Below are 142,179 nucleotides of genomic sequence, written 5' to 3' on the forward strand. Positions count from 1 at the left end.
ATTAGAAGTCACTTTTCTGAGCCCAGCACCAGGAAGGGTTGGCAGGGAAGGCTTCCTCTCAGAACCTGCTGTGGGTGGCAGGAAACTTGGACCCTGAGAGTGGCCCTGCTGGATTCCCCTGAGGAATGGTTCCCACTGAGCTCTGCACCCCTGGCCCCAGGCACGAAGAGGGAGTACCACCTGGGTCCACAGTTTCAAAGGCCCAGGGATGCTGGAACTGCTGGAAGGCCTGGCACTCAGCCAGGCCTCCCTCTGGTCTGCCCTCCTCTGGCTTCAGACCCTGATCCCAGCCCATCTCTGCCCCTGGCCCTGCATCCTGTCCTTACCCCTCAGCAGCTGGCATCACCTTCTCTTCCCAGGGAGCCCCAACCCAGACCTGACTGCAGAGGACAGCCTAGCTTCCTGGCTGCCTCATCCTGCTGCCCTCAGAGTAAGGCCACATCCATTGTCCTTGTGTGGAGGCCAAAGACAGGGGTCATACAAGCCACGGACAGGAAGATGAAGAAGCCCAGTGGAGCAGTAAACTGAGTTGAGGGGCACAGACTATCTGCATTCAAATCCAAGTTCTGCCATCTACCTGCTGTGTGACCTTGGGCAGGTTACTTACCCCCTCAGCGCTCCAACTTCTCCTCAGTAAAATGAGGATCATAATACTACTTGCCTCACACAGTTTTAGAAGGATTGAATGAGATGTGTAAAGTAGAACAGAGCAAGCATCTGCAAGTATTAGCCATATCTGTATGGGCACCGCCAGGGCAATTGCTCCCCAGGACAGGTGATCAGTCTTAATCCTGAAGGAGGAGCTTGCCATGCCCCCTCCTCCTCATTCTCTCCAGGCTGGGATTTGAACTTCTCTGTTTCCCAGGACTCAGGTCAGAAGATCCAGTTCAGAACAGCAAAGGACTTGAATTAGTTCTGATGCTGTAGAATATAAAAATAATGACAACAATAACAATAATAATAATTCCTTCGCTAAGTCAACAAAGGAATCTCCTGGTAGCTGGACTTGTTCCCACCCTGCCTGGGCTGGCGCCCCTCTGCCCCATGTGAATGGGGGCCGAGAAGTTCCAGGTTTGGGAGAGCAGGCTGTGAGGGTAGAAGTGGTATGTCCCATCCCTGGCTGGGGAGGGGACCAGAGTGGGCCGGTCTCTGCTATGCCCAGGGCAGTCTCACAGGTCCCGGGGAGCAGTCCAGAAGGCAGCCGAGTCAGTGTGCAAGAACTGAGCTTGTGTTGGTCCCCCGAGGCCCGGAGGAAGTTCCTCGAGGGGGGCCTGAGGTCTCAGGTGGGGTGTGACTAGATATGACGGAAGAACCACCTGGACTGGAACACATTTGGAAATTTCAGGAACATGTTCTTCCAGGATCCAGCTTCCAGGTGGCCCAGGAGGAACATGTGGCAGGTCTCTTTCCCTCCACCTCGCCTGCCGCCCAATGGAAGCTTCTAGGAGATCCAGACCTCTCTGTGCCGTCTCCAACAGCTCCTCTTGTCTTTTCCCCCAACATCAGTTTAGATTACAGGGCCCTTTATGTCAGCCTCCCTCTTGCTAGTATCCTCAGCTTGCCTGCCCTGTCATGTCACCATTACACACTCCAGGTGACACTCCAACCTGAGGCCTGCATCCCGCCCTCCGTGTGTTGTGGAGGAACCCCCCCCCCCTCGCCGCCCCCATCGCCCAGGCCGTGCTTCCGTTCCTGCCTGTTCTCCAGCCTCCCACAGGCTCTCAAAGCCTTCAGCAACCTCGCTGTTTTCTTGGTCATTTTCGGCAGCAGCTCCTTAAAATGGCCTCTGCCTCACAGAGGGGGTAGTTGTCAGTTTCCTGCTACAAAACCCACAAACCTTCCTGTCCACATTCTTCCTTCTCTCATCAAAATAGCATTGTGAGCCCAATCCCTCCATTGTGGGCTCGGATCCACCCTCCCCGCCTAGGCTCAGGGACTTGAAGGCTGGCCTCTTCTCTGCCTTGTGTCTTCAACTTCTCTTTCAATCATCATGGACCCATCACATCTGTCCCATCCTAAAAAAAAGCTCCTCCAGGTAGGTAGTCACAAAGACCTGTCGGTGCCACCTTCTAAGCATCCGTCGAACCTGTCCTGTCTGTGTCCCAGCAGCCACCCCCTTGTCCGAGCCGCGTCATCGCGCATCTGGAGGTGGCATCAATCCACCAACTGATTTCCCTGCCTCCATTTTTACCCCTTCCAATGAATTCTAATTGTCTTAAAATACAATTCCGGCCAGGCCATCCCTCTGCTTACAATCCTTCACTGGATTCCTCTTGGCCTTAAGAAACTGTGCTCCCTGCTAGGGAGCCTCTGAAACCTGGGAGGGGCCCAGGGATCCCCCCAGCTTCACCCTTGCCTCTTGCCAGCTGATACTCCATGTTCCCAGCATGCAAACCTTCTGTGGTTCCTCGAAGGAACCAATTCTTTTGTCTCTGGGCCATTCTGCTCCTTCTTTCTGGGATTCTCTTCCCAACCTTCTTGACCAGCTGCTTCTCATCCCTCAGGGGCCGGCTGAGATGGCATTTCTGGGGCTGTTTGATCTTTTTTTTTTCCTGCTAAGACCAATCCCAGCTTCACACTGCAGCCAGCGAGTCCCCAAATCCTATTCTGCTCAGAGTACCCCCCTAATTAAAATCTTTCCGTGTTTCTCAGTGTCCCAAGGACGAAGTCCAAATTCCTCAGCTGGGCTGACAAGACCATCTGACAGGAGTAAAGGAGGCGTGATTTCGCAGGAGCAAGGTGGAGGCTTCCCACCCCACGACTCTTATTTTCTCATGGCGAGTGAGGGAGGCCAAGTCGTCTGCAGAGAGCGGTGTTGGGGGCTGTGAGGGGGGGATGTTGTGGTGTGAAGGGAGTGGAGAGAACTTGAGGGCTCTGTGGGAGCAGGAGCTGGCCAGGGAAACAGCGTAACTGGTGAGCCGAGTTTCAGACCTGGTTGAGGTTGGTGATGGGGAATCATGGTGACACCAGGCTGCCCGGCTGTGCAGATTTCTCTAGTAGCTGGTCGGTGTGAGGGTTTATCCATGGAGGGGATTTTGCTGGGAGGGTGGGACCAGAGGTCAGGGGGCTAAGTTGTTGAGGATTCTGTGAAAGAGTGGGTGACATGATGGGTCACAGAATCTGAGCCAGATGGGAGATGAAAACAGAATGGGCTGCTTTAGAGGGACAGAGAGAGAGCAGAGGGGCCAGTGGATGACTGGTTGCCATGGGGACCAAGATGGAGTTTAGTGCACAGCTTTGAGCACACAAGCTGGAGGTGGGAGGTTGTGGGGGTCGTCTTTAGTGAATCAGGAAGTATTAGCATTTCCGCCCCACCTGGGCCTCCACCCAGCTCCTACCATCCTTCTCATGTGGTAGTTGGGTGTGTACATGCCGACTTCCACTGCCCTTTGGAATAGGTCCACAGTGTCTTCTGTGGGCACTAACCATGCTCCTCATCTGGCATCCTTCCCAGGAGAGCCTGACATGGGCCTGGCCTACAGTATCTGCTCATCTAGACATTTTCCTATGTACCTCTTCCCCCCTTCCAATTTTCTGTGTTTCTGTTTTCCTTTAGTTTCTTAAAAGAAATATCGTGAAAGAGTCTAACCCTGTCTTAGCTGAAAAGAAACAGGATTTATCCCTGTTTAACAGGAGGAAGAGGCATTCTGTGGTCCTCTCATGGCCCAGGAATTGGGTGATAGTGGGAGCTCCCTCTTGGGAGCCCGGGAAGAATGAGAGTTTCTGGGGAAGGAAGTGCGGGGCCTCAGGAGGGAAAGGTTCGGGGCCAACAGTGGACAATGGCCTAACTTCCCTACCCTTCCCAGTTATAGGTGGGTCTCACCAAGCCGAGTCCTTCATCCGTCCATCCACTCCCTACTATGTGCCCAGGCCCGTGCCAGGACCCCCCGTGGTGGAGTCACGACAATGGTGCAGCGTGGCTGGCTCGTGGGTGTATTGAGGAGAGAGGGAGGCCTGTCGTGTTGGGGAGTCTGCACACTAGCCAGCAAAAGCAAGGGGGAACCTCGGCACGTGGTGTCTCTAACCTGGATGCTGGGTGGAGGGTGAGACGGGGACCTAGTTCAGGGTAGAGAGGAGAAGGGCTCACATTTGAATACATGGAGTCTGAGGTGCACGGAATTCCCGGTGCACCTGGACTTGCCATATTCTCTCTGCTCACGTTTCTCCCTCCCAGGCGTGGCAACACCCTTTCCCTCATCCATTGGCTTAGTGTTTTCTCCAGGAAACTGCCTTGATCTTGGCAAGTTGAAAGCAATTCTCTCCTGTCAGAGCCTCTGTAGCTCCACATTCAACACCTCTTAGGCAACACGTCTGTCTGGCTTCCCGGCCTCTCTTGGTGTCCCTCGTGGGGCTTCCTATAATCTTCATTTTGTGAAGCAGCAAGTGATGAAACAGTAACTGGTGCCCTTGGGCGTTCCTCCAGTGGACCTCTGTCCTTGTCGCACAGGAAGTGCCCCTGCATCCAGAAAGGGAGAGCTCTTCCAGGGCTGACCAAGCAGGCAGGTACTCTCATGCCCAAGTGGGCGTCCAACACCCCTCCCGTGCCTGGAAACCCAGAGCAGGTCAGCCAGTGCTGCAACTACACAGAACAGGATGTTCTGGTTTCAGAGGTGGGGTTAGGAGCTGCAGCCTCCAGAGAAACCAGGCGATAAAACCCCAATACTTCAGACTTCATCTGGAACCAGCACATAAGCAAATGAGGGCTCACCATCCTCCCTGCCCACAACACCCTCTCCCTGGGACCAGAGATGCACTACCTTCCTGAGGCTAAGCATCCCCTCATCCCGTCTCCCCTCAGGCTTCCTAGTACCTATGAGGAGAGACCACAGGTCTGGCTGAGGACACCTTCAAGGCACCTTAGGTCAGCCTGAGGTAGGCACGATGTGTTCCCTTTGGGAGGGGTGGCTGGGGGGTGAGGGGAGGGGGAGGGGAGGGAAGGTCTCTTGGTGAGATGGTGAGATAAAGACAATACCACTAATAGCAGCCACCACTTTTATTGCACATCTGCAGTGTGCCCGGTCCTTCTATACATAATGTCATTTGATCCTAACAATTGATGACCGTGACCATGACGCTCAAGAAACCAGGGCTCAGAGAGGTTAAGCCACTTGCCCAAGGCCCCCAGCTGGTGAGTGGTAGGGCGGGGGACTGCAGCCCCAGGGCTGTCATGCTGGAGCCTGTGTTCTGTCCACTCCGTCACCATTCAGTCTCCTTGATAAAGGGGCTCACTGGTGCAGTCTCTGGGATGGGCAGCAGCCTCTCCTGGGGAAATCCCTGACAGGTGTCACAGGGCAGAGTTGCCTTTGAGGGGTGTTAGGGATAGGGGCCAGGGATCTTCAGGGATCCCAGACCCTTTTCTGCCTAGAGGCCCTGGACACAGACAGGCAGACTGACGGTTCCACGAGCTCCAAGGAGAAGCAGTTCCTTCCTTGTGACGTGGGTGTGTGGGTGCAAGTCGGCCCCTCATCACAGTCACACAGTCCCTCAGAGGGATCAGCAGTCCTGGGGACACCCGTGCAGTCACTCTCCCCCTGGTGCGCATGCGCACACGTGTTTGCACGCACCCTCACTTGCGCCCGGGCACGGCTCTGTGGAGGCTGAGGCGGGTCGCGGGAAGGAGGGCCCGGGCTCCGTCAGATGAGGCTGGCGATGCTGGACGTGGTCTCGTGACGCTGGCCAGCGGACAACCGTCCTGAGATGCTGAAGACGCTGCCATTCCCACTGTGGTCACTGTGGGCGGAGGGGGCGGCCGCACGGCTCGGGGGACAGTGTCCGCTCACGGCCACCTGATACAGCAGCAGGCCCAGCAGCAAGAGCACACCTGAGGCAGCCAGGGTGACGCCCACGGACAGCATGGCGGCCAGCGGCCGGGCAGGGGCAGGGGCGGCGGCCAGCCCTGCCAGCGTCAAGCCGGTGACCAGCAGCACCAGGCCGCTGAGCAGCACCACCAGGGCGTCGGCCCCGCCGCCGCTGCGGAGCAGGGCCACGTGGCGGGGCTGGCGGATGCAGTTCATGTCCTGCACAGCCGAGCTCATCAGCTGCTTAACTAGGACCAGCAGGGCCAGAAGGCAGAGCGCTGTGCCCACCGCCAGGCGCCACTCACCCGAGCGGCTGCTGGTAGAGGAGAGCAGGGCCACGCCCCCCGCCCCACAGCCCGCCACGAGGCCCACAGCCACGGCGAAGCAGAGCGCTGAGCGCCGTGGCTGCTGGGACCACCACAGCTCCACCTGCTCCGCCAGCACATCCGGCGGCAGCCCCCGGCCCGGCGGGGCCTGAGCCCCTCCCTCAGACATGGCTGACCCGGCGCGAGTTGATCCGGGCAGAGGGCCGCGTCAGGGGCCAGAGGTACGGATCATGGCCTGGAGCCCCCACTACCTGCGTGGCAGCCAGAGGCCCAGAGTCCTGTTCCTCGCATGGTCCAGGGGATGGTCACCATCACCTGCAGGGGGGAGAATCACACTTGTTATCTCCCCGGCCCACCTGCCCCTTATGGTCTCTCCTGGGAGCCTTGGGGATGGTCCCCGGGAATCCTCCCATGTCCCCTGCAACCAACCCCCACCCCCAGGAAAACCTCCTCCCTAGCACTGCCCCCTCGGGAATGCCTCTCCAGAGATCTCAGGAGAGCTCCCTCCACCCAAAGCACCCTCACCCATCCAGGGAACCCCCTGCCCCGTCCCTGACCTCTCTGGCTCTGGCTGTCTCAGTTGCCTGTCCCATCCCGGCTGGCCGAGGGAGCTGGTGCCACGGTGGACGATGGGACTGGATGGAGACCCAGAGATAAAGCCTCATTCAGCATCCGACTCACATGGCCTCAGCTGTCACCGCTGGCTCCTGGGGGGAGGGTTGTGGGGAGGGAGGGGGCTTATGACTTAACCCTTCTGCAACCAGCTGCCTGACCCTGAATCTTCTCTCTCTGGTCTGCGACTCCTTCTCCACGAGTCAGGATCTGACCCCCAACACCCCATCCCACCTCACAGGCATGGCTGCTGGTTCCCAAATCCCTCTCTCTCTCAAACCCAGATCTCCCTCCCAAGCTCCAAGACCCATAGGCAATTGTCACCTTGATGTCCCACAGGCACCTCTGATAGGACAGCTTCCAACCCAAGCTCGTCATCTTTCCGCAAACCCACTCCTCCTCTTGTGTCCCTCGCTTGTGCATGTCACCTCTAAACATTTCTCCGTCCCCCCCACTCCCTGCCCTCATCCTCCTGCTCCTGTGCTTCAACCTCCCTCCCCCCAACTTCCTCACTGGTCTTCCTGCTTCCCCCACTCTTCTCCCTCTCACCGCACTCCCATGCCATCCTCCTCCACAATTTCTCTAAAGTGGTACAAAGGGAAGGAGGGCTTTGGACTTGGACCCCCAGCCGCAGTCCCTGCCACCGAGGGTACGTGGGCGAGGGACCTCGCCGTGGTTCCTCATTGAACATGTCCTCCAGAGGCCAGTCAGCATGACTGCCACTGGGCAAAGTACAGCAGCCCGGCCCCTGCCCTCAGGGAGCCCCAGTTTATAGCAGGTGTGTCCCTGTGATGAGTGCTGGCTGTGGGTGAGTCAGAAGAGGGGCTTGGGGGAGGTCAGAGAAGCCCTCAGTAAGTCCACCTCTTGGAGCTCAGGCTCCTTATCTGAAAAGTGAGGACGATAACTTTTATCTTGAGGGGAGGGGGCATTAAAATCTCCAGGTCAGAATTCCAGTGGGAATTCTAGGGCCCGCATAGATGCCCAGAGCATGCTTTCTGAATAAAAGAACACAACATTCTCTCTTCCCGTTTAGGATGGGACTCCTGCTTTATATATAGGACGCAGGTCCTGGATCATTTGGGACTATGACTTCATGGCTGTACGTGGGTTACACTTCTGATGAGGTATCCGTCCTCCACAATCCCTCAGCAGGGGTTGCCCGGCACACGAGGTAGGAGGGGCAGCTGCAGGTGCCCCCAAGGGATGTGGGGGAGGAGCTGAGGGAGGGGCCCTGGAATCAGTCCCAGCGTTCCCCAGGGCTGTGACTTCACGGGTCTGAAAGTGCTTGCACAGGTGTGCCGGGACCATGGGGCCAGGCTGGGGGTGGGGTGGAGGGTCTCAGGGGAAGAGCCAGTGGGAGACGGTGAATGGTGCGGGTAGGGGGGACCACGGGGCACTCACAAGAAGCCTGGAGGTGCTGGATCCGATCTGAGCAGGCAGGGCGGGCAGGTGGGGCGCTCCAGCTCTGTTTCCGGGGAGGCGCTTCACCTGCCTGACCTGCACCTGGGTGAGCTCGGGCGGGGGGCCAGGGGGAGGAGGATCAACAGGTGTTTCCAAGGCGGGGCCTGAGCCGATTGGCTGACGTGGAGCTGCTCCTTCTGCTGGACTGAGGCATTCCTGGGAAGGGAGGGGCTTCTGTCTCTTGCTGTTAGGGCAGGAACACAATTTCCAGACCAGGGCAGCAGTAGGAATGTTGTCCATCTGCCCCAGAGCCCGAGCCCATCCCCCAGCTCCAACCCAATTTAGCTTTAGTTCCAGCCTTAAACCCAACCCCAGCCCCAGCTGCAGTTTCAGACCCTAACTAGAACTCCTAGCTCCAACCAAGGCCCCTACCCCACATCTCAGGCCCAACCCTGAATTTCAAATCCCAAACCTGACTCCTCAGCCCCATTTCCAAATCCAATTCCAGTCCCAACCCCAGATCCCAACCCCAAATCTGGCTTGAAACCTCAGCTCCAAATGCTGGAATTAGATCTTAGATGGCAGCCTCATCCTTGGCGCCAACCTTGACCCATGTTCCTGAATCCAGCCCCCAAATCCCTACTCCAAGCTCAAATCCTGCCTCAGCCCCAAACTCCAACACCAGCTGGCCCCCAAACCCAGCCCTAGTACCTCCATCTCTTGGCGCTTTCCCCTGGGCCGGAGCCCCACAGGGCCCTTGCTCATTCTCCTTCAAAGCCTCAAGGGCCTGATCAAAGTTGGTTTGCCCCACGTTTTGGCCCCCCTGAGGAGGCAGGATTTGAGTGCACAGGAAAGAGGGGGTAAAGGCTTTTCAGGTGGGAAACAGGAGCTCCTTAGCTTAAAACACTTGCAGAATAAACACTTCGGGATAAATGCCATATTCCTTTACAAGGCTCACAGAACCCTGCTATCCACAGCAGGCCAGTCATTTGCCCCTGGCCCCTGCCCTCCAGCCAGAATGCCTGTCTTTCAGTTATGTATGCTCTGTACTGCTCTGTCCTTCCGCTTGGTTTTTGAACTCAGAGTTCTCTCTCCCTGGGATATTTACCACGCCCCACCCCCAGCCTTGGTCTGGCTAACTGAAATTCTTCAACTGAGATGTCACCTCCTCCAGGAAGCCCCCCTTGACCTCTAGGCTGGTTCAGGTGCCTCTTTGGGGCACCTATGGCCCTCGTGCTTCCCCCACAACTGCTCTTACTGCATGTGCTGTGATTGCCCTATTTATTCACCTGTCATCCCCCACTAGATGTGTGGTTCCCAGTGGGTGCAGGTTTAGTGCCCGTTTTGCCAACCCTCATGACCTCAGCAGCCAGCACTGTGCCTGGCACATGGGGAGTATTCAGTAAACATGTGTTGAATGAATGAACGTGTGAACTGCCAGATGTGGGGCTATGCAGGGAGTTTGTGAGATGAAGCTGGAAAGGCAAGTTTGGCTCAGGTGGCACAGGGCCTTGAATGCCATGGTGAGGCATTTGGACTCATCTGAGGTACTCATGGAGGGTTCCAAAGTATAATGAGGACATGGCCAGGGCTCTGCTTCTAACAGGCGAATCTGGCACCACACACTACACGATGGGCGGGGAGGGGGCTAGTTGGAGGTGGTTGTCAGCTGGATTGAACCCCTTGTAATGCCTCCTGCTGTCTCTCCTTTTGGTGTGTATGAAATAGACAAGAAAAACAAAATCAAAGTTATCTTTCCATTATCAGCTCACAAAATAATTAGGCTGGACCTGTCCATGCTTCTCTTTGCTTTGCTCGGTGGAGATGACTGGGGGCCTGGTCATAACTCTAGAGCAGCACCGTCCAATAGAAATATAACACGAGCCACGTATATAATTTAAAATGTAAAATCGTCTAGTAATCATGTGAAAAAAGTAAAGAGAAACAGGTGAAATTAATACAGTGAAATTTTAATTTAAGCCCCAAATATTCTCATTTTAATACACAAGTGATTGAGCTCTTTCAAATTCGTCTTGAAAATTCGTCTTGAAAATTCGCTGTGTATTTTATGCTTACAGTGCATCTCAGCTCAGACTAGCCACATGTCTAAAGCTCGCCACGTGTGGCTTGCAGATCCTAGATGGTTCTTCCCCTCAAGGTAAGGTTAGGGCAGGCTGGATCTTGGGGACAAACATGTGGGTTTGCCACTTTGCAAAGCATTATAAAGGAGTTCCCTGCCCTGGGGTGAGCGGGGAAGAAGGGGCCTGGCAGGGCTCAGTGGCTGTGTATTCCTCTTGCCCCTCTGACATTTATTTTCCTCCTGGTCCCAAGGCGGGGCCGGTCCCAGCCAGACCCATCCATGGTCCAGCTGTCCTGGATAGAGCTGGGCAGGGGAAGTCATGAGATCCACGCCCCCCTGCCCTCTACCGGCTTCCCCGGGGGTTTGAAGGGAAGTTTTTGGGTGGAGGGAACAAAGCCTAAAAGCTTCCAGTTTAAACATTGACTGGGTGAGACTTTGTTCTCATTCTGGGTCTTATTGAATAACTTGGAGTTAAAGTGGACAGGCAGGCTCCTCGCAGGGCTGTTGAACTCTGTCCCCAAAGCAGAGGCTGTTGAGGCAGCTCAGATGGGCGGTGCTGAAGGCAGGGGGAGGAGGTGGCAGTCGGCAGAGAGCGTGAGGTGTGGATTCTAACTGATTCCTTAGACCAGGGGTCCCCAAACTTTTTGGCACCAGGGACTGCTTTTGTGGAAGGCAATTTTTCCACGGATTGGGGGGTGGGGCGGGGGGATGGTTCCGGCGGTAATGCAAGCGGTGGGGAGTGGTGGGGAGCAATGGGGTACGGTGGGGAGCGGCAGATGAGGCTTTGCTTGCTCTTCCACTGCTCACCTCCTGCTGTGCGGCCAGGTTCCTAACAGGCCTTTGACGTTGGCGGGGGTGGGGGGGGGACCCCTGTGTTAGATGGTGGGTGGTGGGAGGACCCAGGAGAAGGGAGAGGCCCTGTAGCCCAGCCTCCCTGCTTGGGCCAAGTTCCCACCTCAGGCTATTCTCCACCCGGTAGCTAGAGTGATCCTGTTATGAGGTAGAGCAGGTGAAGTCACTGCTATGCTTAAATTCCTCCAATGGCCTGTCTTACCCAGAGAAACAGCCAGAGTCCTCCCACAATCTCTAAGGCCTTCTCTGACTTCACCCCCACTGTCCCTCTTCTGCTTGTGCTTGCTCAGATCCTCTGCACTGGCTGTTCCCTCTGCCTGGAGCTCTTTCCTCCCACGTGGCTCCCTGCCTCACCTTTCTTCAGGAAGGTGCTCAAATGTCACTGTCTCAGTGAGGCTTCCTTCCTGTGTCTAAAATCACAGCCTTCCCCCGACTTCCTACCTCTCTGCCCTTCGTTCTTTGATTTCGTTTATTCTCTCATGTTTCTCCTTAGCACTTGTTGCTGTCAAATATGCTATATATTCTTATCTGTCTGGAGTATTGCCTGTCTATCACCCTGGAAGATAAGCTTCATGAATGGAGTGATTTATGCATCCTAGCTCCTAGAACAGGCCTGGCATATAATAGGTGTTCAAGCATGAACAGTGGAGAGAATATTGGTTTTGGAACTAGATTGACCTTGAAGGTCTCAGTCCCAGCTCTAGCTCTGCAACCTTAGAAAAATGGCTTAAACTCTGTGTGTCCCAGTCTATTCATCTGTAAAATGGGGACAATACTACTTAGTCTAAATAGTTGGGGGGGGGGGCGATAAGTAATATAATTCATCCAGCAAACATTTACTGTTTCCCTTCTCTGGACCAGGGATTGTGCAGGTGCTGGAGACGGTGGTGAGCAAAAGAGGTCCCATCCTTGCCACCCTGAAAGGCAGTTGGAGAATAAAGGGCTTAAAGCACAGGTGCAACACCAGGTCTTCAATGGCTCCAGGTCCCCTGCCCCCACCCCATGTTCCATGACTGACAGTTGCCCCAGACAGACATCTTTTGGAATATCTGCTCCACTCACAATGACCAGTTTCACTACAGGGATGAACCCCAGTAACCAGGATTCTATCCTGTGACCCACCCCTATGGGTACAGTTGATTGGATAGTGGTGAGCTCCAGACTCAAGCTAGGCCCCAAATATTCTCCTTGGGCAATTTAGACTAGAGACTCTATGTCAGCCTTGGGACATCTACTCATGGGGTGCTAAGGGTCCCCTTCTGCCAGCTGAACTGGCAATGGGAGGTTGGTCTATAGAGAGGCAAGAATAAGAGAGAGAGAGGGGGTTCTAGCCATGTCCCAGGTCTTAGTTCAAGTCCTTCTCGAGGTCTGGTTGTATCTCAGCCCTGAGATTCCATGACACACCAGGAGAGACCTGGGGCTTAATATTTGTTGTTTGGGTATTAGAAGGGTGTCTGGCTTCTGCAGGTGGGAGAAGACAGGGACATCTGGGTTCTTAGTGCATAAAAAAACAGCTCTCCTGGTATGTGTGGCTGGGCCACCCAGTATGGGGTCTAGAGGAAGAGGTGCCCCCCAGAAATGGAGGAGCAGGGCAGGGCCCTGTAGACCGAGGATGACAAGTCTAGAGAGGCATGGAGGTAAGAGAAAGAAGGGCAGAGTTCTGCTTAGAGTCCTGACACCAGGGTCTGCAGATAATGGAAGATGTGGGGGAACTCTACCAACTTTGCCATGTTCATGATTTTACTCTCACCTTCACACAGCTGTGAAAATTCTCAGAAAACCTCATTATGTTTCGTAAGTTAGAAGAAAAACGTAGGAGGCTTTGTCTGGTCCTGACGTGGCTGGCAGAGGAGAAGGCAGGTCAGAAGCGACAGGCAGCCCTGCCCTTGAGGTCCAGAAAAGAGCGGGGAGGGGCGTGGGACCTCTGCAGTGACAGGCAGCCCTGTGCCTGGACAGGGACTAGCAGTGGTGGCTTTGGATGAGCAGGAGCCCCCCGGGCTCAGGGTCCCTTTTCCCTTCCTCCCTCCCCAGCTCCCTGGCTAAACAGAGAGTTGGACGTGATTGTGGGAGAACACCTTTATTCTGCCTGTGTCCCAGGTTCCCTAGGGCAGGAGGGAGAGGCTGGTGTGGTCAGGGCTGCAGGGGCTGCAGCCCAGAGTCAGGCTGGGGACAGGAGCACCGTGCTTCTTCCGGCGTGGCTGGAGACGGCTCACCAGAGTGGGTCACTTGGTCTGCAGCTTTAAGTCTGCTTCTGCCCTCAGGAGGGAAGGCAGCTGCATCCTGGCAAAGGGCTGGAAGCCTGGGACTTGCTCTTGCTCTTGGATCTGGTCTCTGAGGCGCTGGATCTCCAGGCGCTGCATCTCAATGATTCTCCCAGTTTCTTCTTGCTCATTCAGTCTCATGGTGGGAGGCCTGCCTGGCAAGTCTTTGCTGGACACTGTAGGGGACAGAGCAGGACTAGTGTGGGCCTGTTACTGGGCTGCTGCACAGCTTATCCTCCCTTCCCCGTCTAACCTCCATCCCCGCACACATTTATGGAGCACCTGCTATGGGGTAGACACTCCAACCCAGATGCTAGGGAGATGGAGGTGAGCCATTTCACTGTGTAGCAGAGAAGGAGAGACGAGGAGACACGCTTTGGAGGGATAAGGCAAATGCTAAACCTGACCTCAGCCCGGCCCCTCTCCTGAGCCCCCCAGTGTGCCTGCCCCGAGGCCCCCTCCATTGGGGGCTGCTCGGTCCCCACACCCCAAACAAAGTGGCACTCTCCTGTTGACCCGGGTTGGCCTGCAAGCTGCTAGTCCTCCTCCTCACGTAAACCTGCTCCCAGAGACCCCTCTCTAGCCCTCCTGCTGTGGCCACTCACTCACGTTCCCTGAGGACGTCCCTCGAGACTCTCAGCCATCCTCCTCTCTCAGTGCTGTCCTGGGTGATGCTGGTGTCCACGAGGGTCCACAGCTCACCCCACTCCCTGGCCTCACGAGGCTAAACTCTCAGCATTAATTGTTTGGCCTGCACACCAGCTCCACACCCACTCTGTGGCTTCCCCTCCCTCGTCACGCCCAGGATCTTTCACTCTAGTGTTCCATTCACCTCTTCTTAGAATGAATTTAGACCTCATCTTTCTGGACAACTCCATTTTTTTTTTTTTTTTTTTTGTGGTACGCGGGCCTCTCACTGCTGTGGCCTCTCCCGTTGCGGAGCACAGGCTCCGGACGCACAGGCTCAGCGGCCATGGCTCACGGGCCCAGCCGCTCCGCGGCATGTGGGATCTTCCCGGACTGGGGCATGAACCCGCATCCCCTGCATTGGCAGGCGGATTCTCAACCACTGCGCCACCAGGGAAGCCCAACAACTCCATTTTTTACCTACCAAATGGGTCCCTCTTAGATTCACTCCTTTTCTGACCAGGTAGACCCACAGTGAGTTTCTTCTCCCATCTAGATGCCTCGTCCCTCTGCTACAGGTACCCTGCCCAGCCTACATCCAAGATAATCTGAGCATCCAGGGTCTCCACTTTCACATCTGGCCTCCTGCGCATAACCGATAAAAGTAACACACGAGATTCAAGTTCTTGGTTTCCAACCCCAGACACACTTTATGTCCATAGTCAGCAAACTCTCATTCCCCACAGCAGCACTTAGGAACTTCAATCTTTACTCCAACTCCTCTGCCCTACTTAGAAAAAAATTGTGTTAAAATCTATATAACATAACATTTACTAACTTAACCATTAAAAAAATTTTATTTACTTATTTATTTATTTGGCCACATGGGTCTTAGTTGAGGCACTCAGGATCTTCGTTGCTGCGTGTGGGATCTTTTAGTTGTGGCATGCGAACTCTTAGTTGCGGCATGTGGGATCTTTAGCTGTGGCATGAGAACTCTTAGTTGTGGCATGTGGGATCTTTAGCTGTGGCATGAGAACTCTTAGTTGCAGCATGTGGGATCTAGTTCCCTGGCCAGGGATTGAACCTGGGCCCCCTGCATTGGGAGCACAGAGTCTTAGGGACCGGACCACCAGGGAAGTCCCTTAACCATTTTTAAGTGTATGGTTTAGTAGTGTTAAGTACATTCACATTGTTGTGCAACTAATCTCCAGAACTCTTCTCATCTCGAAAAACTCAAACCCCATCCGCATTAAACGGCTCCCCAGTCCCCCCACCCCCAGCCCTTGGTAGCCACCATTCTGCGTTCTGTCTTTATGAATTTGATGACTCTAGGTATCTCAGATAAGTGGAATCATACGGTATTTGTCCTTTTGTGTCTGGCTTAGCATAATGTCCTTAAGGCTCATCTATGTTGTATCATATGTCAGAATTTCCTTCCTTTTTAAGGTTGAATAATATTTCATTGCATATATAGACCACATTTTGTTTATCCATTCATCTATTGTTGGAAATTTGGGTTGCTTCCACCTTTTGGCTACTGTGAATAACTCTGCTATGAACATGAGTGTACAAATATCCTCTTTGAGATCCTGCTTTCACTTCTTTTGGGTATAAACCCAGAACTGCAATTTCTGGTTCATATGGTAACTCTGTTATTAATTTTTTGAGGAAACACCTTACTGTTTTCCATAGTGGCTGTACTGTTTTACATTCCAATCAACAGTGCACCAGGGTTCCAATTTCTCCAGACCCTTGCCAACACTTGTTACTTTCTGGGGTTTTTTTTGTTTGTTTGTTTTTTCTTTTTGGTTTGGTTTATTTTGATAGTAGCCATCCTAATGAGTTGTAACGCAGTATCTCATTGTGGCTTTGATTTCATTTCCCTAATTGTTAGTAATACTGAGCATTTTTCATGTGCTTGTTTGCCATTTGTGTATCTTCTTGGAGAAGTGTCTATAGTCCTTTGCCCATTTTTAAATCAGGTTTGTTTGTTTGTTTGTTTGTTTTGGAGTTGTAGGAGTTCTTTATATATTCTGGACATTGACCCCTTATTAGCTGTATGATTTCTCTCATTCCATAGGTTGACTTTTCACTCTGTTGATTGTGTTCTTTGATGCACAGAAGTTTTAAATTTTGACAGTCTAATTTATTATATATTTTCTTTTGTTGGCTGTGCTTTTGATATCATATCCAAGAAATTATTGCCAAATCCATCCTCTCCTCTGCTCTTAATGGATGACATTGCCACCCTCTTCACTGAGGAACTGTGTCTCCAACTCCCTCACCACAGTCAAGCTTCTCTCAGTGGAAGAGGGGTCTCTTTCCTATCTGCTGCCAACCCCTTCCCTGGAGGAAAAACTAGAAAAGAACAGATGATGGTGGCCAAGGAAGAGAGTATTTTAAAGAGGAAGTGGTCATCAGTGGCCAGTAGCCAGCCTTGCCTTGGCCTCTAATTGACCTGATGGGGCCAGCATTCAGAGTACTCGACTTATCCCATCCTTCCCAGGAGAAGTCTGGATCCTTCTCTGTCTTCCTTTGCTCCTTGCCTCTTCTCCTTTACTGCAATTTCTAGATTCTTGATCTTTCTAGGTTCTTGATTTCTTCTCTTTTCTAGGTCTTGACCCTTCATTCTCCTTCTGCTACTGGTTGTCCCTGGTAACCATCTCCTCAGTCAAGCTGTGGCCTAGCCATAGAGCCCTGGGAAAAGTAGCACCCCTGGGAAGGTATAGCACACAAAAGCCTACCAGCCCATCCACCCACCAGCCCATCCACCTTCTTGGGCCTGCATCACTCACCTCTGCCTAGTTTCTGTTTACCTCCCCGCCTGCTTTTTTCATATACTCATTATAGGCATCTGTATATTTTCTTTGGAGAAATGTCTATTCAAGTCCTTTGCTTATTAAAAACGTTTTGTTATTGTTGTTGTAGTTAAGTTGTAGGAGTTCCTTATATATTCTGGATGTCAACCCTTTATCAGATATATGATTTTCAAATATCTTCTCCCATACCATGGGGTTGCCTTTTCACAATTGTCGATAGTGTTCTTTGATGCACAAAAGCTTTAAATTTGGATGTAGTCCAATTTATCTACTTTTTGTTGTCTGTACTTTTGATGTCATATCTAATAAATCATTGCAAAATCTAATATAATGAAGTTTCCCCCTATATTTTCTTCTATGAGTTTTATAGTTTTAGCTCTTACGTTTAAGTCTTTGGTCCATTTTGAGTTAAATTTTGTTTATGATGTAAGGTAAGGGTCCAACTTCATTCCTTTGCATGTGGATATCCAGTTTTCCCAGCACCATTTGTTGAAAAGATTGTCCTTTCCTCATTGAATAGTCTTGACACCCACATTGAAAATCATTTGACCCTTTATGCGAGTGTTTATTTCTGGGCTCTGTATTCTATTCCATTGGTCTATATGTTTATATTTATGCCAGTACCATACTGTTTTGATTACTACAGCTTTGCTGTAAATTTTGAAATAGGAAGTGTGAGGCCTCCAACTTTGTTCTTTTTCAAGAGTTTTGGCTATTTGGGGTACCTTGAAACTCCCAATGAATTTTAGAATGGATGTTCTATTTCTGCAAAAAAATGTCATTGGGATTTTGATAGTGATTACATTGAATGTGTAGATCACTTTGGATAATATTGACATTTTAATAAATCTTCCAGGCCATGAAGAAAAGTTGTCTTTCCATTTGCTGGTGTATTCTTCAATTTCTTTCAGTGTTTTTTTTTTAAATAGTTTTAGGTGTACAGGTAGTCCTTTACCTCCTTGGTAAGTTTATTCCTAAGTATTTTACTCTCTTGGATGCTACTGTAAGTTAAATTATTTTCTTAATTTCCTTTTCAAATTATTCATTGTTAGTGTATAAAAATGCAACTGATTTTTGTGTGCTGACTTTATATCCTGCAATTAGGATTTTTTTCTTTGCACTCTGGTATTCTAGAATTTCATGATGATGGACCTGATGGTTCTATTTTTAACCACTGTATTGGTTACTAGGTAGATCTAACAGCTTCTTAAAGACTTTCCCTCTTGCTTTCAGCCACACCTTCACCCCCACTTCCAGAGACAGCTGCTTCTGCCAATTCCTGAGCCTTTCAGGGGTTCATCAGGTTTCTTCTAGGTTCCCCACTCCTGGCTTAGGATTCAGGTTCCTCGGGTCTATGAAGTCAGTAACCACTCATCTATCCATTTTCCAGCTTTCAAAATTGTACGTCTCTTGTTTCCTTTGTGTTTTCTTTGGTTTATTTATGCCATTTTAGTAAGTTTTCAATTAGCCATCTTTAATTAGACGTTCTAATAATATGGTTTTAATAACTGAAAACCAAGCAGGTGTGTCTAGTAGGCCTGTTGGTTAATTGTTGTGTGAATGACAATATAAATGCTGCTAAAACTAAAACTGTGGTTGGGGATGATAACCTCTCCTGTTCAGATAAAGAATTCTTCAAAACTAACTGAATTGGTCAATTTTAAACAATATAGGAACGTATATTTTGAGCTAACTTGTTTTGGAGGCCCCATGTTCAGAACCAGAAGCCAGACTTAGGTTCTTCATGATCAAGGCAGACAATTGGTAATACCTGTCTTCAGCCATTACCGATGAAACCTCCCTTGAGTGAAGCTCTATGACACAAGTGGCATGATGTTTGGTTTGCTTCAGAATAATCTACTATGGGTGTGGGAGGGAATAACTGGGGTGGGGGGGGCGTGGCGATAACGATGAAGCAAGAGCAACAGTTGTTCAAGTCAGGGAATGAATTCATGGGGATTCATTAGAATTTCTCTCAATTTTTGTCTATGTCTGATAGTTTCCATCATAGTAATAAGAAGAACCTGGCTATATCATACAGCATCCTGAGGAGGTCTCAACTGGTTATTTGCTAGGCCTCTGGGGCATATTTGAAATATTTTTTTAAAAGAGAAGTTTTGCGATTGTTCACAGACACATCTATGCTTCACCTCCAACTGAAGATGGTTTCACCTCCAAGAAGTCAAGTTCTGTCTTTCTCTTTTTCACAAATTGGTTAATTAAATTAAATTAATTTATTTGGCCATGCCACACGTCTTGTGGGATCTTAGCTCCCCGAACAGGGATTGAACCCTGGCCCTCGGCAGTGAAAGCGCAGAGTCCTAACCACTGGGCCGCCAGGGGATTCCCAAGTTCTCAGTCTTTTTAACACATGCTGTGCTCTTATTTCAGTTCTTCAGAGCTTATACTGTTCTTCGGGTACTACTCACAGAGTTTACCCTCTCAACTTCAACTCTAACGACAATGGCGTATGAGACAACAATTTTATATATATATATATATATATATATATATATATAACTTGTAACAGTTCAAGACTCACAAACAGTTATGAAAATAGTGCAGAGAGTTCCTGTGTATCCTTCAGCTACCCTTCGCCAATGATAATACCTTGCATAACCATAGTACCTGATGTGGCTGATATTTGAACGACCCAGTCCACAGCTGTGGAATGTTTCAGTTCATTAGGGTTTCTAAGCTTTATTCCTGACGGTAAACCACCAGAAAACAATATACTTGAACTATGTTGGCTTAATTTTCCACAGGAATACCTTATACTCTTGTTTTTTATCGACTGTACAGGTAAGAAATGGACACCTGAAGAATGTTTTCTTATTGTCTGAAAACCTACCGTTAAAGACTGTCAGTTACATTGTTCAATATCCCTTTTGTAAGGCTCCATGTATTTAGTTTCTCACAGAACTTAGTACCAGGGAAAGGTTTGTTCCTCCAGAAAAAAACTTCCTTTCCTCATGTGAGAGCTATGTAAACCATCATATTTTTTCCCGTTTTGTCTTGGCTAGCAGAAATTCAGAGGACTTTTATAACTGCAATAACTAACTCATTTAATATATATATATATTTATTTTCTGTGTGTGTGGTACGCGGGCCTCTCACTGCTGTGGCCTCCCCCGTTGCGGAGCACAGGCTCCGGACGCGCAGGCTCAGCGGCCATGGCGCACCGGCCCAGCCGCTCCGCAGCATGTGGGATCTTCCCGGACCAGGGCACGAACCCGTGTCCCCTGCATCGGCAGGCAGATTCTCAACCACTGCGCCACCAGGTAAGCCCCTCATTTAATATTTTTAATGTAAGTCTTTCCCCTCTCCCTTTAAATTGTTTCTGGTCCTTATTTTTGCCTTTATTTTCATCGTACAGGTCCACAATTGTAAAATGCAAAAAGCTTTAAAAATGGAAAGCATTTTAAAATTCATGAAGTTTAGTGTGAATATTCATATGTTTCACTACAGAAATACTAATGTGTTTGATTTCAGGGCACTGCCCCAGACAGTATATATGGTATGTTCTTCCTAAGATCTGAAAGATTCTGAATTCTGAAACCTTTGCTAACCCCAAGAATTCTGGATTTGCGAGTGTTTGAATGTGGTGGGGTCCTCACAAATCCTTTGAAGAGCAGGCGCGTGGCATGCAGAGGTGCCCAGGAAGCCATGGGGTGGATGTGAGCTGATACAGGAGGAAACTCAGGAGAGGCAGCTCTGAAAGCCAAAGGGAGACCTGCTCGCGTCTGCCATTGGTCCCTGGATCCCAGTGTCCATCTTTCTTGACCACTGGTGACATTACCTGCCTCTGGAACGTCTTGTGGTTGAATTTTCTTGGTCAGTTTCAGGGCTGCTTCAAGGTCATAGACTTGGGAGCGGGTGAACTTCAGCTCTCTGCGGAGCTCATTAATCTCCTTGATCAGGGAGACATTTTCCTATAGAGAAGAAGGAGGAGAGAGTGAGTGTAGATGGATAAGTGGTCAGTGGGCACAGGACCTGCTCTGGCCTGGGGCTAAGGGTGTGGGGAGGAGTCAGGGTTGGTCTCGGACCCAGATTACGTCTCTGGTGCCTCTACTGTGGCATGAGTCTTTATCCTGGCTCATGGAGCAGCCTCTTGAGCTACCAGCTGACTTACCTTCAGGTGGACTCTGGCAAAGTTAGCTACAGGCAGTGTGCACCATTCCCATCCAACCAGGCTCTTCCCATCCGTAGCAACAACAAAGCTTTTCTAAGCACTTTTCATGAACTTAATTCATTGAAGCTTCATAATAACCCTATGCATAGATTCTATTACAACCACTGTTTTAAAGTAGAGAAAACTGAGGCACAGAGAGGTGATGTAACTTACCCCAATTACATAGATAGCAAGTGGCAGAGCCAGGATTCTGACCCAGTCTGGCTCCAGAGCTCTGAGCTCTTAAGTACTGTGCTACACTTTGTTTTTTTCCCATTCATTTGTTGAACCTACATTTATGTGGTATCTGCTGCATCCCCGGGGTGCAGACAGAAATAAGACATGGTTTCTGCTCTCAGCAGCATACAGTTTACTGAGGAATAAAGAAAAGTAAATGGATGATTAACATTTGCTACATCCACTGGAAGTTCACTTCTCTCAGTGTTTGATAAATATCCATCCATCCAATATTTCTTGAGTACTTGTTATGTGCCAGGCACTGTGCTGATCCTGAGGTGTATATATAGAGAAAGTAAGACTTGGCCTCTGTTCTTGAGGAGTTTAGGGTTTAGTGAGGGGTCTGGGCACACTTTAGTGAGGTGGCCACCGTGCTGGGATGGAGGAGTGGGACACAGAGGAAAGGCACTTAGCTCTGCCCGAATGACCAGGGTGGATTCCTAGGAACTGACCCCTGGGCTGAGGCTTGACAGAGTTACCAAGGAGAGGGTAAAGGGGGTCCCAGATAACTGGAATGGCAAGAGAAAGGCACAGAATGACACGGCAGGTGTGTGGGGTGACCTGCTGCAGTTCTGTGTCACAGAATACGAGGTGAGAGGAGTAGAGAGGCGTGCAGGGCAGAGCCCACTGCAGGCCAGGTGGAGGGGCTCTGCTCTCTGGGACCAAGCAGTCTCTTCTCTCTTGCCTTGCCTTCCTTTTCACACTCGGCACAGGAGCCCCAAGGGAGGCTCCATGGAGGCGTCCCTCTCACCATGGACCGCTCTGCTCTTGGAGCCCACGGCCTCAGTCCTCAGCACATCCGCCACAGCACCTCTCATAGGACTATGCACAAATCGCCTGAGGATCCTGTTAAATGTGGCTGCTGACTCAGCAGGCCTGGAGCTGCTCCTGAGATTCTGCATTTCTAACCAGGTCCCAGGAGATGCTGCTGTGGGTAGTAGCAAGGCCCTCGAGGGTCTGAGTACCAACAAAGGCAAACACTGACCAAATCTACATAAGACGAACCTGTGCCAGAAACAAACTGTGCTTCCCCTTGGGACACTGTCTCTGGAGTGGTGAGTGTGGAGTCTGAGCCCAGAGGACAGGGTGATCCCAGAGCACTGCTGTCAGCGAGCAGGACAAGCCTTCTCTGTTATGGGGATGTGACCTGCAGACACCCTGATAGTCCTTCCCTCCAGAGCCTTTTTAATTAGGCAGATCAGATCTACCTTCAGATTTTCGGCATTTCACTTAATTTCACTCTTCCTCATTAAGAAAAAATGTTCTCCGGATGAAATGCCCAATTATTACCAGTCCCTCATTCGCAGGCTCGGCTTTGTGCCTGTTTTTCTATAGAGTCAGCAGGTTTTCTCCTTCTGATTTTTTACCCTTTTAACCAGCCCAGGCCTTGGTGATGCATAGCCCACATTTTCTTTCCAGATGCTCTGTTTCCTCCCCCTGGAATTTCTCCATGCTGACTTTATATCATGACATAATCACTTAAGTACGTATTTATTGGATTCTAAGACCTTGGACTCTGCCTGGCCTGTAAGAGGTGCTCAATAAATATTTGTGGAAGGGATAAGCAAATGAATAACTAGCACAGTGGATACCAAGTTGAATAAGATGAATCTTGTAAACCAGGAAATTACAAACCAGGGGGTAAATGTTGAGCAGGGGAGACCAGACAGAAGGGAGTCTTAGGAGAGCCACAGGGAACTCCTGGGCACACCAGCCCACACTCAGGGGTTCTCTCCACGCCTCCTCTTAGTTGGCGTCACTTAGCTTCACTTCCCCTGCTTCATTCAATAAAATAATAGTAACCAGAATAAAGATTAGAGACTGAAAGTGCCATTTCTCCAGTTCTCTCCAGAAACATTTTTAGGTACTTCTTCCCGGTCAACCTCCATTCATTTCATCACTCAATCCTGTCGACTTTGTGTCCGAACTGAATCTCATGTTCATTCATAACCAGCTCTCAGCATCTTTCACCTCTACTACTGTAATGGCCCCACGTGGAGCCCCCGCCATTCTCTCCACCCTGTCGTCATGACTGGGACTTCAGGCTCCTGGTACCTTTTGATACGCATGTTTCTGACGCCACTGCCAGCCCTGGACACCTCCATGAGGCTGGTCACCTAAGACAGGTCTCCAGAACACGACTCAGGCCTCACTAGGGTGTGATTGAGGCCCAGGACTCAGTGCAGCCCGATTCCTCTGCTCTGTTGGTTCATTTATAAAAACAGAAAGCCTATTAGGTGCTTATTGTGCCAGACGTGGGAGGCCCAGCTTGGATCCAGTGCAGAGAGATGCCTCGCAGGGTGGTCTCACGGGTGTGAGGAAGCCTCCCTGTGGAGCCTGGGGGAGGGGCGGTGCAGGGAAGAGTGTTTCAGGCCCCAAGCCAAGAGGGAGCAAGCAGGGTCTGAGCCGCCAAATGCTCGAAGACGATGATAATAACAAGATAACAACTCCAAGGGCGGACTTGATTCCTGCACTGTGTCAGACGCTTTGCATACACAGCCTCATTTAATCCCCACAACCACCTCAGGAAGAAGGTGTTATGGGATTCAGCTGCATAGGAAGAAGCCGAGGCCGTGCAGGGGTGGCAGAGCTGGGGTTCGAATCTGGTGGCGTCTGCCCCCGGGTGCCTTGATGCCTCTGACTGCTGCCTCCCCGGCTCCACTCTCTCACCTCTGCTGTACATGACCTCTGTCAACACCTCACATAGCATGGGGGCCGAGGGAGCCCCTGAAAAGTACAAGTGGGGCTGCCTTAAGAGGGCTTTCTGGGGTGGTAAGCGTTCTGAGGAGTCCAGAGGCCACACTGAGGTCAACTGTAAGTGCCTTGGGTAGTTTTGTGAAGTCAAAACACGAGTGCAACAGGTTTGCTGAGCTTTCTGTTCTTGATTCCCCCCTTGGTCAGGATGGCCTACAAAGGTCCCTCTGATCCTCCAGACCCCCAGCCAGCTCCTCTGGCAGGGAAAATCTGATCTGGGTCCACTGAGCGCCAGGACTTGGGGCATGTGAGGGAGGCTGGCTCGGGGATACTAAGGTCTGTTTATATAGAAAGGCTTCTGAACAAAGAGGCGACGCCAAGCTGTCCAGCACTGCCTTTGGTCGAGGGCAATGCCAGAGAGCGTCACACGGGAACCAACTGACAGAGCTTCAGACTCCAGGGAGAAGGGCGCAGAAAGGAAATGCCTAGAGCACCCCCTGCTGGCCTACCTTGAGTTGACACCTTTAAGAATACAGCAGGGTCTGGTTAGTGTGGAAAATGCAGGCAACGGATTTATTCCGATAACTTGGGAGTCCCACTTAGTGGCGTCTTTCCGGAGCCCACAGCTGGTGGGATCGCCATCTGCCTAACTGCACAAATGAACCATTTCTCCACTCCTCTTTCGGTCTTCCGCTCACATCTAACCACCCACTTCTATTCATCACCTCTACTCTGAAACATCTTCTGACGTCACAACTTTCCCCTCCCAAGGCCTGTCATCTCCCTTTAACATGGGAGTCATCCTCGGAAGGGTTTTCCTGCCACTTGCCTTTCCCCACTGGTCTTTCCCCCCCCCCCCCCGCCCACTGAAGTAACCTTTCCAGAACAGATAACACCCCTACCTACTTAAGAAACCTTAGGGGGCACCAGCTTATAAAATAAACTTCATGCTTCTTGTGTGGCACGGAAAACCCTTTCAACGTGACCGTAAGCTACCTACCGTTCCAGAGGGCCTTTCCTCCCTGCCCCCATGCTCTGCAATAAAGTTACGTCGGGGGATTCCTGGGTCCCCAAACACCCCACAGGCCTCTCTCTTCTCTGACTGTTCTCAGGTTGTGTCCTCAGCCTGGAAGCTCTCCCCCCATTGCTCCCTGACCTCCTCTACTCACCCTTCAAGGCCCAGCTCAAATGCCATGCCCCCTAGCTGAAGCCCCCCTCTCTGGTGAGCTTACCACCCTGGATGCGCTGTATGGAGCAGTGCTTATCTGTGTCTGGCTCAAGTTCCCTAGGTGAGCTCCCTGAGAGTAGGCAAGTCATCACATTAATCTGGGAATCCCCCACGGCCAGCTTGCAGCTTGGCATGTAAGAAGCCCGCAAAATATGTGTCCTGAATGAATAAAGTACGTGTCCTAGATGTTTGTATTCCATTGCAACTCTTATTTTAGTATCGGCAATCATGCTGGAGAATGAATGAGGAGGCCCGTGCTCCTATCTGAACATATAAATGAGACAGTGACCTCATTTTCTGTGTTTTCTAACAAGTTTCTCTCAGATGCCATGTCTGCCCCAGCCTTCCTCAGCTTTTTTGAGACTTAAGGGTCAGGGCCTTGGTACCTGCAGATGCAGCTCCTTACAAATGCATACCAAAGCAATGGGCACCCAGGGCCACCAGCTGGGGCGGCCTGGGATCAGCTGTACTGTCCCGTTTTCCATGCCTCAAGCCCATGGGCACTCCCAGTCTGTACTGTGATGGCCTTCCAGGCTCTCCTACTAGATTTTGCCTTCGTTCTTTTTTTTTTTTTTTTTGGATTTTTATTTATTTACTTTTGGCTGTGTTGGGTCTTCGTTTCTGTGCGAGAGCTTTCTCTAGTTGTGGCAAGCAGGGGCCACTCTTCATCGCGGTGCGCGGGCCTCTCACTGTTGCGGCCTCTCTTGTTGTGGAGCACAGGCTCCAGATGCTCAGGCTCAGTAGTTGTGGTTCACGGGCCTAGTTGCTCCGTGGCATGTGGGATCCTCCCAGACCAGGGCTCGAACCCGTGTCCCCTGCACTGGCAGGCAGATTCTCAACCGCTGCGCCACCAGGGAAGCCCTGCCTTTGTTCTTGAGTAAGTCTTTTGCTCGGAAGAAGGGAAGGAAAATAGCATTTTTGGAGCACCTGTTCTGTACAGGGCCAGTGGCCAATGCTTGACATTAGTTAGCTCACTCAGTCCTTGCAGTAATTGGCTGAGGGTGGTGTTTTCTTCCTCTCTTACAGATAGGAAGGCAGCTCCTGGAGAAGTTCAGGACCGACCCCCCACCTCCCCCAGCAAGACTGGCCAGCAGGAGGGTAAACTGGGTCTGTACAAAGACAGGGCTGTGCTCTTTTCTCCAGGCACGCCACCTTGCCTGGCCCTTAAGACCAAAGAAAGAAACAATTTTTATCATCCAGAACAGTCGTTTTGAAAGTTCTTTTTTTAAGTCTTCCAAACAAAATCTTACACAGAGCCTACTGCAATAAGCAAGGAGTCTCCCTGGTTGAGCAGGTGGTGGGAACCCAGGGCCCCGCGTCCTGGCCCCCCGCAGTTGCCTGTGGCACTTCTGTGCGTCCACAGGGCTCCGCGGCGCACAGGTTTACAATGCTGCGGAGCAGACACTCTCCAGGGTTCCCTGTTGCTGCTTCCCTCTGCCAGCCACCGGCTAGCGGCAGCGCGTGGGGCAGAAGCCCTGCTCAGGCCTCTCTGCTCCCGCTACCCCGGCTCTCACCGTGGCCCAGCAGGAGCGGGTATGTGGCCCCCGGGGAACGGCGGAGCAAAAGAGGCCCTTCTGCCTGTCCTGAGCCGCCTCATGCTGACGCTTACGCCCTCACCTAGGCGGTGGTCTTCACTCTCTTTCCTTTTCCTTCTTCTCCGAGGATTGCCGTTTGCTTTGGGCGTCTGGTTGGCATGGAGAGAGGGACCCAGCCCTTGGAGGACCCCCTCAGGCCTGTGCTCTGGTGGCAAGTCACAGATGAGAGCTCAGCAATGTCACCAGTTGACAGCCACTCCTGCAGTCTCCCTGGTCTCCCCGCCCCGCAGGCTGCACTGCAGTGCCCCCGGGGACTCTCCACGCTTGGGAGCACTCCAGACCCTTAGCAGTGGCTCTGTGTATCAGCTGCTGGTGCCTAAGGGTCCCACCAATTGAATCTACTCCTATCTCTGGGCCTCTGACTGCTTTCATGGCTCAGAAGCTGGGCAGTGGGCTGCTTGATGGTGTGGGCTGCTTTTAAGCAGGGGCTGGTTGTAAGGTGGCACGAGACCTGCCGTGCCTGGGGCCGGCCTGAATTGCTGTGTGCTCTGCCCAGCTGTGTTCGGAACTGACTTGCTTCAATCCAACTGCAGCCCATCCCCATTCCAGCATTTTAATGGCAGCATTACAGAAATGGAAACATAAAAAGATACATGCCTTATAAATGTGATTCTGATGTTCTCTTTTGATATTAATTCACATTAACTGCCTCAGGTGATACTGATACCCAAAGAGAAATTGGCAGCAGAATCCTGCCTGGCAGTCCGACAATGTGTGTAAAGTGGAGGTGGCAGTAATGGGGTTAGGCTCTCTGAACAGCCCTAGGAAGAGTCTGGGGAGGTGGGCGTGGAGAGCTCATTAAAGCGAGGGGAGGCCAACACTTAGGGTGGGTGTGGTTGGCTCTGGACCCGAGAGATAAGAGTAGGGACCTGAGGCACCAGAAAAGCCGGAGGAGGTGGGAGGAGATGGGCATGTTCCCAGGAGAGAACTTGGCCAGCAGGGACCATGTGATACAGGTAGCAGAATAAAAAGCAGCAGAACAAAGTAAGGTGAAACAAGAGCCGGAAACAGAAAAGAGGAGAAGGAAGAGAGTAACTTGGAGAGCTAAAGTCACGTGGCCAAAGTCCAGAGGGGACAGGGGTCAAGGAAAGGAGTGAGGCAGGATGCAGGAGTACTTTGGATAAAGGTGGGAGTAGAAAAAAGAAACGGGTGGCTGGTGAAGTGAGATGGGGCAAAAATGAATGAACCTTGGAGGGGCAGGAGTGGGCATGGAAACGCCTAGAAAACCTCCTTGGTGGGGCTCTGGGCCATGGTCACCGCCAGGACGAGCTCTGGGGGGTCAGAGGAGACAGGTCAAAGAAGGAGCTTTGGAGAAAGCTAGTGGGTCCTTTGGACATTTGGGGAACCCTGAGGGCAGTGGTCTTGGAGGGGCCCTTGACAGGCTCTCTTGTCTCTGATGGCCCAGGCTTGAGGGAGCTGAGGGGCGCATGCGGGTACCTGCATGATGCGGACATAATCCGCGCGGTGCAGCTCACTCTCCTTGACCACCTTCTTCTTGAGAGTGGCCAGGCTCCTCTCCAGGTGCTCCCGCTGACGGGTGTACTCCTGCTGCAGGTCCGAGTTCAGCCCTGTGATCTCCACCTGATGGGGCAGGAGGGGCTCACCGTGAGGGAGGGGAGAGCCTGGAGGGCAGGGGAGGGCGGAAAGGGAGGCAGAGCTCACCATGTCTGCCCGCTGCACATACTTCTCAAAGAGAGCGCGGACCTTCTCCTTCAGCTGCCGGGGTTCTTGGATGTACGCCACACAGTTGTGAAGGTCCATCTTAAACCGTTTGACCAGCGCCTCCAAGTCCCGCTCCTGCAAGCAGAGGCATTTACTTCTAGCCCCATAAGCACTCTCCAGGGGCAGGGGCTGCAGCCTTGTGGCTGCGTAAAGGGACAAGAGACACCTCATCTAGCACTTACCGTTGACCACCAGGGGCCACACAGGGCCCAGAGGCCTGGATGGGCACATAGCCCAGAGGGAGAGGCCCTAAAACTCCTGTGTCCCTGGCCTGAACAGTTGCATTTTTAGGAGGCAGCACACACTGATTCCTTTATTGGCTCTGGATTCCCTCCAGAACCACAGGACTTAAAAGGCTAAAAGAGGCGTAAGCGGTCACCTACTCCTTTCGGAGCCAAGATGGAGAGCATCATTCTCTCTTGCAGATCCCTGCGCCAGGGCTTCCCTGCCCCCTTGTTAGCTCATCCAGTGTTTCTCCTTCCTGAGGGCTGCTGTGAGTGGGTAGGGAAGATAATGACAAAATTGAGCAGACTGGTTCATCTGCAAGCTTGGGCTACATCCTCCTTCTTCCATCATGCTTTCTCAGACCCATCTTCCCTTACGCCTGACCTAGAGAGACTCTCCTTTTTCTTCTCTCCCACAGCTCTTTATTCATGTTCCATAATTTTCAGCCTTGGCTGGCTGATAATTACTATGCATATGCCACAGATCACCTGTCAACCTTTTCAGTTTGTGAAGGGCAGGATCTGTATCAGTTCACGTTGATAGCTCTGCAGCTTCTAGTATTACCTAGTACAGAGTCAATCCTTAATGTGAGGGGTGGAAAAATTCAATCTGTTTCTACCAACATTACGAGGTGCTCTGTGCCAGGGGGTGAGGGTGCAGCCAAGTCCTGGCCCAGGACCAGAAGACTGGGTTCCCAGCCCTGGCTCTGTACGTGCTCACTAGCTGTGGGTGCTGGGTGAAGTTGCTAACTTCTTAATCTCTCTGACCTTGCTTTCCTTGTTTATTACATAGAGAGACCGGAATAGGCGACTTCTGAGGTCCTCTTAGCTCAACATTGTTTTGGTAGTCAAGCCTTTAACCACCGACTACAGATGATCTCTCTGAGCATGTTCCTTCCCAGGCCACACAAGTCAATGTTGTGAGCATTTCTATAACACTGGCTTCCCACCTCCTCGATCACTATACCCAAAGTCATTTTATAGTCTCAGATGGATTCAGTTACGTAAATTTACATGAGCCTGAAATAGCGCAGGGCTGTGAGCAAGTAAAGAATTTGAGTTAAAATGGGTGTATCTTAGCTATGGGCTGGCTCCGTCTCTTGGAAGCCAGCTGCCCGTTGCAGATAGGCGCCAGCTCCTGAATCCAAGAGCTGCCAGACTCTGAAAATCCTCACACCTTTTGTCTCTCTCCGTGCATCTCCTGATCAGTAGCTCTTAATTTCTGCCACAATTCTGTGATGTTCAGCTCCAGCTGTGTGTTCTGCTTATGGAAATGCTCCAGTTCAGTTTCCATCTATAGACAACAGGGGAAAAAGAGTCAAGAATGAGAAAGTAAGTCAAAGAAGACATGCAGATGGCCAATGGGCACATGAAAAGATGTTCAACATCACTAATTATTAGGGAAATGGATATCAAAACCACAGTGAGATATCACCTCCTGCCTGTTACAATGGCTATTATCAAAAAGGCAAGAAATAATAAGGGTTAGAGAAGATGTGGAGAAAAGGAAATTCTTGTGCACTATTGGCTGGAATGTAAATTGGTGCAGCCACTATGGAGAACAGTATGGAGATTCCTCAAAAAATTAAGAATAGATGTATAACAGAGGATCCAGCTATCCCACTTCTGGGTATTTATCCAAAGAATGCAAAAACACTAATTTGAAAAGATACATGCACCCCTATGTTTATCGCAGCATTATTTACAATAGCCAAGATATGGAAGCAACCTAAGTGCCCATCAGTGGAGGAATGGATAAAGAAACTTTGGTACACACACACACACACACACACACACACACACACACACACACAAATGGAATACTATTCGGCCATAAAAAAGAATGAAATCTTGCCCTTTGCAACAATATGGATGGGTCCCTTTAGGGTATTATGCTAAGTGAAATAAGCCCAACAGAGAAAGACAAATACTGTATGATTGCATTCACATTTGGGATACAAAAGGCATGAAAGGAACTTAAATGTCCATTGACAGATGATGGATAAAGAAGATGTGGTACATGTATACAATGGAATATTACTCAGCCATAAAAAAGAATGAAATAATGCCATTTGCAGCAACATGGATGGACCTAGAGATGATCATATTAAGTGAAGTAAGTCAGAGAAAGACAAATATCATGATACTGCTTATATGTGGAATCTAAAAAAAAGGATACAAATGAACTTATTTATAAAACAGAAATAGACTCAGAGACATAGAAAACAAACTTATGGTTACCAAAGATGATAGAGGGGGTGGAGCGGGGGAAATAAATTAGGAGTTTGGGATTAACATCTACACACTACTATATATAAAATAGGTAAATGAGGATCTACTGTATAGCACAGGGAACTATATTCAATATCTTATAATAACCTATAATGGAAAATAACCTGAAAGTTATATGTATAACTTAATCACTTTGCTGTACACTTGAAACTAACACAACATTGTAAATTAACTATACTTCAATTAAAAAAACAACAAAAAACAAACAAAATAAATGAACAAACCAAACAAACCAAGCACAAAGATACAGAGAACAGAGTAGTGGTTACCAGAGGGAAAAGGGCAGGGCAAGGGCAACATGGGTAAAGGGGAGCAACTGTACGGCGACAGATGGAAACTGTACACGCTGTAGTACATATGGAAGTAGAAATATAATGCTGTACACATGAAACTTACACAATGTTATAAACCAATGGTACCTCAATGAGGAAAGTCAGAGAATGAAAATTATATTTGAGAACTGAAGTCTTTCAGTGGGAATGTTTCCCCTGCTACCAGGGCACTTCCCTTCTAGTTCCCACACTGGAAGGAACCTTTCTTCTTACGCCTCGCCGTCCCCAAAGCTCCTCACCCCTTGGCTGATATGTTAACCCAGATCATGTGTTTCTATAGCCCGGCTATGAATTTTTTTGCCCTTAGTTTCCCTGTTCGTTCCTTCTTTTCTTGAATTCCTTATAAATTGACGGGAACCTGTAACCTGAGGCAAGGTTCTGCAGAAAAGCAGCTCCCTCGTTCTACTTTGTGAAGTTGTGTGAGTGAATCTTGACCCTCTGGGGCCACAAATCATCAGGGCCAACCCTCAAGCAGAAAGTTTTGAGGGACCAGCATGTAGGTGTCCCCAGTCTAAGGCATAAAACAGAAAAGAGGAGGCTGAGAAGGAATCTTTGCCTCACCATTCTGCTGAAAAGGTCTAAAAAGTACAACTTCAGAGGGCCTCATCTTCAAAAGAAAAAAAAAAAAGAAGCTACCCATGAGCTTCTGACTCTTTATTCATTGTTACATTGGTATCAACCAAAGACAGGTGAGTAAGAATCAGAGCTTCTGATGAGAGTGAGATCAGCTGTAGGCGAGCTCTCCTTTGATTTAATTCCTGCCAAAAGCAAAGGAGTGCAGTCTGACTGATACACCAGATCTGGTGGATGCTAATGTTCCTGTTATGAGAGAGGTTTGCTGACTATTTTGAGGGGGATGGGGAGTTCACTGTGTTTTTTCATGGCTGGATGGAGTAGTCCCTCTAGCTTAACGCAGGCCCTTTGGCCAGATTTCAAGGCTCCCGGCCAGCTTCTCGGGTACCAGGATGCCCTAGGGAGCCGCATCCTGGACAGGAAGGGGCAGCGTTTGGAAGAATGTTAGGCTAATTACTGGAAGCATTTTGTACGAACAGAGTAGCCCTTTGACCCAATGCCTGGCATAAAGGCAGCTCTCAATAAATATTCATATGAATAAATGAATGCATCGCAGGTATAGAAGGCCAAGGGAAGCAAGAGTGAGGGAAGGGAGGAGAGCCTGAAACAACCTGCCTCTGGAAGAATAATAAGATAAACATGCAATGTTGGCAGGGCTATGTGGAGCCACCTGGTAGAAGACACAGAGCAAGTGTGGATATTTACACAGCTAACGAAAGAATGTATCCCTTAGAAAGGATTGGCAGGCTGTCACAGGCATAGGGATACAGACCTGACTGAGAGGCAGTTTCCATCTTCAAGAAGCCCCGGGTCTAGAGGGATTAGAGGGAAGTAAATGAGAAGTTCACGTGGGGCAGGATAAACACCATCAGCAGTCAGGGCAGAAAGGGCCCTGTGTGTGCGCAGTGGAGCTGAGGGGTGGCGCCTAGGGAAGGGACGCTCAGTCGGGTTTTGTAGGAGGAATAGGGTTTAAGGACAAGTTGGGAAGGAGAATCTCAGGCAGAGAGGACAGCCACGCACAGAAAGGACCAGAGGCATGGGCAGCCTGGCACATCTCTGCAGGCTGCAAGTGGTCCAGCCACCCCTGGACCTTGGAGGGGTGCGTGTGAGGAAGTGGGAGAGGAGCTAGAGAGGTCAGCTGAGCTGGGTCATGCAGGACCCTGGGGCTGAAGCTCGAATGGTGTGAAGCTCAGCCTTTACCCTGCCCAGGAGTTTAAATAGGTCAGAAGTTTGGCCTTTATCCTGAAAGTTCAGGGAGCCACTGACAGGTCTTACCCAAGGAGTGGCATAATCTGATTTGCACCTTAGAAGGCCTGATGCAGACGCTCTACTGGAGAGAGCAAGACTGGAGCCAGGTAGCCTGGTCAGGAGGCTGCCGCTGTGGCCCAGGTGAGATGCTGGCGCCCCAGACCAAGGAAACGGCCGCTGCATGAGAGAAAGGGGCTTCTCCAAGGTCTGAGTGCTTGCAGCTGGCTGTGCCTCTTTCTCTACAATCTTAAAGTCAGCAATGACCAGATTAGGTTAGAGAGGAAGTGATATGAGCAAAGCCTCAAACTATGCTGAGAGTAAAAAGAATCTATTTCATAGAAAGATTGACATATAGAAATATGTCAAATTTGAGTAGCTGGCTGGTCAGCCAGGAGACTAGCCAGTGAATGGGAACAAGCCTCCTTTTCCTGGAGTGGAAATTCCATCTACCCGTCCAGGTGGTACTCATCACATTCAGAGATTCTCAGTGGGGAGGGGGTCTGGGGAGAGGCATCTTGACCTCCGCCCCACCAGGGGACATGTGGCAACATCTAGAGATTTTTTTTTTTTTTTTTGCGGTACGCGGGCCTCTCACTGTCGTGGCCTCTCCCGTTGCGGAGCACAGGCTCCGGACGCGCAGCCTCAGCGGCCATGGCTCACGGGCCCAGCTGCTCCGCGGCACGTGGGATCCTCCCGGACCGGGGCACGAACCCGTGTCCCCCGCATCGGCAGGCGGACTCTCAACCACTGCGCCACCAGGGAAGCCCTAGAGACATTTTTGGTTGTCATATCTGGGGGAGGGGGGGGACAAACCCCTGCGGGAGGGTTGTCTCTACCTCTAGTGGGTAGAGACCAGGGATGCTGCTAAATACCCCACAATGTACAGGACTGCCCCCTAACAACAAGGAATTATCCACCCCAAAGTGCCAATAGTGCCGAGGCAGAGAAAACCTGCACTAGATGAAGAAATAAAAGAGTGTGAAGTGAAATGATGAGGTTCTGGAAACTCCTGCCCTAGGAAGGAGATAGTCACTTTTCATCAGAGAGAAGCTGGAAGAGTGTCTGTGAGGGGAGGCACCTGAGTCAGGGCAGTTTTCTGTTTTCAGGCACAGGATGTCTCCGTTCGACAAAGGAGCCAAGGGCTTGCAGCTTCCTTCTTGCAAGGAAAGGAACTTCACAGGAGGTCCACAGCAGGTGGCCCAAATGTGTCTGACCCACAGAGGGAAGCCCCCAGGTCAAAGGCCCCTGGGGAAGGAACTGGGCCCAGACATCAGCCCTGGCAGCAACTGGCACCTGGGGTGGGGCAGGAGGGGTCCTGTTTGACTCCTTCCCAAGTGGGTGGCATATTCCCTGCTGAGGATCAAAGCCGTGGTTGGTCCAGTTACTGAAGGGAACGTGAATAATCTCTCAGGTGTGTTGCAGTGGAAGGCAAGCAACCCAACCTTAAGTGCAGTTGACAAATACGTCAGATGAGGTGGGAGACGTGGGGCCGTGACTGCCAGGGGCCTGCGGCACATCCGCTTTCCAGGCAGGTCGGGGCCCCAGCTCTTTCTCATCTTCTCAGGCTGCCATTCTTGGGCCCTGAGGTCACTCGAGAATGGCAGGAGGGCCAGAGGAGGCAGCTTTGTGGTCAGCTGGGAACATCCTTCCTTATCCCAGAGGCCAGGGAGAAAGTCATAGTCACAGGACATATCCTCTCTGGATGCCCCAGCCACAGTCCCTGTGGTGGGACTGATCCCACCACAGGGCCTCTTTTCTGGGCCTCCTGGAGGAAAGGCTTTGCTTTTCTCCACGACAGCCCTTGTGGAGCCAACTCTAGTTGGGCCATCAGTACACTCTGCTACCCTTTTAGCTTCGCTCAGCACAGTTAGAGAAGATGGAGGGGGAGCAGGGGGCTATTCTGGATAGGGTGGCAGGGAAGACCTCCTTGGAGAGGTGACAGGAGCTGAGACGTGAAAGACGCAAAGAAGCCAGTCATGTGAAGATCTGAGAGCCTTCCAGGCAGGTGAAGCAGTACTGCAAAGGTGTTTGTCCTTGGAACCGTCAGAAAGCCTGCAGGCTGGAGCCGAGGAAGGAGCCTGGAGATATGGCTAGAGAGGCTGGTTGAGGTGGGGTCATGCAGGGACTCAGGGGCCTCTGGAAGGAGGCTGGGCTTCATTCTAGCTGGGAGGAGATACCACCGGGGGTTTGCTGTGGTCTCTATGTGGAGACCAGACTGGAGGCCGGAGTCAGGTCCAGAAGAGAGATGATGGAGGCTTGGACTGGAGTGATGGCAGCAAAGAGCAAGGAGGGTTGGATCTGAGATATCGTTTGGAAATGGATCAGATAGGCATCGGTGACTTGGATATAGGAGTTAAGAGAAGGGAGGAACCGAGAAGGCTTCCACGCTTCTACGTTAAGCACCTGGGTGGATCGTGGCGCCACTGACTGAGAAATGGGGAAACTGGACGAGGGGGAGGTCAGGACCACCCTCGTTTAGATTTACCGTGGACCCCACTGTCAGCTGCTCACTGTCCAGTGTGGGGAAGGCTGACAGGTAAACACGTCGTAAGGAAATGCCCTGTGTACTGGGCAGAGGCGCCGAAGGGGAACACTTGTACCCCACTGGGCTCTCAGAAGCCCTCGTCCCTTGCTCCTGATCTCTCTCCTCTCTGCCTTCATCCTGTTTGCTTCCCAGAACACTCTCTTAATGTTGCCACTCTCCTGCTCAAGAGCCTTTGATGACTTCCTACTCCTTATCAGAGGAAGTCCAAACACCATGGCCTTGCATAGGGCCCACACCAACATGTTTAGTCTGAGAAAAAAGTGTTGAATTGGGAGGGGGTGTACTTTCTGGTGGACAGGCTGGTGGCTGAGTACACATCGCCCCCTGGTGGCTGAAGGCCCAGCAACAGTGGTCCAAATAGGTCCAAAGTCCACCCCAAGGCCCCAGGGGAAGCCAAATCCCAAAGCACTTTGCTTTTGCACCACCGGAAACCCCGTTGGGCCTTCCCTGTGGCTTCTTCTGCAGAGTGGATGCTGCCCACACCTTGGGAGCAGGGAGGGGCTGTGAGGAGAGCTTCCTTTCTTTTTTTTTTTTTTTTTTTTTTTAATTTTTTTTGCTGCGCTGAACGGCATACGGGATCTCAGTTCCCTGACCAAGGATCAAACCCACACCCCCTGCAGTGGAAGCCTGGGAGTCTTAACCACTGGACCTCCAGAGAAGTCCCAGGAAAGCTTTCTTTCACTCCCTCCCGGCCAGCCAGGAATGGTTGGGAAGGAGGCCGGGGGTCCAGATGGCTTCTCACCTCTTGAATCTGTTCCTTCATCACCTTGATCTCATTCTCTCGAGGTTCTATTTGCTTCTTCAGCTCCTTTATTTTGTAGTCAAGCACAAACTTGAATTTCTCTAGCTCTTGATTTTTCTTTTTCAGATCATAGATTTGCTTCTCCTGTGCGTGAGAGGAGAGAGAAGTTGAGAGAGCTACCAGGAGGCCCTGGTACGGAATCCCTGTAGGCAAAGTGCACAAATCCTGTGACCTCCTGATTGAGGAGGCCACAGACGGCTCCCCTTACTGGGGACACAAAGGCCGGATCCCCCACCAGGGGGAACCATTGACTTCTTGGCTTCTGTGCCAGGACTTCATTCATTCACTCACCCATTCAGACATAGGTTTTGGTCAGCTGTGCAGCATCTCCTGTCTACATGCTCTTCTACAAGAGAAGAGCGTGCTTCTTAGGCTTCTCCATCAGGAGGTGGTGTCTAATTCCCTCCCCTTGCGTCTGGCTGGACTTATGGTTTGCTTGTATCCAACGAATGAAACTCAAGTGATGCTGCATAGCTTCCCAGGCTAGCTTGGAAAAGGCTGAGCAGATTCCACCTGGTTCTCTTGGAACACGTGCTCTGGGAGGCCATCTGCTATGTGAAAAGTCCTCCTACACTGAGACCTCCAGGCTGGAGAGCATGTTTGGTGCCCTGTCAACAGTCCCAGCTAAGCTCAGCCCCCAGCCATGCTGGTCAAGGGGCTGGACATGGGGATGAAGAAGCCACCTTGGATGCTGGTCTTCCAGCCCCCTGCTGCCAGAGTCACCCAACTGGGGCCCCACGAGGACCCAGACATCGGGGACAAAGACAAATTTGTACCCTGTCCAAATTACAGACCCACAAAATCTGCAATCATAATAAAACAGTTGTTTTTCACCACTACGTTTCAGTGTAATTTGTTGCAAGGCAATTGTAGTTGGAATGTAGGTCTATCCATTACCACACATTTACTGCACAAAGATCTTTTGCCAAGGTCGGAGATTCCAAATAGAAATACGCCACAGTCCCTACCCTTACAGAGAAACACACTAGCTGGGAAAGCAGATGTGTCAACAAGTGTAAACCTACACTGTGATAGGTATTGTGGAAGAGGGAGGCGCATGGAAGGCGTGGTGTGTATTGAGGGTGCTGAGAACAACTTGTGTGCGTCAGGGTGGTGGTTCATGGGGACAGTGAGAGGTGAGTCTGGAGGGGAGGAGGGGAGAGAGGCAAGGGTCTTCCATGTTGGGTTAAAGAGTTGAGAATTTATCCAGGAGTCCAGGAGTTGGTAAGCTATAGTGCTCGGGCCAAATCTGACCTGCCACCTGTTCTCATAAAGTTTTTTTTAATACTTAAAAAAATTTTATTTCTTTATTTTTGCATTGGGTCTTTGTTGCTGCGTGCAGGCTGTTCTCTAGTTGCAGCAAGCGGGGGTTACTCTTCGTTGTGGTGGGCGGGCTTCTCATTGCAGTGGCTTCTCTTGTTGCGGAGCACGGGCTCTTGGTGTGTGGGCTTCAGTAGTTGTGGCACGCGGGCTCAGTAGTTGTGGCTCACGGGCTCTAGAGCGCAGGCTCAGTTGTGGCGCACGGGCTTAGTTGCTTCATGGCATGTGGGATCTTCCCGGCTGAGGCCTTGAACCCGTGTCTCCTGCATTGGCAGGCAGATTCTTAACCACTGCGCCACTAGGGAAGCCCATGTTTTCATAAAGTTTTTTTGGAATGTAGCCAAGCTCATTCATCGATGTCTTGTCTATGGCTGATTTTATGCTACTGCGGCAGAACTGAGCAACTGTGGCAGAGACCACACTGCTTGCAAAGATGAAAATATTTACTACCTTGCCCTTTATAGAAAAAAAATTTTTGTTGCCCCTTGCCACAGGCAGTTGGGACGTGTGAAAGAATTTTAAGTGGAAGAGTGACAATAATTACAGAGTGTGGTGGCAGGGAGCCTGGATGGGGAATGGGAAGGAAGGCCGTTAGACCTGTTAGGAGCTGGTGCAATTTTCGAGAGGTCTTAGCCTCTTTCTTGTCAAAAACCCACTTTGAGTTGCGGGGAGCGGTAAATTGGGAGATTGGGGTTGACATAGACACACTACTATATATAAAATAGATAACTAGTAAGGACCTACTGTATAGCACAGGGAACTCCACTCAATACTCTGTAGTGACCTATATGGGAAAAGAATCTTAAAAAGAGTGGATATATGTATATGTATAACTGATTCACTTTGCTGTACACCTGAAACTAACACAACTTTGTAAATCAACTCTACTCCAATAAAAATTAAATTTAAAAAAAACCCTTTGAGAATCTGCGGAGAGCTTTGGCTCCTCCCTAAAAAATGCCCAGATACAAACGCAAACGCTCACTTGCAGAAATGATATGTGTGCACTGTCTCATTTCATCCCTATCAGAGCCCCTGAGGGCCGCATCCACAGGTGGGGAAAAAAGGCTTGGATTAGTTGCCTGAGGTCCTGTGGCCAATTGCAGAGGCTGCCCTGGAACCTAGCTCACTAGTCTGAAACCTGCGTTCTCAACAACCCAGGAGTTGTGTCCAACTAAGGCAGCAATGGCAGAGGGGCTGGAGAGGAGGGCACGGAGCCTGGATTTGCTCAGGAGGAGGATATGAGATTTTGGATACGGAGGTGGTGTGCCTCACAAAATGTGATGTGTTTGTTTTAGTGTTTTGTGAGAAAGCCATCCAGAGAAATGATACCACTTTCTGGGGTATCCAGTGGTTACAGGGCCAACCACGGGGGAGTTCCTCTCTGACCAGGGGGACCACATGGGCGATGGGGTGAGTGAGCTACCCCTGGTCCATGGGATGGTCACCCTGGGATGCCTGGCGCAGTGGCGAGCAGGGGCCTGGCAGTCAGCACTCAGATTGTTACCCCAAGTCTGTCATCTATAAACTGTACGAGCCAGGGCAAGATACTTACCCCTCGGAACCAGTTTCCTGAGCCATGCAACTGGGTGGCTCACGGTCCCTGGGGTTGTTGGGGGAATTGAATGGTATGTGTTTACAGCAGTTAGCCCAGTGCCAAGCACACAGTAGGCACTTCACCACCACCCCCATCAAGTTCAATAAATGGGTTCCAGGAAGGCAGGGACCTGTCTCTCGAGCTTTGTCCTCACTGCCTGGGTCCATCTAGGCTGGAGTTGAGGCGGGACACAAGGATGCACCTTTACCTTATCTTGAATCGTCTCGTCTCTTTCCTGGATCTCCTGCTTGAGACCCAGGATGTCCTTCTCCAGGGACTTGATGACTCCTTGCAGCTTCACCTGCTCTCCCTTCAGAATCTCCGTGTTGTTGGTTCGCTCTTCAATCTCTTTCTGCAGGCTGCTGAACTAGAGGAACAAACGGCATAACAGGGACCACTAGAGCCTGTGAACTCATCTCCATTCCTCCTGACTGCCTGTAGATTTTAAGAGCTCCCCAGAATTTGGGACAGTCAGGGATTTCCCAGGCCAAATGGGACAATTCTGTCCAACAAGATCCAGTCCCATCCCCTTATGTGAAGAAGGGCTGTCTGCCTTCAGAGGCTCCAGAGAGACCAGTTCCCCCAGCAGATCCAGAGTTTTCCATGACCACACTGACCTTGAAAGGCTGGGATCCATGCCCCATCAAGGTTGCAGAGATTGGGCCCTAACTCATGAGCCATCTTAGTCATGTCCAAGAAGGGTAGATGTGATTGCCCCCTGGATTGACTAGGAGTGTGATTTCTAATAGGAAAGAACATGAGCTTGCTTTGAACTTGGCTTCTCTAAGGCTAAACGTTTTGGGGCAACTGGCAATTCTATGAGGATCTCTGAATTGAATGCTTCCTCACTCAGCCATCACTGACTACAAACATCTCCCCTGCCTTATAAGCTAAGCATCCTATACTCCCAGTCTTTCTCCCACCCACAGAGTCTGAACAGGAGCACCCCTGAATCCCTGCACTGAGAGCCTGAGGACACCACCAGGCGAAGACTTTATCTATCTCACCTCCAAAGACCGCATTTCCACTTTAAATGTTCAGCTCTGAAAACTCTAAATCCCACTTGCCAATAAATGAAAGCCCAGGGTGCCCACCCGTGTCATGGTGAACCTCACGGTCCCTGTAAACAGGAAAGAGGAGGGGGAGCCCCGATGGTTACCCCGTCAGACGATGTGGTAAGGATCTGTCTGCCTGTCTGGGCAGGGGGAACCCTCACACCGGCCAGTGCTGCTTTCCTAACCCGCTTGCTGGAGATGAGGACATTCAGGTGGGATATTGCCAGGTCATCGCGGGGCGGAGCCTCCCTGTCCGCCTGCCCCCCCCCCCCCATGCTTTCCCTGTAGTGAGGTCCTGGTCTGCCCCCAGGCCTCTCGGGAACAGCCCGCTACCTTCTTCCTCATGATGCCCGTTTCTCCTCTGAGCCGCAGGTTTGATTCCTTTTCATCCCGAAGCTTCTTCTCATACTTGGTTTTGATACCTTGGATCTCACGGTCTTCATCTTCTTCAATCTGCTTCTTGGTCTCTTCAAACTCACGCAGCTGCTGCCTGACATCTTCCTGCACCTGGCTCGGAGAGAGGGAGAGTGTGTGCCCAGGGGAGAGGGGACACGCGGCACCCTTGTGCTCAGGGGGCCTGGGACGAGGTGAAAGTACAAGGCCTACCATGGGGATGGGAGACCGAGTGTTAGTACAGAAGTGGAAACCAAGGCCATGGGTCCCCTGACCCTTCCACTTTCTTTCTGTCCTTCTGTTTGTCCCCCTTTCCCTACCAGATCAGGCCTTGGGCTCTATCACTTCAACCACTGTCCCCCCAACACCCCCCAACCCTGTTCCACCTCTGGTCTTCTTCACACTGACACCAGCCCCCTTTTTTCTTTCCCTCACTAAACTTGTGATGCTTGTAACTTTATATTTATTTGTGGAATTACTTGATTGTCTCTCCCATTAGAGGTAAGCTCCTCGAGGGTAAAAACCCAGTCTATCACACCCACCAGGAGTTCCCAGTTTACAACGCACACTGACACAGAGTAGGTACTCAATAAATATCTGAATGAATGAGTGAATCTTTAATTCCACCCTCTCCCTCCTTAATCCAACCAATCCCGTCCTTTTCACCTCTTGAATCCAACCACTTTATGCCTCTGCCACTGCCCAGGCCCCTGTCATCTCTTGTCTGGACTGTTGTCAGCCTCCTAGCCAGCCTCCTGCCTCTGGCCATGCTTCCCTCCAGTCGGATCTCATTCTCTAGTCGAGGGGAGCTGTCTAAACCACACGCCTGGTCATGCCAACCCCCACCTGGAAGCCTCCTCTGGCTCACCCTTGTCCTCATGGTAGAGTCCAGACTCTTGAAACGGGTCCACAGGCTCTCAGGAGTCAGTTCCGGTGCATCTCCCTGGCCTCAGCCATCACTCCCACCCCAAGCTCTCGCCAGTGTGAACTAACTTCAGTTCCCCCAGTGTGCATGGTCCTCAGCTGCTGAGCCTTGATACCCGCTGTCCCTCTGACTCCAGCGTCTTCCCGTGGCTCTCTCCTATTCTTCCTCCGGCTCTTGGTTCAACTATCATTTCCCGTGTGAACACTGTATGTCCCCCATCACTTTACACTATATTGTAAATGCCTGTCTGACACGGAGGATCCTTGACAGCGGGGCCACATCTCCACCCACCGCAGTGGACACCCAGCACAGTATCTGGTACATGTTGGTGCTGAATGAGGAAAAGCTTAGAGCCCAGATGCTGGGCAAACGAGCTCTGCCTGGTGGAGTTTGGGGAGTGACTGGGGCAGGGCTCCTCCTTGCTCACTGCTGCCCAGGGGTGGACATTTAGATCACGGTTGAGTCAATGGCTTTCTTCTCACACTGACCCTGCTGTTCTCCCAGGCTGCATGTACCATCCCTGGACTGAGTGTTTTGGAGGTTGAGTGAGACAAGGTGGTTTTAAAACTGGGCTCAATGGCTACCTGAGAAAGGCTTCTCTTTGCCCATCACGTCACCAGACCCTTGCTGGACAGAAGCCTGGCCAGGTTGGCTCCGACTGCAGCCTAGAGTGGCCCGCAAGCCCCTGCTCTTGGTCTGGGAGATGTTGCTAAAAAGTAGAAGCAGCCGAGCCAGTAGTAAGATGGCACTTGGGAGGAATCTCCCTAGGAAGGTTCTGAGTTGAAATCTTACTGACTCAAAAGAAGAAAAACCTTGTAATCACTGTGAGAGGCCCTGGGAGGAAGGCTGGCCTCTCTCCCCTCTGGGAGGATCGATCCATTCACCCTAAAAGCAGAGCCCAGCAAACCATGATGTTGCTGTGTAAACCACATGGGCGAAAGGGGCCCGGGGGCCCTGAGAACGCAGAGGAGGGATACTTAGCCCTGTGGGAGGGGAGGGTTAGGGAAGAATTGTCAAGGAGTTAGCTCTTGTCCTGAGTCCCTGAGGGGGCAAACAAGTGCCTAGATGAAGAGGCATCATCCTGAGCAGGGACTCAGAGGTTGTGCAGGAAACTCCCAGAGGCTCCACATCACCGGACAGAGGCAGCTGGAAATGGGGCTGGGGAGGTGGGCAGGGCAGCGAAGAAACATTCCTCACGCCGTGAAACTGGAAGCAGGCCGGGCTCAGGTGGGGGTGGAATCTCTTAGCTCCCCCTCTGCTATCAGAGCTCAGCCTCTGCCAGGTCTGTGGGACCTCCACCCTCTACTTCTCACCACCTGTATATCCCCCACTGCCTGGTCACCCTCCCTGTTCACCGAAGACTTCTGGATGCCAACTCACCGTCTTCCCTGCCATCACCAGCTGGTTACAGAGGATCCTAGAACACCTCCTCGTGCTTTCACCTTTATCTTCCTGCACCCACTCTCAGGTCCACCCCCTGGAATGGTGCCACCTCTGAAGTCTTAAAACACAGGCCCTGCTCTTTGAGCACAGGTGACTTCTCTGTTGGATCCCAGGTATGCCATCCCAGCTCTCAACCTCATCACGTCCCCTCGCCTGGTCTTGATTCCTCCACTGACTCTTGGTGCCTTACTGACCCTCTCTGGCCTGGACCCCACGGCAGGTCACCAGCCGACCTTTATTTTCACCACTCAGAGAAGCCCCAGCTCTGGCTCAGGGCTGCTCCAGGCCTTCCTCTCTCATACACCTATTTGCTGAGCCCTGCTGTGGAAAAGCGCACAGCCTGGTGGGTAAACGCCGCCAGAATTCGCCTTTCAGGCCTCAGCTGGGCCTTCAGCTACAGACCTGCCCGTCCTCTTCTTGGTCACTCCCTTCCTCATTCCCTTCAAAAATCACTCCATACTTTCGTGACTCCCCTGCTCGCTCACTGTCAGCAACAACGTCTGCCAGAATTTCGTGCCAAAAAGGACACCATCTGGCCTCTCTCATTTTCCCCTTCATCTTGGGAAATGAGATATTTTGGCAACCCAACTGCTTGAATATTCTATGACTTTGCTCTGCCTGTATGTTCTTAACCTCCTGCATTTCCCAGTCTCCTGGTTAATTCCAGCTTCCATGCCTCCTGGATCTCGGTAGCTCCTCCCAGCCTTTCCAGGCCCTGCAGGCCAGGGTGGGTGCTCTGTGTCTGCATTCCCCACTGTCCCATCTACACCTTGACGAACATCAGCCTGTGTGACAGCCTTTCTCACCCACTGAGAACCTGGCCCCATGTTTCGCTTCGCTTCACCACCCAGCACTCAGGCCGGTAAACCAATAAGACACAGTCTGTATTTGTTGAGTCACTGCGGGAATGATTTCACTGGCTTACAATGTCTTGCAAGACATAAGAAGTTACGAAGGGGTTTCAGGCAACCACCTTTCCCATGGTTCAGGGCCCTGTTCCTCTCCAGTTCTATAGGCTTCTTCTAGAAAGCTCTCCCCTGTGCTTAAGGCTCAAAGGTACAGTTAGGAGAGAACAATAGTTATGAACTTAGTCTATCCAAGGAACTTTAGTTTCAAAAGCTGAGCACCTCCCAGCTCAGGGAGTCCCTTGGCCGCCAGGGAAACAAACATAAAAACAGTACAAAACAAGGCCAAACGAAACACACTCGGAAAGGAAGGTGGGGAAGGAAATGGAGGTCAAGCGAGGCTTCCCACAGCTCTCTGGGCTGTTCCCAGGCCAGGTCTGCAGGATGGCACCGTGACAGGGAGGCACAGCTCAGCTTCCTGCGAGTACCTCTTCCAGGAGGGTGGTTTTCTCCTGCAGTTTGGCCTCGTAAAACTCAGTCAGCTCCTCCAGGGCCTGGCTCTTGGTCTCATCATTATCCCGAAGCTGTTTCTCATACTCTTCCTGCATCCTCTGGGACTTGAGCTGCAACTCCTGGTACTTCTCATATTCTAGAAGCAACTTCTGGTTGTTGCAACATTCTGGAGAGAAGCAAGGAAGGTTATTTCAGGAGGGACAGTAGCATCAGCCTCAGGGACACCCAGGGGAGCCTTGGGTGCTTTTCCAGCCTTGGGGCCCCCTTCCAGCACCAGCTAGAGCTTCTGCCTCCACAGGCGAGATACAAATGCACATCTGTCTTCCTCATGGGCCCCCCACGCCATAGTCTTGTCTGGCAGCCCGATTTCCTCCCTTCACCGTCTAGGCAGAAAGGTTTCCAGGAAAGTGCAGAGGGGTATTTGGGGGTTCAGGGCCAAGAAGAATGTCCTGAGTGTGCAAAACGGGTACTAGTACCCCCATTTTATGGAAGAGTAAACTGAGGCTTGGTGAGCTTAGGTGATTCCCCAGAGCACCCAGCAAGTCCAGGTGAATCTGGGACCCAAGGCAGCCTATTAGTCTCCAGATCCACACTTTTCCTATCTCCTACTGGCATGCAGTAGGTGTTTAATTTGTGTTTAATCAATGAGTAAATATACAGGAGCAAAAACCACGGTGAGTTCCAGGGGATAAATGTAGGCTGTTTATAGACTGGGGCTTCTGCTGAATCTGGAGGACTTAGACTTTGCTCCCAGTCAACTGCCCTCTCCCCAGTGGCCTCCACTGATGGCCTCACCCAAGTCCTGCAGTTCCCGGCTCTGTTTTTCCAGAAGGTCGTCCATGCGTTCCCGATGGAGGGCATCCTGCTTTTCTTTTTCTGTTCTTAAAATCTAAGACACAGAGTAAAATGTTCTCATTTCTACACATCCACTGAAAGCACCACCATGAGAAGCACCAATTGTACAAGTGAGAGCCTCCTCCACTCACAAACATTTCCCAAGCCCTTACTTTGTACCAAGCACTGTTCTACAAGCAACATGCAAGCTATCCCTTTTATTTGCATTATATTCTGATCTGAAAGTTCTATACTATCTCTATTTAGATTCTTCTATGAAATGAATCTTGTCAATGGTGAGTTCAGTTTTGGACATGCACCAAATGGATTTCTGGGTGGAAAAGGTAAGGATTGATTTGAATTCTCTGTTGTCAGCACATTGCTCTCAAGGAAATCCTTGGCTATGTTAATGTATCAGCTTCTAAGAAAGTGTTTTCTTTAATGGAGCAGGAAAGCTCCTTGCAGCAAGGGGAGGTATCTAGCTTTGTGCTCAGATTACAGAAGGCACCAATGTTTGTTGATTAAATGAATGAAATAATAAAATTAACTTCCAGGGTGTTTCTAGACCCATGGAGATAACATAAAAGAACAAATATCACTTGAGCAAAAAACTGGCTGTTCTGGTGAAGGGCCAGGCAGATTTGTACAGAACAGAGAAATCTTTCTGGGAGAGTCCTGGACTGTCTTTAACTACAGGAAGGCCATTTAGACTATTTTTTAAAAATTAATAATTAATTATTTTATTTTTTGGCTGCATTGTGTCTTCGTTGCTGTGTGCGAGCTTTCTCTAGTTGCAACGAGCCGGGGTTACTCTTTGCGGTGCATGGGCTTCTCATTGTGGTGGCTTCTCTTTGTTGCAGAGCACGGGCTCTAGGCACACAGGCTTCAGTAGCTGTGGCTCGCAGGCTCTAGAGCGCAGGCTCAGTAGTTGTGGTGCACGGGCTTAATTGCTCCGAGGCATGTGGGATCTTCCCGGACCAGGGCTCAAACCCGTGTCCCCTGCATTGGCAGGAGGATTCTCAACCACTGCGCCACCAGGGAAGCCAATTTAGACTAATTTTATTTAACCTACTGACAATTCTGAGGTCAATATCCTGCTAGCTCTTCTCTTTCCATACTTTGTTTTTCTTGTTACTTTTTGTTTTCCTTTTAAATAAGTTTCTCTTGACTACAAACGTAATATATTCTCATGGTGCAGAATTAGGAAATTATAGAAAAGCATTAAGAACCAAATTTAAACTATCCACAATCCCAACTTCCAGAGATAATCACACTGTAAGCTATTTTCTTAAAAATTGTTCTATGTGTATTTATTTTACATCATTAATAGCATTCACTATAGAGAGTTCTATATTCTGCTTTTTTTTCCCACTTAGAACTTTGTTGTAAGCATTTCTGATGTTATCAACTATGCTTTAAAATCACACATTATCATATGTCTTATTGTCTGAGTGTGTGCCAGTTGTCTTGAGTGAGCAGGAAATTTCTTGTTATTCGCCGTTGTTGGTTCAACAGACCTGGTTTTTCGTTTTCAAGGACTCCACTTCCTGGAGGAACTTGTCTGTTAGCTCCTTAACCTTCTCAGAATAGTTCATATCCTTTAGTCGAAGTTGATACGCATTCTCCATTTTTAATTCTTCCACACGAGTCTTCAGCTCCAGCATAACCTGAACCTTTGGGTGAAGGACGCAGAATCAACAACAATCACAGAGCAGGTGATTCAGACTATTTAAACCCGTGGCCTTGAGCTCTCCGAGACCTACAGCTCTGCTCAGCCTCCAATGCATGTGTCATCTTCCTGCACAAGACACACAGACCAGACACTAGGAGAAACATGAGCTTCTTCCTCTACCCTCAAAACGCGTGATCAGTGAGCTCCACTGTGCAACGGGCAGTATGCTAATAACTCAGATCTCCTTCAACTATGCTTAGATGTCACTTCAGTGAGGTCTACACAGACCACGTGATTTAATCCTGCTCCCTCCCTTTCCCATTCCCGGCACCTTTGACTCCCTCCTCCCCCTTACTCTGCTCTACTTTTTAATTATTCCCTTAAATCTTGGCACTTTTAAATGTTACTTATTATTTTACGGTCTTTTGTTTTCATCCCCCCACTAGAATTTAATCTCCAAGAAGGCTGAGATCTTTGTTGGTTTTGTATGCTGATGTACTCCGAGTACCTAGAACGGTGCCGAACACAGAGTAGGCACTCGAAAAATATTTGTTGAATCATGACTCCTGACCCCATGGAACTTACAGTCTACTGAGACAGCCAAGGAGACATAACATTACCAGTTGTGATAAGTGCCCAAAGCCAGGGAGAGTGCATTCAGGCTAGGGTAGAAAAGGACTGAAGGCGGATGCATTGGTTGAGGGGGGTCTGCATAGTTCAGGTGGGGGATGGTAAGGGCCTGATCAGAGGTGGGGAGCAGAGCAGAAGGGAAAGATTCCAGACAAAGGGATTTTAGGGAACGTGGTGCCTGATGGGTTGTGGGATGAAGTGAGAGGACTGTGGATGGAGACCGTCTCCCCGGCCCAGACCATTCCCTGAGGGTTGCATTGGCCTGTCTTGCTTCACTGCTTTATCCTGGGAGCCCAGCACAGGACCGGCACTAAACAAGTATGTATCAGATGAATACACGGCCCTGGGGGCCTGCCGCGGACGAGTGGGACACGTTTTGGTGGGAATGACCTGGTTCTGACAGGTTGCATTGCAGGCACCTGCTCATCGCCCTTCTCCATCCTTGTCCACATCGCTGCTACAGAGCAGTCTCTTCAGACACAAATCTACTGAGTCATCCCCTAACTTAGATCATCAGTGGGGCCTTGGGAAGCATTTCTCCCAAGTCTAAAACATGCTGTAAAAGGCCCCTCACTATCTCTGTTTCACCTCCAACGCTTCTTTCCGGCACCCCCTCTACTCACCAGCCCCACCAGCTAGGAGCATCCTCCCCAGAGCATCCCCCCTCGTTCATTTTCACACACTCATTCCTCAGGGTGGAAGGCCCTTTCCAACTTGTTCTGGAGGCTCCATTCAAGGCTCACTTCCTCTGGCACCAGCTGGCCTGGGTCAGGGTCCCTTCCCTGTGTTCCCACAGCACAGTTCCTTCATAACACTCATTGCACACTTGGTTCCCTTTTAAAATTTTACCTATACCTCTTCCCATGATATAAGCTCCAGGACCATCCATGTCTTTCATTTCTGTAATCCCAGACCTAGCACAGTGTCTGGTACATAGCACATCTCTCTCTGCAAATACTAGTTAGGTGCATGAATAAATGAATGACTGAATGAGTGGGTAAATCACGATAGTTACATAGAACGTCATAGAATGTAAAGAAGAAGAGAGAGCTGGGAATTCTGGGCAATGTGGCTTTTAAGGCCAGCTGAAGGAAGAGCCAGGAAGGGAGCTGGGGAGGAACAGTCAGAGAGGCACACAGGCAATGATGTGGTGTGGTCTCCTGGAGCCCGAGAGAGAAGGGAATTTCAAGAAGTGAGCGGAACATACACTAGTCACTTCCAGCTTGGCAGCCGTGCTGTCAGGCCTAGCTGGGGGCTGGGGGTGGGGGCTGAGGTCAGGAGTCAGCCCAGACACCTCAGGCTTTTGGTGCAGCCTGGTGTCTCCTACTTGATGTCTTCCCCTCCCCTCAGGGAAGAAGAGAGAAAATAGAGAAGAAGGAAGAGGAGGAGACACATTTGCCTGCCTGCAGGAGGTCAGACTCCTAACTCTCACAGGCTCTCCCTCAGCCTTTCTTCCCACTTCCCTTTCCTGCAGAAAGTTCCAGGGAGCTCTAGGAGGGCTCTCCAGCAATCGCCAGGGGCCTATCATCCTGCTCTGGGGCCACTGTGGCATTGTGGTCCTGTTGGTTTCGCCTGTCTCTGTCCCTCACTTGACTGTGAGTTTCCTGATCACAGGGCCCATCCTGTCTTTTCCCACATGCATCCACAGTGACCAGCAAACAGTAGGTACTCACTGAATGCACTTTAAACTCTGGGTGAACAGCAGTGAGCTCGCAGCTGTGCACCCGCTGTAAGCCCCGTGAGGTCACCACCCATTCGGTTTCTCCCTCAGGGAGCGCAGCACTCAGAGAGCTCAAAACACATCTTAATGGACTGTTAGCTGCATCAACAGGAGGGAAGGCGCTCTGAGGTCACGATTAGGAGAGTGGGCTCCAGAGGAAATCTGGAATGGAACTCTGGGCCTACTCCTAATTAGCTCAGTGACTTTGGACACGTCACCCAACCTCTCCAAAAACATTTTTTGAAACATGGGGAAAACAACAGTATCTTCTCCATAGAGACATTGGGAGATTTAAATGAGAAAATACTTGTAAAGTAATTAGCACAGTGTCTGCTTCGTGGCTAACGTAAAAAAAGTTGGTGATTGGTTATTATTACTGTATTGTTTTATTATTGAGAGGAGTGGGTTTCAGGACTGTTTTATAAATATCTTTGTTTTTTTTTAAAAGAAGGTTCCAGATACCAGCAGTTATTAAGTTTCACAGGTACAACTGGAATAGACAAGTTTGTCACTTTAATCTTGTAAATATTTGTCGGAAATATTTATGTAAATATTTATTTATGCCTAGCACGAGCTGGAAACTGTTGGTCATACAAGCAAATTATATGTTGTGGTTCCTGCCCTCAAAGAGTAGGAGAGGAAAGATAGGTCACAGGCTAGAAGTAGAGCTCAGTGTAAGTCAAGACGATCATGTGGCAGAAGGACAGGTGGGGTGGGGAGGACACAGAATGCAGCCGCGGTGGCGTGGGCGAACATGTACAGGGAGCTGTGGGGGCCTGTGCTGGGCACAGGGGAAGCCGGGCTAGAGAAGGGCTCTATGCCGGTCCCAGGACTTTGGATGCAGCCTGGTACAGAATTTCCACGTCCCTCTTCACTAGATCCAATTCTTACCTTCTCTTCCATGTCCGTCTTGGTAACCAGCACCTCTTCAGCAAAGCCCACCTCCCTCTCTCGCTTGATTCCCCAACCATCCTTATCAAAGACCTTCCAGGTGAACAGGCAGCCATCCTCGGCGACGCTCAGCAGGAACTGGTCATCAAAGGTGAGCGACATCTGAGGAGAAAGAGCATAGACAGGAGGCTTTCGCAGGCTGTGGAGAGCAGGACTGAGCCAGCTGTTGTGCAAGCCCTCCCTCCATGCCAGCCTGGGTATAGCCTCCTGGGGAGGAAGACTCTATCTTAGAAAAGAAATGAGACAAGAACCCTCACGGGCTTCTGGGAATGAATAAAAGAGTAAGACTATGTATATGTTCTCTGTGGATTTGGAATCTTTAGAGTCAACTATTACATACCCTATATAAGAACTCTCAAAACTCAGCAGTAAAAAACCCCGATAATCCAACTGGAAAGTGGGCAAAAGACACAGAGACATTTCACTGGAGAAGTTATACAAATGGCAAATAAGCACATGAAAAGATGTTCAACATTATTAGCCATTAGGGAAATGTGAATTAAGACTATGATGAGATGTCACTATATACCTATTAGAACAGCTAAAATAAAAAATAGTGATAATACCAAATGCTGGCAATGATGCAGAGAAACTGCATCTCTCATGAATTGCTGGTAGGAATGGAAAACAGCTTGGTAGTTTCTTAAAAAAACTAAATAAACACACTTGTAATATATGACCCAGCAATAGTATTCCTGGGCATTTACCCCAGAGAAATGAAAACATGTCAACATAAAAGCCAGTACATAATTGTTCATAGCAGTTTTATTTGTAATAGCCCAAAACTGGGGGGAAAAAAATCAAATATCCCACAAGAGATAGATGGTTAAACAAATCACAGTACATCCTTACCATGGAATTCTACTCAGCAAAAATGGAATAAAATATTGATACATGAAATAACTTGCATGGAGCTCAAGGGTATCATGCTGAGTGAAAGAAGCTCCTCTCAAATGGTCACATACTGTATGATTATTTATATAAAGTTCTCAAGATGTCCAAAATTATAGAAATGGAAAGCAAATTAGTGGTTGCTGAGGACTAGGCATGGTGTTGGGTGACTATGAAGGGTAGCATGAGGGAGCTGCTGTGGTGCAGGAATAGTTCTGTGTCTTGTGTGCAGTGGTGGTTACACACATTTATGCATCTATGTGAAAAAATGATACAGAACCCCACACATAATGTACCAGTGTCAGTTTTCTGGCTTGACATTGTACAGTAGCTACATTAGATGTAACTATTGGGGGAAACTGGGTGAAGGGCACACAGGACCTTGATGCTATCTTTCAGATTTCCTACGAATCTATAATTACTTCAAAATAAAAAGTGAAAAGTAAAGAATCAACTATGGAAACTGTCCTCTCACAATCACCAATATGTGTCAAGAATCTTAAAAATGGCAATGCTCTTTCCCTCAGGATTCTCTCTCTGCCTAGGCATTTAGCCTTAGAAAATAATCAGAGATGCTCAGAGAAATCTATAGGCTAGGATATTCATGAGTTCATGATAACTTAAATGCCCAGTTGTAAGAGAAGAGTTAAATAAGTTATATTCCATCATTGTGATAGGATATTTGAATAGCTACTAAAATCGCACTTTTGAGGAATATTTAATCATACAAAAAATGCTTACAAGAACGTAGATTTTAAAAAAGCAGCCTACAAGAGCATACATACAGTATGGTCTTAATTTATTTAAAGCATATGCACAAAAAAGTAGAAGAATGCATCACTATATTAATGATAATGCTATTATGAGGATTTTTATTCCTAAAATGAACATGTATTGCTTTTATAATCAGAAAAGTAAACATCTTATCCACAAAACTTAGTAGCTCTGAAGCAAAGGGGAGAATATGTGATAGTAATTTACTTTGGACCCAAGACCCAGGCTCAGTACAGGAATGTTCCAGTTTATAATGAAAAACCCTTTCCTAGCAAAGATGGTGTCTGCAGGCAAGCCAGGATAGAGTTTGGGACATAATTAAAAACCTCAGGTGTTGATATTGTTCAGTTGGGGATAAGAGAGGCAAGGAGGGAGAGAGAACACATTTTCCCAGTACCTGTTCTTCAGGAGCCCATGTATACATAGACACTGCTTTTTTTACAAGGGGGAATGGAAGGACAATTTACAAATGTGTGCTCATGCTATGACCCCCCAGGGATGGGCGGGGCCTCATCTCCTGGGCCATGACTCCTTTTAGTCCAGAGCGGCCCTGTGGAGGACAAGGAGAGCTGCGAGCCTTCAGTAGCCAACACTCAGCAGCTGGGACATGAGGGCACTGGCTGTGGTCGGGGGGCCTATAACATCTCTTGAATGGCCCATAATTATGCGAGATATTATGATGAACAATCTTGTACCTCAATCTTTAGGTGCATCTCTGATTACCTCCTAGAACAAATTCCTGGGAGTAGTTTAAACAAAGAGTATTAAGAGCCAATAACGTTTATTGAACATTCGGCTGGATGAATAAATAAAGGGAGAGAAAAGATGCTGGGAGATTGAAGGGATGAAGGTGGTATGGGGAGGGCAGGGCCAGGTGGATCTATTGAGAGCTGGATCTGGGACTGGGCCCTAGGGGAGACGGTGGCCCTCACCTTGGTGATAGGACCGCAATGGGCCTGGTACTCGTTGAATTCTTTCTGCAGAGGCAGCGGGTACTTCATCGCACGAATGGTTCCCACCGAGGTGCCCACAAACACCATGCGCCCGGAATGGGAGATGACGATGGCTGTGTAGGTGACGTCAAATGCTGACATCTCTCGAAGGACCTGGAACACAGCCAGCTCTGTTCAGGGTGAGGGGCTGAGCCGTGTACCCACTGTCCCCATGTCATTCTCCTCCTTGCTTCTAATAGCAACATTAGGGTAAGTTCTGGATTTAAAAATGTGTTTTTTCCATTTCTTTTAGCATCTGGCATACCATCCAGCACATAAGGGGCACAAACTAAATATTTCTTGGCTGCTCGACCGATGAGTAAGCAGCTCTAGGAGTTAGGAATAATACTAAAAAAGGGAAACCTTCATAAAGCATGTGCCAAGCAGTGTTCTATGGCTTTTACAGGTCATAACCCAACCAATCCTCACAAAAACCCTTTAAAGATGGTGAAAAGGTCACAGAGATACTAGGTAAGTTGCCTCAACTCAACCACCTCCAAGGTGGCAGTCAGGCTCCCAAGACTATGCTCTTGACTGCTATTCTAACCATGTATCTCAAACTAAGAATGGGATGTGGATCATAAATTTATTTAGCAAACATTTATTAATGTCCATTATATAAACAAAACTATTCTATCAGGGAATTCATTCATTACTTTGCTCTTTAATTCACTCATCAACCCACTCACGCATCTAGCCACCAAATATTTACTGAATGTTTGCTGCGGGCCATGCATTGTGCTAGCTAGTAGGGATACCAAGAGGTGTGAACCATGGCCCTGCCCTGAAGGAGCTTTGCCCTGGTGCAGCACTGTGGAAGCCACCACAGAGCCAGGACCAAGCTACTTGGGGGCACACTGGAGATACACCCTACTCTCAGCTGGGCTTGTGGAGAAAGACACAGCCACATTTGCAGGAAGTGTCTTTGCTGAGCTCTTCTCTCCTCCCTCAACTGTTTGGAGCCAACGTGCTAATTCTAAAATTTCAGAGTAGTTTGGGGATTTCCAAACAAATATGGTAGCAAGCTTAGATGATAGCAATAAACTAGAGTTCTGTTTTTACCCCACGGAAGCATGTGCAGATCAAGGGTTAGAGCACAGTTTAGAGATGCTGCTGACCTCCATCCCTGGAGGGTAGGAGAGAAGTTACAGACAGCAAGCAACGTAGAAATGGAAAAGGGCCCCACAATTTAACCCAGTCAGTTGGACGCTGGGCAGGAAATTCCAGGAGTAACAATTACTGAGCTGATCCTATAGGAATGAGGAGCCAGGTGTTATCCCATGAAGAAGGGACACTGTTCTCACAGGCCCCCTTTCCATCCCTTTCTGCTGTAAACACAGGAGGCTGTCTTCTGCAAATCAGGGCAGCAGCCCAGAGGAGGGACAGGGGCAGACTTACTGAAGAATCTGCTATCTCCTTGAGAGTCTGGTCGGATCCAACAGCAAAGATGATTTTGCCATCAGGGGAGATGGTAACGCAGTTGTAGCTGCAGGACTTGAGCACACATTCTGTCTGTCTCTTTCCTGTGGACAGATTCCATTCATATACAGCACCATCTGTGCCACAAGAAATCAGTTTGCTGTCATCTGTATTCCACGCCACTGAACGAATCTAGGGGGGATGAAGACATACCCAGTTAGGAGTGTGTACACACACACACACACACACACACACACACACACACACACACGCCTCTCATGGAAAGGAGGATAACTTCTTACGTGTTCCACTAGACTGAGGCAGAATGTCCTTTCCTGGTACATGCCCTTCAGTAAACACTAATCATAGCTTTGTGGGAAAGTTAATATTCTATTTTCTCAGATGCTTGCAAAATACTGAAGATGAAACATTCCCATTTCCATTTCACTTTATGAGTGTAAAGACAGAATCAAAATAGCTCCTCTAATGCTACAATCAATCATTGCTATGTTTTACAAAAACTTTTTATTTTGAAATAATTATCTATTCACAGAGAGTTGCACAAATCGCACAGAGAGAGGGTTCTTCCAGATGGCAGATAAGTACCTCAGCTGACCTACCCCCCACACAATAAGGTAACTGTTAAAACTGATAAAAACAGTTATTTAAAGTCTTTGGAAACTGTCCTAAGGGCATGCAGCAAATGTAGAAACATTCGTTCAGGAAAATCTACTCAATCTCAGTAGGAACAGAGACTGTGGCATATGAGTCATAATCGGCTCCTTTACCCTCTTCAGCTTCAAACACTTTATTCCTATGTACTCTGGGTAGGTGTGGCCAAAAGATGGGGCTCCCTTTCTCCCTGGATCTCAGTCTTTGGCTATGGTTTCACCCTGGGAAACCTGCTGGTGTTTCTTATCCCCACCTAGAAGCTCTATTCCAGGCAGGCGTGGCCAAAAAGACCTCATCTTCCTTCCCCCAGCCAATCCCCACCTGTTGGTGGAAGCTCTACTCCAAGTGCAGAAGCACAAGAATACTGGTGCCCCGACTGCCCCGCCCCAGCTAACTCATAGGGTGAGGGTTCCACACCATGAGGGGGGAGCTGAAAAGATGAGGGATTCCACCCCCTTTCCACCTGCAAGTGCCACTCACGGAGTAGGGATGTTACTCTTGGAAAAGAAGGTCCCTACCCCTGGCTCTGGTGCAGTGGAGCAGGGGTTCTTCCCAGAGGGAAGTCAGCCATAAGACAAAGAGCCCTACAGCTCTGCCTGAGGAGACTGACTTATTTGGAACAGAGCATGGAGAATTCCATCCATGGGCATCATCTAAATCAATGGAGATCTAGGTAGAGGGCAATTAAGAGAAGGCTGGTAACTCCTTGATATAAGCAAGATGGCAGAACAACAGAATTGTAATAGAGAGGACAAGGGAAAGAGACAGTCAAGAGAGCCCTTCTGGGATTATAGACAACTCTGGGGATCGGGAAGGCTGTATGTACATGCAAGGCTGTACCCACTCAAGAGCAATCAGAGCAGGATATGGGGAACACTTGAAAGCATCTCCTAAGCTGCACAATGACTCATTAACACAGGGCGGAAGCATCACAGGCACAAGGGGTTTAAACACATCTGACCAAACACTAACTGAATACTAAGCTCCTGACCCAGGGGCATTTCCCAGGAAGTCAGGCTTAGAAATAAAACCATGCTTATGCCTGGCAGCCTGGAAGGCTGTGTGCATGGCTAAGGCTGCACCCTCTCAGGTACAATCAGAGAGGAAACCTCCAAACTGCTAGTCTCTGGCTAAACATGGAGCAAAAGCATAAACTCCATGAAGTGTGACAGCAGCCTCTAAGCCAAACACAAATCCAACAGTAAAGGGTGAAAATCTAACCGGCTAAGGGGCCTTAAGCACCATCTATGACTAATGAGTGGCTTAGGTCAACCCAGGGGCAAGCCCTAGGTAGCCAGGCTAAAAGATCAAAATAGAAAAACATCCGAGCAGAAACATCTGAGGCTGCCCACTGTAGGAGAAAAAAAATATTTCTCAGAATTAGTTCAGCCAAGTTACTAAACAAAACAACCAAATAAAAACATTCTAGCCTTTTCCTCTTTTCGTATTTGTAACTCCTTTCTCCAACAGAGAGGGACTGGCTCCCATGAACTCCAATACGTTAATGGATTTTCTCAATCTCCTTATAAGTAACAAACCTGCTGACCCACTGGTTACCTCTTTGGGTGTTCCCATGACTACAGTCCTTTCAGCCACATCTCAGTCCTAGCTCTACCTCTTAAATTGCATTTTCTAATTGTTTTCCACTATCATGTAAAAATGCACTTAAATATAGTTATCTTATATCAACAATATTATATCAACAATATTCTTAGATTCACTAATTTTAATAGTTTATCTGCAAATTCTCTGAATTTTCAACATACCCGATTATGTCTGTGGTGATAGTTTTATTTTGTCCCGTCCAGCCTTCATACCTTTTATCTTGCTATGGCCTGAATGTCTGTGTCTCTCGCTACCTCCTCACCCCAAAATTCATATTTTGAAATCCTGACCCCCAAAGATGATGGTATTAGGAGCTGGGGCCTTCGGGAGGTGATTAGGTCCTGAGTGCCTCCCTCATGAGCCCTTATAAAAGAGGCTCCAGAGAGCTAGCTCGCCCCTTCCACCATGTGGGGATACAAGAAGTCTGCAACCAGGAAAGAGGTCCCTCTCCTGACCATGTTGGCACCTTGATCTTGGACTTCACACACTGCAAACTGTGAGGAAAATTTTCTGTTGTATAAACATAAAATAAAAGTTATCCAGTCTGTGCTATTTTGTTATGGCAGCCCCATGGACTAATGCATAGTTCATTTCCTTGCCTTATTGTACTGGATAGGACTCAGTACAAGGCTAACAGAAGGCATCACGTTTTGTCCTTTATCTCAGAGGGAATGCTTTCATAATTTCATAATCAAGTGTGCTGTTTGTTGTAGGTTTTCTGTGTCTTTTTTATTTCTCCAGGCTGCACTTTTTTTTTTTTTACCATTTATTTATTTATTTGGTTGCACTGGGTCTTAGTTGTGGCAGGCGGGCTCCTTAGTTGCAGCATGTGGGCTCTTTGGTTGCAGCAGCAGGCTCCTTAGCTGTGGCCTGCAGGCTCCTTAGTTGTGGTGTGCATGTGGGATCTAGTTCCCTGACCAGGGATCGAACCCAGGCCCCCTGCATTGGGAGCGCAGAGTATTACCCACTGCGCCACAAGGGAAGTCCCTGTAAATGTCTTATATAAGATTTTTAGGGACTTCCCTGGTGGTCCAGTGGTTGAGAATCTGCCTTCCAATGCAGGGGACACGGCTCGAGGCCTGGTCAGGGAACTAATATCCCACTTGCCACAGGGCAAAAAGCCTGAGCTTTCTAGAGCCCGCGTGCCACAACTAGAGAGCCCGTGCGTCGCTACTGAGCCTGTGAACTCTGGAGCCCACATGCCACAACTAGAGAGAAGCCCTCATGTCACAACAAAGAGCCTGCATGTTGCAATGAAGATCCCGTGTGCCACAGCTAAAGACCTGGTGCAGCCAAATAAATAAGTAAAATATTTTTTTAAAGTAACTAAAAATTTTTTTATAATAAAATAAGTTCCCCATTATTTTTAGTTTGTTTTTTAAAATCATGAATGCATGTTAATGGTATAGATTTTTATTATACCTGGATTTATAGAGATAAGCATATGCTTTTTTATCCTTACTACATTAATGTGGTATTCACTAATTGATTTCAAAATCTAAAATAACCTTGCATTCCTGGAATAAATCAACTTGGTCATGCTGTATTATCCTTTTAATATATTGCTTGATTGGTTTGATAATAATTTATGTAGGACTTTTTATGTTCATACAAAAGACTGGCTTATCATTTTCCTTTCTTATGATGTCTTTGACAGGTATCACAATTACGCTGACCTAGAAAAATGTTGGAAGTATTTGCTTTTTTTTTTTTTTTAATTCTCTAGAAGAGTTTTTTTAAGCTTAGTGTCAGGTTTTCCTTAAATTTTGATATAATTCTCCAGTGATAGTTTTCTTTGTCAGAAGGTTTTTAATTACAGATTCAATTTTTCTAGGAATTTGTCAGTTTATCTATGTATTCACATTTATTTGCATAAAGTTGTTCATAATATCCTCTTGTGATCTTTTTTAATGTCTATAGGACCTGTAGTGATATCCCTTTTTTATTCATCACATTGGTTACTTATATCTTCTCTCTATCTTTTTTTCTCTTAATCAGCTATGCTAAAGGTTTGTTCATTTTGTGTTTTCAAAAAATCAAGTTTTGTCATGTACCACAATGTTCACTGCAGCTCTATTTACAATAGTCAGGACATGGAAGCAACCTAAGTGTCCATCGAAAGATGAATGCATAAAGAAGATGTGGCACATATATACAATGGAATATTACTCAGCTGTAAAAAGGAACAAAATTGAGTTATTTGTAGTGAGGTGGATGGACCTAGAGTCTGTCATACAGAGTGAAGTAAGTCAGAAAGAGAAAAACAAAATACTGTATGCTAACGCATATATATGGAATCTAAAAAAAAATGGTTCTGAACAATGTAGGGGCAGGACAGGAATAAAGACTCAGACATAGAGAATGGACTTGAGGACATGGGGAGGGGGAAGGGTAAGCTGGGAAGAAGTGAGAGTGGCATGGACATATATATATACTACCAAATGTAAAATTGATAGCTAGTGGGAAGCAGCTGTATAGCACAGGGAGATCAGCTCAGTGCTCTGTGACCACCTAGAGGGATGGGATAGGGAGGGTGGGAGGGGAGATTAAGAGGGAGGGGATATGGGGATGTATGTATATGTATAGCTGATTCACTTTGTTATACAGCAGAAACTAACACACCATTGTAAAGCAATTATATTCCAATAAAGATGTTAAAAAGATAAAAATTTTTAAAAATCAAGTTTTGGCTTTGATGATCTTCTGTTGTGTGAATGTTCTCTGTTTCATTAACTCCTGATGACGTCCTTTCTTTTGTTTTCTTTGAATTAATTTGCTGTTCTATTTCTAATTTATTGAGCTGGATGGTTATATCACTGTTTTTCATCTTTTTCACTTTTCCAATACATGTATTTAATGTTATAAATTTCCCTGTATGCATGGCTTTAGCTGCATGCTCCATCTATATTTTCTTTTGTTTTTGTTTTTTCTTGCAGTATTACACATGTAAGCCTAACATATATTCCTGGTTGGAGACAAGTGCTATAAATTCTTGTAAAGTGATGAAACATGGCTGCTCTCCTGGGTTGGTGAGGTTGGGCCTCCTATGGGGGTGTGCATGGTCCTGGAAAGAGCATCACATTCACCTGGTGTGCTTTCCTCTGCATCTCTACAGTCACACTGTTGGAGCTGAGGAAACACAGCAACTCTCAGTACTGCTTGTGCTTAACAGCACTTTTGCTTATGACCTGCTAATTGCTAAACTCAGTGGTCACTTTTTAGTATTCACACCCCACTCTCTGACATTTATTTATTTATTTATTTATTTTTTTCCGGTAAGTGGGCCTCTCACTGCCGTGGCCTCTCCTGCTGCGGAGCACAGGCTCCGGACGCGCAGGCTCAGCGGCCATGGCTCACGGTCCCAGCCGCTCCGCGGCATGTGGGATCCACCCGGACCGGGGCACGAACCCGTGTCCCCTGCATCGGCAGGCGGACTCTCAACTACTGCGGCACCAGGGAAGCCCTCTCTGACATTTAATACCACTGACTACTTTATCCTTTTGGAAACCAGTTCCCTGGCTTCTTTGATACATTCCTCGATTCCAGGTTCTCTTTGTACTTCATTTGCAGTCTCTCTCTTCTTTACCAGTCCCTTAAATGTTGGTCAGTCAACTCCTGCCCAAGATCTCAGATTCCGCATGAGCCCTTGGTGATCTAACCTATGCCTCTGACTTCTACTGACTACCACCTAATCCCCTGAATTGGAATTTTTAGCCTTGACTTCTTTCTGACCTCTGCACTCACATATCGCACTCCTGGACACATCAAACATAATGTGTCCAAAATGGAGCTTAAAATCTTTTTTCTCTCTGTCCCTACTACTAAAGCCATGGTTTAGTTCCTAGCTCCTCTTTCACCCTCATTTCCTAGCTGATCTCCTTCACTCCAACTTCCCTCCCCTCTAATCCATCCTCAATACTGTTTGGAGAATTATCTTTCTGATACCATTACTTCCTTTCTTAAATCCTTCCAATTGTTTCTCATCACCTACAGACTAATGTTCAATTCCTTGGCATGGCATACACACTCCATGGTGCAGCAAACTTCTCCAGCTCCTCCTTCTATCACTCCTTAAATGTGCCCTATAAACCACAAACCACCATCCTATTCTATACTCCCATTCCTTCATCTACAACACATCCTGCTGCTTAGAATGCTTTTCTTTTCCCATTGCTTCTTCTCTCCAAATTCATCTGCTGACTTCTCACCCTTTCAATCTTTAGTCTCTCCCTTTTCTGCATGCTCCATATCTACTTTATCTTCAGGAACCACTGGTTTTACTTCCTAAATATCTTTTGAATCCATCCACTTCTTCCTATTGGTACTACCTTCATCCTGGTCTAAAATACGAATCATTTATCATGTAGATAACAATCTCCTTACCATTTCCACCCTCGTCCTTTTCAATACAATCTTTATTCTGCAGCCAAAGTAATCTTTTAAAATGCAAATATGGTCATAGCATTTCTTGTCCTAAAAGTCTTCAATGATTTCATGGAACAGGAAGGATAAAGTATAAAATCCTTAAAAGGCCTACAAGGTTCCATGAACAAGGTTCCATGAACTTGGGTCGCTGCTAACCTCACCAATCTCAGTTTCATTCCTGATACCTATGCTTCAGCCTCACAGATGGTTCCTCCTATACCCTTAGAAATCTCCCATCTCAGGGTCTTTGTTTATTTATTTTTTTTGGCTGCTTTGAGTCTTTGTTTCTGCACATTGGCTTTCCTCTGGTTGCGGTGAGAGGAGGCTACTCTTGTTTGCGGTGCGTGGGCTTCTCATTGTGGTGTCTTCTCTTGTTGCGGAGCACGGGCTCTAGGCACGCAGGCTCAGTAGTTGTGGTGTGCGGGCTTCAGTAGTTGTGGCATGCGGGCTCAGTAGTTGTGGCTCACGGCCTCTAGAGCACAGGCTCAGTAGCTGTGGCACACGGGATTAGTTGCTCTGTGGCATGTGGAATCTTCCTGGACCAGGGCTTGAACCCATGTCCCCTGCATTGGCAGGCGGATTCTTAACTACTGTGCCACCAGGGAAGTACAGGGTCTTTGGATCTCTATCTGCAATGATTTTCCCCACCAGCTCTGTCTGATTAATTCCGACCCACTCCTTAGGACCAAGCCTTTGTGAACATCCCAATTTCCCTCATCATGCCCACTCCTCATCACTTCCTCTCATAACAACCCATATTTTTCTTTCACTGAGTTTACTACAGTTAGTACTGAAATCTGTCTGTGCATTTGTTTTATTGTCATTTTCCCCAATTAGACAGGGACCTTCAAGGGAAAGGAATCACTTCTCTTTTGTTCACTTATACCCCATTGGCTAGCATGATGCTTGGCTCTGTGTCCTTGTTTCCTTGGACACTGTTCACTCACTTACCTTCCCTGTGTGTCCTTTCAGATTCAAGATGTTTTCCAGGCTGGTGGTGGAAAAAATGTGAATCACATTCCCATTGACTGCAGCAAACAGGTGACCTCCATTGCTAAAGCAACACTACCAGGAAATACAGGAAGAGAGCAAGAATGAAAGACAGAGTAGTCTATCTGGAGGTTACAATTGAGTTCAGCGTGAAACCATGAGTAGGATTGGGAATCAGGGGAAGGTGCAAATAGGACTGAGAAGTGGCTGACATCTTCACTTTCACTATTCCTGTAGCTCATATTGGCCAAGATGCTGACACTGCCATGTGCACGAATCATGAAGGTGCTTGGATCAGAGAATAGAACACTCATTTTGTCTGCAGAAGAAGTTTCAGAACAGGGGAGCAATTCCTCAGATCACTGTCTTGATTCCACAAGTCATCTTAGGGGGAAATCTGATGGGCTATTGTCTCTCCCTGTTGCTCATTTTCCCTGGCCCCTCCCAATCGCCAAACTCGCCTTCCCAGCTGTGACTCCGATTCTGTGATAACTTTCTTTTCAATGCTTTAAAAAAAAATTACTCCACAGTCACAGAGAGAACTGATCACAGGTGGGATCTCACATGGTTTGGTTCAGTGATATATTTTGGTGGGCATAAAAGAAAAGAGGATAGAACCAACATACTCAATAAGTTTGGTGGGAGAATTGGATTTCTTTTTAAGCTACCAGAATTCTCTAAGACAGTCTTTGGTCCTACCTGCCCAGTTGTGCTAGTTCTTGATATTTCAACTCTGGCTTTCCAAGAAACTGAACCTTTTTTTTTTTTTTTTTTGCTTCAAAAAAGAATCATATTTTAATTAATAAGTGATATGAAAAGGAAAACAATATTTGACTACTGAACTGTCTATACAAAGAAAAATCAACAAATAGATTAGCTGAAAAAGTCATTCCAACTAGTTTAGGGACTTGGGATGGGGAAAAAAAGAAAGGCATGATTGGCGTTTTAGCCTTTAGTTAATTGCCTTGGCACTGTATTCATACAACATGGCTCCACTGCTTTTCTGGCACTCCTGAGCAATTCTTTTTTTTTTTTTTCTTTCTGACTTTTTATTTATTTATTTATTTATTTATTAACATCTTTATTTGAGTATAACTGTTTTACAATAGTGTGTTAGTTTCTCCTTTACAACAAAGTGAATCAATTATACATATACATATGTTCCCATAACTCTTCCCTCTTGTGTCACCCTCCCTCCCACCCTCCCTATCCCACCCCTTTAGGTGGTCACAACAAGAAACTGAACCTTTATCTCCAGCAGTTCTTACCTCTTTGCACCCTCTGACAGAGTATTCTTTGAAAGAACGTATATCATCAATGAGTAGATTCATAAGGCGTAGTTTGTCAGCAAACCCTACTACAACGTAGTGTCCAGATGGGTGAAGGCTGATTGTATAAACTTCTTCTTGGTATTCCTTAAATAGTTCCAGGGTGCTGTGAAGAAGATAAATTATTGAATATAAGTCTAGGCCACCGAGTCCCTCAAGTCCTCCATTGTATCTGGTACATATTTTTATCCTAGCGTTTGAGATACTTTATTACTTGCAATTATCGGTGCCTCTTTTTCTAGATTTTGGTTACTTGAGGATAGTGTCCAGCAATGAGTATGGCAAGTAGGGGGACTGAATATGGGGTTGTCTAGAGATGTCGAAGGCACAGCTCCATTTAGATTTCCAAATCAGAAGTATTGCACAACTTTTTTTCCAGCAGCCCCAGCAGCTATATACAAGAGCAAAGAAGTTACGTTATGGGGCCAATCTAGGCTGGAGATTCTCAAGGAAGCTATGCCAGGAGGACAAAATCACTGGGAGCTGAAGGTGGTTGGGTCAGTGATCTGGATTCAAAGGGCGAATCAATGGTCTGGAGAGCTCTGTGGTACAAAAAGCAGGTCTAGTGGGGGTGAGGGGATGGGAAAGCTAGAAGGACACAGGAGGGTATATAAGGATGGGAGATATTGGGATGTTTCTTTACGTCCCACGTGCCAAGCATGGTGTCTGGCACGTAACAAGCACTGAATAAAGTATAAAGTGATTTTCTAGCTCATGCAAGAGTGAAAACTAAAGAGAATAAGGTAGTTTGACTGACTTGATTAAAAAAAAACTTTTCCAACTGGAAGCTTCTAAGTAATTAAAATTTCAAACCTCTAATTAAAATAATTCGCATGGAAAATTTAACAACTGAAATCATGCATATCACAGTAGCAAAGCCTTTCATTCCTTACTTTGATTCGTAATTCCAGATGCGAACAGACCGATCTACAGAGCAGGTGGCAATGAGGGGTTTGCGGATGCAAGTAGCTAGACCAGTGATGGATGCTGAGTGTAACGGGTACATCAGATACTCAAAGTGGGCAGTCTTCCCCTGGAGAAATCATACAGAATGAGATTGGGCAGAGGAAGCAAAAGGCTGGTTATGCACTCCAGCTCTCATTACTACTTATGGACGTTACTTAGCCCAGATACACAGAAATCAGGCTGTGGGCAAACTGCTTTAACATTATGTATATTTTCCTATACCATTATTATTTTAAAACATCATTTTAATGGCAATAAAATATTTTATTCTATGAATATACCAGAATTTAATTTATCTATCCTTCTACTATAGGAATATTTAAGTGGTCTCTGATTTTTGTTAGTTAGGGGTAACACTAGACTAAATATTCTTACATGTGAGTCTGTGTTCCTCTCTGATTACTTGCTTAGATACTGTAGGGTAAGTGCCTGACATTAAGCTTTTGAGTCTCAAGGCATCTATTTCAAAGGACATCCATCTTGAATAAACATATTGCCAGTTGTATGACACAGCTACCAGCCAAATAACCTGCCAAGGAATTAAGCCGCCCCCACCCTTGAAGACCCCTTTTGCAGAAAGTCCTGGATAACTTACATAACTGACTTCTTGAGTGACCCCACTTTTCTCTTCCTGTGCCCTAATTCTCACTCTCATGGCTAAATGACCATTAAATAAATAAATAGTGAACTCGCAAAACCCTAGACACCCCACCTTCAAACCTTAATAAATGCAGAGTCCCAGGTCCACCTCTCTCTTTACCCGTGGTCTCACTGTGTGGCCCTTGGGCTTGCTCTGTACCCTCCAGGACCTGTGAGTAAGAAATCTTGTTCCTCAAAGTTCCCTGACGGGTTTTGATGAAGTACATCCTACAATCACAATAAGAACCAAAGGGCCAGTCGGGCCACAGCATTGGCCCTGGTTGAGGGAGTGTACGTGGGGCCTCTGCTAGGAGTAATACAGCCCCCGGGAAGTGCCTCTGGCATTCCTAGCTGATGGCATCACCACCAATAGGTTGGGACCCACACAACAGATGTATTTCTAGAAGTGGAATACAGGGCAAAATGGTGTGAATGAGTTTCAAGATCTTAATGAGAACTCCCAAATTTCTCTGCAGAGAGACTATGTTACTCCACAAGCAGCAGCAAGGAGAGTTGGGTGAATGATTTTTTTTTTTTTTTTTTTTTTTTTTTGTGCTATGCGGGCCTCTCACTGTTGTGGCCCCCCCCGCTGCGGAGCACAGGCTCCGGACGCGCAGGCCCAGCAGCCATGGCTCACGGGCCCAGCCGCTCCGCGGCACGTGGGATCCTCCCGGACCGGGGCACGAACCCGTGTCCCCTGCATCGGCAGGCGGACTCTCAACCACTGCGCCACCAGGGAAGCCCCTGGGTGAATGATTTTAAGTTAAAATTTATCCTATTGCACTGCTTGTGTAGATTCCAGGTGTCTGTCATCAGAGACATTACACCTGGGACACCTGGATGAGGAGTGATGACTGGGGAATTTAATGAGGTGTACATACTTCGTTCACGAGCCAAGGCAAAGGCTGAGCTGGCAATCCCCTCAAATTCAGATGCTTCCCTTCTCTACTGTGTCAGAAAGAGGTGCTGGGCTGGGGTGGGGGTAGGCACAGATTATTCCCATTCTTCTCCATCTGCTTCCCCTTCTTTCTCCAATATCTTCAATTTCGCTGTCTCTACTAGCACATTTCTACTAGCTCTTTTTTTTTTTTTTTTTCCCCCTGAAGGATGAGCAAGAACTAATGTGGGGGGCTTCCCTGGTGGCTCAGTGGTTGAGAATCCGCCTGCCGATGCAGGAGACACGGGTTCGTGCCCTGGTCCGGGAGGATCCCACATGCCGCGGAGCGGCTGAGCCCGTGAGCCGTGGCCGCTGGGCCTGCGCGTCCGGAGCCTGTGCTCCGCAACGGGAGGGGCCACAACAGTGAGAGGCCCGCATACCGCAAAAAAAAAGAACTAATGTGGGGAAGGGGACAGTATAAGAGTGCCCCAGGCAGAGGTAGGAGCATACTGAAGCCTTTTGGCAGAGGGAACATGCAGACTCATGGTGATCAGAAAGGCCAGTCCTATTAGGTGGAATCATGGGATGGGGCTGCGGAGGGCAGCCTGGATCAGACATTGACCAGCCCTGTGCACCTACTTGAGTTCTTCTCAGAGCACCAGGAGGCCACTGAGGGAGCGCAGCTGTGATGACGGTGGAGGTGGTGGAGGATGTGTATTTTGTGATAACCACGTCTTGGATTTGAAAAGATCACTCTGGCAGCCAAAAGGAATATAATTCACGGGCTGGAGGGCAGAGTGTACATGCAGAGACAGGCAGGAAACTTTTCCAGCCTGGGAGAGAGTGGGGAAACACTCCCCTCCACAGAAGGTCCCACTCTCTGGTCTAGTTCTCTCCTCCCCACGCAGCCTTCCTTCTGAGAGGCCCTGCCCACCAGCAGGGAGAGAAGCTCTATGCAAAGAGCTCACCCCTCTACACAGGGCAAGTGGACAGAATGGAGACCCAGCCATCAAATTAGTCCTTTCTGAGTCCTTGTGAATGAGGTCCTCCCAGGTGAAATGATAAAAATGTCTTAGTTTGGGGTATACAACATAATGACATATATTAGCCGACAAGCTTTTAAGTACACTCAAATCCCTGTTACGTTAAAACAAAAGCAATTCTCTCTTTTCCGCCATGTCTCTGCACCTCATTCTATGAGGCCAGTATTACCTGGATACCAGAAGCAGATAAAGGCATCACAAGAAAACTACAGAGCAACATCCATATGAATGTAATTTTTTTGAATTTTATTTTATTTATTTTTTAATATAGCAGGTTCTTATTAGTTATCCATTTTATACATATTAGTGTATACATGTCAATCCCAATCTCCCAATTCATCCCACCAGCACCCCTCCCACACCCTGCCACTTTCCCCCCTTGGTGTCCATATGTTTGTTCTCTACACCTGTGTCTCTATTTCTGCCCTGCAAACCGGTTCATCTGTACCATTTTTCTAGGTTCCACATATATGCGTTAATATACAATATTTGTTTTTCTCTTTCTGATTTACTTCACTCTGGATGACAGTCTCTAGATCCATCCACGTCTGTACAAATGACCCAATTTCGTTCCTTTTTATGGCTGAGTAATATTGCATTGTATACATGTACCACATCTTTTTTTTTTTTTACATCTTTATCGGAGTATAATTGCCTTAAAATGGTGTGTTAGTTTCTGCTTTACAACAAAGTGAATCAGTTATACATATACATATGTTCCCATATCTCTTCCCTCTTGCATCTCCCTCCCTCCCTCCCTCCCTATCCCACTCCTCTAGGTGGTCACAAACCACCTAGCTGATCTCCCTGTGCCATACAACTGCTTCCCACTAGCTATCCACCCCACGTTTGGTAGTGTATATATGTCCATGCCACTCTCTCACTTCGTCACAGCTTACCCTTCCCCCTTCCCGTGTCCTCAAGGCCATGCTCTAGTAGGTCTGTGTTTTATTCCCATCCTACCACTAATCTCTTCATGACATTTTTTTTTCTTAGATTCCATATATATGTGTTAGCATACAGTATTTGTTTTTCTCCCTCTGACTTACTTCACTCTGTATGACAGACTCTAGGTCCATCCACCTCACTACAAATAACTCAATTTTGTTTCTTTTATGGCTGAGTAATATTCCATTGTATATATGTGCCACGTCTTCTTTATCCATTCATCTGTCGATGGGCATTTAGGTTGCTTCCATGTCCTGGCTATTGCAAATACTGCTGCAATGAACATTGGGGTGCATGTGTCTTTATGAATTATGGTCTTCTCTGGGTATATGCCCAGTTGTGAGATTGCTGGGTCATATGGTAATTCTATTTTTAGTTTTTTAAGGAACCTCCATACTATTCTCCATAGTGGCTGTATCAATTTACATTCCCACCAACAATGCAAGAGAGTTCCCTATTCTCTACACCCTCTCCAGCATTTGTTGTCTGTAGATATTCTGATGATGCCCATTCTAACTGGTGTGAGGTGATACCTCACTGTAGTTTTGATTCGCATTTCTCTAATAATTAGTGATGTTGAGCATCTTTTCATGTGCTTCTCAGTCATCTGTATGTCTTCTTTGGAGAAATGTCTATTTAGGTCTTCTGCCCATTTTTGGATTGGGTTGTTTGTTTTTTTAATATTGAGCTGCATGAGCTGTTTATATATTTTGGAGATTAATCCTTTGTCCATTGATTTTTTGGCAAATATTTTCTCCCAATCTGAGGGCTGTCTTTTTGTCTTGTTTGTAGTTTCCTTTGATGTGCAAAAACTTTTAAGTTTCATTAGGTCCCATTTGTTTATTTTTGTTTTTACTTCCATTACTTGAGGAGGTGGATCAAAAAAGATCTTGCTGTGATTTATGTCAAAGAGTGTTCTTCCTATGTTCTCCTCGAAAAGTTTTATATGTCCGGTCTTAAATTTAGGTCTCTAATCCATTTTGAGTTTATTTTTGTTTATGGTGTTAGGGAGTGTTCTAATTTCATTCTTTTACATGTAGCTGTCCAGTTTTCCCAGCACCATTTATTGAAGACACTGTCTTTTCTCCATTGTATATCCTCGCCTCCTTTGTCATAGATTAGTTGACCATAGGTACATGGGTTTATCTCTGGGCTTTCTATCCTGTTCCATTGATCTATATTTCTGTTTTTGTGCCAGTACCACATTGTCTTGATTACTGTAGCTTTGTAGTATAGTGTGAAGTCAGGGAGTCCGATTTCTCCAGCTCTGCTTTTTTCCCTCAAGACTGCTTTGGCTATTTGGAGTCTTTTGTGTCTCCATACAAATTTTAAGATTTTTTGTTCTAGTTCTGTAAAAAATGCCATTGGTAATTTGATAGGGATTTCATTGAATCTGTAGATTGCTTTGGGTAGTATAGTCATTTTCACAATATTGATTCTTCCAATCCAAGAACATGGTATATCTCTCCATCTGTTGGTATCATCTTTAATTTCTTTCATCAGTGTCTTATAGTTTTTTGCATACAGGTCTTTTGTCTCCCTAGGTAGGTTTATTCCTAAGTATTTTATTCTTGTTGTTGCAATGGTAAATGGGAGTGTTTCCTTAATTTCTCTTTCAGATTTTTCATCATCAGTGTATAGGAATGTGAGAGATTTCTGTGCATTCATTTTGTATCCTGCAACTTTACCAAATTCATTGATTAGCTCTAGCAGTTTTCTGGTGGCATCTTTAGGATTCTCTATGTATAATATCATGTCATCTGCAAACAGTGACAGTTTTACTTCTTTTCCAATTTGTATTTCTTTCATTTCTTTTTCTTCTCTGATTGCCATGGCTAGGACTTCCAAAACTATGTTGAATAATAGTGGTGAGAGTGGACATCCTTGTCTTGTTCCTGATCTTAGAGGAAATGCTTTCAGTTTTTCACCATTGAGAATGATATTTGCTGTGGGTTTGTCATATATGGCCTTTATTATGTTGACGTAGGTTCCCTCTATGCCCACTTTCTGGAGAGTTTTTATCATAACTGGGTGTTGAATTTTGTCAAAAGCTTTTTCTGCATCTATTGAGATGATCATACAGTTTTTATTCTTCAATTTGTTAATATGGTGTATCACATTGATTGATTTGCATGTATTGAAGAATCCTTGCATCCCTGGGTTAAATCCCACTTGATCATGGTGTATGATCCTTTTAATGTGTTGTTGGATACTGTTTGCTAGTATTTTGTTGAGGATTTTTGCACCTATGTTTATCAGTGACATTGGTCTGTAATTTTCTTTTTTTGTAGTATCTTTTTTTTTTTTTTTTTTTTTGGGTTTGCGGGCCTCTCACTGTTGTGGCCTCTCCCATTGCGGAGCACAGGCTGCGGACGCGCAGGCTCAGCGGCCATGGCTCACAGGCCCAGCCACTCCGCGGCATGTGGGATCCTCCCCGACCAGGGCACGAACCCGTGTCTCCTGCATCGGCAGGCGGACTCTCAACCACTGTGCCACCAGGGAAGCCCTGTAGTATCTTTGTCTGGTTTTGGTATCAGGGTGATGGTGGCCTCATAGAATGAGTTTGGGAGTATTTCTTCCTCTGCAATTTTTTGGAAGAGTTTGAGAAGGATGGGTGTTAGCTCTTCTCTAAATGTTTGATAGAATTCATCTGTGAAGCCAACTGGTCCTGAACTTTTGTTTGTTGGAAGATTTTTAATCACAGTTTCAATTTCATTACTTGTGATTGGTCTGTTCATATTTTCTATTTCTTCCTGGTTCAGTCTTGGAAGGTTATACCTTTGTAAGTATTTGTCCATTTCTTCCAGGTTGTCCATTTTATTGGCATAGTTGCTTGTAGTAGTTTCTTAGGATGCTTTGTATTTCTGCAGTGTTTGTTGTAACTTCTCCTTTTTCATTTCTAATTTTATTGATTTGAGTCCTCTCCCTCTTTTTCTTGATGAGTCTGGCTAATGGTTTATCAATTTTGTTTATCTTCTCCAAAAACCGACTTTAGGGGGCTTCCCTGGTGGTGCAGTGGTTGAGAATCCGCCTGCCGGTGCAGGGGACATGGGTTCGTGCCCTGGTCTGGGAAGATCCCACATGTCGTGGAGCGGCTGGGCCCGTGAGCCATGGCTGCTGAGCCTCTGCGTCCAGAGCCTGTGCTCCGCAACGGGAGAGGCCACAACAGTAAGAGGCCTGTGTACCACAAACAAACAAAAACCAAAATCCCCAACTTTAGTTTTATTGTTCTTTGCTTCTATTTCATTTATTTCTGCTCTGATCTTTATGATTTCTTTCCTTCTACTACCTTTGGGTTTTGTTTGTTCTTCTTTCTCTAGTTCCTTTAGGTGTAAGGTTAGATTGTTTATTTGAGATGTTTGTTGTATCTTGAGGTAGGATTGTATTGCTATAAACCTCCCTCTTAGAACTGCTTTTGCTGAATCCCATAGGTTTTGGATTGTCATGTTTTCATTGTCATTTGTCTCTAGGTATTTTTTGATTTTGCTTTGATTTCTTCAGTGATCTCTTGGTTATTTACTAACGTATTGTTTAGCCTCCATGTGTTTGTTTTTTATGTTTTTTTTGCCTGTAATTGATTTCTAATCTCATAGTGTTGTGGTCAGAAAAGATGCTTGATTATGATTTCAATTTTCTTAAATTTACTGAGGCTTGATTTGTGACCCAAGATATGATCTACCCTGGAGAATGTTCCATTCGCACTTGAGAAGAAAGTGTAATCTGCTGTTTTTGGAAGGAATGTCCTATAAATATCAATTAAATCTCTCTGGTCTGTTGTGTCATTTAAAGCTTGTGTTTCCTTATTAATTTTCTGTTTGGATGATTTGTCCATTGGGGTAAGTGAGGTGTTGAAGTCCCCCACTATTATTGTGTTACTGTCGATTTCTTCTTTTTTTATAATTTTTTTTTTTTTTTTTGGTGGTACGTGGGCCTCTCACTGCTGTGGCCTCTCCCATTGCGGAGCACAGGCTCCGGACGCGCAGGCTCAGCAGCCATGGCTCACGGGCCCAGCCGCTCCACGGCATGTGGGATCTTCCCGGACCAGGGCACGAACCCGTGTCCCCTGCATCGGCAGGCGGATTCTCAACCACTGCGCCACCAGGGAAGCCCTCGATTTCTTCTTTTAAAGTTTGCTTTAAAAGAAGCAACAGTTAGCAGTTGCCTTATGTATTGAGGTGCTCCTATGTTGGGTGCATATATATTTATAATTGTTATATCTTCTTCTTGGATTGATCCCTTGATCATTATGTAGTGTCCTTCCTTGTGTCTTGTAACATTCTTTATTTGAAAGTCTATTTTGTCTTATATGAGTATTGCTACTCCAGCTTTCTTTTGATTTCCATTTGCATGGAATATCTTTTTCTATCCCCTCACTTTCAGTCTGTACGTGTCCCTAGGTCTGAAGTGCATCTCTTGTAGACAGCATATATATGGGTCTTGTTTCTGTATCCATTCAGCAAGCCTGTGTCTTCTGGTTGGAGCATTTAATCCATACATGTTTAAGGTAATTATCTATATGTATGTTCCTATGACCATTTTCTTAATTGTTTTGGGTTTGTTTTTGTAGGTCCTTTTCTTCTCTTGTGTTTCCCACTTAGAGAAGTTCCTTTACCATTTGTTGTAGGGCTGGTTTGGTGGTGCTGAATTCTCTTAGCTTTTGCTTGTCTGTAAAGCTTTTGATTTCTCCATAGAATCTGAATGAGATCCTTGCTGGGTAGAGTAGTCTTTGATGTAGGTTCTTCCCTTTCATCACTTTAAATATGTCATGCCACTCCCTTCTGGCTTGTAGAGTTTCTGCTGAGAAATCAGCTGTTAACCTTATGGGAGTTCCCTTGTATGTTATTTGCCGTTTTTCCCTTGCTGCTTTCAATAATTTTTCTCTCTTTAATTTTTGCCAGTTTGATTACTATGTGTCTTGGCATGTTTCTCCTTGGGTTTATCCTGTATGGGGCTCTCTGCGCTTCCTGGACTTGGGTGGCTATTTCCTTTCCCATGTTAGGGAAGTTTTTAACTATAATCTCGTCAAATATTTTCTCGGGTACTTTCTCTCTCTCTTCTCTTTCTGGGACCTCTATAATGTGAATGTTGTTGCCTTTAATGTCCCAGAGGTCTCTTAGGCTGTCTTCACTTATTTTCATTCTTTTTTCTTTAGTCTGTTCTGCAGCAGTGAATTCCACCATTCTGTCTTCCAGGTCACTTATCCGTTCTTCTGCCTCAGTTATTCTGCTACTGATTCCTTCTAGTGTATTCTTCATCTCATTTATTGTATTGTTCATCTCTGTTTGTTTGTTCTTTAAGTCTTCTAGGTCTTTGTTAAATATTTCTTGCATCTTCTTGATCTTTGCCTCCATTCTTTTTCCGAGGTCCTGAATCATCTTCACTATCATTATTCTGAATTCTTTTTCTGGAAGGTTGCCTATTTCCACTTCATTTAGTTGTTTTTCTGGGGTTTTATCTTGTTCCTTCATCTGGTACATAGCTCTCTGCCTTTTCATCTCGTCTATCTTTCTGTGAATGTGGTTTTTGTTCCACGGGCTGCAGGATTGTATCTCTTCTTGCTTCTGTTGTCTGCCTTCTGGTGGATGAGGCTATCTAAGAGGATTGTGCAAGTTTCCTCATGGAATGGACTGGTGGTGGGTAGAGCTGGCTGTTGCTCTGGCAGGCAGAGCTCAGTAAAACTTTAATCCTCTTGTCTGCTGATGGGTGGGGCTGGGTTCCCTCCCTGTTGGTTGTTTGGCCTGAGGCGACCCAACACTTGAGCCTACCCAGGCTCTTTGGTGAGGCTAATGGTGGACTCTGGGAGGGCTCACACCAAGGAGTACTTCCCAGAACTTCTGCTGCCAGTGTCCTTGTCCTCACGGTGAGATAGAACCACCCCCAGCCTCTGCAGGAGACCCTCCAACACTAGCAGCTGGTCTGATTCAGTCTCCTGTGGGGTCACTGCTCCTTCCCGTGGGTTCCAGTGCACACACTACTTTGTGTGTGCCCTCCAAGAGTGGAGTCTCTGTTTCCCCCAGTCCTATTGAAGTCCTGTAATCAAATCCCGCTAGCCTTCGAAGTCTGATTCTCTAGGAATTCCTCTTCCCATTGCTGGACCCTCAGGTTGGGAAGCCTGACGTGTGGCTCAGAACCTTCACTCCAGTAGGTGGACTTCTATGGTATAAGTGTTCTCCAGTTTGTGAGTCATCCACCCAGCAGTTATGGGATTTGATTTTATTGTGATTGCACCCCTCCTACCATCTCATTAAGGCTTCTCCTTTGTCTTTGGATGTGGGGTATCTTTTTCAGTGAGTCCTAGTGTCTTTCTGTTGATGATTGTTCAGCAGTTCATTGTGATTCCGGTGCTCTTGCAAGAGGGAGTGAGTGTAATTTAAAAACAGATAAGAACAAATGTTGGCAAAAACAGAGAGAAATGAGAACACTCGTACACAGCTGATAGGAATATAAATGGTGCAGCACCTTGGAAAACTATCTGGCAGTTCCTTAAATACTGAGTTACTACGTGACCCAGGAATTCCACTCCTAGGTATACACCCTGAAGGATAAAAACATATGTCTACAGAAAAACTTGTACACAGATGTTTATAGCAGCAGTCTTTATAATATCTAAAAGGTAGAAACAGCCCAAATGTTCATCAACTGATGATTAGACCAACAAAAGTGGTACAGCCATGCAATGGAATATTATTTGGCCATGTAAAGGAATGGAGTACAAGGGACTTCCCTGGTGGTCCAGTGGTAAAGAAGCTGCCTTCCAATGCAGGGGACGTAGGTTCAATCCCTGATCAGGGACCTAAGATCCCACATGCTGTGATGCAACTAAGCCCATGTGCTGCAACTACTGAGCTCACGCACCTCAAGGAGAGAGCCCACGTGCCGCAAACTGCAGCGCCCACGTGCCCGGGAGCCTGCACGACAGAATTAGAGAGGGAAAGCCCACACACCACAACTAGAGAAAAGCCCGAGTGGCACAACGAAAGATCCTGCATTCCAAGCACCGCAACGACAGATCCTGCATGCCTCAATGACCCGACGCAGCCAAAAAAAGAGTGGAGTACTGATACATGCTACCACATGGATGAAACTTAAAAACATTGTGCTAAGTGAAAGGAGCCAGTCCCAAGAGTCCACATATTGGTATGCAATGTTCAGAAAAGGGAAATCTATACAGACACAAGACATTAGTGGTTGGCTACAGCTGGGAGGGAGGCAGATGGGATGGTGGGAGCATAATAGCTAAAGGGCATATTTTTTTTTAAGTGATGAAAGTGTTCTAAAATTGATGGAGGTAATGGCTGCACAAGTCTGTGAATATACTAAAAACCATCGTATTGTACATTTTAAATAGGTGAACTGTATAATGAATTATAACTCAATACAGCTGTTATTTAGAAAACCACCATTACTGAAAAAGATATATTAAAATCTCCTACGATTGTAGGTGGTTTATTTTCCTTGTTGTTCTGCCAGAGTTTTCTGGATATATTTTGAGTCCATGCTATCAGGTGCATACAAATTATTTATTTATTTATTTTTTGGTGGTACGCAGGCCTCTCACTGTTGTGGCCTCTCCGGTTGCGGAGCACAGGCTCCGGATGCGTAGGCTCAGCGGCCATGGCTCACGGGCCTAGCTGCTCCGTGGCATGTGGGATCTTCCCGGACCGGGGCACGAACCTGTGTCCCCTGCATCGGCAGGCAGACTCTCAACCACTGCGCCACCAAGGAAGCCCCTAGGTGCATACAAATTTAAAACTAACGTCTGCTTGATGAAGTGAAACTTTTATAAGCACAAAGTGATTATTTTTATCTTTAATACGGCTTTTTTGTTGCAATGTCTGCAGTGTATTCATACTGGCTTTCTTTGTTATTTAAAAACGAAAAGCAATGATAAAACTTTACATATATACATCTCTGTGCACAGAAGCAGGTATAGCCGTACATTAAATACCTGAAGTACACTTGCTTGCTGGGTTAAAGACAGGTACAATTTAAATCTGACAGATGTCTCCAGGGTGTTCTCCAAAGAGGCTGCAGCAATCACATTCCCGGGCACCCCTCCCCCAGCCACCCAGGGTATCGGAGCACTCCTTACATGGACAACTTGAAATCTTAGTTTCTTTTGCTCTGTTATGAAGTGGTGAGTGAGCCTACACTCAGGAATTGGATTAAAATTTTCCCACATGGTGACCAGTCCGCGGGCTGGAAGGTAGCGCTGCTGGGAGACTCACCTTGCTGATCTCCGTCAGGGACATGGTGATGCTGTAGAGCTGGTTCTTGCTGGTGCTGGCGATCAGCGTTTCCTCGGAGGGGCTGAAGCACATGCAGAGCACGTCCTGTTTGTCTGACTGACTCGGGTCATTGCTCCGTGGGTCCACAGGAATCTGCCCAAGACACAGAACAGCGGTCAGCAATGCCCTCACATTGTCAGGTGTCCTCGGGCTTTCAGATTCTCTCAGATACTGTAGCTTATAGACTCCTGACCATGCTTCGTGGATCCTCCTCAGATGTGGAGAAGGGAGGGCTTGAGGGGCCTCCGTTTCTGTGGGTTTCCTACTCACCTTTAAGTGGTTAGTGGCTGAATAATAAGGCAGCAGCACAGGTGAAACTGATCCATCTGTACATCTCAGTTTGAGATTCCCCCCTCACAACCAGCGTTAGTCTAACCCCGACTCTCGCCCAGCTGTTGGGAGGCCAGTGTGGGCGCCCACCTGCACCAGGTACGCAGTGTGTGCTCCAGGGCGGTAGAGGGGAAGGTGGCAGCCCTTCTGCCACGTGGACTGGGTGACAGGGCAGAGAGAAGAGAAGGGGTCACACAGCTCCTGCAGCGGTCTCAGGGGGCCGGGAGTTCCTAGTAGACATTAAGAAACTAGATTTCCTTTTCCCTGCTACTTCTCTCCTTCTATTAACAACCAAACTTATTGAAAGGCTGTTCTGCACGTACCATCTCCACTTCCCTACCACCCACTCAGTTCTTAATTCCTTATAATGTGGCTTCCACCGCATCATTTACTAAAACTGTTCTCATAAACATCACCAAAGCCTGATGCCCCTGCTCAGCCCTCATCTTCTAGGCTTTTCTAGAGCCTGCAGCAGTGACCTTGGCACCTTCCTCCCTAGAAGGCCCTGGCCTCCCGTGCTGCCCTGCCCCTGCCTGGAGTCCTGTCTTCCTAGGTACCTCCTAACCCGTCCTCATGAAGTCCATTCTCCCTGCCTCTCCAGAACAGCAAGGGCTCTGGGAAGCTCTCCCTGACCACGCTGGGCTGAGTGGGCCCTGATGTTCCCTCAATGTGCCACAGCACCCGGGGTTTCCTCTGCTGTCACACGCATCACACTCTGTAAAGTAGAATGGGAGTCCACAGACCGAGGACCGTGTCTGTTCCCACATCTGTCTCCTGGTGCTTGGAGCAGTGCCTGACACATAGCAGGCGCTCAGTGACTGTGCGGTGTGGCCTCACTGTCCTCCCCCAGTGAGGTCCACGAGGGAAGTGCCCATGTCCGATTCACCCACCGCAGGCCACACCACAGAGCCTGGCCCGTGATAGCTGCATGATGGATGTTTGTTGACTGAATGAGTGAAGGACAACACCTTCTCAGTGCCCTGCTGGATTCTCATCCTGTCTCAGTCTTGAAACTAGGAAATGCTAAGTTTTGTCCTCAGTTCTCTTTTTGGCTCTATTATTTTCTCTCTCAGTGATTTTACCTAATATAAGGGTTCAGTGAAAACAACAGTAGTAAAGTAATTACGATAATAAATACTTAAAATAGTGAAAATAAAGCACTGACTATGTGCCAAGATACAAGCCAAGCACTATGGGTGTGTGTGTGGTGGATACATTGATCTCACTCCCAAGGTCTAAACCACATATCCAACTGCTTCACTTTATCCTTATCTCTGGTCAAATGTCAACATTCCTCAGCGAGGCCTCCCCAGGTCACTCTCTCTAGAACAGAAGCCCCTCTCGCACCCTGTCCTTTCCTGGCTTTATTTTCTTCACAGAATTGATCTCATCCAACAATCTGTTCATATTTGTTTGTTTACTTGTTGACTGAGCTCTAAGGGCAAGTCTTAGTGTGGTTACTTCTCATCGGTATCCCAGCCCCAAGCATAGAGCCTGGCACATAGTAAACACTCAATAAATATTTGTTAAATGAATAAACACACAAAAGAATGACCTGCTTTATAGGCAAAGTAAACTCACAGTGGTCCCCCTGAGTCCCCACCCACCTTGCTCTCAGCTCCAGTTTTCGTGCCGTGGCATCCTTTCCCAGCACCCAGCACAGAGCCTGGACATCTTCCTGAGAGCTCCTTATCTCTGGCCTCCCCCATATGCTCAGGGAACGTCCTACAGACTTAACCTTCACAAAGGCTCTCTCTGCTTCCCACTGCTGTGATCCTAGACTTCACTGCCTTTTCGCTTCAGTAACAAAAAAGCCTCAGAACTGATTCCTAACGGTGGCAATAATAACTAGTATCATTTATTAAGCACAGGCACTGCATCAGTGATTACACAGATGTCGTTTAATCCTTTCAATAACCACAAGGGATAGGCTATTTCCTTAACAGAGAGACACAGGTTTGCTAGATTCAGCAACTCATGTGAAGGCACTCAGCCAGTAAACCTCAGAGTCAAGCCTAACTCATTCATTGTGTATTGAACCACTTCATATCCAATTCCCCCAAATCGCCCGCACCACGCATCCCAGGCAGATTACTTTTCTGAAGCATAATGCTTCTTCTCTGAAAACAGGATGCCTGCCGATTTACATGCACACTCCTCAGGCCGGCTTTGCCATCTTTCACCAGACTTAGCTCCTCCCTTTCCCTTCAAGTGACTTCAGGCCCCTCCACTGGGCAACAGATGTCTCACAAACACACACTTTCACCTGGAATTCCTGATCCGTTTCTTCCTGTCAAATGTTATCCACCCTCTATGACCCTTCCTCAAAGATTATCCTCAAACACCTTGAAGCCTTCCTGGTTCTTCCCCAACCAGATAAGCTCTCTCTCCACAACAGTTTGTATCACTTATTCCCCAAATATTTACTGAATGCTTGCTGTGTACCAGGTAGTTTTCTTGACATTAAATATCAATAGACATTATGGGAACACTGGACTTCAAAGAGAAAATAGAATTTGCCAAAGCTCTCTCCCAGGAGTGAGATCCGGATCTCCCTATTTCTATACCCCAATTCTGTCCAACCCATCCTAAAACTCCCCTCAGGACAAATGGCTCAGCCCTCAGCCCCTCTCCCCGCATCAGATGCCCTGTCAGTGCTCTGCGGCCAGAGAACAAATGCCAGTTGGACCCCAGTATTGCTGCTTCCTCCCCTCCTTACCCGGATTTCCCTGCTCTCACGGTAAAACTCCTTCTCTTCCGTCTTCTCAAACAGTAGAACTCTCCCTGGCCCAGCAGAGCAGGCAAATCCCTTGGAATAGGCTGCGATGGCAGACACCTGGGGCACAGGCAGCTGGTGGTGGCTGCTGGCCATCATGACCTGCTCGTAGGAAGGGACTGGGGAGGTGACTGTTGGAAATTCGATCAGGCTGGAAAAGAAGACAGCATGTAAGGATAACAGAGACAATTCCAAGGAGATGAATCCTGCTAGGGATGAGAAAGAAGGGCTGTCCTTGGGTGTGGGAGAAACCAGCGTGAGCCCCTTTCCCACGGCCCAAATGCTCCCCTTTGGCTGGGAATGCTCCCCGAGCTCCATGGAAGATGGAAGGTTATGCATTTATGTGGAAGTCTCACAACCTGTGTGGTCACGCATTGTTATTATCATATTCATTTTGTTGTTTGGAAAAATGTGGCTCAGAGGGGTTGTTTCCAAGATCACAAAATTAGTAGGGGGAAGAGCCGAGACTTGGTTTTTGTTTTTCGTTTTGTTTTGTTTTTTGTTTTGGCCATGCTGCAAGGCACGTGGGATCTTAGTTCCCCGACCAGGGATCGAACCTGTGCCCCCTGCAGTGGAAGCGTGGAGTCCTAACCACTAGACCACCAGGGAAGTCCCAAGAGCTGAGATTTGAACCCAGATTTCCATTTCCTCCCTGCCTCCCTTCTCCTTCCTCCCTTCCTTCCATTGTTTCTCTTTCATTCATTCACACGTTTTCATTCGTTCATTCATTCATATAACATTTACTGGAGTTATGCTGTGTTAACAGCTCTGTGAAACAATGGTAAATAAGTTGACACAGTTCCTGCCCTGAGAAGCTGATGGTCTAGGGGGCATGTGATAAGGACTGTTAAGGGCAGCTGAGTAGGATGGGAGCACCCAGTCAGCAGCTAACAAGGATTTTCTGAGGACAGTTACAGAGGAGGACCACCTATCTGAGATGAGCAGAGGCTGAGAGTTCCCAGCTGAGATGTGAAGGACAAAGAGGACTGTGTCAGGCATGTGTCTATGTCCAGGGGAGTGGGGTCGGGGTGGGGGCAGACCAAGCCCAGAAGCAGGAGAGTACACGAGGCATGTGTGGTAGACAGAGGCAAGAGCTGATGCTGCAGATGTAAAGAAGGGTCCAAGCAGCAGGGACATATGGGCCAGGCTCAGGAGTCTGAGCTTTATTCTTGGAGCCCTGGACCCACTGAAGGATGGTGAACCCAGAAAACTGGAGGGCATATGGTCTTATTAGGAAGTTCTCAACATAATCACGATAAAAAAGGAGATGTCATTGGCATGGAGGGTGGTGAAAATGGGTGAAACCAAAGTCACTGAGGAAGAGGCATCTACAGTGTGCCATTGTGGTTGAGGGCTCAGGCTCTGGGGTCAGACAGGTCTGGGTTTGAATCCTGACCTGTCATTTAACAGTGCTGTGATACTGGGTGAGGCACTTAACCTCTTTGAGCCTCAGTTTCCTCATCTATAAAATGGGCATGATAATAATATATACTTTTTAGGGTAAGACTCAAATGAGGATATATATAAAGTGCTTAAGGTAGTGTCGAGAACACACAGTGGTACTTTCCAATATGGGTGAGATACGACTGTTATTGGCTGCAGTAGAGGTAAAATAGACAACTTTATCCTGACCCCCCACTTTAGCCCATATGCTTTGTCAGATTGACCGACAACATTTCCTTGCACTTCCTTGTTGGTCTGGTGCCTCCCACTGAATTGTAAGGTCCTATGGACCTGTGTCCCCAGCACCAAGCAAGATGCCTTGCACACTGCAAGGGCTTGGTGGACATTTATTTGATTCAGTAAATTAGGCAGCCATTAGAAAACATATTTTTGAAAATCTGTTGTTTTGAAGACTAGTCATACTAAAACGTTTATAAAATGAGGTTAGGTATAAAAATAAAAAGGATTGTATCTAGGTTACGGTCATAACTTTCAAATTTGTGCTTGAATATGGAAGAACACTAAGAAGGCAGAGGGAAAATGAAAAGCATTGATTTTTAAGGTAGAGGGGATAGGGGGTGATTTTTAAAGAATGCTGTTTTCGGTGTAATGCTATTACCATGATGAGTGTATTTTTCCAAGAGCTCCTGCCCAGAGGGCGCTGTTACCTCTCGGATTCCTGGATCACGCTCAGGTTCTTCATCTCGCTGGTGGGCTCCCTGACCGTGATACTTGTCTCCCAGCGTTGATCTCCAGACTCAAAGAGGAAGAGCCTGCCTGCATCGGTGCCAACAACAATCTTGTCATCAGACACCCAAGTGTGGGCGAGATAGTTTTGGGGTTCTCCCCTCTGAAAATTAGTTTGCTTCAGGGTTCCCTCAGCAAAACGGAGAAGCTTAAACATCCCATTTCCAGTGACACAAATCTGAGTGTTATCCTGGGGATTGAAGCTCACCTGTAAAATGGGAAGGAATTAAAGAAAAAGATATATAAAACTAAACTTGATGGCATTATTTCCCATTTTACTAATTACGAGTTATCCCGGTAGCTCATAGGATCCTTTCAACATCACTAAATCGTATAATTTTAAGACCATATTTGACAAGAGGACAGATCTATATCCATTGTATTTGTACAGCCCATGAGTCTTTAACCTAGGAAACCTTCAAAAGTCATCTGACAAAGGCCAAAAAGCAAGATGAGCAGGTCTTGACAATCACCAAACTCTGTGCCAGCAAAATGGAATGAAGGCTCAGCTGAAAGCATAAAATGAGGGTTTGGCAGGTTTGTGTGCCCTGTTCAGGGCGAAGGAACCACATGTCAGGGACTAAACTTCCTTTTTCTCTACCCTCATCCCAATGCGCAGTCATGGGCCGTCAACCTGTCACTTCCACTGGACGGTGAGCACCTGGTGGGGCTGTGGCTTTTTCATCTCTGTATCCCCAGTGCCGGGTTCACAGCGGGCATCCAATGAATGTTTCCTGGATCTGTTTGAAAGGAGGTACTCCCTGCTCTGAATAGGATGCCATATCATGCCTTACTGTGACCCGGGTGAAATAATCTTCGGGCTCTACCTGCCTTTGCTCTGATTCTGTGATCAGCAAGCAATCTTCTGACTATTAATTTCATCTCCCAAGGACTCTGTTACCAGGGAGGAAATACACTGGATAAATGCTGTGTGTTCTGGTTGTGACATGCTGGTTCACAAGCCAGACTCTTGTGAGAATAACGGAGCCTGTGCCCGAGATGCTGACTAGCCAATATCTCTGAACGTGAACAGAACTGAGTGCTTGGACTTGGAAAACTGAGCACTAGATCCTAGACCAGGTTGACTGCTCCAAGAAAAGCCTCCTTGGGCCCCAACCAGCCCCCTGACACATCCTCTTCATTTTGCCCTCAAACCACGATAGAAACTCCTGCTCCTCACGTAAGTGCGATTTCATGGACAGCTTCCTAAAGACCTACCACTTCACACCACCTTCCTGAAGTCTTCCCACGGCCTCACAATGCTGCCCGGAAGAGGCCAGGACCAGGGAGAGACAGCAAATGTGATCAAACTGCCTCTGGGCTTGACCTGGGACCAGAAAGCAGTTCTGGGCCAAAGTGAAGAACACAGCCCCTGGGGTCAGGGAGTCCTGGCCCTGCTAAGTTCTTGGAGACTCAGTTCCTTCATCTTTAAAACAGAGACAATAATTATGCATACCTTATATGGTGTTGTGAGGCAAACTTTAAAATACATTTTAAGAAATTAGCACTATTCCTGACACACAGAAAACATTCAATGAGGGACAGCTGGTACTATTTTTAATAATTTGCACCATACTTGTCATGCTGGGTGGTACCTGGTAGACAGCATTGTTCTGGGTATCAGTTCTAACGATGGCCATTATTTTCTGTTTTTCCCACAGCCAATAGACAAGGTTTGACTCTGGAGGTGAGGTCTGGGTCAAGAGGTATTTGGAGTCTGGAGAAAAAGCCATGCAAATGAACTTCTGAACTGGGAAGTCAAAGTTATTAAGGACTTTGCGCTTTCGGCAAGGAACGGCTGACAATTCATAAATGGTGATGACAGGTTTTTCTTGCACAGTCTCGGAGATAGCGAGGTATCGCCGATTGGGACTGATGGACAAGGCCAACATGCCCTGACTCTTGTCTGACCCTGCAAACAAAGGAGAGGAGCTGGTGAGGGGAGACCATGCATTCACCAAGATTCAGCATGAACCAGGCACCGTGGTGGGTATTGCCGAGGCAACAGGAGAAAAGTGCAAAAGCAGGTAATTGTCAATCCCTGTGTCCCTCGGGGCAACTGTGTCTGGGTTATTATGAAAATAACTAGGATGGGCACCTCACTGAGGCTATGGTGGGAGAAGAAATCAGGGAAGGATTCCTGAAGGAAGATGAAGTGTGGCGGGGGTGGGGGTGGGGCACGTCAGGAAGGGCAAAGGTGTGGATGTGAGAAAGGGTATAGATGGAGGGGGAACTGCACATGGTGGGAGATGGCTGAGCATCCCTTGTGAGCCAGGGGTGACCAAAGATGGGTCTGGAGCATGCACTAGGGTCAGATCAGAGGCCTTTATGCCCTGAGCAGTCAGCACGCAATACTCTTCCTCCACTTTCCAGGCTGGGATGCTAACCACTAGATTCCTCAGCCTCCCTTGCAGTTAAGTGATCTATGTGACATTCTGGCTGAGAGACAGATGCAGAGGTCTGCTGAATGGGCTTTATGGTAAAGCCCGTGCCTCCTTCGAAACCAAGAGGGATGCATTCTATCCATTTTTCAGGAATAAAGAGGCGATATCTGGCGGTTGAGCACTTTTCTTGTCCATGAGGTAACAAGCGTAAGAATGAAGCCCATGGGCTTCTAGAGGGCAGAGCCTCATGTAAAGATTAAATTGCAAATGCTTTATTTGGGTAATGTAATCAGGTCTGCATTATAATTTTCATGAGCCCTAGGTACTTCTGCTTTCATGGGCCCCTTCCTCCATTAAAATATGGTAAAAATTATACTTTATGACTCATTGGTTTAAAGAAGAATATAATCCGTGCTAGATTCACTAGTATTATATTCATTTTTTCCTGATTTTAAAATAAATTAAAATTAAAAAATTTTCTTGGGTCCCTAAAAGCATCACGGGCCCCAGGCTGTGCCTCACAGTAATTTGGCCTGATACAAGCCCCGGGCGGGGTGGGTGAGAGAGGCAGCGGAAGCTGTGCTAGAAAGTGACATGATGGACTCCATGCTGCTGCGTCACACAAGCCACAGCAAGTTGGACCAGCCCATGGGCTTCTCTGGAAGGGCTGCAGGGAGTACCTGCACCTCTGAAAAGAACCCAGGGTTTGGGTCACTGAGAGCCTTGCATGAGAGTTTGAACTTTACCAGGGAGGCCAATGGGAAGGCCCTGGGAAATTTTAGGAAGGTCCGATGTGTGTTGTAGAAAGATCCCTCTGGCAACTGTATGGAAGACAATCCTGGAGGGAAGGAAACTTCAGCGGATTATTTCAAAAACCAGGACACATGGCAGCAATGAGCAACAGGAAGGCAGTAGGGGCAATGGGAACAGGAGGTTAGAGAAATGCTAAGGGGTAAAACCAGGAGGACTCAGTGAAGGCGGGGTGAGGAGCTGATGGAGAGAGAGGAACAATGAATGACATTTAGGTTTCTGGTTTGGTGATGGGAGTGGTGGTTGACAATTGGGATGGAACACAGGCTAAGGGAGCTAGGGGCCATGGTGAAGGTCACGTCCACTGTTTTTCACTGAAAATAGTCCATGCAAATATTTCTGATTTAATCATGCTTATTTGCTTTCAGTTTTTTATGATTTCTTTCTTTTTTTTTTTTTTTGTTTGCACTGAAGTCTTTAATCCATCTCAGGTTCATGATGATTCCCCTTTCCCAAACATCAATACCTAACTGGTTATCCCAGCACTAATTACTAATGCCACCTTTATGTTGTATTAAATTCATTTATCCATTGTATTCATTTATGTGTATATTACTAGGTTCTGGGATATTTATACCAGGACTAGCTTCATTTTGTAATCACATCCTTATCATGTGTTTGGATAGCTTGCAAAGTAGGCTCTTAAGGAAAGAGGGAGAAAAAAGGAAATGATAAATTCCATTCTGGATATATTGTGTGTGAGGTACATACTGCAGAACTTTTAGGTTAGGAGGTAAAGCAGGCAGCTGGATATGATGAAAGCTGGGGGAGATGTTTGGACTGAAATACAGATTTGAGATAAAAGTCATGGGGCTATAAGATATTGATGAAAGAAATAAAAGATGACACAAACAGATAGAGAGACATACTATGTTCTTGGATTGGAAGAATCAATATTGTGAAAATGACTATACTACCCAAAGGAATCTACAGATTCAATGCAATCCCTATCAAATTACCAATGGCATTTTTCACAGAATTAGAACCAAAAATTTGTACAATTTGTATGGAAACACAAAAGACCACAAAGAGCCAAAGAAATCTTCAGAAAGAAAAACGGAGCTGGAGTAATCAGGCTCCCTGACTTCAGACTATACTACAAAGCTACAGTTATCAAAACAGTATGGTACTGGCACAAAAAGAGAAATATAGATCAATGGAATAGGATAGAAAGTCCAGAGATAAACCCATGCACTTATGGTCACCTAATCTATGATAAAGGAGGCAAGAATATACAATGGAGAAAAGACAGGATCTTCAATAAATGATGCTGGGTAAACTGGACAGTTACATGTAAAAGAATGAAATTAGAACACACCCTAACACTATACACAAAAATAAACTCAAAATGGATTAAAGACCTAAATGTAAGGCCAGATACTAAAAATCTTTTAGAGGAAAACATAGGGAGAACACTTCTGACATAAATTGCAACAAAATCTTTTTCAATCCACCTCCTAGAGTAATGAAAATAAAAACAAAAATAAACAAATGGGACCTAATTGAACTTAAAAGCTTTTGCACAGCAAAGGATACCATAAACAAGACCAAAAGACAACCCTCAGAATGGGAGAAAATATTTACAAATGAAACAACCAACAAGGGATTAATCTCCAAAATATATAAACAGCTCATGCAGCTCAACGTCAAAAAACCAAACAACCCAATTAAAAAATGGGTGGAAGATCTAAATAGACATTTCTCCAAAGACATACAGATGGTCAAGAGGCACATGAACATCTGCTCAACATCACTAATTATTAGAGAAATGCAAATCAAAACTACAGTGAGTTATCTCCTCACACCAGTCAGAATGGCCATCATCAAAAAATCTGCAAACAATAAATGCTGGAGAGGGTGTGGAGAAAAGGGAACCCTCTTGCACTGTTGGTGGGAATGTAAATTGATACAGCCACTATGGAGAAGAGTATGGAGGTTCCTTAAAAAAGTAAAAGTAGAACTACCATATGACCCAGCAATCCCACTACTGGGCATAAACCCTGAGAAAACCATAATTCAAAAAGAGTCAAGTACCACAATGTTCATTGCAGCTTTATTTACAGTAGCCAGGACATGGAAGCAACCTAAGTGTCCATAGACAGATGAATGGATAAAGAAGATGTGGTGCATATATACAATGGAATATTACTCAGCCATAAAAAGAAATGAAATTGAGTTATTTGTAGTGAGGTGGATGGACCTAGAGTCTGTCATACAGAGTGAAGTAAGTCAGAAAGAGAAAAACAAATACCGTATGCTAACACATATATATGGAATCTAAAAAAGAAAAAATGGTTCTGAAGAACCAAAGAAGGGTGGGACAAGAATAAAGATGCAGATGTAGAGAATGGACTTGAGGACACAGGGAGGTGGAAGGGTAAGCTGGGACGAAGTGAGAGAGTGGCATGGACATATATACACTACCAAATGTAAAATAGAAAGCTAGTGGGAAGCAGCCGCATAGCACAGGGAGATCAGCTCGGTGCTTTGTGACCACCTAGAAGGGTGGGATAGGGAGGGTGGGAGGGAGACGCAAAAGGCAGGAGATATGTATACATATAGCTGATTCACTTTGTTATACAACAGAAACTAACACAACATTGTAAAGCAATTACACCCCAATAAAGATGTTAAAAAAATCTGCAAACAATAAATGCTGGAGAGGGTGTGGAAAAAAAGGGAACCCTCCTACACTGTTGGTGGGAATGCAAACTGGTACAGCCAGTATGGAGAACAGTATGGAGGTTCCTTAAAAAACTGAAAATAGAGTTACCATATGATCCAGGAATCCCACCGTGGGCATATATCTGGAGAAAACCATAACTGGAAAAGATATATGCACCTCAATATTCACTGTAGCACTATCACAATAGCCAATACATGGAAGTAAACTAAATGTTCATAGATAGAGGAATGGATAAAGAAGATGTGGTGCATATATACAATGGAATATTACTCATCCATAAAAAAGAACAAAATAATGCCATTTGCTGCAACATGGATGGACCTAGAGATTCTCATACTGAATGAAATAAGTCAGACAGAGAAAGATAAATATCATATGATACCACTTATATGTGGAATCTAAAACAAGGCTACAAATGAACTTATCTATAAAACTGAAATAGAGTTACAGATTTAGAAAATAAACTTATGGTTACTGAGGGGTAAGGTGGGGGGAGGGATCATTTGGAAGACTGGGATTGATACATACATACCACTATATATAAAATAGATAACTAATAAGGACCTACTGTATAGCACAGGGAACTCCACTCAGTACTCTGTAGTGGCCTATATGGGAAAAGAATCTAAACAAGAGTGAATATATGTATTTGTATAACAGATTCACTTTGCTCTACACCTGAAACTAACACAACATTGTAAATCAATTATACCTCAGTAAAAATTTTAAAAAAGAAAAAAAGAAAGGAAGGTGGAGAAACAAGAAGGAACAGTTAACAAAAAGTTGGTATACAAACAAACACTGTATAAAACAATAAAAGAAATATTTACTTTTGGCCTTTAGAAAAAAAAATTTTTTGAAGTCACAGTGTGGAGTTGAAAGTGTGCACGTAGATGAGATTGCCTGGAGGACGGAAAGGGCAACAGTTCACTCCCTCCTCTGCGCTTTTGTACCAGGGCTGTACCTGGCCTAGCAGGTGTGCTGCTCATTTACACAGTCCCACTCATTTGAATACATACCTGTCCCCACTACAATACTGAGAGCTCCGGGTCTGGCTTTCTTGCTTATCATTCTTTCAATCACCAGCACCTGCCACCAATGTACACTGACTGACTGCAGAGTCCGTAAATGCTTTCGCATTGTTTTAACCCAGTCAGTGACTGATTCCTCCTTGAAATACGTTCACCTCTTGCATGGATTTCCTCTTATCTTTCTGGCTACTCCTCCAAAGATTCTTTTGCAGGTTGTTCCTCATTTCCCTGGCACTATATGTAGCAGGGCCCCAGAGCCCAATCTTTCACCTTCTGTTTCATAAACATATTCACTCCCTGGGGGATCAAATCCATTCTAAGGACCTAATATTTCACCTCCATGCTGATGACCCTCAAATTTCTATCACCAGCCTGGACCTCTCTCTCTCTTGAACCCAGACCTGACATCAAAGTGCTTGCTTAGTATCCCATTTGCATATTTAGCAGGCATCTCAGTCTTCCCGTGTCAAAAACTAACCTCCTGGTAAGCTCCACAAAGCCTGCTCATTCTGAAGTCTTTCTTGCTTCAGTTAGCAGCAACTCCATCCTTCTGGTTGCTCAGGCCAAAACCCTTGCTTTTTCCTTTTCTCTTCCACCTACAACAGGTCTATGAGGAAACCTGTCACCTTCACCTTCAAAATACAGCCAGGCTTTGATCTCTTTTCACCACCCTATTGCCTGCCACCTGCTGCGAGCCACCATGTTCTCTCAGCTGGATTATATTAATAGCAATAGTCTCTCAGCTGGTCTCCTGCTTCCTCCATTGCCCCTCCTTAAATCTATTCTCTGCACAGTAGCCAGAAGGAACCTGTTGAAACATAAGTCAGATCATGTTACTCTGCTCAGAATCCCCCCTCCCCACCCCCCACCCCCCGCCTACCCCCGCTGGCTTCTCACTTCACTCAGAGTAGGAGCCCTTGACCTCAAAGCCCATGTGACGTTGCTCCCATTACTCTGCCTCACCTCCCACTCCTCCTCCATTTACTCCACTCCAGCCACACTGGCCTCCTTGCTATTCCCCTAACACACTCAGCACCCTCCTAACCCAGAGCCTAAAAGGTGAGAGGCAAATGTGTAGAGCACCGAAGAGATAATACAGGAGAATAAGCTTGGGGTAAGGGATGATTCCTTAAAAAGGCACCAAAAGGAAAAGGTTGACACATTTGACTTCATTAAAACTAAGAATTTCTGTCCATCAGGATACCATAAGGAGGAAGAAAACACAAGCCCCAAACTGGGAGAAATTAATTGTGTTTTTTTAATATATATATATATCTGACAAAGGATTAGCATACAGAAAATATAAAGTGTGCCCATAAATCAGTAAGAAAATTACCCCCAAAAAACACAGAGTATGGATAAAAGACTTAAGACATTTCACAGAATTAGTCCCTTAACCGTGTGAAAAGTTATTCATCCTCATTTCTACTAGATAAATGCACATTAAAACCACAAGATACCCTTTCTCAAGCATCAGATGAGCAAAAATTAGGAAGTAGAAACTAGAAAGATAGCAAAGGGGGGTGAGGTTGTGGAGGAATGGCAGTGTGAATTGGTACTGCCACATTACCCAGTAATTTTAGTCCTGGTGTGTGCCCTGGAGAATCTCTGCACAAGTGGATGAGTACACATGTGCAAGAATGTTTATAGTGGCATCATTTGAAATAGCAAAACAAGTTCATTCCCAAATGTCCATCAACACTAGAATGGATAAATATAGTTGAGAATTAGAGTCCCATGAGTAATAAAATGAACTCAGTTAATATGTATCAAGATGCATGAATCTCAAAAGTATGTCGTTGAAAAAAAGAAGCAAGTCACAGAATACATACACTATGGTTACATTTATATAAAGCTGGTGAAGGGCACAAACAAAAAGGATATCTTACATAAGGCCACACAGATAGAGATATGGTAAAATTACATAGAGAAATAAGAGGATAATTACAAAGTCCAGGATGGACTGAGAGTCTGCATGTATGAGAAGAATGAAGTCAGGGAGAAACACTGGAACTGGTAATGTTCTATTTACTCTCCTGTCGGTGGGTTCACAGATCTTCATTTTATTATAGTTCTTTAAATATTACATATATGTAGTGTACAGTCTTTTGTATGCATGTCACAATAAAACGTGTTAAGTGCAAAAAAGAGTGGAAAAAGAGAGTAGGTGGTTAAGCTGTGGAAATCATGTATATTATCAGCAGCACCAATGCGAATGAAACCAAATGTTACAGTATACAAACGGTTATGTGTGACTTGGGCTGAAATCTCCAGTGTCTTCACCATACATGGGTTCAAAAGGTGCTGTCATGAAAGTGGTGTACTCTGGAAAACTGTTAGAAAACTCAAAAAGTGGCCCTGGTGACGACAAAGACAGTGATATTGAAGATGCAAGAAACTCTTTAAAAGAATTTTTTTCGTTAAATCACAGTGAAAAAAAGTACTTTTAAATTAACATGATTTTACATGTGATTTTAACTATGTATGTGTGATTCATTAATCTATACATTAAATAAGGCAAGTAGACATGTATTTCTTCTACATTTATAGAACTATATATATATTCAAGTTGGCCAAAAAAGTTTCCTTTCAATCGTCGTGTCGGTATTATGGGGTTATATCTGGCATACACGGTTATGTATGTGTCAGATTGGAAAGGGTTTTACCTGGAATGAATTTTTGCCACTTCTGATCCACATTGTACTTCACACAGTGATTTCCTGAAGGAAATATAATGATCTGTTCATCGAAGAAGAACACATTGTTGGACACGTGGGATCGAAGACCAAAAACATGCAGCGACTGAGCTACCACAGTGGACATGGTCCCAGTAAGGAGTTTCGCTAAAGATGCAGCGCAGCTGGTGAGCGTGGAGAAGCGCGTCACCCCGCCCACACTACCGTCCCCGCCCCCGCGACACGCCCCTAGATCCTCCCCTGGACTCCTCCTCCGCCCCTTCACCCCAGCAACCTTCTCCCGCGCCCCCGACCCCGCTCCTACGTCTCCTCTTTCCTTTGGCCTTCGTGGTTTCCTGCTCCTCTGGACGACCCCGAGGGACCCTTCCCACCTGTCGCTTCTGCTCTCTGGATCACCAGAGCACGCGTGTATACAGGGTACTACGCCTACGAATCCCAAGCAACGCAGCACTTACAGACGCCGGAGCGGTTCCTGTAGCAACGGGAAACCGGAAGTGTGAGCAGCCGGAAGCGGAACTCCGATCAGAAAGTTTAGCTGCATCTGGGTGCAGTCGGCAGCTGGTTCTGTTCGAGTCCACGTGGGGCAGCGGGCGGGAGGCCAGGGGGCTGAAAGCGGGCGGCGGCGGCGACGAGGGGAGCCCTTTTCCAGGCGCGGGGGCCTCGGGCTCCTTCGCTTCCTCCGGCGGGTGTGGACGTGCGTGCTGCGAGATGGACACTCCGCCGCTCTCAGGTTCGGACTCGGATTCTGACGACCCCCTTGTCACAGACAGAGAGGTAGGTGTCATCCGAGCTCGTGGGGCTGCGCGCAGGAGAGGGGTCCTCACTCCACGGTACTGACCGCCGATCGTGCCCTGTAGTTGCAGGAGGCGTTTTCCCGAGGGCTTCTGAAGCCAGGCCTCAACGTGGTGCTAGAGGGGCCGAAGAAGGCCGTGAACGACGTGGTGAGCTCGGGCGCCCGGTTGGAGGGTGCTGGACTTGGGATGCGCGCGAGGCACCGTTGTGTTCGGGAGGCTGCGTTCTAGTCCCAGGAAAGACACAACCTGCGTATTGACAAGAGGGTCAACTACCTGTCGGGGTCTTGGGGGTTAGCTCTTCGTCCACTGGCCTATTACTGTCTTGTGAGCTTAGTGTCTGAATTTCCTAGAATGGCCTGAAGCAGTGTTTGGCTGAATTCAAGCGGGATCTGGAATGGGTTGAAAGGCTTGATGTGACCTTGGGTCCGGTACCGGAAATCCGTGGACCTCAGGCAACATCTCAGAACAAGGATCAGAAAGCTGTTGATCCAGAAGATGACTTTCAGCGTGAGATGAGCTTGTATGTATGTTTTCAAATGTGGCAGAGGTTGTGGGTTCTTGTGCTGGAGAGGGGGAAGCCGTGGGCCTGTACTCCTCAGAGGTGTCGTAAGCCAAGGTGTAGGGAGGAAGGCTTCTTTGGACTGAAGAGCTAGGAGATTCTCCCTGGTTGAGAGAAGAGCCCCTTTGTCCAGCAATCACAACTTAAAGTCCAGTTTATTTTCAAATACTCAGTTTTAAAGTGTGTGTGTGTGTGTGTGTGTGTGTGTGTGTGTGTGCGCGCGCGCGCGCAGTTAATTATTAGAACAAAAATTTGCTTATGGAAGGTCCTTATATGGGCTTTTCTTAGTGACCAAATAAGAATGTGTAATTGGCATTTGTTTGTAAGTTAATGGGCACTTCTAAAGTGGTTATTCTCTTAAACTACTAATTTATTTTTAGCAATACTCCCCACTCTTTTCAAAAAGAGTGTACATCTCAGTTTCTCCCATTAAGTTAATGAGGTTTTATTACTGTTTTTGTTTGTGTGTGTGTTCTTGCTGGTGGAGGTCAGATGTTGAGAGTCCTTCTGACCTTGGATGCCTCATGAGAGGCAGTGGAAAGGATGTAAGGCCTCTCTCCCTTAGCTTATTTTACACTTTTGTCCTACATCCTCAGCTACTGTCAGGCCCAGGCAGCAGTGCTTGCAGTATTGCCCCGCCTCCATCACCTCAAAGTCCCTACCAAGCGGCCCACAGATTATTTTGCAGAGATGGCCAAGTCTGATCAGCAAATGCAGAAGGTGAGAAACAAATGGTTTTCTCTGGATAGCTGAGACGTTGTACTTAAGTGTATTCAGCTGGCTTATCTCCTTTAACATTTAAACAAACATAGGCATAAGCCCACTGATAGGGAATGGGTTGTCAGTGGACAATTATTATCTCAGTTATCTACATCAGATTCATGCCAATCACCACCAGTTGGAGAAATGTAAGGATGACTTTTTCCTAATTTAAACAGTTAAGGGGAAGAAGGTACTGTAACAAGTGTGGTCCCTTAAGTCACGATAGCCTTTATGCATTTCCTAACTGGCTTGGTCATGGCATGATGTGTGGAAAAGACAATAGTTCTTTTCTGCCAATGCCTGGGGGCGGCACTTTAACTTGTAGACAGTTACCCTTCTCTGGGCCTCGGTTTTCCTCTTCTGTAAAATGAAGGATTAATATATGGCTCAGATTTGATATAATTTAGGGTTAGGTAGAATTTGCCCTCATTCAACTTTGGGAGGCAGAGAATTACCAACATCTAATCCAAGATATACCTAAATAGTTCCCTTGGGTCTCAAGCTGGATTTTCTCGTCTCAGTGTACTCAGGGAAGCTAATCTAGAGACGAGCCCAGACCCATCTCTGCACATTCAAACTGACAACTGCTCATCCTTTAACTGAAATGTGTACGTTTAATGCAAGCTGCTAGGTACCTGATATCTGTTTGAGCTTTTACTGTGTATGTGGTGTATTGGAGGAGGGGCTGAAGCTGCAGACTGGTTTAACCACAGTTTGCCGACAGTAGGGATGGAGAGAAGTTAGTCTTCTCTCCTGGTACAATGCCATTTTGCATAATGGATCAGACAGCACACTGGGAGGAGGAAGGTCGCTTTGATATTCTGTCTGCAAGGCTGAGACTTCTGGTGTCTTGGACAAAGTGGTCAGCCTTTGGGCCTTATTGTCCTTGTGTGTAGAACACAGGGCTTGAAGTAGATGATTCACAAGGTTCCTTTGAGCCCCATAGTTTGCAGAGCTGGAAATAACTGCTCCCTGCTGCAGTGCATCCTAAGCAGCAGTCATCCCATTTTCAAATAACATAAGCTGATGATATCTTGTGTTTTAGATTCGACAGAAGCTGCAGGCTAAACAGGCCGCCATGGAGAAGTCGGAAAAGGCTAAGCAGCTGCGAGCACTTAGGAAATACGGAAAGAAGGTGGGAAGGAAAATGAGCGGGATGGGATGGGATGGGGCCGAGTGCGTTTGTCAGTAGGTTGCTTGGTCTGAGTTGGTTCCGTGCCCCTTGTGTGTTCCATTGTGTGTTTACTGTTTCACAGCGGCATGAGTGCTAGTGTCCACGAGCACAATCCCTTCTGGACACCTGTGTGTAGCCAGAGGTAGTGTGGTCACTACCGGCAAGTCATGCGCCTCTCTGGGCTGCAGTTTGCACACCTGTACAGCAGAGAATTGGGTCCGGATCAATGGTTTCCAAACCTGACCTCACAGCACAGTCAACTGGAGAAACTTCAAAACGGATTTCTAGGCTTCGGGAACTCTGGGAATCTGCATGTTTTCATCCCTTGCCCCTAAAGCTTCTCAGATGTTTCCAATACACATCCTGGTTTGAGAATCACCGGCCTAGATGATTATAAAGTCCTTGAAGGAATCAATCATATTATTGATTGTTTTCCAATCAGAAAAAAAATGGCACCAGTATGTTTGAACTGTGACTGAGTTCTAATGTAAAGCCAGAAGGCATACCATGAAACTTTTCTTGATTTCCTTATTTATTTCATGGTTACCTAAGAAGGAAGGTGACAGGAACTAAACTTAGGGTTGTGGGAAGAATTGACTGTGAACAGGATCAGCATGGGTGTTAAGAACTTTGCTAACATTTTGGACATAAACACTTGTGATCTGGGCGCTGAGCTGCAGTCCACAGTTGCAGTTATTTCACTGACGGCTCCTCGGCAGGGTATGAGCAGATTAGCATCCTGGGCTCTGCACAGGGGCAGCTGTGGCTCTATTGGATGGATGTGGTCGCTGGTTGAGATCAACGCAATGACTTGGGCAATTGGTTTAACATAACTTAAATTATCAAAGGAAAGAATAACTTAGGCCCATCAGCCCCTTGTTTCTAATGTGGGGAAACCTCAGGGCTGTGTTTCTCAGCGGGGGGGCAATTCTGCTTACCAGGGAACATGTGGCAATGCTCGAGACACTTTTGGTCGTCGCATCCTGGTGGGGAGCGAGCGTCCTGTTGGCAGCTAGTGGGCAGAGGGCAGGGAGGCTGCTGAACACCCTGCGATGCCCAGGACAGGCCATGCTCTCACACGCAGAGTGATCCTGCCCAAACTGTCATAGTGTTGAGATGGAGGAGTGCCGCCTTAGAGTTTAATCGTCTCTTTTTGCCCTGAAAGCTTTTCTTCTTTGTTTTTTGGGGAGATTGTTTTCTCTGTTGGTACTTTCATGCCGAGCAACAGTAGGTTAGGTATTTAATCTGCCCAAATATAGTTAGTGGGGGAATGGGATGTAGACATAAACATGATTTGTGCAGTTTTGTAGGCAGGTTGTGTCATGGGGTAAGGGTGCAGACTGCCTGGGTGTGAGTCTCAGCTCCACACTTTCTCGTGTGTGACTCTGTCAAGTTGTGTGACCTCTCTGCGCTTCAGTTTCGGGGTCACAAGAATTTCTACTTCCCTGGGTGGTTGAGACGAGACATGGAGAATATACGTAGAGCCTTAGTGTAGTTGCGGCACACAGTCAGTGTTCAGCGGTGGTGGTAATGTCACAGCGTGGTTACTGAGAGAATGTAGACACTTGCAGCACCGGCTTGGAGTGGGTTTAACAGTCCTGTGTCCACGTCCAGGTGCAAACAGAAGTTCTTCAGAAGCGGCAGCGGGAGAAAGCACACATGATGAGTGCCATTAAGAAATATCAGAAAGGTGAGTATATTCTCTCCTAAGGCTGCAGGGGAGCAGGGGTACCTGCTAATTCTAACAAACACATAGTGCTCTCGAGGCTTGATGGATTTGGAACTATTGGACCTACGGTTTGGGAATGGTGTGCGGAACAAGATGGGCCTCTTAATCCCAATTCCATAAGTAACATCCTTCTTTTGAAGCTTAATCTTTTCTTAAAATGTGATGGCGCTGACCAAAGTACTTCTTCACTCCCAGGCTTCTCTGATAAACTGGACTTCCTTGAGGGAGATCAGAAGCCTGCCGCACGGAGCACGAAAGAAGGAGCCAAAGGCCAGCAGATGAAGAAGGGGTATGGGTGCCGGGTTCTGTTTTGGTGGTGGTGCATATGCAGGGCCACAGTTCACGGGGTGACCTCAGTGCAGAGAGTGTGGCCACAGCTACAGGCCGTGTGATGGGCCCGTTCAGCCACATCAGTCTTGGAAGTTTAAAATGAGGCGATTTCCGGATTTGGCACATTTTGAGTGAACGCTCAGTAGAAGTTGCTTCCTCACGTGTGATGGTGAAGTGTGCAGACCTAAGGTTCCCGTGTGGACTCTGTCACTCATTAGGAGGGTAGCTTTGAGCAGGTTACTTCCCCTTTCTAAATGTTAATTTCCTTATCTATGAAAATGAGGAAATTGTAAGTGCCTCTTTTTTTTTTTTTTTTTTTTTTTTTTGTGGTATGCGGGCCTCTCACTGTTGTGGCCTCTCCCGTTGCGGAGCACAGGCTCCGGACGCACAGGCTCAGCGGCCATGGCTCACGGGCCCAGCCGCTCCGCGGCATGTGGGATCTTCCTGGACCGGGGCACGAACCCGTATCCCCTGCATTGGCAGGCAGATTCTCAACCACTGCGCCACCAGGGAAGCCCAAGTGCCTCTTAATAATTAGGAAGATTGAAAGGGATAATGCTGGATATTATTATTGGTTCTTTTCGTTTACCTTTATGCATTTCTGGGGGAAATGGTCATTTGTGTATAATATAGTACATGCTGTGACAGAGGCATCAGACAGAGTAGTCTGGAAGCACGTTTTAGAAATATGTGACATGGTCCAGGGGTCGGGGTCAGGTGATGACTTCCTGGAGGAGGGTCCACCTGAGCTTAGTCTGAAGCCTGAGTAGGAAGGAATTAACCAGGAGAACGGGAGAGACACGGGGTTTCGGGAAGAAAGAAGAACACTGATGAGCAAAAGCACAGAGATGAGAGCAGCCAGCGTTTGGTATCACAGGGATACAGTGTGGGCAAGGAGTGGCGCGGTGTAGCTGGGGGGACCTGGGCCGAGTACAGTGGGCAGTGTTTGTTGGCCTTGTGAGGAGCCTGGGCTGTATCCAGCAGTCAGTGGGGAGCCACTGATGGGCTTTATTCAAAATAGCGAGCAGGTCATGTTCATGTTTTAAATATTTCAGTGTTGGTTGTGTAAGTGAGGGAGGTGGGGACTGTTACAGAAGTCCAGAGAACAAGGATAATGACGTAGAAGTGTTAACGGGGGTAGAGAAGAGAAAATGGGTTGAAGAAATATTGAAGAGGTTAAATTAGCAGGTCTCAGTAACTGAGCTGGGTGTAGAGAATGAAAGAAGGAAGAATCAAGGCCCACTCCAGGTTCATAGTGTGGGTGGCTGAGTAGATGGTAGGACCGCCAGCCTCAAGTTAGGACATAGATACAGGAGCTGAAACCAGTCTAGAAGGGAGGTGACGTGTGACTTTGGATATGGTGAATTGAGATTCCTGTGGGATGACCAGTTTTAAAATGTATTACACCTGAGTGTTAACTGCATTTAATATCCTTGAGAGGAATTGAAACAACTGAGGATGATTTAGCAAGATTTAGCTTAAATAGAAAGGTTTCTGAAGATAAGTGGTAAGCCACATGATATATCTGGGTCTTTTCCTGATTCTTGCTTTGTTTTCCTGCTTTGGTGGTTAAGACTAAATAGATGAGCTTGCCTGGGGAGTTTGTGGTGTAGAAATGTAGGGCCAAGCATGAGATTCTAGGTATAGTAGTACCTGTACAGATAGGAAACTGAGGGTATTGTTGGGTCATTACATTCATCAGAATTTGCAGTGCCGGGGGTTTCGTGTAAGACCGCTTTTTTCCAGGCCCAGTGCCAAGCGACGCTATAAAAACCAGAAGTTTGGTTATGGTGGGAAGAAGAAAGGCTCCAAGTGGAACACTCGTGAGAGCTATGATGATGTATCTGGCTTCCGGGCCAAGACAGCTCATGGCAAGGGCCTCAAGAAGCCTGGAAAGAAAGGATCGAATGTAAGTGAGCCGGGGGCACAGGTGAGGGGCCAGAGCAGCTTCTTCTCCCACCCCGCCCCTCCCCTTCCCTTTCTTTCCCTGTATCCTGACCCTGGGGCAGAAGGCCAACTGCTGTGTGAGTACATGTGGTGTTTCCTTTTCTGCAGAAGAGACCCGGAAAACGCACAAGAGAGAAAATGAAGAGCAGAACACGCTAAATAAGCAGCATCTTTGTATACAAAGACCAAGAAAAGGGGATGGAGACTTGGGATTTCACAATGCAGTTGGATCCCTTCTGTTGGTTTCCTTTTGTAAAAATTCTTTCAATAAACTAAAGAAAAATTTTCAGAGAAATATGTATTCTTGGTTAAAAACTCAGGACTAAAAGATTTAGAAGTTACTTTTTACATAGTAAATAATACTGCCATTTATTGATAATAAATAAATGAGCCCTGTGGAAGTTAAAAGCATGGATACTGGGGCCAGCCTGCTCGGTTTGACACCTGACTCTGCTGCATGCTTGCTGCTTGACCTTGGGCAAGTTAATTTTTCTGTGCTTTGTCATCTCCATGTAGACATGATAATAGTATCTACCAAAGAGGGTTCCTTTCAGCATTGAGTTAATATGTGTAAAATGCTTAGGACACTGCCTGCCGTATGAGAGTGTATACCCGCGTAGGGTTATTTTGCTGGGTGGGGTGGCTCTCCCTAATGTCTGCTGAGCCATGGTGGTGCATGTTTGAAGCTTCTCCACTGCTGGCTGGGAGCTGTGCACAGGTTGGATGTGGTGGGCGGGCCATGTTATGTGTTGGGCTTTCCGGTATCTTGAAAGGTGGGAAAGGAAGACAGCTTCCCTGCCTTCTGCTCTCTATTCCAGTTTAGAAGCCATACTTTAAGGAGGCTACAGATATCTGAGAACTCTATATGCTTAGGCAGAAAAAACAACTGATTTTCACATTGTTTCCTTGTAGCATCATTGGGACTTTAAAAAGGATCTCTCTGGTTTCCTATGATATTGAGTTTCTAGAACAAAAAGAATGAATTTAGTTTTTGTAAACTAATTTCAGTGAACAAAATTCTAAGCAAACAAGTCATGTTCTCAGAAGACCACAATGTTTAACCCTGACCTATTTTGACAGTCTGTACAATAGCAGTGAATGGGGTAATGTATAGTAATTCCAATAAGGAGCCTCAGCTCAGAGACTTTGAATTATATGTGGAACATATTGAGAGTTTTAAGAAAGGTGAACACAGATTGCCAGAGTTGACACTGGTAGGGACAAAAGTAAATTACTGATTTGCGTACTTCTAAAGGTTTTGAAAACAATGTACCTTCTTTCCTTTTTTTTTTTCTGTATAGCAAATGGAATCACTTTCCTTAATTTCAGAGGTATACTTTATAGAATTCAGCATTAGCCCTCATACTGCTTTAAAATGCAATTCCATGCATTGAAAGATAAGTAGTAGCTGGCAGTTCCCATTACCAAGTCCAGGCTGTTCTTGCTTTGCTTTGTTCCAATATACGTGGACTTCAGCTATCAAGGTGCAGTTATAGCAGCAGTGTTCCTCGACAAGACTGTTTAGGTTTCAGTTACCAAAGTATTATTAACCAAGTAATTGCAGAAAGTAGAAACTTTGCTGCTGGCTCTTCAGTCCATAAACCACTGCATAAAAGATACATGATGAATAGTGGCCAAATATCACTTCTTTTGAAGTATGTGGGTGATTGGTCACCGCACACCTGTTATTTAGTTCATGCACAGGTGGCAAAGAGTGCAGTTGTGTTGTCTCCTCATCTCCAGCGATAAACCCACGTGGCATTTTACAAAAGTAAGCAATTGAAAGAGGGAATTGACCAACAGATGAAAGTGCAGCAAAGAAATGAAAAGTGGTAAGGTTGGAAGTAAAATTGAATAGAATGCAACTGGAGTTATAGGAGAGATAGGTGATGAGGGAATGGAGACAAGGCTGTTGTTGTAGAGACTAGATAGAGATGCAGCCAGAGAAATAGTGAATGTGAACTTAACAGAATGAGGAAAATGATGGAAAGGATGAAGATGTCCCAGAGGAAGTGACACTGGCAGAAAACTTCACATTAAAGGGACTCTTGGAGATATTTTGTGGCATTGAAAGTACAAATGATAAAATCTTGGAGGTGAATCTGATAGGGATAGAGTAGGATAATTCATTTAGAAATCCCACTAGGGGATTAAAGACAGGGAATTTTTTTTTTTTTTTTTTTTGCGTTACGCGGGCCTCTCACTGTTGTGGTCTCTCCCTTTGCGGAGCACAGGCTCCGGACGTGCAGGCTCAGCGGCCGTGGCTCACGGGCCCAGCTGCTCCGCGGCACGTGGGATCTTCCCGGACCGAGGCACGAACCCGTGTCCCCTGCATCGGCAGGCGGACTCGCAACCACTGCGCCACCAGGGAAGCCCGAAAGACAGGGAATTTTAAAGGCATTTAGGAGACCGTTGTAAGCTAATGACCACTCAAGAAAATCCAGTAATCTAGCAATAATCTACACTACCTTAAAGGAAGATCAGGTGCATCCAAATGCCAGGCACACTCAAGCCACATATCCTGATAGTTAAAACACTGCCACCCTCCCAGCACCTTGATGTGTTCACCCACCTGGAAGCTCTCCAAACCCTGCAGTCTAGGGATCTTTGGAGGTTTCACTATGCGGGCATGATTGATGAAATCATGGGCCATTGGTGATTAATTCAATCTTGAGCTCCTCCTCCCTCCCCAGAGGTTGGGTGGTGGGGCTGAAAGTTGCAAGTTTCTAACCAAGGCTTGGTCTTCCTGGGGAGCAGCCCCCATGCTGAAGCTGTCTAGAGGCTGCTAAGGGTCACCTCATTAGAACAAAAGACCCTCCTACCACCCCTATGCTTTAGGAAATTACAAAGGATTTAGGAGCTCTGCGTCAGGAACCAGGAAAAGACCAAATCTCTTTCTATGATACCACAGGTCTCCCTTTGGTCATTGACCATGGATTCCTTCGAGCAAAAAGTTTGTAACAGTTACGAGATCCTGGCACCTTTCTAGATTCCCATGTAGTCACTAATAATTGGTCTTGTCCAGCCTTGTATGAAAATGGCTGTCAGGGTGAGGCCACTCAGCTTTGGAGCTTCCATTCAGTCTTGTCAGGATACAAAAGCAGGAGTGACCGCAGCAATATATGGCTTCACCCTTCAAGGCATAAGTCAGGAAGAGCCAGATGGAAGAGATACAGAGAGCAAGGGATTTGGGGGCAGGGTGGGGGGTAGTGCACTGGGCATCCATGCCCTCCCTGGGTGAGTGACTCCCCCAGCACCTCCGTGTGTTCACCTGCCTGGACGTTCCCCAGTTCTTGTTTCCCAGGACCTTCAAATGGTATCGTGTGTGTGTGGGGGGTCTTTTCTTTAGAGCTGTTTCATTTTTTCAGAAAGGAGCCCTCTAGCTTCAAACCCAGGGTAAAAATGCAGCATGGGCGGGTGAGAGGTTCAACCTTCTTTTCACAGATGGTCATTGTGTTCAGCCTTTACACCTCACTCCTACCCCACGCCTTACTTAGTGTCCCTGAGCCCTGGGCTTTGCCCATTTCTCCAGGAGTAAACCTCCAGCGTGGGAGCTGTTACACGCCTGGTGCTGGGGTGTGCGGAGGAGACTCCCTGCAGACCCCCCTCCCAGTGGCCATTTCAGTTCCCTCCAACACACCCCACTCTGTCCAGAGTCCTGACCTCCCTCCAGAGTTCTGGGGGGCAGAGCTCTGTGCTCAGAGGTGTCCCGCTTGCATTTTGTGGTTTCTTCCACCCTCTTCCATCAGCTTTCCATCTTTTAAACATGGCTTCAGTCTTCTTGGCTGCTAATGTTTCTCATTTTCTCTGTTGTGGGTTCATACCTTTAATAAAATCCATTTATTATCATTTACTGGGGTCTGGAAGGCAGAGGAGATATTGTAGGCCTTTAGTTTGCCATCTTTAACTGGAATTCTCCCCCTAGTTTATTAAATTAAGGATATGAACCAGAAGGGAGAAATGTGAGACTCAGGACAGTAAAAGTCAGACCTAGGCTTTAAAGTGTCTTTTTTTTTAACCTGGGAAGCACACACCTCAGGCATTAACGACAGCAATTGACAGCACTGCGAGAATACTACTTGTGATCATCTTCTCCCAAGCTCCACATTTTAGCCTTGTATAGAGTGATGTCATTGTAGACCCTGAAGTGGTTCAGCCTGTGGTCATCGCGTTGCGGGTTGACCTAGAGAGGGGAATGCAGACATCAGAAAGAAGCCAGTGGGGAAGGGGGAAGACCTGGGCTTGTAGGGACCTGGACTTGAATCAGGCCTCAGTGTCCTGATGTGCAGCCTCTGGTGCTTTTCCTTGCTAAACCCTGTTTGTGAAATGAAGACAACATTTCCACCCAAAGACTTGCAGGGTTGCATGAGAATCTCAACCGTGCAGAGTTGCTGCACTGCCCTTTGCCGCTGCCTATGGTGGAGGCCTGTGGACCCTTCCCCCCACTGGCATGGAAGCTCCAGGAGGGGAGGTGCTGCATCTGTATCCCAGCACCTGGAACAGTATCCAGCACACACACGGAACTCAAGACACATTTGCTGAATGAAAGATTGGATGTCGTTGAAGTAGTTACACAGAGAACTGAGTAAGAGTGAGCCCCGGGACACACAAATCTCACAGAAGCTACACCGTGCCGTTAACTAAAAGGTTATACTTTCAGCAAATGTTACCAGGAGACCAGAGGCTGAGCGATACTGAGTGTGGCTTCCCCAGAGTCCCAGTATTGGGGTTGGAGTTCTCTGCCTGTGCGGGGCGAGGTGCCGCTGGGGGCAGGAGCCCTGTGTTAAGTTGGGGCTGATCAAACCTCTTCTGCCCCCAAACACTTCATTCTGAAAGCTTAATTACCTTTTATGGTTGCGTGACCCCTGGATCTAAGTTTTCTGGGTACGCTTTCTTACTTTGCCACCAATGCCATCTGATGGCATTGTCCCCAGGTTTAAAATGAACAGGTGCGGTATATTTCCAGACCCTCTGAAACCCCACAGTGACTAGTGATCTGGGGGCCAACGCAGGGCAGGGCTGGCCAAGCCAGTCTCACTTCTCCTTCCTATCATGGCTGGGGGGCCCTGCCCTGAGATGTGCTGGTCAAAAATGCAACACTTCTACCCATACACTTTGTACCCATGGGAGCCAGGCCTTTTCTCTTTAAGAAAATGAAGAGTAGTGAGTTAAATGACTTGTGCTTTGTGATATTTTTCTACATTGCTTAGTTATCTAACTTGGAGGATTTTTTTCTTCACTCCGCCTTCCTTCGTTCACAAGCCCCCTCTCCATTCCCTTATTCACTGTAAATTATGTGGCCCAGCCTCCCATCCTCCTCCTTTGCCCTTTGAGCGTTTTATCTCTTCCCCAGCTGCCCAACAGCGCCTCTCCCTCTGGACTCAGTCCTCCTTGGGTAAGAGGTGAGGGCTCCTGCTGGAAGCCTTGCCCTGTCTTGAACAGTCTCCTCCCTCCAACGCAATGCCCCATATCTGAAGAGGGGCTGTTACAAATGAGCAGCTATTTGCGCTCTTCACTGGTAAAACCCCACTCACTGAGCTGTTTATTCCAATCTCCATGCAGTAGCCCTGTGCAGAACCAGGGGTTGCAGAGCCATGCCCAGACTGGAGTTGTATAAATGGGTGAGGAAGACAGGCACCTGTAGAAATATGAGGACTACAGGGTGTGGGGAGTTCTTGGGAAGGGAGCACACTAGAAAATTACTCACCAGATAAAGACAACAGGGGTTAAGCCAACAGGCCAGGAGAAGCACCGAGTTGGTCCTCAGTTGGACCCCGGGCCCTCTTGTCTATTCTCCCCCCTCAAGATCGCAGTAGCCCGCATTTACTGAGCACATGCTGTGTGCTGGGTACCATCCTAAGCAGTTTATATATGTCTCAGTTCACCCTCACAACAAACCTTCAAGTGTTAATTCTATTATTCCCATGTTAAGGCAGATAAATGGAAGTTAAGAGAGGTTAAGTTCACAAAGCTAGAGAACATTGGAGCTGGGATTTGAACGCAGGCTGTCTGGCTCCAGGGTCACCAGGTTACACTGATGCACTGATATTGAGCTGGAGCTCAGCAGGAGCACATGGTGCTTAAGAAGCCCAGGGGAAGTGGGGGTCAGAAGTGTCTTAATGGGCTTTAGGGAAGAGGTGACTCCTGGATTTCATGTAGGGTGAGTGGGACTTCTCAAGGAGTGAGGGCTGGGGGCCAGGAGGCATTGGCAGGGCAGCAAATATAGAGACAGGGTGTGCAGGTCTTGGTGCCTTTGAGGTAATGAAGGAAATTCTGACACAGCTGAGGAACAGGGTCTCCAGCCTCACATCTTCCACAAAAGAAACAGATGGGCTCATAGCCAAATCTTAACAACAACAACAGTAATAACAACTTAGGGGGAAATACAGAGCAAAGTTAGGAGTTTTTAACTCTGGTTTTTGAAGGTTTTCCTAAGTAAGGTACAAAACCCAGAAGTCAAAATGGAAACAATTGGCACATTTGATTACTTAAAAATTAAAACCTTCTATATGAGGAAAGACATAATCAGAGTTGAAAGACAAGTGTGGCAGGAAGCTCTTCAAGTTGTCTATTCAAAATCCTGCATTTCTTCCTCAGGAACAGAAGCCCTATATCATTTAGGGAGATCATGTGCTAAAGACTGCGTTTGCCAGGCTCCTTGCACCGAGGATTGATTGCACCAATCAATGAGGCAAATATGTTACGGTCATTTGCATTTTCCAGGGAAGGGGACAGAATTTAGAGATGTAGGTGATATGCCCGAGACCACTCTACTAACACCTGCGACAGCAAACTCAGGCCGTCTGTCATCAGCAAGCTTTGCTTAATCCACACTTACCAGCATTCACTATGTGCCATGCACTGTTCTAATCACCTTACAAACACCACCCCATTTAAGCCTTGGAACAATCTTATGAGATAAGTGCTGTAATATCTCCACTGTACTAGGAAGAAACTTAGTCACAAAAGAGCTTAGTCACTTACCAGGGTCACACAGCTAGTATGTGGTGGCCAGAGGTCAAGCCCAGGCAGTCAGCAGCTCCATACTCTTTTCTCTGAGCCACGACTGGATTACCTCTGACCTTCCAAGTGAAGGAGACACACTTACCAAGGGCTCTGAGTCCCATCCAATCTCTTGACTTTCAGTCTGTGTCTCGGGGTATTTCTTCCTTGGTCCCTGGGCAGCATGGTGGATAAGATTTAGAAACCTGGCTGGGAGACGAGGCATGAGTTATGAAGTCGTCAGGCTTTGGGACCAAACGAGAGATCCTGTGCCCTTGACTCTGGCACATCCTTTCTTAGAGGCAGAGCATCCGCCTCAGAGACTTGCCTAGGCCTCCTGACACAGGTATCTGGTTCCTCCACTCATCTCTCAACAAACATTTGTTGAGCACAAACTCTGTGCCAGGCACTGTTTGGGCCCTGGAGGTAGAGCAGAGTGATATAGACATGGTCCCTGGTCTCCTGGAGATGTAGTCTAGGTGAGGGGACAGGGGACACAATATACACCTATAAAAACAAACCCAGTGGTGGCAGACAGTGATGCAAACTCTGAAGAAGGGAGTTGGCAAAGGAGCATGTCAGGGCAGGGCTGGCTACTCAGTAGGAAGGCTCGCAGGAGCTAGCCCTGAGAGAGGCAGAGGAAAAGCACATCACAGGCAGCAAGAGCAAATGTCCTGGGGCATGAGTGAGTTTGGGCAATGTAGATGGAGCAGAGAGAGTGAGGAGCTGGGCTGTACCAAGTGAGGTCAGATCCTTCTGGATTGAAATCAGCATGGCTGTCAACACCAGGTGTATCTGTAACTCCACGGCTTAAGGACTTAGACGCATTTCATTTGCAATCTACCCTATCCAGTCTCAATTTGAGAGAGGCGGTCTGACAAGGGGAAGAAGCTGGCTTTGTAGTTGGGCATTTGTGGCCCTTCCACTACTAGCCTGACAGGTGGTTTAATTCTCTGGGCCTCACTTTGTTCATCTGCAAAATGCGAGGAAAATATCTACCTCAGCAGGATGTCTGAGAAGTAAATGAAGGACTGTGAATACAGGACCTGGCCTCGGGCCGAGCTTATCCTGAATACAAGGCAGCTAGTCACGAACTCCTGCCCGGTGTTTGAGCCCCTCACCACCTGTTATTTTCCTTATTGCTGCAAGTCCCCAGCTCCTATCCTTTATTCTAGCCAGGCTGATGTCTCTACTGCCAATAACAACCTTACTTTCTTGGATTGTTCTCTATTAGTCTATTTACTTGTCTGTCTCTGTGATGCTATGAGATCCTCACTCCTGCTTCCCACCCTGTCCTTCTACAAAAATCACACATCCTTCCTCTATCATACTCCACTCTAAGAAGGTAGAGGGGAAGGAGGAGAGCTTGCCAGAAGGGTTAGGCTTCCCATCAAGTATCTCTCTTCCCTCATTCCCAAACGTGGCCCCCGTTCACCCGTACATCCTGGCCATGCTGTTATCTCATTTCTGTGCTTTTCCATATACCTGGAATGTCGTTCCACATTCTTCTCACCCTGACATACTCCACCTCACCCTCTTATCCCCTCCTCCAAGAAGACTTCCCAGAACTCCACTGCCTGAGGTGGGCACCTGTTTTCTATGCTGCTGCCATCCCAATCTCGTTCTCTGTTTACCTGTGTATTTACTAGTCTGTCTCCTTGACTACGGTATGAGATCCCCAGCCCCATCCTAGTGAATATCACATGGTAATAATGAAAATAATAACATGTCCCGATCGCCAGTGTACCAGATACTGTTCTAAGCACTTGGGTTATTTTGTTTAATCTTCACAATGCCCCTAACAGATAGGCTCAGAGGGGTTAAAAAACTTGCTCAAAGTCACACAGTTAACGAGTTGCAGAACCAGGATTTAAACTCAGTTAGTAGGACTCCAGAACCTGTGCTTGAAACAGCTAAGTATTGATGGACGGATGGATGACCATAATGTCAGGGCCATTAGGAACATGTTTTTTGGCTTGACAGTTAATAAACTGGCTGTTTATTTGAATGTGTCAGTCTCTTGTGAGCTTTGTCAGTATGAGCCCCGTTTTCAGATGATCAGACAGAGGACTGAGGCCTGCCCCAAAGAACTACTGCCCTGAGAGACTCCCAGCCGGCTGCCTCTCCATGCTCTATCTCAGTGGTACTCTCAGACCCCAGACTTACCATCTGCAGGTTCCTCCAGGTTATCATGCCAAGACATGGGCTTTCTGGCGATTGTGTGAACTAGAGAAAAACAGCATCACAGATTCAAGTTAAAAAACGATCTTCCTGGCCTCTCTAAGACCCACCCTAGGCCAGACACCCAGTCAGCATTTTCCGAGCGTCTGTCATGTGTCAGGTATTGTGCTGGGCACCAGGGCATGAGACCTTTGGGGACCTCACAATCTGAGAGGCCCTGTCCTGTATGGTGGCCAGCAGCCACGTGCGGCGACTTGAATTTGAATAATTTAAATTTAATACAATTGAAAATTCATTCCTCAGTCCCATCAGCTGTATTTCAAATGATCAACAGCCACATGTGGCTACTGGCTACCATTTAGGGCAGCACAGATAGAGAACATTCTCATCAGCACAGAATGTCCTCTGGGACAGACTGGTCTATGGGGATGCAGACATACCAGGCAGCCAGAGATAGTGATATATACCCAGCAGGCCATGTGATAACAGAGGTGTAGGATCCACAGACATCTATTGAGCCCGTAATTACTGGTGCACTGGAGATAGGGCTGCAAACAAGAAAGAGAAGGTCCCCGTACTCCCTGGGCTTCCTCTCTATTTGTGGTGATACTCAATAAACAGATATATAATATCAAGCAAATATAAATGGGGTGCACAACCGCATACACGGGTAAACCCATGTTGATGGCGGGGTGTCGTGTGGGTGATAGGTCTCTAAGGACATACATTAGAGCAGAGTCCTGAATAAATTTGCTGTGTGAGGATATGTGGGAAGGATCCAAGAGTGAGGTTGGTGAGTTAGAGAAACATCGAGAGACAGAGTGGAAGGAGCTAGGAGGAGAGTAGTAGTAAATGAGCAGAGGCCAGAAGGAACCAGTGATCTCCAAGTGTTTTATCTCAAACTCCTACTAGTAAAAAAACTTCCACATATGAATATCTATATAGTCTCTATGCACTATTGTCATATATTAACAAAGCATCATTTCTTTCTTTATACATACATGGATACAAATTCTAAGATTTCCTCACTTAATCCCAATGGATCATATTAATCATGTGCCCAAGGACCATGAGCTGGGAGCCCAAGTGCTTTTCCTAGGAAGCCTGGACGCCGCTTAAAGGGATTATTTAAATTGTTGAAATAGACCAAGTTTAAACAGAATTGGAAGGTAAGTGGGTGGGGGAGGGGTGCGGGACGAGCCCGGTTTTCTGAACCGGTGCGTCTGAGGTGCCTAATGGATGTCCGGGGGGGTGGCTGGGGACCTGGGTCTGGGGCTCCATTTGAGACTCGGTGGCATTTAGGGGGAGCTGATGTTACAGGACCAGATGAAACCGGTCCAGGAATGTGCAAAGTGAGGAGTGGGGGTGTGGCCATTTTATCAGGGGGCACGTTGGACCCTGAGTCTGCTCCCCTTGAACTTTCTGAAGGTCTTAAGACAATGTTAGAAGACGGAAAGAAATCCTTTAACAGCAACAAACCAAAACACATGCAAAAGAAAATATAAAACCTGCAAAATATTTCAAAAGCAAATTTATAAAAAGGCTTTCAAATTTTTTACAATAAAATGTTATTTAATCAGGACGTGGATGCATTTTAATGTATCTAATACGTTCGATGTGATGCGGGGTGAGACCCCTCTCCAACCCCAAAGTCAGTTCCTGAAGGCTATGAAGGGATGAGAGGTCACAGGAGGCATCTCCTACTGTGCTCCACCCAGCACCCCGCCCGCACCTCTGCCGGCTCCTTCCTGGGGGCGCCCTCTTTCCCTTCCTCCATCCCGCAGCTCCCCTCACCCTTGCGGAGTGGATTCACATGATACTGCGTGTGGAGTTTCTGGGTTCGTAACTCTTTGAGGTACAATTCCCGCAGGATCTGGTTCTGGTGGACCTCATCTGTGATCGCCTTCTCCTTCTGGTGTCCAGCCATGGCCTTGGCTCTGCTGTGTCTGGTCAGTACCTACCCCCCTCTCACCGCCCTTTGGACGCTCACCGGCTGCCAGGTCTCCAGGCAACAGAGTCCCAAGCCGTCTCCAGGCAACACATGCTAGCTCACCTTCCTCCCTTGGACCTCATTCCTGCCCGTCCAACCCCCTCCTCCCCAAATCTGATAACGCGCGGCCCGCCCCTTCGGCCGCTCAACTCACCTTCCCAGCTTCTCAGGACCTAGTCTGATAACAGAATCGCAGCTGGACACCGCCGGAAAACGACTGGCCGTGAAGTGATAGACCCGAGAGGTAACGAGCTTAGGATTGGACCTCACCTTGGCCAGTCATTTCCTAAAAAATATTTTGGAAGTAGTCAGAAACCTCTCCCACTTGTATTTTTTGTTTGTTTTGTTTTGTTTTTCGGTACGCAGGCCTCTCACTGTTGTGGCCTCTCCCGTTGCGGAGCACAGGCTCCAGACACGCAGGCTCAGTGGCCGTGGCTCATGGGCCTAGCTGCTCCGCGGTATGTGGGATCTTCCTGGACTGGGGCACAAACCCATGTCCCCTGCATCGGCAGGCGGACTCTCAACCACTGTGCCACCAGGGAAGCCCTGTATATTACTGATATAAACCCTTTGAGAGTTGCATGTGCTACAAATTTATTTTTCCCACTGCATGGCTTGCCTTTTTAGTCTCTTAACACTGTCTTTTTGATAACTTAGAAGACACCTGACTGTCTTTTAAAAATTTACATGTGATCAAATGTATCAGTCTTTCCCTTTGTGATTAGTGCTTTTTAATGTCACTTAAGAAATTTTTTCCTAATTTGATATTGTGAAGATATTTTCTTATATTACCTTCTAGATCAGTGCAGTCCAATAACATGAAGTAAGTCACAATTTAAAATGTTCTAGTATCTAAAAGAGCAAAAACAAACAGATAAAATTTAAAAATGTTTTACTTGACCCAGTATATTCAAATTATTATCAGTTCAACATTTCAATATAAACATTAAGGTATTTTATTTTTTCATACTAAGTGTTTAAAATACAGTACAAGTGTTTAAAATCCACTTAACAGCACATCTCAAGTGCTCAATAGCCAAGTATGACTACAGCAATTCTAAAAGATTTATGTTTTTACCTTTTCACTTTAGATCTAGGTTCTACTTGAAACTGATTTTTGAGTGTAGTGTGAAGTAGGAAACCAGCTTAGTTTTTTTTCCATAAGAGTATCCAGTTGACCCAGAATCAATTTATTGAATAGGTAGTCCTAGCCCCACTTTTCTTCTGTGATACTTTTGTCTTAAATCAAGTGTTCATGTAGGTATGAATCTGTTTCTGGACTCTATTCTATGCCATTTGTCTATTTTTGTACCAGTACTACACTATATTAATTACTATAATTTTTATAATAGGTTATGATATCTCATACAGAAATTTTTCCTACCAGTTCTTGGCTGTTCTTGGCTTTTTGCCTTCCCATATAAATTGCTTTTTGAGTTCCCTGAAAATATCTATTAGGATTTTGATTGGCATTGAAGAGGATTGATAAGATTAGGATGAAGGCAAAATACAGATAGTAAGATAACCAGGATCTCCTCATGGCTGAAAACACCATCATGGAAAAGGACTCCTGCAAGGAACTGAGCTTACCTACTAGCTGAATGTTGTTTGGCCATCATCTTGAATTCTCTACGTCTACCAGGGAAGGCTTCTGGGAATCCACAGTCCTGGCAATTCTGAATTGTACCAGATCTGTCCCAGTAGTAGAGTAACTATCTCTCCAGAATGAGACTTGTGGATCAACAGGTCTGGTTGGGAGTGGCTGGAGTGTAGGTGAAGACCAGAGTTCAAGGGTCTAGAAAGAAGGGCTAGGAGGGGGAATAGGGGAAGAGGTAAAGGAGTAATAGGAAAGGAAGCAGGATGAACAGGGTGGCAAGTAGATCGTATGGAAGGGACAGGGAAAGAGCTGGACATGGATGTCATTAAGGTAGGGTGGCAGGAAGGGATGACACTTCCTGTGGCAGAAGGGAAATGGGTAGGGCTGAAGTCTGAAAGAGGTGGATGGGGCTGGGGAGTAGGCTGAGGGCTAAAAGATTGAGGAGACAAGGGAGGAAGCTGCATTGGATAATGAGAACAGAAGGAACAGAAAGAGGAGGTGGAAGCCGGGGTTGAGATGAGGAAATTAGAGGTAACTTCCTTGTCATTTTTTCAAATGGCATATGTCTCATTAGTCATCTTGTGAAAATGAGAAACTGGCAGAAGCTCACACACTACCACTCGCATCTCCCCATGTTGGAATGCCCATTATGAAGCACACATACTCCTCCCTTTGGAGCCAATAAGAAGGCCCCACAAACCAGAGCAATGGTCCCAGTTTCTAGGTTGAAGAGTGGTTATGGGAAATGGCAAAGAGAAGAAATGGAGCTATAAGAGTAGTCCCTATTCCTTGGGATAACATGTCATTTTTCCCCTCAGTAGGCAGGGATTGATCCAAGGGCTAGGATAGAGTTGGGGGTTGGGACCAAAGAGAATGGATCTGAAGCAGAAATGACCAAAGTGGGGAGAAGTCAGTGCCCCCATGTACTTAACTTACTACATTTTCCAAAGCCCTTTCACATCATTTATATCACTCCACGAAGATGAGGTAATCAGAGTAGGTGACAAAGTCAGGAAGTAGGGGGCATGCAGGAGGGAGCACAAAATGACACAGAGCACTGACAGTTAGCATGACCCCCTCCCATGTTTCTGGACAGAATCTTGTAGGGGTGCTTCAGAACAGAACTTTACAATATAGGTTTCCTCTTGGTCCTTGTGATCCCTTGGTATTTTGCCTGACCCTTATTTGGAAGCAGAAACACAAGGCCAAAGCTGATAGGATGACTGACCATTCCTGAGTGCCTAATGACTAGGTTTGGACTTTCCTGTTCACTACCCGAGACTCCTAACTCCACATCAGATGATTTAGTGGGATACTGCAACTTGCTTTTCCCTCTGTCTGATTTAGCAATTCTCTCTGCTTAGCATTCCTTGTTTCTTTGATTACCATTCAAATCATAATTCCCATTTGGTCTCCTATTCTCTCTTATAACATTATATTCTGATTATTCTCCCTTGACCCAAAACCTTTGCCTCCCAGGTTTCACAAAACTTTTCCTTGTACTTTCTGGAAGTCTAGCTGCATGACTGGAAAACTTCCCTATTCCTTACATTGTTTCTTCATTGACTGTTCTTTGCATCTCCCGGCTTTAACAGTAACCTGGATCTCCCTTGAGGACATTGTTTCCCTGTATATCTCTCAAGTAGAGACTGTTCATTCTCTCAAACTCTAAGGTACTTCAGGGTGGGAATGGGGTGTATTCTTGTTCCTTCTGACTCCTTCTAAACCATTATTCCTCTCTTCCAATTAGGAGATCCCTTGTTCCTTAGAAGCTGGTGCTACCCACCACCATTTCCCTGGTATTGTCACCTTTAGATCTCCTGGATACACTTTTTTTCTATGAAAACTTTGTACTTATCTCAACATCTTAGTCTTGAGTCCATCATCCTGAGTGATTTCAGTGTCCCGGTAGATGACCCCATTCAATGCTCTGGCCTCTCTTTTCTTTGATTTCTTTATCACTAAAAAGTCCAACACTGATATTCTACTTCAGCCACCTGTGGTCACACCTGGTCTTTTCCATTACTGAAAAATTATCCCACTTGTTCAGACATTCTATTCTCTGACCACTACTTCCTGTACTTATGGTGTAATCATTCCATTTCTCCCATTTCCCTGGGGACTCCAACTCACTGATTCTTACTTTCTTCTAATCTACCAACTCTGATTCCTCTGTTTTTATTTCCCTCCTTACCCACTTCAGAATCTATGATTCAAAATGTCAGTGACTTTCTTACCCTAGTTCTAAACTCTCTTGCCAGAATATCTTTTTATTGCATTTTCCTGAGTGGGGAACCCCTACCTGGATGATTCCAACTATTTGACTTCCCTGTGTTGCTGAATGCTGCTGGGAAAAAGATCTCATACAACCTGAAATATTGGTACTAAATTAATAGTCTAATTTCAACTCTATGCTAAACAATATCCACAAAAACCAATACCCATCAGAATATTTATGCAATACTGCTTAATAGGGTAAAAAAAAGGAAAACAACCTAAATACTTATAAATAAGGATTTAAGTAAATTATGGTGCAGCCACACCATGGGATATGAAAAGGAAATACCCAGATGCAAAAAATTAAAAGATGTAAGTACTTGAGGTGATATTATGGCAGCCTAGAATGGGGTAGGTGGTGGATTAGTGAATTTGAGTTTACCAGGGGATTGGCTTTTGGTGCCTATCTAGATGGAACTAAAAATCTATTCACATCACAGGGAAATGATAAGGTCTCTGACTGGGATCCTAGTTTTAAAAAGTTTCTCTTGAGATATTGAAATTCTGTGCCTACCTCTTGCCCTGCTTTTGAGTCCAAAGTTTAAACTACATTATGTAGAAACCTATATCCAGTAATTACATTAGTTGCAGGTCAATATTACCTCTGAGGTGTTAGAAAGATGCAAAGTTTATCACTCTGTAGGAACACTACCATAACTCAGGCCACAAAACTTCTCATAGGAAAATCCCTCTTAAGATGAATTCACAATCCAAAATTACAAGACACTTGAGTAAGCAATTCATATGAATGATAGTCAGCAGATACAACAAAGAGAATATTAATACATACTTCACAAAAATTTTATATAATTAAAGTCATAAAATAAGGACTTGAAATTCTATAAAAAAGGAATAAGATACTAAAGAGCAGATGGAAGAAAAAAATTAAGAATGAATGATACGGTCATTGAAATAAAAAACTCAGTGGACGGGATAAACTTTAGTTTGGACAACAATTTCTAATATCAGAATGAAAAATATGGTCATTGAAACAATAATAAGAAAACCTCAGTGAACAGGATAAACTTGAGATTAGATGCCATTGAAGAGAGAAAGAAGGGATAAATAAACAAGAGATAGAACAAAGAGATGAAAAGAAGTAAAACATATGTAATATTGTGATTTATAAGGAATATATATTTGGTCATTCAGTTGAGCAAAATATATTTCTTAGATATATTTGATCTTCGTCTACAGTTCCTGGATCACAGTTCTCAAAACCCTTGGATTTTCCTGAGCAATAAGAGCAGTGAGAGTATCTTTTGTTATATTTAGCCTCTCATCCTCAGGTCCTGAAATCACTTTAGAGCCATGAAATGAAATGGGTGTCTTGTCATTCAAGATCCCCCTTTTCCACCACAGCTGGGCTTATGTTAATAAGGTGACTTTTGGAAAGCACCAAAGGATAGGTGCTGGTTGCCAGGGGAACCAATTATGTGACTAGAGGAATGAAACATTTAGTCCCATCCCCTTGACCTCTGGGGTCAGGAGAGGGGTTGGAGGTTGAATCAATCACCAGTGGTCAATAATTTAATCAGGCTTCCTTGGTGGCACAGTGGTTGAGAGTCCGCCTGCCGATGCAGGGGACACAGATTCGTGCCCTGGTCTGGGAAGATCCCACATGCCATGGAGTGGCTAGGCCCGTGAGCCATGGCCACTGAGCCTGCGCGTCTGGAGTCTGTGCTCTGCAATGGGAGAGGTCACAACAGTGAGAGGCCTGCATACCACAAAAAAAAAATTAAAAAAAATAATTTAATCAATTATGACTATATATTGAAACCTCAATAAAAACCTAAAAGAACTGGGCTTGGAGAGCTTCCTGGTTGGTGAACACATGGAAGATCTGGGAAAATGGTGTGCCTGGAGGGGGCATGAAAATTCTCTGCCCCTACCCACATACCTTGCCCTTATACATCTCTTCCATCTGGCTATTCCTGAGTTATGACCTTTTATAATAAATTGGTAATCTAGCAAGTAAAATGTTTCTCTGAGTTCTGTGAGTCACTCTAGCAAATTAATCAAACCCACAGAGGGGGTTATAGGAATCTCTGATTTCTAGCCATTTGGTCAGAAGCATAGGTGATACGCTGGACTTGCCATTGGCATCTGAAGTGGAGGAGGGTGGTCTTGTGGGATTGAACCCTCAACCTGTGGAATGGGATGCTATGTATGGGTGGACAGTGTCAGAATTGAGTTGAATTGTAGGACACCCAGCTGGTGTTGGAGCATTGATTGGTGGTGTGGGGAACCCCCACCCTACATTGGAATTTGGTGATCAGAACCATTTAATAGGAAACATTAAGAGTTAGGTAGAATAGAATTTTAAAATCCAACATATGTCTAATAAGAGTACAAGAAAGATAAATGAGAGAGGATGAGAATGAGGTAATATTTGAAGTGATAACTGAGTTTGTTCTAGAAATGCTAAACTCATTAATCTTCAGATTCAGGAAGCACAATGAATTCTTAACAGAAAACATAAGAAATCCACATCTAAACATAACAGACTGGAACTGTAAACATTAAAGATAAAGAGATCTTAAAAGTAGTAAAAGAGAGTACACAGGTTATCCATAAAATAATTTAACTAAAAGCAGAATTCTTAATAAAAAAATGAAAGAAGATAATGGAGGGCTTCCCTGGTGGTGCAGTGGTTGAGAGTCCGCCTGCCGATGCAGGGGACGCGGGTTCGTGCCCCGGTCCGGGAAGATCCCACGTGCCACGGAGCGGCTGGGCCCAAGAGCCATGGCCGCTGAGCCTGCGCATCTGAAGCCTGTGCTCCGCAACGGGAGAGGCCACAACAGTGAGAGGCCCGTGTACCGCAAAAAAAAAAAAAAAAAAAAAAAAGAAAAATGGTAAAAGACTTGAGGAGGCACTTCACCAAGGAGAAGGTCAAAATGCCCAATAAAAATAAAAATATAAAAAGGTGCTCAATTTTATTGACATTCAGGGAACTACACATTAAAACAACAATGAATTAACACTACAGACTCATTACAATGGCTAAGACTAAAGATTGTCAATACCAAATGCTAGTGAGGATGTGAAGCAATTGGAACTCTCGTACACTGGTGCCAAATATGTAAATTCATATAACCACTTTGGACAATGTTTAACATTATCTACTAAAGTTGAATATACACATATTCTATGATCCAGCAATTTCAAGCCTATCTATAATTTATAAGAGAAATGATTGCACATGTATACCAGAAAAGCATGAACAGAGGTTCATAGCAGCCTTATTTGTAATGGACCCAGACTGAAAACAACTCAATATCCATTAACAGTGTAATAGATAAGTAAATGTATATTCATACACTGTAATATTCTACAATAATGAAAAGCACATGAATAACACAGCTACAGAGAATAATATTGATATATCTGTCATATATAATGTAGAGTGGATGAAGACAGACACAAGAATGCATGCTGTGATTCCATTTATAAAAAGTTCAAAAAAAAGATAAAACCAATCTATGGTATTTTAGATCAGGATAAGGTTTTCGTTTGGGGATGATGGAGGGGTTAGCGATTTGGAGGAGGTATTGGGTAGGGGGTTTTGTCTGCTAGTAATGTTAAAGATGTCCAAATTATTTTGTGTTTGTTTGTTTCATTGAGGCATAGTTGATTTACAATATCATGTAAGTTTCAGGTGCACAACATAGTGATTCACAATTATTAAAAGTTATAATCTAAGTTATTGTAAAATATTGAGTATATTCCCAGTGCTGTACAATATATCCTGTAACTTATTTGTTTATTTATTTAATATTTATGTATTTTATTTATTTATTTGGTTGCACCAGGTCTTAGTTGTGGCATGTGGGCTCCTTAGTTGTGGCATGCGAACTCTTAGTTGCAGCATGCATGTGGGATCTGGTTGCCTGACCAGGGATTGAACCCAGACCCTCTGAATTGGGAGTGTGGAGTCTTATCCACTGCCCCACTGTTGGATTTCCCTCCTTCCCTCTCCCCACTGTTTGTTCTCTATACATGTGAATCTGTTTCATTTTGTTGGATTCACTACTTTGTTTTATTTTTTAGATTCCACATATAAGTGATATCATACAGTATTTGTCTTTCTCTGTCTCACTTATTTTGTTAAGCACAATATCCTCCAAGTTCATCTATGTTGTTGCAAATGGCAAAATTTCATTTTTTATGGCTGTGTAGTATTTCATTATATATATTCACCACATCTTCTTTATCCACTCATCTGTTGATGGACACCTAGGTTGCTTCCATATCTTGGCTATTGTAAATAATGCTGATATGAACATTAGGGTGCATATATGTTTACAAATTAGTGTTTTCATTCTCTTTGCATATATACTCAGGAGCGGAATTGCTGGGTCACATGGAAGTTCCATTTTTAGTTTTTCAAGAAACCTTTATACTGGTTTCCACAATGGTTGCACCAATTTATATTCCCACCAACAGTGTGCAAGGATTCCCTTTTCTCCATATCCTCACCAACATTTGTTATTTGTGGTCTTTTTGAGGACAGCCATTTTGGCAGGTGTGAGATGATATCTCATTGTGGTTTTGATTTGCATTTCTCTGATGATTAATGATGTTGAGCTTCTATTCTTGTGCCTGTCTGCCACTTATATGTCTTTTTTGAAAAATGTCATTCATGTCTTCTGCACATTTTTTTCCACATCTTTATTGGAGTATAATTGCTTTACAATATTGTGTTAGTTTCTGCTGTACAACAAAGTGAATCAGCTATATGTATACATATATCCCCATATCCCCTCCCTCTTGAGCCTCCCTCCCACCCTCCCTATACCACCCCTCTAGGTCCTCACAAAGCATCAAGTTGATCTCCCTGTGCTATGCAGCAGCTTCCCACTAGCTATTCATTTTACATTTGGTAGTGTATATATGTCAATGCTACTCTCTCACTTTGTCCCAGCTTCCCCTTCCCCCCCATGTCCTCAAGTCTGTTCTCTACATCAGCGTCTTTATTTCTGCCCTGCCACTAGGTTCATCAGCGTGATTTTTTAAGATTCCATATATATGCGTTAGCATATGGTATTTGTTTTTCTCTTTCTGATTTACTTCACTCTGTACGACAGACTCTAGGTCCATCCACCTCACTACAAATAACTCAATTTTGTTCTTTTTCATGGCTGAGTAATATTCCATTGTATATATGTTCTGCACATTTTTTAATTGAGCTGTTTGTTCTTTTCTGATTTCCATTTGCATGGAATATCTTTTTCCATCCCCTCACTTTCAGTCTGTAAGTGTCCCTAGGTCTGAAGTGGGTCTCTTGTAGACAGCATATATATGGGTCTTGTTTTTGTATCCATTCAGCCAGTCTGTGTCTTTTGGTGGGAGCATTTAATCCATTTACATTTAAGGTAATTATCAATATGTATGTTCCTTTTACCATTTACTTAGTTGTTTTGAGTTAGTTCTTGTAGGTCTTTCCTTCTCTTGTGTTCCTTGCTTAGAGAAGTTCCTTTAGCATTTGTTGCAAAGCTGGTTTGGTGGTGCTGAACTCTCAGCTTTTGCTTGTCTGTAAAGGTTTTAATTTCTCCATCAAATCTGAATGAGATCCTTGCTGGGTAGAGTAATCTTGGTTGTAGGTTTTTTTCCTTCATCACTTTAAATATGTCCTGCCACTCCCTTCTGGCTTGTAGAGTTTCTGCTGAAAGATCAGATGTTAACCTTATGGGGATTCCCTTGTGTGTTATTTGTTGTTTTTCCCTTGCTGCTTTTAATATGTTTTCTTTGTATTTAATTTTTGATAATATGTGAAATTTGATAATATGTGTCTTGGCATGTTTATCCTTGGATTTATCCTGTATGGGACTCTCTGTGCTTCCTGGACTTGATTGACTATTTCCTTTCCCATATTAGGGAAGTTTTCAACTATAATCTCTTCAGTCCCTTTCTTTTTCTCTTCTTCTTCTGGGACCCCTATATTTTGAATGTTGGTGGATTTAATGTTGTCCCAGAGGTCTCTGAGACTGTCCTCAGTTCTTTTCATTCTTTTTTCTTTATTCTGCTCTGCAGTAGTTATTTTCACTATTTTATCTTCCAGGTCACTTATCCGTTCTTCTGCCTCAGTTATTCTGCTATTGATCCCATCTAGAGTATTTTTAATTTCATTTATTGTGTTACTCATCGTTGCTTGTTTCCTCTTTATTTCTTCCAGGTCCTTGTTAAATGTTTCTTGCATTTTGTCTATTCTATTTCCAAGATTTTGGATCATCTTTACTATCATTATTCTGAAGTCTTTTTCAGGTAGACTGCCTATTTCTTCTTCATTTGTTAGGTCTGGTGGGTTTTTACCTTGCTCCTTCATCTGCTGTGTGTTTTTCCTGTCTTTTCATTTTGCTTACTGTGTTTGGGGTCTCCTTTTTGCAGGCTGCAGGTTCGTAGTTCCCGTTGTTTTTGGTGGCTGTCCCCAGTGGTTAAGGTTGGTTCAGTGGGTTGAGTAGGTTTCCTGGTTGGGGGGACTAGTGCCTGTGTTCTGGTGGATGAGGCTGGATCTTGTCTTTCTGGTGGGCAGGTCCACGTCTGGTGGTGTGTTTTGGGGTGTCTGTAGACTTATTATGATTTTAGGCAGCCTCTCTGCTAATGGATGGGTCTGTAGTCCTGTCTTGCTAGTTGTTGGGCATAGGGTGTCCAGCACCATAGCTTGCTGGTCGTTGAGTGAAGCTGGGTCTTGGTGTTGAGATGGAGATCTCTGGGAGATTTTTCGCTATTTGATATTACGTGGAGCTGGGAGGTCTCTTGTCCCAGCCCTGAGGGCTAGCTGGAGCACCAAGAGCCTTTAATCCACACGGCTCAGAATAAAAGGGAGAAAAAATAGAAAGGAAAGAAAGGAAGGAAGGAAGGAAGAGAGGAAGGAAGGGAGGAAGAAAGGAAGAAAGAAAGAGAAAGAAAAAGATAAAATAAAGTAGGATAAAATAATTAAAATAAAAAATAATTATTAAGAAGAAAAATTTAAAAAATTAAAAAAAAAACAGGTCGGACAGAATCCTAGGACAAATGGTGACAGCAAAGCTATACAGACAAAATCTCACACAGCAGCACATGCATACATACTCACAAAAAGAGAAAAAGGGGAAAATAATAATGTATCTTGCTCCCAAAGTCCACCTCCTCAATTCTGGGATGATTCGCTATCTATTCAGGTATTCCACAGATGCAGGCACTTCAAGCTGATTGTGGAGATTTAATCCGCTGCTTCTGAGGCTGATGGGAGAGACCTCCCACTCTCCTCTGTGTTCGCACAGCTCCTGGGGTTCAGCTTTGGACTTGGCCCCGCCTCTGCGCGTAGGTGTCGGAGGGCGTCTGCTCTTCGCTCAGACAGGACGGAGTTAAAGGAGCAGCTGATTGGGCTCTGGCTCACTCAGGCCGGGGGAAGGGAGGGCTACGGATGCGAGGCGATCCTGCAGCGGCAGAGGCCGACGTGATGTTGCACCAGCCTGAGGCGCGCCGTGCGTTCTCCCGTGTAAGTTGTCCCTGGATCCCGGGACCCTGGCAGTGGCGGGCTGCACAGGCTCCCGAGAGGGGAGGTGTGGAGAGTGACCTGTGCTTGTACACAGGCTTCTTGGTGGCGGCGGCAGCAGCAGTCTTAGAGTATCATGCCCGTCTCTGGTGTCCGCGCTGATAGCCGCGGCTCATGCCCGTTTCTGGAGCTCCTTTACGCTGCGCACTTAATCCCCTCTCCTCTCGCATCAGGAAACAAAGAGCTAAGAAAAAGTCTCTTGTCTCTTCGGCAGCTCCGCGCCCGTCTCTGGAGCTCCTTTAAGCGGCGCGCTTAAACTTAACCCTCTCCTCCCGCACCAGGAAACAAAGAGGCAAGAAAAAGTCTCTTGCCTCTTCGGCAGCTCCAGACTTCTCCGGGACTCTCTCCCGGCTAGCCGTGGTGCACTAACCCCTTCAGGCTGTGTTCACGCCGCCAGTCCTTTCCCTGCGATCCGACCGAAGCCCGAGCCTCAGCTCCCAGCCCCCCGCCCGACATGGCGGGTGATCAGACAAGCCTCTCGGGCTGGTGAGTGCTGGTCGGCACCGCTCCTCTGTGCGGGAATCTCCCCGCTTTGCCCTCCACACCCTGTTGCTGCGCTCTCCTCCGCGGCTCCGAAGCTTCTTCCCCCTTCCGCCACCCACAGTCTCCGCCCGCGAAGGGGCTTCTAGTGTGTGGAAACCTTTCCTCCTTCACCGCTCCCTCCCACTGGTGCAGGTCCCATCCCTACCCAGGTACGTGGGGAGTTTCTTGCCTTTTGGAAGGTCTGAGGTCTTCTGCCAGCGTTCAGTGGGTGTTCTGTAGAAGCAGTTCCACGTGTAGATGTATTTCTGATGTATCTGTGGTGAGGAAGGTAATCTCCGCGTCTTACTCTTCCGCCATCTTGAAGCTCCTGAGCTGTTTGTTTTTTTGATGTTGAGTTGTATGAGCTGTTTATATATTTTGGAGATTAACCCATTATTAGTCATATCATTTGCAAATTTTTCCCATTCAGTATGATGTCTTTTCATTTTGTCCATGGTTTCCTTTGCTGTGCAAAAGCTTTTAAGTTTCATTAAGTCTCATATGTTTATTTTTGCTTTTGTTTCCTTTGCCTTAGGAGGCAGATCCCCCCCCAAAAAATTGCTACAATTTATGTCAAAGAGTCTTCTGCCTATGTTTTCTTCTACGAGTTTAATGGTTTCTGGTCTTATATTTAGGTCTTTAATCCAATTTGAATTTATTTTTGTATATGGTATAAGAAAATGTTCTAATTTCATTCTTTTACATGTAGCTGTCCATTTTTCCCAGCACCACTTAGTGAAGAGACTGTCTTTTCTCCATTGTATATTGTTGTATCTTTTGTCATCATGGGTTAATTGACCATAGGTGCATGTGTTTACTTCTGAGCTTTCTGTTCTGTTCCATTAATCTATGTGTCTGTTTCTGTGCCAGTACTACAGTGTTTTGATGACTAAAGCTTTGTAATGTAGTCTGAAGTCAGAGAGCATGGTATCTCCAGCTCTGCTTTACTTTTTCAAGATTGTTTTGGCTATTCGGGGTCTTTTGTGTTTACATACAAAATTTAAATTATTTTTTCTAGTTCTGTGAAGAATGCCATTGGTATTTTCATAGGGATTGCATTAAATTTGTAGATTCATTTGGATAGATATGGTTATTTTAACAATATTAATCCTTCCAATCTATGAATACAATATATCTTTCCATCTGTGTCATCTTCCATTTCTTTCATCTGTGTCTTATAGTTTTTCAAGTACAGGCCTTTTACCTCCTTAGGTAGGTTTTTTTTTTTTTTTTTTTTTTTTTGCAGTACGTGGGCCTCTCACTGTTGTGGCCTCTCCCGTTGCGGAGCACAGGCTCCGGATGCACAGGCTCAGCGGCCATGGCCCACAGGCTCAGCCGCTCTGCGGCATGTGGGATCCTCCCGGACTGGGGCACGAACCCGTGTCCCCTGCATCGGCAGGCGGACTCTCAACCACTGCGCCACCAGGGAAGCCCAGGTAGGTTTATTCCTAGGTATTTTATTCATTTTGATGCAATTGTTAGTGGGATTGTTGTCTTAATTTCTCTTTCTGATAGTTCTTTGTTCGTGTATAGAAATGCAATAGATTTCTGTATATTAATTTTGTATCCTGAGGCCCAAATTATTTTGAAGACAAATTAATCATTCCTGATTAAACACCTAGCAACTTATGAATAAAATTACATTTTCTTAACATGATGATTAATATCTATCTCTAACGGCCCATAGCATTTCCATTAAAGTTTTAGCAAAAGAAGTCCAAAGGCATACCAGATTGTCTATACCAGTAGAGTAGAGGTCAAATTGTTTTTACTTATTAAACTGGTACAGACATTGATTAAACCATTTAGAATGTCTCCATGTTACCTCAAATGAATTAATGTAATTTTAAATTGGTCCAGGCTGTCTGTTTACATAATTAATATCTGATTTTTAAAGTGGAGACTATTATCCTATTATATAGATGAAGAGGCAGGCTGTTAGAGACCATATAGAAAAGAAAAGAAAAGAGAATTGTGAAGGTTTTGGAGTCAGCCTACTTCTATTACTTACTGTGAACCTAAGCATAGGTTACTTAACTTCTCTAAACCTCATTTCTAAAGGTAATAAAATAATAATACCTATCCAACAGAATTATTCTGAGGACTAAGGAAATATGTCACTATGCCTCCCCAACTGGGGTGTAGTTTGTTCCTGATCTGTCCCCAAGGTCCTCTTCCTTGTGGGGTTCTTGTTGACAAAATTCAGAGAATTCCATCTTGGCATCCCCACCAGGGACAGGGACGGTGCTGGCAGGAGGAAGGGGGATGGCCCTCCCTCCTCTCTCCCAGGAAAGCCTGGTAAGGAGGCAGGACCATCAAGCCTAAGCAGCTTGACCCACTGGGAAGAGCTTGGGCTGGCTGAGGTTCCCTCCATCTGCACCTGAGGACCTGACAGGCAAGGCCTTCAGGAGCCAGGGCTGGGCTGGCCAAGTGCAAAGAGCTGCACAATGGAGAGAAGGCAGGGGGTTCAGCCTTCCACCTCTCAGAAACCTAGCACTTTTCTGGAGACTGGGTTGCCTAGAATCCTGGCTCACTGGACTCAGTTGCCCTGGGCACTTCCTGTTCAGTGTTTTTCCATTAAGAACAAGTGACTGTCTCTCCGTGTCTTGTTTCTGTGAATACCCGAGGGGTGAGATGGTCACTTGGCTTGGGGCTCTGGGCGGCAACCAGGCGTCTGTGGGGGCTGGAGGTCAGAGGTAGCCAGGTCACCCAGTCACTGGGTCCTCTCTGTGCTTACATCCCAGAATCCCTCTAGCCCCCTCCCTCCTTCCTCACTCTTCTTTCCTCACCACCTCACATATCAATCCTCTCCCATTCTTTCATCCTAGACCTCCTTCCTTCTTCCATTTATTCATTTAGTAAATATATATGGATAGTTCCTCTCTGCCAAGCCATGTTCCAGGAGCTAGAAACAGGATATGAATAATATAATTTCCTGAGCTTGAGATCTCCAAGTCCAGCTAAGAGACAACATGAAAGGACAATGATGGTTATGCTGGCAGAAAGCTTCATCATGACATCAGTTACTACAATGATTAGGACTCACCCCCCTGCTCTCTAGTGGCCTGGGCTATTGCAAATTAAGACAAAGATTGCTGAGCTAATGGAATCTTAGGAGACGTTTTTTTCCCCACCAAATCCCATATCCAAGTGATGGGAGTAAATGGAGGAAATTTTATCGTGAGAGATAGTCTGTAGCTGCAACTCTAGCCCTTTGTCCTAGGAGGGGTCTGATCCTGTCTTATCTGGTGTCTGTACCTCGTAGGACATGATTCTATAGTAATTCGTGCCAAACCTCAAGAAGTTCAACTTGAGCAGGTGAGGGAAGTTTGCATTCTTTACCCCTCAGGGTAACTTACAGCCTGTTCACCTGAAGCAGGAGATGATAATGGTTAAGAGTTGTCTATGAAGCCAAACTGCCTTGGTTCAAGTCCCAGGTCCATCACACAAATCATATAATTTGGTGTGAATCACTTACTTTCTCTGTGACTTAGTTTTCTTTTCTATCTGTAAAAATGGAGGTGATAATAATTACCTCAACGAGTTGTTGTGAGGATGAGATAAAGTTTGTGTAGCAATGCCTGGCACACAGAAATTGTTCATTAAACATTAGCTATTATTATTATTTCTGAAAGGGAGGTTATAAACTCACCTCTTTATCCATACTTTATTGTAGATATTCCAAGTCAATTAGTGGGAATAAAGTTAACATCAGAGAGAGAATGTTTTCCCAAGACATTAGATCTCAAACTTCATATCAGAATCCTCTAGGATCACTAGGGTTATAACTAGCCAGTAAGCACAAGGGGCTATGAGAAATAAAGCATCTAATCAATGTTTGGGAGTGGGAGATGGTGGACTGGGTCTAGGAAGTCTTCCTGGTGGGAGGCTGAGCTGAGTCCTAATATGGGAATAAAGGTTGGATGTGTAACAGAGTTGGTGTGGGCAGCAGGGATGCAGGGGGTGGTGTTCTTCTATGCTAGAGACCTAGGCAAGGGTCTGCAGAGACATACATGAAACTGGGCATGCTTGTATGGAAAAGATGGGATAGGGGACAGAGCTGAGTGCTGAGGCTGAACAAGTCTGCAGGGGGCAGGTCATTTATGAAGGGCTCTGTGCATCTGTCTAATGTGATCGGGAATTGGGAATCTTTAAATGGTTTAAATAGGAGAGAGACAGGACCACTGTTGTATTTTGACCAATCATTTGTAGTAGTCCATATAGAGAATGCAGTAAAGAAAAGAATCCAGAGGCAGGGAGACCAAGGAGGGGCTTGTGCAGGATTATGGGAGATAAATGATGGGCTCCTGATCCAGGGCAAAGGAAGGACTGGCTTTGAGGGATATGTAGGTGGTTCACTGGTCAGGTGAGGAGGTGAGGGCAGGGATAGTGAAGACTGAGGATGCCCTGACGTCTCCTGTGAGTTTTTACCCACCCAAAAGTTAACCTCTATATGAACATACAACAGTGTTTTTTATCCATTATACTGTTGAATGAAACTTGGGTAGTTCCCTACTATGAGCTATTTTGACTAGTGTTTTAAACACTTTTGTACTTGTCTTTTCCTAGAATATACGTAAGTGTATATAAGTGTTGGGGGATATAGTTAGGAATAGAATGCTGAGTAATGTGGAATGCATATGTTCAAGTTTAAGAGATACCATCAAACCTTTTCCAGAGGAATTGTACAAATTTAGTCTCCCATCAGCAATGTAAGAAAGTTCTGGTTACTCTTGCCAAATCCTTGTATTTTTCATTTTAGCCATTCTGGTAGGTGTGTCGTGGTGTTACCCTGTGGTCTTAACTTGCAATTCCTGTATGACTAATGACGTCAAGTACATTTTCACTTGATTAATGACTATTTAGATAGCTTCTTTTGTGAAGTGTCTTTTTAAATATGTTGCCCATTATTCTATTGGGCAGCCTTTGGTTTTTTTTTTGTTTATTTGTAAGAGTTCTTTATTCTGTATACAAATCTTAAGTTCTTCATTTTAATATAATCTGTGTATATAATTACATGTAATTATATATATATAATTCTGTATATATAATTACATGTAATTATATATATAATTATGTGCAATTATCTTTATAAGTAATTCTATAAAAATATATAATTTATCATATTTTTCTCTATGGTTAGTGCTTTTCAGTCCTGTTTAAGAAATCTCTGCCTATTGCAAGGTAACATAGATATTTGTCTGTGTTTGATTTAAAAATTTTTATTATTCTATCTTTATCATTTAAATTTACAATATATCTGGAATTAATTTGTTTACTGTGTGAGATAGGTTTCAAAAAAATTTTTTTTCCTGTGTGAATATCCCCATGATCCAGCAGAATTTTTTGAAAAGACAATGCTTTCCCTATTTCATTGTAGGATCAAATTGGTCATGAATCATGTGACTATGTATTCACAGGTCTGTTCTGGACTTTATTCGGTTCCATTGATCTATTTGTTTATTTTGTGCCAATTTCATACTTGCTTAATTATTACAGCTTTATAGTAAATCTGAATATCTGGTGAGTCCTCCACCTTTGACTTTTTTCTTCAAGATTCTTCAGAATTTCCATGTAAATGTTATGACTACCTTGTCAATTTTCTGTAGAAAAAATGGCTGGGGTTTAGACTGGGATTGCATTGAATCTATAAATCAATTTTACATGTTTATAATGTTGAATTGTCTAACCCATGCACGAATGTGGCATATTCCTACATTTACTTGGGTCTACCTTAATTTCTCTGAAGAATGTTTTTCTGCACATATTTTATTAGAGTTATTACTACATGTTTGGTTTTCAAAACTGCTCTTATAACTTATTTTCTAATTGCTGGTATAGAGAAATATTGATACGTTGGATTTTTGTGTACTTATTAATTCCAGTTTGCCTTGGGTTCTCTTAAATTTTCTACCTACACAATCAGGTGTTTTGTAAATAATGACCGTTTTGTTCTTCCTTCCCAATCCTTTGGTTGTTTTTTTTTTAACATTTTTATTTGAGTATAACTCTTTTACAATAGTGTGTTAGTTTCTCCTTTACAACAAAGTGAATCAGTTATACATATACATATGTTCCCATATCTCTTCCCTCTTTCGTCACCCTCCCTCCCACCCTCCCTATCCCACCCCTCTAGGTGATCACAAAGCACAGAGGTGAACTCCCTGTGTTATGCAGCTGCTTCCCACTAGCTATCTAATTTACATTTGGTAGTGTGTATATGTCCCTGCCACTCTCTCACATCATCACAGCTTACCCTTCCCCTTCCCCATATCCTCAAGTCCATGCTCTAGTAGGTCTGTGGTTTATTCCCGTCCTACCACTAGTCTCTTCATGACATTTTTTTTCTTAGATTCCATATATATGTGTTAGCATACGGTATTTGTTTTTCTCCTTCTGACTTACTTCACTCTGTATGACAGACTCCAGGTCTATCCACCTCATTACAAATAACTCAGTTTCATTTCTTTCTATGGCTGAGTAATATTCCATTGTATATATGTGCCACATCCTCTTTATCCATTCATCTGTTGATGGACACTTAGGTTGCTTCCATGTCCTGGCTATCGTAAATAGAGCTGCAATGAACATTTTGGTACATGACTCTTTTTGAATTATGGTTTTCTCAGGGTTTATGCCCAGTAGTGGGATTGCGGGATCATATGGTAGTTCTATTTGTAGTTTTTTAAGGAACCTCCATACTGTTCTCCATAGTGGCTGTATCAATTTACATTCCCACCAGCAGTGCAAGAGGGTTCCCTTTTCTCCACACCCTCTCCAGCATTTATTGTTTCTAGAGTTTTTGGTGATGGCCAATCTGACCGGTGTGAGATGATATCTCATTGTAGTTTTGATTTGCATTTCTCTAATGATTAATGATGTTGAGCATTCTTTCATGTGTTTGTTGGCAATCTGTATATCTTCTTTGCAGAAATGTCTATGTAGTTCTTCTGCCCATTTTTGGATTGGGTTGTTTGTTTTTTTGTTATTGAGCTGCATGAGTTGCTTATAAATTTTGGAGATTAATCCTTTGTCAGTTGCTTCATTTGCAAATATTTTCTCTCATGCTGAGGGTTGTCTTTTGGTCTTGTTTATGGTATCCTTTGCTGTGCAAAAGCTTTTAAGTTTCATTAGATCCCATTTGTTTATTTTTGTTTTTATTTCCATTTCTCTAGGAGATGGGTCAAAAAGGATCTTGCTGTGATTTATGTCATAGAGTGTTCTGCCTATGTTTTCCTCTAAGAGTTTGATAGTGTCTGGCCTTACATTTAGGTCTTTAACCCATTTTGAGTTTATTTCTGTGTGTGTTGTTAGGGAGTGTTCTAATTTCATACTTCTACAGGTAGCTGTCCAGTTTTCCCAGCACCACTTATTGAAGAGGCTGTCTTTTCTCCACTGTATATCCTTCCCTCCTTTATCAAAGATAAGGTGACCATATGTGTGTGGGTTTACTCTGGGCTTTCTATCCTGTTCCATTGAGCTATATTTCCGTTTTTGTGCCAGTACCATACTGTCTTGATTACTGTGGCCTTGTAGTATAGTCTGAAGTCAGGGAGCCTGATTCCTCCAGCTCCACTTTTCATTCTCAAGATTGCTTTGGCTATTCGGGGTCTTTTGTGTTTCCATACAAATTGTGAATTTTTTTGTTCTAGTTCTGTAAAAAATGCCAGTGGTAATTTGATAGGGATTGCATTGAATCTGTAGATTGCTTTGGGTAGTAGAGTCATTTTCACAATGTTGATTCTTCCAATCCAAGAACATGGTATATTTCTCCACCTATTTGTATCATCTTTAATTTCTTTCATCAGTGTCTTATAGTTTTCTGCATACAAGTCTTTTGTCTCCTTAGGTAGGTTTATTCCTAGATATTTTATTCTTTTTGTTGCAATGGTAAATGGGAGCGTTTTCTTAATTTCCCTCTCAGATTTTTCATCATTAGTGTATAAGAATGCCAGAGATTTCTGTGCATTAATTTTGTATCCTGCTACTTTACCAAATTCATTGATTAGTTCTAGTAGTTTTCTGGTAGCATCCTTAGGATTCTCTATGTATAGTATCATATCATCTGCAAACAGTGACAGCTTTACTTCTTCTTTTCCTATTTGGATTCCTTTTATTTCTTTTTTTTCTCTGATTGCTGTGGCTAGACTTTCCAAAACTAGGTTGAATAAGAGTGGTGAGAGTGGGCAATCTTGTCTTGTTCCTGATCTTAGTGGAAATGGTTTCAGTGTTTCACCATTGAGAACAATGCTGGCTGTGGGTTTGTCATATATGGCCTTTATTATGTTGACGAAAGTTCCCTCTATGCCTACTTTCTGCAGGGTTTTTATCATAAATGGGTGTTGAATTTTTTCAAAAGCTTTCTCTGCATCTATTAAGATGATCATATGGTTTTTCTCCTTCAGTTTGTTGATATGGTGTATCACGTCGATTGATTTGTGTATATTGAAGAATCCTTGCATTCCTGGAATAAACCCCACTTGATCATGGTGCATGATCCTTTAAATGTGCTGTTGGATTCTGTTTGCTAGTATTTTGTTGAGGATTTTTGCATCTATGTTCATCAGTGATATTGGCCTGTAGTTTTCTTTCTTTGTGACGTCTTTGTCTGGTTTTGGTATCAGGGTGATGGCGGCCTCATAGAATGAGTTTGGGAGTGTTCCTCCCTCTGCTATCTTTTGGAAGAGTTTGAGAAGGATAGGTGTTAGCTCTTCTCTAAATGTTTGATAGAATTCGCCTGTGAAGCCATCTGGTCCTGGGCTTTTGTTTGTTGGAAGATTTTTAGTCACAGTTTCAATTTCAGTGCTTGTGATTGGTCTGTTCATATTTTCTATTTCTTCCTGGTTCACTCTCGGCAGGCTGTGCATTTCTAAGAATTTGTCCATTTCTTCCAGGTTGTCCATTTTATTGTCATACAGTGGCTTGTAGTAATCTCTAATAATCTTTTGTATTTCTGCCGTGTCCGTTGTTACATCTCCTTTTTCATTTCTAATTCTATTGATTTGAGTCTTCTCCCTTTTATTCTTGATGAGCCTGGCTAATGGTTTATCAATTTTATTTATCTTCTCAAGGAACCAGCTTTTACTTTTATTGATCTTTGCTATTGTTTCCTTCATTTTCATTTATTTCTGATCTGATATTTATGATTTCTTTCCTTCTGCTAAATTTGGGGGTTTTTTGTTCTTCCTTCTCTAATTGCTTTAGGTGCAAAGTTAGGTTGTTTATTCGAGATGTTTCCTGTTTCTTAAGGTATGATTGTATTGCTATAAACTTCCCTCCTAGAACTGCTTTTGCTGTATCCCATAGGTTTTGGGTCGTCGTGTCTCCATTGTCATTTGTTTCTAAGTACTTTTTGATTTCCTCTTTGTTATCTTCAGTGATCACTTCGTTATTAAATAGTGTATTGTTTAGCCTCCATGTGTTTGTATTTTTTACAGATCTCTTCCTGTAATTGATATCTAGTCTCATAGCGTTGTGGTCAGAAAAGATACTTGATATGATTTCAATTTTCTTAAATTTGCCAAGGCTAGATTTGTGACCCAAGGTATGATCTATCCTGGAGAATGTTCCATGGGCACTTGAGAAAAATGTGTATTCTGTTGTTTTGGATGGAATGTCCTATAAATATCAATTAAGTCCATCTTGTGTAATGTATCATTTAAAGCTTGTGTTTCCTTATTTATTTTCATTTTGGATGATCTGTCCATTGGTGACAGTGGGGTGTTGAAGTCCCCTACTATGATTGTGTTCCTGTCGATTTCCCCTTTTATGGCTGTTAGTATTTGCCTTATGTATTGAGGTGCTCCTATGTTGGGTGCATAAATATTTACAATTGTTATATCTTCCTCATGGATCAATCCCTTGATCATTATGTAGTGTCCTTCTTTGTCTCTTGTAATAGTTTTTATTTTAAAGTCTATTTTGTCTGATATGAGAATTGCTACTCCAGTTTTCTTCTGATTTCCATTTGCATGGAATATCTTTTTCCATCCCCTCACTTTTAGTCTGTATGTATCCCTAGGTTTGAAGTTGGTCTCTTGTAGACAGCATATATATGGGTCTTGTTTTTGTATCCATTCAGCCAGTCTGTGTCTTTTGGTGGGAGCATTTAATCCATTTACATTTAAGGTAATTATTGATATGTGCGTTCCTATTACCATTTACTTAATTGTTTTGGATTGTTCTTTTAGGTCTTTTCCTTCTCTTGTGTTTCTTGCCTAAAGAAGTTCCTTTAGCATTTGTTGTAAAGCTGGTTTGGTGGTGCTGAACTCTCTCAGCTTTTGCTTGTCTGTAAAGGTTTTAATTTCTCCATCAAATCTGAATGAGATCCTTGCTGGGTAGAGTAATCTTGGTTGTAGGTTTCTTTCCTTCATCACTTTAAATATGTCCTGCCACTCCCTTCTGGCTTGTAGAGTTTCTGCTAAAAGATCATATGTTAGCCTTATGGGGATTCCCTTGTGTGTTATTTGTTGTTTTTCCCTTGCTGCTTTTAATATGTTTTCTTTGTATTTAATTTTTGACAGTTTGATTATTATGTGTCTTGGCATGTTTATCCTTGGATTTATCCTGTATGGGACTCTCTGTGCTTCCTGGACTTGATTGACTATTTCCTTTCCTATATTAGGGAAGTTTTCAACTATAATCTCTTCAAATATTTTCTCAGTCCCTTTCTTTTTCTCTTCTTCTTCTGGGACCCCTATGATTCGAATGTTGGTGCGTTTAATATTGTCCCAGAGGTCTCTGAGACTGTCCTCAGTTCTTTTCATTCTTTTTTCTTTCTTCTGCTCTGCAGTAGTTATTTCCACTATTTTATCTTCCAGGTCACTTATCCGTCCTTCTGCCTCAGTTATTCTGCTATTGATCCCATCTAGAGTATTTTTCATTTCATTTATTGTGTTGCTCATCGTTACTTGCTTCCTCTTTATTTCTTCTAGGTCCTTGTTAACTGTTTCTTGCAATTTGTCTATTCTATTTCCAAGATTTTGAATCATCTTTACTGTCATTATTCTGAATTCCCTTTCAGGTAGGCTGGCTATTACCTCTTCATTTGTTAGGTCTGGTGTGTTTTTATCTTGCTCCTTCATCTGCTGTGTGTTTTTCTGTCTTCTCATTTTGCTTATCTTACTGTGTTTGGGGTCTCCTTTTTGCAGGCTGCAGGTTCGTAGTTCCCTCTGTTTTTGGTGGCTGTCCCCAGCGGCTGAGGTTGGTTTAGTGGGTTGAGCAGGTTTCCTGGTTGGGGGGACTAATGCTTCTGTTCTGGTGGATGAGGCTGGATCTTGTCTTTCTGGTGGGCAGGTCCACGTCTAGTGGTGTGTATGGGGATGTTGGTAGCCTTATTATGATTTTAGGCAGCCTCTCTGCTAATGGATGGGGCTGTAGACCTGTCTTGCTCTTTGTTGGGCATAGGGTGTCCAGCACTGTTCGTTGCTGGTCCTTGAGTGAAGCTGGGTCTTGGTGTTGAGATGGAGATCTCTGGGAGATTTTCACCATTTGATATTATGTGGAGCTGGGAGGTCTCTTGTGGACCAGTGTCCTGAGGTTGGTTCTCCCACCTCAGAGACACCGCCTTGACACCTGGCTGGAGTGCCAAGAGCCTTTAATCCACATGGCTCAAAATAAAAGGGAGATAAAAATAGAAAGGATAGAAAGGAAGGAAGGAAGGAAGGAGGAAGGGCGGGAAGGAAGGAAGGAAGAAAGGAAGGGAGGGAGGAAGAAAGGAAGGTAGGGAAGGAAGAAAGGAAGGAGGGAATAAAGGAAGGAAGGGAGAAAGGAAGGAAGGAGTGAAGTAGGGAAGAAAGGAGGAAAGAAAGGGAGAAGACAAAATAAAGTAGGGTAAAATACATTTGTTAAAATAAAATATAATTATTAAGAAGAAAAATTTCTATTAAAGAAAAACAAACAAACAAATAAAAAACCAAAAAAAAAAAAAAGGGTCGGTCTAACCCTAGGACAAATGGTGCAAACAAAGCTATACAGACAAAATCTCACACAGCAGCACACAAATACACACTCACAAAAAGAAAAAAGGGGAAAATAATAGTATATCTTCCTCCCAAAGTCCACCTCCTCAACTTGGGATGATTCGTTGTCTATTCAGGTTTTCAACAGATGCAGGGCACTTAAAGTTGATTGTGGAGCTTTAATCCGCCGCTTCTGAGGCTGCTGGGAGAGACCTCCCCCTCTCCTCTTTGTTCACACAGCTCCTGGGGTTCAGCTTTGGACTTGGCCCCGCCTCTGCGCGTAGGTCGTCTGAGGGCGTCTGCCGTTCGCTCAGACAGGACGGGGTTAAAGGAGCAGCTGATTAGTGGTCTCTGGCTCACTCAGGCGGGGGGAGGGAGGGGCACGGATGCGGGGCGAGCCTGCGACGTCAGAGGCCGGTGTGACTCTGCACAGGCCCGAGGCGCACCGTGCGTCTTCCCAGGGGAGCTGTCCCTGGAACCCGGGACCCCGGCAGTGGCGGGCTGCACAGGCTCCCGGTAGGGGCGGTGTGGAGAGTGACCTGTGCTGGCACACAGGCCTCCTGGTGGCGGTAGTAGCAACCCTAGCGTCCCACACCCGTCTCTGTTGTCCGTGCCGACAGCCGCGACTCGTGCCGGTTTCTGGAGCTCCTTTACGCGGTGCCCTTAATCCCCTCTCCTCGTGCCCCAGGAAGCGAAGAGGCAAGAAAAAGTCTCTTGTCTCTTCGGTAGCTCTGCACCTGTTTCTGGAGCTCCTTTAAGTGGCGTGCTTAAACCCCTCTCCTCGCGCACCAGGAGGTAAAGAGGGAAGAAAAGGTCTCTTGCCTCTTTGGCAGCTCCAGACTTCAACTGGACTCCCTCCTGGCTAGCTGTGGTGCGCTAACCCCTTTAGGCTGTTTTCACTCTGCCAACTCCAGACCTTTCCCTGGGATAGGACTGAAGCCCGAGGCTCAGCTTCCAGCCCCGCCCGCCCCGGCGGGTGAGCAGACAAGCCTCTCGGGCTGGTGAGTGCTGGTTGGCACCGATCATCTGCCAATCCTTTGGTTTTTTATTTCTTTCTTTTGACTTATTTCACTGGCTAGGACCACTAGTATAATAGTTAATAGACATACTACTAGTGAACATTTTTGTTTCACTTTCAATGTTGGGGAGTAAGTTTTCAGTATTTCACCATGTAGTATGATATTTGCTGTAGGTTGCTTCTTTTATCGGGGATAGTATTTGTCACATTAAGAAAGTTCCCTTCCATATTATAAAACACAGGAAGCTCAGGTTGGTGCTCTGTGATGACCTAGATGGGTGGGATGAGGGGAGGTGGGAGGGAGGGCCCAGAGGGAGGAATTATAGGTATAGATATAGCTGATTCACTTCATTGTACAGCAGAAACTAACACAATATCGTAAAGCAATTATACTCCAATTTTTTAAAAGAAGGAAAAAAAAAGTTCCCATCTATTTTTACTTTTTTAGGAGGTTTATTTCTAATCTTAATTGATTGTTAACTTTTACCAGATGCTTTTTCTATATCTATTAAGTTAAGCAGATAAATTTTCTCCTTTACTTCATTAATCAGATGATTACATTGCTTGCATACCAAATGCTAAACCACCCTTGAATTCTTGTAATAAACCCAATTTGATTGTGATGTGTTATCCTTTTTAATATATTGCTAAATTAAATTGGCTAATATAATGTCAAGGAGTTTTGCAACAATGCCCATGAGAGAGATTCGTTTATGAGTTTTCCTTCTTGTAATGTCTTTGTTACTTTTTGGTATTGAGTTTATGTTGGTCTCATTAAATGAGTTGGGAACTTTTCACTCTTTTTCTATGCTTTGAAAGGGTTTGTTATGGTTGGTATTATTCCTCTCTTAAATGTTGGAAAAATTCACCAGTAAATCTGTCTGGGCCTAAAGTTTTCTTTCTAAGAAAGTTTAAAATTATAGATTCTTTTTGTTTTTTGGAAAGACAGTGGACTCTTCTTTTAGTTCTTCTTTGTCAGTTTTGTTAATTTGTGTTTTCATTTGCCCATTTTGTTTAATGGTCAAATTTATTGTTATAAAGTTGTTTATAATTTTTAAAGTTAGCTTTTGAATCACTGTAGGACCTATGGTAATGTTCCCCTTTCATTTCTGATGTTGGTAATTTGTGTTTTATTTATTTTTCTTTATCAGCCTTGCTAAGGACTTAGATATTATTTCAAAGAATGAACTTTTGGCCCTGTCGATTTTTCTCTATTGTAAGTTTGTGTACGATTTCATTGTTTTCTGCTCTTATCTTTATTATTTCCTTCCTTCAACTTAGTTTTAGGTTTGATTTGTCGTTCCTTCTCTAGCTTCTTGAGATAAAAGTTTAGTTGATTAATTTTTAGCCTTTTAAAAATATTCAAATGTATGCAATTAAGGGTATATGGTTCCCCGTAAGCACTGACAATGATTTTTTATCATCATTTATTTTAATATACACGAATTTCCATTTTGATTTTTCTTTACCCATAAATTATTTAGAAGTGTATGCTAATTTCAAAGGAGTAGGGTACTTACCCATGATATGTAATTTGAAATTGATTTCTAGCCAATTTCATGGTTTAGAGAGTATACTCTGAGTGATGATCACCCTTTGGGGTTTTTTGAGTTTACATTTATGATGTAGCATAGAGTCAATTTCAACAAATGTTTTATGAAGTTAAAATGTTTCTTTTGGTTAATATTTGCATGGTATATTTTCTTCCTAGTGTGTCTATGACCTTACATCAAGGTGTATTTCTTTTCTCCCCCAGCTTTATTGAAATATAACTGATGTAACATTGTTTAAGTTTTAGGTGAACAACAGGTTGATTTGATATATTTATATATTGCAGAATGAACAAGCTATGTTTCTTGTGAATAATATGTGGGGTTTTTAAAAAATTCAGTTTGAAAATATGCTTTTAATGAAAATATTTAGTCCTTTTGCTTTTAAAGTAATTACCTACATACTTAAGTTCCACTTATTTTTTATTGACCTGCCTATTTTATGTTTGGTTTTTTCCTCTCTCAAAAGAGCATTATTTTGGATTAATGAACATTTTTATTAGTTCATTTTCTCCTATTTTAGGTCATTGGCTATACATTATTTATTCTTTTATTGATTCTCCTAGATATTTTAACATAAATCTTTGACTTATCGCAGTCTAATGGCAAGTGATTAGTTTTACCACCTTTCCAATTATGCTAAATATTTAGAACACTATCTCTATAATCCTCTTCCATTTCTTACCATAATCTTTAGTCTTTCATCTGTTTTATTTTATTTATTTATTTATTTTAGTTGTTTTTTTAACATCTTTATTGGAGTATAATTGCTTTACAGTGGTGTGTTAGTTTCTGCTTTATAACAAAGTGAATCAGTTATACATATGTCCCCATATCTCTTCCCTCTTGCATCTCCCTTCCTCCCACCCTCCCTATCCCCCCCCCCCAGGTGGTCACAAAGCACTGAGCAGATCTCCCTATGCTATGTGGCTGCTTCCCACTAAATCCCACAAAATTTTTTTGGTTTATATTCATTATTAATTTATATTTATCTTTTCCTTGAGGAACTCTTCATTTCTTTTTACATTTTTGTGTTTCTGTCACTTTCTGCTTGAAGAACTCTGTTTAAATAATCCCACTTTTCATTTGTCTGAAAACGTTTTTATTTCACATTAAAATTTTTTTCAAAAACTCTTTTCAGAAATAATTTCAAAATCCTCAGAAAAGCAGAAAGAATTCTACAAAAAAATCCTGTATATCCCATACTTAATTAATTTTTTAGCATTGTTGTCATTATAATTTCCAGAACTATTTGAGAATAATTTGCAAACATCATGTTCCTTTACCTTTAATACTTCAGAGAATAGTTCCTAAGATGTAAGAGAATCAAGATATTCTTTTATATAGTAGTTATCAAATTTGGGAAATTTGATACTGATACACTTATCTAAAGTAATCTAATTCATATTTCAGTTTTATCAATTGTCAGATTAATGTTATTTATAGCATTCCTCCCTTCCAGGATTACATCTTGCATTAGTTGTTATATATTTTTTTAGTCCCCTTGCATCTATTATAGATTATTAGTGTTTCTTTGTCTTTCATGACTGATAGTTTTTGAAGATTAGAAGCTAGTTATTTTATAGAATATTCCTCAACTTAGGTTTCTATGATGCTTCCCCATGATTAGATTTAGGTTTAACTTTTTTGGCTGAAATAATATATAGGTGATATGTATAATGTTAGGATTTCACATATGGAGACACATTGTGTCTATTTGTGCCTTATTGATGATATTAATTATAATCACTCAGTTAAGATGCTGTCCAGTTTCTCCACCGATAGCTACTACTTTTTACTTTTGTAATTAATAATTACTTTATCGATAGATAGCTTATAACTGTGTAACATTCTGTTCCTTATCAAACTCACTCCCCATAGATTTAGCATCTGTATCATTTAGGATCCTGGAAGGAGACAGAACACACCAATAATGTGAAGAGGGAAAATTTAATATGCAGAATTGTTAACTAGTAAAAGGTAGATAACTGCTAAAAGGGATAAGAGAGAACCAGAGGTAGCAATAAAAAAAAATTTTTTTTTAAGCAGCTACTACCTCATGGCTGATGAAGAGTACACATTGAAGGGACTAAAGATTTAAGAGATACTTCCCTCCCTCCTCCTGATCCTGAAACCCCTCATTTCCCCACCCCAGAAAAGACTGAGCCCAGACTTTTTCAAAGAGGGTATGACTGCCACAGGAATGTATAGTGTGCTACTGGGAGTGAGGGTCGAGCCACAGGCCAGAGCTCCCATGGCAGTGGCCACTGGGTGGGGAGAGTGTGTGTGGCCTGAATATGTGACTGTGGTTGGTCCCCACCAACCCACTGGCTCTCCCGCTGAGTAACAGAAGAAGATTGAAGCCCCAACATAAGTGCTTTCCTGCTGCCCTCATCACATTGTCCCTCTATCGACCTCTACTGATAATGCCTCCCATCATCAGCTGCCAAAGGAGAAATGTTTACAGGGTGGGGAGAGGCTTGGAGCACATCCAGACAAATGATCTCTAAGGCAGAGGGGAAGGCCTCCTCCACAAGTTTGGGGCTTGAGCAGATGTGGTGTAAATCAATTGTTGTTAGACATTTGAGTGACCAGTTTTTCCACTGAGAGGTGGGGAGTAAGACTAGGGAGATTGCAAACAAGCATTCTATTGCTCTTTAGTGTTTTAAGACATCATATAAGACACTTTTATACATTGCCCCGACTCCTCATAAAAACCCTGAGAGATTAGTATTATTAGTCACATTTTACAGATGAGAAGACTGAGGCTCAGAGATTTAAGTCACTGGTGCAAGGCAGTACGTGAGTAGTGGGTCCAGAATTAAAATCCCAGCCTGTCTGCCTCCAGTTCTTACTAGGCTATCATAGTTTAGATGACACTGAAATGAATGTGATTCTCTTATAGGCCCACCATGCGGATGCCTCCAGGGCAGAACCAAAGCTGGGTTTCTGAATTTATCCTGCTTGGCTTCTCCAGTGACCCCACGACCAACAGGATCCTCTTCATTGCCTTCCTTCTCCTTTATCTGAGCTCAGTCCTTGGCAGTGGGCTCATCACCACCCTGATATGCCTGGACATGCACCTCCACACTCCCATGTACTTCTTCCTCTGTATCCTCTCCCTGCTGGATATGGGCTCTGTCACCACCACCATGCCCCAGATGTTGGTGCATCTTCTCGCTCAACCTCAGACCATCTCCTTTGCTGGCTGTTGGCTACAAATGTATATGTTTGGTGCTCTGGGCCTGACCGAGTCCATTTTCTTTGTAGTCATGGCTTATGACCGATATGTGGCCGTCTGCTACCCACTGCATTATGCTGTCATCCTTAGCTGGGGTCTGTGCACACGGCTGTCACCTGGGACCTGGGCCTGTGGTTTCTTCTTCTCTCTGATCCATACTTTTTTCACCATGAGGCTGCCATACTGTGGGCCGAACATGGTCAACCACTACTTCTGTGAGGGTCCCTCAGTACGAAGCTTGGATTGCATGGATACCAACCTCATTGCGATGGTGGACCTGGTCATCAGTGTCTTCATGGTTGTTGCCCTACTCTCCCTCATTGTGGCTTCCTACATCCGTATTGCCCAGGCCATTCTCAAGATCAAGTCCATGCAGCCCCTCTGCAAGGCTTTCTTTATCTGTGCTTCCCATCTGACCGTCACATACTTCTATGCTCCAGCCACCTACATCTATATAAGGCCCAATTCAAGCTATTCTCTTGAGCAAGAGAAGCAGATCTCATTCTTTTATAATGTCTTCACTGCCCTGCTTAACCCTGTGGTCTATAGTTTGAGGAACAAGGACATTAAGAGGACTTTTCTCAAAGTGATGCAGAGGAGTAGATTAGCCTGGTGAACTGGAAAACAGGAGGGGCCTGGGGTAGATTGTCCAATGTTGAGGGACAGCATCTATAACATATGAAACAAATATCATGCATTTGAACCAACATAGAACTTGGTCAGTGGAACAAATGTGGTACATGAAACCAAACATGGTTGTCTTGGTACATGGTTGTCTTGGTCAACTTGCTACTTTTGGGTTGAGAAACAACCCCATAATCTCAGTGGAGTGAAAGTTCATATATTTCTTATGTTCTATGTCAGTTGTAAGTAGACTGTGGCCTTCTGCCATTGGATTCTTGGATCCAGTGTGAAGGATGAGGCTGTATTGGCACATGAAAGTCTTATGAGAGAGAGAAAGCAACAATGGTTGAAATACATGATGACTCTTAAAGCTTCTGCTCAGAAGTAACACACAACTCTTTCCTCACGTCCTATTGGCCAAGCCAAGCCCTATGTTTAAGCCTGCTGGTAAAAGGGCAGGAAGTATTTCCTTCCCACAGAAAAGTAATGCAGATCATGTGGCAATGGGTACGGATGTATATTCCCTCCACAGTGAGAGCAGCAAATAATGGGGGTGATATTATAATCTACCACAGTGGCACTGGAACCAATAGAATACATGTAACCAACATGAAACATGGTAACCCTAAGTGACATGGTACATGGACACAGTAGAAAGTCAAGGTGATGTAGGTAATCAGAGTGGCACATGTAAACAATAAATATATGTAGCCAACATTGAAAATTAGGCCAATGGTATATGGAACCAATGTAACCCACAGATCTGATTTGGTGCAGGGAACTGATGTGGTTCATGGGGCTGACATGGTATACTCTGCATTGTCTTGTGGAAGGCCACAGAACATGACATTAAGTGAACTGGGTTCTAGTCCCAACCTTGCTAATTTGTTTGTGACTTTAAGCAATGTACTTCCTTTCTCTGGATCTTACTTTACTCATCCATAGAATAAGCACCTCAAATTGAAAGGTCCCCAAGACCTCTGTGTCACTAAAATTCTATGTCACAATAAGTGAAGTGCATAAAACTCAAATGCAATAAACTTGTGACTCTTCTGTGAACCCTAAGATGAATTAGGAAACCATAGAAAAATTAAAGTGTTGCATGTTTGCTGCACATTTGAGCAGCACATATAACAGTGCCTCTTTTTCTCTCAAGGGAACTAAATGACATATGAGGCTCTCTAAGAGAGAGCATGGGCATCCAACATTTTTTCAGGCCTCATTGATGGCCCAGATGTCTTGGGCATGAGTCAATTCTATTCCAGTATTTCGTGAGCATCCATTAATTCCCAACCAGTATCAGGTCCTGAGGAACCCAAGGGAGATATGTGGAGAGACTTACAGTCATGAAATTATAATACTGCAACCCAAGAAGATGCCACAGTGACCTATGGGGACTAATGGCCTCACAGGAGTGAGGTTCTCTCATTGAATGTCAGACACAGAGGATCAGGCTACACCTCACCCCACCACTGCATAGCTCAGCACTTTGTAAGCTCTCCAGAGCTTAGAATCAGGAGAGGGGGTGGAAAACCCCAACAAGTTTGATATTATTTCTCCCACCACTGGAAAGATAGGGTGAAATAGAAATTGAGTTTAGTTACTGAGAAATGAAACTCTCAGAAAACAGTGTTCTGTGATATGGAAAAATGGAGGAGGGAAATCTATTTACCAAGAGCGGACAGGTAAGGTCTTGTTCAGGAATTAAGATTTAGCTGGGAGTAAGAAAGAGTCACCTATGCAAAGAGCCAAGAGAAGGGCATTTCTGGCCAGGTACAAAGGCTCAAATCAGGGAAGGACTTTGTATTGTCTGCAGAGCTGGAAGAAGGTTTATGTGGTCACAGGAAAGGGAGCAGGAGAGGTAGAGATAACTTTGAGAAGTAGGCCATGGACAGTCCTAAAGAGCCATATAAGAAGTGTTTGCTGTATGCTAAATGCATTAGGAATGCTTAGATTCTTACTGGCTAAGTGATACAGTTTTATGGGTGATAAGCTCCACTGTGGGTGTGACTTGAGGTGACTGGAAAGGAGGTGGGAGAAAAGGTCATTGGGGATGAGAATGTTAGGGAACTCACAGGCCAGGAGTGAGAAAAAAGAACTTCCCTTTTGGAGAGCTGTAGGGGATGTGGTATCCCAGGGAGAATTCCAGGTTGAAGATATTGGGACAGGTGGTTGCTGATTATGGGGTTAAGTTGAGAAGACAAAGGGAGAGAAAACTGGAGAAAGGGAGAAGCAGGGATTTGGGCAACTGGGGGCTGTGCAGAGGGATTAATGAGAAATGGGAG

At 45.7% G+C, this 142,179-nt stretch overlaps 5 protein-coding genes across 10 annotated transcripts; 2 read left to right on the forward strand and 3 right to left on the reverse strand.

The window, feature by feature from the left end:
- Nucleotides 1-4,975: 4,975 nt before the first annotated feature.
- Nucleotides 4,976-8,263, reverse strand: TMEM125 (transmembrane protein 125). Its single transcript, XM_059074622.2, has 3 exons — nucleotides 8,138-8,263; nucleotides 6,682-6,831; nucleotides 4,976-6,439 (listed from the first exon to the last, which is right to left on the reverse strand). The coding sequence occupies exon 3, from the start codon at nucleotides 6,291-6,293 to the stop codon at nucleotides 5,634-5,636; it is 660 nt and encodes a 219-aa protein (XP_058930605.1). The 5' UTR covers nucleotides 6,294-6,439; nucleotides 6,682-6,831; nucleotides 8,138-8,263; the 3' UTR covers nucleotides 4,976-5,633.
- A 4,867-nt stretch (nucleotides 8,264-13,130) lies between these two features.
- On the reverse strand, nucleotides 13,131-91,603 carry CFAP57 (cilia and flagella associated protein 57). 6 transcript variants are annotated; one of them, XM_067009712.1, is made up of 22 exons: nucleotides 91,071-91,227; nucleotides 83,089-83,405; nucleotides 81,415-81,701; nucleotides 79,247-79,454; nucleotides 76,138-76,290; nucleotides 64,330-64,469; nucleotides 63,377-63,542; nucleotides 62,070-62,183; nucleotides 54,396-54,608; nucleotides 52,938-53,111; nucleotides 50,281-50,442; nucleotides 46,885-47,040; nucleotides 45,329-45,422; nucleotides 44,509-44,699; nucleotides 40,748-40,921; nucleotides 39,568-39,726; nucleotides 36,383-36,526; nucleotides 29,828-29,944; nucleotides 28,367-28,501; nucleotides 28,142-28,285; nucleotides 20,579-20,711; nucleotides 13,131-13,506 (listed from the first exon to the last, which is right to left on the reverse strand). In XM_067009712.1, exons 1-22 carry the CDS (start codon nucleotides 91,225-91,227, stop codon nucleotides 13,292-13,294), a joined length of 3,753 nt encoding a protein of 1,250 aa, XP_066865813.1. In that variant the 3' UTR covers nucleotides 13,131-13,291. The 6 variants fall into 6 exon arrangements, with proteins under 6 accessions (XP_066865813.1, XP_066865818.1, XP_066865826.1 ...); XM_067009717.1 differs by lacking the exons at nucleotides 13,131-13,506; nucleotides 83,089-83,405 and adding an exon at nucleotides 91,556-91,603 and having other exon boundaries at nucleotides 20,122-20,711; nucleotides 91,071-91,124; XM_067009725.1 differs by lacking the exons at nucleotides 13,131-13,506; nucleotides 83,089-83,405 and adding an exon at nucleotides 91,556-91,579 and having other exon boundaries at nucleotides 20,122-20,711; nucleotides 91,071-91,143.
- On the forward strand, nucleotides 91,365-98,690 carry EBNA1BP2 (EBNA1 binding protein 2). Its single transcript, XM_059074538.2, has 9 exons — nucleotides 91,365-91,874; nucleotides 91,958-92,041; nucleotides 92,245-92,414; nucleotides 93,050-93,173; nucleotides 94,261-94,350; nucleotides 96,004-96,079; nucleotides 96,314-96,407; nucleotides 98,195-98,357; nucleotides 98,504-98,690. Exons 1-9 carry the CDS (start codon nucleotides 91,809-91,811, stop codon nucleotides 98,552-98,554), a joined length of 918 nt encoding a protein of 305 aa, XP_058930521.1. The 5' UTR covers nucleotides 91,365-91,808; the 3' UTR covers nucleotides 98,555-98,690.
- A 3,760-nt stretch (nucleotides 98,691-102,450) lies between these two features.
- Nucleotides 102,451-109,505, reverse strand: CFAP144 (cilia and flagella associated protein 144). Its single transcript, XM_059074685.2, has 4 exons — nucleotides 109,373-109,505; nucleotides 107,564-107,623; nucleotides 105,504-105,607; nucleotides 102,451-102,578 (listed from the first exon to the last, which is right to left on the reverse strand). Exons 1-4 carry the CDS (start codon nucleotides 109,503-109,505, stop codon nucleotides 102,471-102,473), a joined length of 405 nt encoding a protein of 134 aa, XP_058930668.1. The 3' UTR covers nucleotides 102,451-102,470.
- Nucleotides 109,506-138,941: 29,436 nt separating this feature from the next.
- LOC131762731 (olfactory receptor 2A12-like) lies at nucleotides 138,942-139,886 on the forward strand. Its single transcript, XM_059074442.1, has one exon. The coding sequence runs from the start codon at nucleotides 138,942-138,944 to the stop codon at nucleotides 139,884-139,886; it is 945 nt and encodes a 314-aa protein (XP_058930425.1).
- Nucleotides 139,887-142,179: the final 2,293 nt, after the last annotated feature.

The sequence above is a fragment of the Kogia breviceps genome, chromosome 1 (genome assembly GCF_026419965.1).
Source record: "Kogia breviceps isolate mKogBre1 chromosome 1, mKogBre1 haplotype 1, whole genome shotgun sequence".
Taxonomy (NCBI): Eukaryota; Metazoa; Chordata; class Mammalia; order Artiodactyla; family Physeteridae; genus Kogia; species Kogia breviceps.

Bases quoted from the DNA above. Each gene is read 5' to 3' on its own strand.
- TMEM125 (XM_059074622.2), bottom strand. From the start codon at position 6,293: ATGTCTGAGGGAGGGGCTCAGGCCCCGCCGGGCCGGGGGCTGCCGCCG.
- CFAP57 (XM_067009707.1), bottom strand. From the start codon at position 91,227: ATGTCCACTGTGGTAGCTCAGTCGCTGCATGTTTTTGGTCTTCGATCC. The intron at 29,945-36,382 runs GTGAGAAGCCAT...TGTTGTCTATAG, and splicing joins TGAAGGAACAGATTCAAGAG to ATGGAAACTGAACTGGAGCA. The intron at 20,712-28,141 runs GTACCCGCATGC...TCTTCTCTATAG, and splicing joins ATTATGTCCGCATCATGCAG to GAAAATGTCTCCCTGATCAA.
- EBNA1BP2 (XM_059074538.2), top strand. From the start codon at position 91,809: ATGGACACTCCGCCGCTCTCAGGTTCGGACTCGGATTCTGACGACCCC. The intron at 96,408-98,194 runs GTATGGGTGCCG...GCTTTTTTCCAG, and splicing joins GGCCAGCAGATGAAGAAGGG to GCCCAGTGCCAAGCGACGCT. The intron at 98,358-98,503 runs GTAAGTGAGCCG...CCTTTTCTGCAG, and splicing joins CTGGAAAGAAAGGATCGAAT to AAGAGACCCGGAAAACGCAC.
- CFAP144 (XM_059074685.2), bottom strand. From the start codon at position 109,505: ATGGCTGGACACCAGAAGGAGAAGGCGATCACAGATGAGGTCCACCAG. The intron at 105,608-107,563 runs GTAAGTCTGGGG...CTCGTCTCCCAG, and splicing joins CCTGGAGGAACCTGCAGATG to CCAGGTTTCTAAATCTTATC. The intron at 102,579-105,503 runs GTAAGTGTGTCT...TCCCCTCTCTAG, and splicing joins GATGGGACTCAGAGCCCTTG to GTCAACCCGCAACGCGATGA.
- LOC131762731 (XM_059074442.1), top strand. From the start codon at position 138,942: ATGCGGATGCCTCCAGGGCAGAACCAAAGCTGGGTTTCTGAATTTATC.